General features: G+C 42.4%; 1 protein-coding gene and 3 long non-coding RNA genes across 16 annotated transcripts; 3 read left to right on the plus strand and 1 right to left on the minus strand.

Moving 5' to 3' along the window:
• Window positions 1-24,785: 24,785 nt before the first annotated feature.
• LOC140642583 (uncharacterized) lies at window positions 24,786-70,231 on the minus strand. 3 transcript variants are annotated; one of them, XR_012039024.1, is made up of 5 exons: window positions 64,379-64,565; window positions 64,189-64,287; window positions 38,846-39,025; window positions 38,112-38,279; window positions 24,786-25,300 (listed from the first exon to the last, which is right to left on the minus strand). It is a non-coding gene; the product is annotated as an uncharacterized lncRNA (long non-coding RNA). The 3 variants fall into 3 exon arrangements; XR_012039025.1 differs by lacking the exons at window positions 64,189-64,287; window positions 64,379-64,565 and adding an exon at window positions 70,164-70,231 and having other exon boundaries at window positions 24,787-25,300; XR_012039023.1 differs by having other exon boundaries at window positions 24,788-25,300; window positions 64,189-64,562.
• LOC140642584 (uncharacterized) lies at window positions 38,398-64,505 on the plus strand. Of its 3 annotated transcripts, XR_012039027.1 has the most exons (4): window positions 38,398-38,771; window positions 41,058-41,194; window positions 42,242-42,366; window positions 64,357-64,505. It is a non-coding gene; the product is annotated as an uncharacterized lncRNA (long non-coding RNA). The 3 variants fall into 3 exon arrangements; XR_012039028.1 differs by lacking the exon at window positions 64,357-64,505 and having other exon boundaries at window positions 42,225-43,838; XR_012039026.1 differs by lacking the exon at window positions 64,357-64,505 and having other exon boundaries at window positions 42,242-43,834.
• Window positions 70,232-70,405: 174 nt separating the features above from the next.
• On the plus strand, window positions 70,406-92,824 carry RABL2B (RAB, member of RAS oncogene family like 2B). Of its 9 annotated transcripts, none has more exons than XM_072843357.1 (10): window positions 70,406-70,535; window positions 70,664-70,776; window positions 72,083-72,245; window positions 77,343-77,372; window positions 78,518-78,597; window positions 79,300-79,379; window positions 82,479-82,590; window positions 82,932-83,029; window positions 83,369-83,452; window positions 92,527-92,824. In XM_072843357.1, exons 3-10 carry the CDS (start codon window positions 72,139-72,141, stop codon window positions 92,536-92,538), a joined length of 603 nt encoding a protein of 200 aa, XP_072699458.1. In that variant the 5' UTR covers window positions 70,406-70,535; window positions 70,664-70,776; window positions 72,083-72,138; the 3' UTR covers window positions 92,539-92,824. The 9 variants fall into 9 exon arrangements, 6 of the variants coding, with proteins under 6 accessions (XP_072699458.1, XP_072699454.1, XP_072699456.1 ...); XM_072843353.1 differs by lacking the exon at window positions 92,527-92,824 and adding an exon at window positions 83,646-84,628 and having other exon boundaries at window positions 70,409-70,535; XR_012039021.1 differs by lacking the exon at window positions 92,527-92,824 and adding an exon at window positions 83,646-84,628 and having other exon boundaries at window positions 70,411-70,542; window positions 82,935-83,029; window positions 83,281-83,452.
• On the plus strand, window positions 79,386-81,454 carry LOC140642586 (uncharacterized). The gene is made up of 2 exons (XR_012039029.1): window positions 79,386-79,616; window positions 81,063-81,454. It is a non-coding gene; the product is annotated as an uncharacterized lncRNA (long non-coding RNA).
• Window positions 92,825-123,239: the final 30,415 nt, after the last annotated feature.

Raw genomic sequence — 123,239 nt, forward strand, 5'->3', positions numbered from 1 at the left:
GCAATCTAGAAGAAATGGACGCATTCCTGGAAAGCCACAAACTACCAAAACTGGAACAGGAAGAAATAGAAAACCTGAACAGGCCAATAACCAGGGAGGAAATTGAAGCAGTCATCAAAAACCTCCCACCTCCCAAGACACAAGAGTCCAGGGCCAGATGGCTTCCCAGGGGAATTCTATCAAACACTTAAAGAAGAAATCATACCTATTCTACTAAAGCTGTTTGGAAAGATAGAAAGAGATGGAGTACTTCCAAATTCGTTCTATGAGGCCAGCATCACCTTAATTCCAAAACCAGACAAAGGCCCCACCAAAAAGGAGAATTACAGACCAATATCCCTGATGAACATGGATGCAAAATTCTCAACAAGATACTACCCAATAGGATCCAATAGTACATTAAGAAAAGTATTCATCATGACCAAGTAGGATTTATCCCCGGGACACAGGGCTGGTTCAACAATCATAAAACAATCAATGTGATTCATCATATCACCAAGAGAAAAACCAAGAACCATATGATCCTCTCATTGGATGCAGAGAAAGCATTTGACAAAATACAGCATCCATTCCTGATCAAAACTCTTCAGAGCATAGGGATAGAGGGAACATGCCTCAACCTCTTAAAATCCATCTATGAAAAGCCCACAGCAAATATCATTCTCAATGGGGAAGCACTGGGAGCCTTTCCCATAAGATCAGGAACAAGACAGGGATGTCCACTCTCACCACTGCTATTCAACATAGTACTGAAAGTCCTAGCCTCAGCAATCAGACAACAAAAAGACATTAAAGGCATTCAAATTGGCAAAGAAGAAGTCAAACTCTCCCTCTTCGCCCATGACATGATACTCTACATAGAAAACCCAAAAGTCTCCACCCCAAGATTGCTAGAACTCATACAGCAATTCGGTAGCATGGCAGGATACAAAATCAATGCCCAGAAATCAATGGCATTTCTATACACTAACAGTGAGACTGAAGAAAGAAAAATTAAGGAGTCAATCCCATTTACAATTGCACCAAAAGCATAAGATACCTAGGAATAAACCTAACCAAAGAGGTAAGGGATCTATACCCTCAAAACTATACAACACTTCTGAAAGAAATGGAGGAAGACACAAAGAGATGGAAAAATATTCCATGCTCATGGATTGGCAGAATTAATATTGTGAAAATGTCAGTGTTACCCAGGGCAATTTATACGTTTAATGCAATCCCTATCATAATTCCATGGACTTTCTTCAGAGAGTCAGAACAAATTATTTTAAGATTTGTGTGGAATCAGAAAAGACCCCGAATAGCCAGGGGAATTTTAAAAAAGAAAACCATATCTGGGGGCATCACAATGCCAGATTTCACTTGTACTACAAAGCTGTGGTCATCAAGACAGTGTGGTACTGGCACAAAAACAGACACATAGATCAATGGAACAGACTAGAGAACCCAGAAGTGGACCCTCAACTTTATGGTCAACTAATATTCGATAAAGGAGGAAAGACTATCCATTGGAAAAAAGACAGTCTCTTCAATAAATGGTGCTGGGAAAATTGGACATCCACATGCAGATGAATGAAACTAGACCACTCTCTTTCACCATACACAAAGATAAACTCAAAATGGATGAAAGATCTAAATGTGAGACAAGAGTCCATCAAAATACTAGAGGTGAACACAGGGAACACCTTTTTTGAACTCAGCCACAGTAACTTCTTGCAAGATACATCCAGGAAGGCAAAAGAAACAAAATAAAAAATGAACTATTGGGACTTCATCAAGATAAGAAGCTTTTGCACATCAAAGGATACAGTCAACAAAACTAAAAGACAACCTACAGAATGGGAGAAGATATTTGCAAATGACGTATCAGATCAAGGGCTAGTTTCCAAGATCTATAAAGAACTTCTTAAATTCAACAGCAAAGAAACAAACAATCCAATCATGAAATGGGCAAAAGACATGAACAGAAATCTCACAGAGGAAGACATAGACATGGCCAACATGCACATGAGAAAATCCTCTGCATCACTTGCCATCAGGGAAATACAAATCAAAACCACAATGAGATACCACCTCACACCAGTCAGAATGGGGAAAATTAACAAGGCAGGAAACCACAAATGTTGGAGAGGATGCGGAGAAAAGGGAACCCTCTTACACTTGGTGGGAATGTGAACTGGTCCAGCCACTCTGGAAAACTGTGTGGAGGTTCCTCAAAGAGTTAAAAAAAGACCTGCCCTACGACCCAGCTATTCCACTGTGGGGATTTACCCCAAAGATACAGATGCAATGAAATGCCGGGACACCTGCACCTCGATGTTTCTAGCAGCAATGTCCACAATAGCCAAACTGTGGAAGGAGCCTCGGTGTCCATCGAAAGATGAATGGATAAAGAAGATGTGGTTTATGTATACAATGGAATATTACTCAGCCATTAGAAACGACAAATACCCACCATTTGCTTCAACGTGGATGGAACTGGAGGGTATTATGCTGAGTGAAGTAAATCATTCGGAGAAGGACAAACAGTGTATGTTCTCATTCATTTGGGGAATATAAATATCAGTGAAAGGGAATATAAGGGAAGGGAGAAGAAAAAGACTCCTAACTCGGGGAAACGAACTAGGGGTGGCGGAAGGGGAGAAGGGCAGGGGGCTGGGGGTGAATGGGTGATGAACACTGATGGGGGCACTTGACGGGATGAGCACTGGGTGTTATTCTGTATGTTGACAAATTGAGCACCAATAAAAAATAAATTTATTATTAAAAAAAAGAAACCACAACCTTCAAAAAATAGAAACATCATCATTGGAGATAATAGATGAAGACAAAAGAAGAAAGCAACTGGTAGTAAAAAAAAACCACCATAGACAACTGAGTCTCATGACTCATTAATAGGAAAATGATGATTATAGTAACTAAGAATGTTTTCCTCCTGAGTTGTGTCTTACAGCAATTTTGCGTTTATGATATCTATTAAGAAAATTCAAATTCCTTTTCTTCTTTTATTTTTTCCTCACCAAGGAGATGTGATTAATTTTACCATTTAGTCTCGAGGTTACATTAAATTCCTGAGGGATTATGACTAAAGTAGAGGAGATCCCAACACTACACTGAGATGGATACGGTAATCTATGAGAATGTTTAGCTTTCTGCTTGGACAAAAAGGGTAGAATGTCTTAATTAGCATGCAGGATAAATGAATCTTTAGATTGAAGTAACAGTCATTGATTTGAAGTTTAAATAAAAGGGACTCCTGGGTGGCTCAGTGGTTAAGCGTCTGCCTTTGACTCCGGGCGTAATACCAGAGTCCCAGGATCAAGTCCTACATGCACCTGCATGTAGCCTGCTTCTCCCTCTGCCTGTGTCTCTGACTCTCTTTCTCCATCTGTCTCTCATGAAGAAATAAAATCTTAAATAAACAAACAAATAAATAAATTGATAAATAAATAAATAAATAAATAAATATTTTAAAAAGGAAGTTTAAATAAAGGTGGAGTGTTATGCATGGATGCCGAGTAACCAAATGGAAAAATTATTCTGAATGTTTCTCTTATGACGCTCAGCCCCATATTAGCTCTCCTACAGTCCTCTCTCTAAAGGATGGACTCCCTTGCAAACTTACTCCTATCAGGTTCTATCAGTGGCAGGCTCTAAGATGATATTGGACAACAGGAAAAAGGGAGAAACTTTACATTCCTCTGCTTCAGGCTCAGGCAGCAGCGGTATTGACAACATGTACTCCAGAAATACATTGGGAAGCTCAGGAGCATCAGTAAGTTTAAAGGGTCCAAGGCTCCTAAAGTGTCACCAAGTGCATGAGCTCTTATTTTCCTACCTGGTAATAGGATAGAGGTTTCAACATCAGTGATGGTGACACTGACCTGGTAGCATTGATGGGTTCTGGGTAATCTCTTCCTCTTGCTCACCCAGCCTTCAAGGTAGTAGTTGTTTCTACATACAGTCAGCAGAATTATTTTCTCCTTTCTCCTCTTCATTTCTGAGATGGAAATTTTTATTTTTAACTTTCTATTGAGCAATTGGCTCATTGAGTATCTCAAAGTCATCTTAAGCCCAAAATATAAAAACTGAGTTAGTACCTACCTTCCCAAACCTGTTATTTTTCCTGCATTTCCTACTTGAATTAATAAGATCTTGATCAGATTAATGGTCCAATCCAGAAGCCAAAATATACATCCTTTTACATATATAGGTGCACTTAAAGGTGTCGTCATTCTTCTGATGCTCTGTTCACTTTTACTCATTTCCTGTTTTACATCTCTTGAGATTGCAGAATTGCTACAGATGTATGTTCAAGTTCACTGGTTCTTGCTTCTGACTGTTCCCATCAACGAGTGAGCTCCTCTAATGACTTCCACATTTGAGTTACTATACTTTGCAACTCTGGAATCTCCATTTTTAGAAACTATTTCTATTTTTTTTGATACCTTCATCTTGATAAGATAGTGTCATATCTTCTTCTATTTCTTTTGGCATGCTTTCATTTAATTCTCAGAATATATTTATAATAGCTACTTTGAAGGTTTTTTTTTCCTGCCAAGCGCAACATTGGAGTCCCCACAAAAGCAGTTTCTACTAACCTTTAATTTCATATGTGAGATATAACTTTGTATTTCTTCATGTCTCATCAGTTTTGGTTCAAAATAGACATTTTTTTAAAGTTTTATTTTTTAAAGATTTATTTATGATAGACAGAGAGAGAGAAAGAGAGAGAGAGACAGGCAGAGGGAGAAGCAGGCTCCATGCCGGGAGCCCGACACAGAACTCAATCCCAGGACTCCAGAATCATGCTCTGAGCCAAAGGCAGGAGCCAAACCACTGACCCACCCAGGGATCCCCTCAAAATGGACATTTTTAGAAGATTTCATTTATTTATTTTTGAGAGAGAAATAGAGAGAAATAAAGAAAGTGCACGAGAATAGGGGAGTAGCAGAGGGAGATGGAGCTCCCCACTGAGCAGGGAGCCCTACACAGGGCTCAATCTCAGGACCCTGGGATTATGATCTGAGCTGAAGGAAGACAATTAACTGACTAAACCACCAAGGCACTCCAAAACCGGACATTTTAAATAATATAGCACTTCTGGTTACTGATCCCTCTTCTTATATTGATGTTAGTGGAATTTTTTTTGATTGATTGATTGATTAGTTCTTTGGCTGAATGAACTCAAGTGTATTGCCCCTCCTGTGTGTAGCCTATCATGTCCCTGCTCAGATTTTTTTCTTGTTTACAATCAACTTGGTTACTGTTGGGATATCGTAAGCCACTTACTGATCAGTGGTTTTGCTTAACTCTCCTAGGCCAAGTAGAATTTTATCCAAAGTAGACATATGTGTGGCTTAGAGGCTGATAACACAGTTCAGAGTTTACAATTTTGCCCCATATTTATTCAGGGACTAATAGCTGGATGCTCTCTCTCCAGTGTTTCCTGAGAGGTGCACAGACTTCAGCATTCACAGTGTCTTCCAGACTAAGAATATTTTATATGACTTTTTTTTAAGTTGGCTTCTTAGAAATTGCCCGTGGTTTGGTGTTGCTTATTTTTTAGACAATATTGGGCTAGAAGTTGTCCTTAATACTTTTGTGTCATTGAGGCTTCCACCCTTTGTTGATAAAACTATGTGTGGCTTGAAGAATCTTTTCATTTCTGCTCCATGACTGTCTGATTTCTCCTAAGTGGGTGCAGCCACTGCATGCACACAGCCTGACTTATGGGGATAAGGCTGTCTGTGATCCCAGTAGTATTTCTCTTGAGCCCATCACTGTTTCTATCTTTTAAACTTCTGTTTGCTATGCAGTGTGGTTTGTTGATACCCGCATAACACTGCTATGAATGTTTTCTTAACTGCCCTTCACCAAGAGCTCCACTGTTTCTGAAATATATTGTTACATGGAACTCTCAAAGCTCTGTTCCAAATAAAGACATCCTCCATCAGATAAAGCTATGGAGTTCTTCATCCTTACAGTGTGCCTGTTCTTCTATGTGGAGCCTGTGTACCTCTACACAGGAGCTGAGGGCAGGGGAAGCAGCCCATTTCTCCCTAAGTGACACCCCCCTGTCTGAGTGGGCACTAAAGAAAGTAAGGGTCCTGGTCATATCAACTCACTCCTTCTGGCATGAACTTCCAGTCTAAGTAAGCTGGATGATGGGGGTGCTGAGAGAAGCCATTGCATTCTCAGCCTGCCATGTCTAGCATAGAGTTGCCATTGTCATTATTATTTATTGCTGTGCTAAGTACATTTAACATTAGAACCACCCTCTCAATAAATTTTTAAACACTGGCAGCCTGGGTGGCTCAGCGGTTTAGCACTGTCTTCAGCCCAGGGCATGATCCTGGAGACCTGGGATCAAGTCCCACATTAGGCTCCCTGCATGGGACCCTGCATGGGACCTCTGCCTGTGTCTTTGCCTCTCTCTCTCTCTCTCTCTCTCTCTCTGTGTGTGTGTGTGTGTGTGTGTGTGTCATGAATAAATAAATTTAAAAATCTAAAAATAGGGGATCCCTGGGTAGCTCAGCGGTTTGGTGCCTGCCTTTGGCCCAGGGCACGATCCTGGAGTCCCTGGATCGAGTCCCACATCAGGCTCCCAGCATGGAGCCTGCTTCTCCCTCCTCCTGTGTCTCTGCCTCTCTCTCTCTCTCTCTCTTTCTTTCTCTCTCTCTCTCTCTCTCTATCATGGATAAATAAATAAATCTTTTAAAAATCTAAAAATAAATTTAAACACAAAATATAGTATTATTACCTATAGGGACATTTTGTACAGCAGAAAATCCAGAGATAATTATTCTTGCATAGATGAAATTATATACCCATTGAACAGCAACTCCCCATTTACTCCTCTGCCCTGCCTTTGGCCACCACCATTCTATTTTCTGTTTCCATTAGTTTGGCTGATTTAAATACCTTATATAAGTGAAATCTCTGTCTTATAAGTAGTTGTGAAATAGGTAAAGATAGGCTCATTATTTGCTATGTACACCTAGAATAGAACATCTTCAACACATACCATTCCAGGGTAAAACCTAAGAGTACATGCTAGACTGGATCATGAAGAGGAGGAATCCCTATTTTCTTCACCACACTTGCCTAGAGCAGAGAACCCTGATTAGAGCAGAAAAGGGCTCCTACAATATGGAGCTGGGAAAGGAGACATGGGATGGGGTGGGGGGGCTTAATGCCAGACTCACTGTTTTTAAGATTTAGATTTTCTTAAATGATTGTTTCTATATTTTCTGTATGACTTGGAAAATTTCTGGAGACTCTACATTATTATTTTCTGTAAGTTTCCCTAGTGAAGTGTTTGTTTTGTTGGAGAGAGAATTCACCAGGCTCCTCACTCTGCCAGTCCAGAAATTCTTACCTCATTTAATTCTAATGTAGAGAATCTACATACAGTATTATGGAACTCACCGCTTACTCTGTTCAATGTGTCATTATTCGTGCAAACTCTGTTACCAAATTTTTACATTTCTACCTGAAAATTTAATCAGAACTTCTTCTCCATTACCCTCCATGACCTTAGGTTAGACTTTCAACATTTTTCCCCTAGATTATTAAAATAGCACAGTAATTATTTTACAATGCTACTTTGAATACTTGATTATTTTCAGTCTCTATTTTACCATTTTGAAATCTCCTAGTTAACTAAAGAATATGTTCAAACTACTTTGATATTTAAGACCCTTCAAAGTTCTTATTCTAACCTTTCTATCCTCATCAAAGACTCCCCTTCTTCACCACCCAAGTTATCACATACTTCAAATGTATTAATTATTTTCTGTTCACTCACTATGTCAGAATACTCTATGCTTCCATACCTCCCTGCATATAATTATATCTGCCTAGAATTTTCTTCTTGTTTCTCTGTACAGCTAATCAATGCCTATCATTAAAGACACAGTTGTTTCTTTGAGGAAAGGTAGCCTCTTTTAGGAGATAGTTGCAAACTCTATAAAACAAGATTTGCCTTATGTCATACCTGTATCATCATGCTTAGAAATGGGTTATTTGGGGTCAGTATTGAAAAACTAGACTCTTAGATCCTTCAAGACAGGTTCCTGACATACAAGTCACAAGAAAGTTTGAGACTTGCTGAGTTCAATACCTATTTCAAAGCCTCACTTTAGCCACTTGCAATCTAGTTGTAAAGAGATTCCTTATATCTTAGAGCAATTTCTGCACTATAAGAACTTATGCTGCTAGAAAACAAATTTAAATTTAGAACACCAAAATTTTGTCTCCAGAATTTTCTTTAGAGGAAATCAAAGGACGGTATATTCAACACTAGTGAGTTGAAATACTTTAGAGAATAGGAGGCAAACTCACTCAATAAATTAGCCAAACTTAAGAAATTAAATAAAGAGTGAATGCTAAATACAAATCCTACCACCAAGGAATATACAGTAATGTAATAGAAGTTGGGAATATTAAGCATGTGAGGACAGGAGAGGAATGCTTGAGACATCACAGAATTTTACCTTGGCCAATAATAGAGGGTGCATATTCATTCAAGGGAAGAACTATCACTGTGGAGAGTACAGGACCTGGAGGAGTATTAACTGGGTCAATATCTATTGTTGAACTAAAAGAGAAAACTGAATTAAACAGTCATTACAATTTATTTTAACCCATTGCCCCAGAGGAGGATGAATACATTTTAAGCTGAATGTAACCAATTCATGAGGTTGAGGAGGGAAATGTGAATGAGTAGATATTTATGTGTCTTTATTTGAAAAGATAAGTAAGCTTCATTAATATTTAATAATCAGACTATTCTTAGCACTCTAAATTAATCTGTATAATACCTGCTCATATTACATATGATACTTAAATTTGTCTGAAAAAGTATGAGTTAACCAAAAGACAGAGGTATTTAGAAGACTTCTCTTTGAAGTTATTTGCTTTGAACATATTTCTATGTATCATAGCTTATGTGTGCCAAAATTGGGAGAACTGTATGCTGAAGGACTATGTTAGCTTATTTTAACCTGATTTGTTCTCCAGAAATTTATAAGGAGCTTAAATAGATTTGTGTTAATAAGCATTGCACTGAATATAATATAGTTATTAAAACTCATATGTGATTATAAAATGATAGAGCTGACAATTTTACCATAACATGAACTCCTTGTCAGCTAAATCACAAAGTAAAAGTACAAGTTACCAGACTGACAATAAGCTGGCTGAAAATATTCGAAATTATTAAGAAACGTTATTTTACAATATGGATTTATTTCCACTATTATTAACATTGAACTTAACAATTTATACTGTACCTTGATATATTAGCTGGTCATTATGAAAAGCAAACCATTCAAAGGGTAAATATAAAAATATAAAATAAAACTATAAATCTTTTACAGTATTAAAATCCACCAGTTAATAAATGTAGGGTTTAAATTTTTCACTAAATGTAATAAAATGTTCTCAGATGTTTCTTAATAGCAAAAGCACAAGAACCACATTCTATTGCAAGAATAATTCTGTTCTCAGCCACTATAAAAATGGCTTACATAAGCGATGTGGCAATATATAAAATGCACCTCTTATAGCAAACAATATCAAAAAGTACACAGAAAATTATTTCTTTTTTTAAAAGATTTTATTTATTTATGAGACACAGAGAGAGAGGCACAGAGACACAGGCAGAGGGAGAAGCAGGCTCCATGCAGGGACCCGGATGTGGGACTCAATCCCGGGTCTCAGGATCAGGCCCTGGGGTGAAGGTGGCGCTGAACCACTGAGCCACCTGGGCCACCCAGAAAATTATTTCTAATGATTTGCAAATTTAAGGTAGAATCAGATTTGTCTTATGGGAAGGAATTTTGCATTATACAAAAGTATGGATGATTTTAACATCTATATATAATAATTTTTCACCCATTGTATTGACTGCAGTAATAAATGTGATGTCTATGACTAAAACCACATTAAGCCCTGGGTTAAGTAGTGAATTTGACTGGAATTAAATAAGAACTTCATATAAGTGACAGCAATATAAGCCAATGTGAAATTCATTCATGACATTCTTTATTGGCAAGTTATTCAAACTTTGAAGTCAATGGTGAAAAGTACACCAAGATCCTCAATTATGATTAAGTTTTAAAAGCAATATCTCATAGAACAACAGTTGATGATAACTGATAGTAAAAGGGGCAATGTTTATGAAACCATTTTGTGCCTTATAGATATTTGAAAATTACATAAATAAAAGCAGTTATTAAATATTACTGAGCATAAAACAGTTGTACTATCAATGTATAATTTGAAATTTTAAATAAAAAAAGAAATTTTAAATCATTTATCATAATTTATTTTAACTTTGTCTTTTAACATTTCTACTCCTGAATATATTAATATTGTACATAATACATGCTGTCAGTAGTAAATTTATAACATATAGATATCTGTGTTTATGTTGAGGATGTTATGTTCGGAGAAGTCTGGAGATAATGTATCTACAAAATTACTCAAAGCTGTTCAAAGTAAGGTGAAAGGATAGTTTGGAGTAATGAGAGGGAAAGGACGTGTCCATTAATTCAAATATCTCTACAATTCCTATAGCACAACCAACCAACCAACACTCTCATGTCTATTGTAATCAAGCCAATGCTCAGAGAGAACCACAGCATGTCCAGGGTCAGAAATAAAGTGTAAACACCTCTCCTAGTCATGCTCGGGCAGCAGCCTCTGTGCTCTAACAACTCCCACTGCGATTTGGATTCCCAGAGCTCCAACTCATCTGCCGCCAAAGTGACTCACATTTTTATATAAAAAAGCAGAAGATGGTATATATATTCATATACAGAGAATCACAGAATGAAAAGCAGATTTTCAATTTTGATTAACCCTTGAACATATCTCACTTCATACTGTGCCTTTAGAACAGGTAAGTGGAAACATCATCAAAAGCTCATTCATTAGAGGTTTAACAAACTAAAGACACTATTTTAATTAATTTTGTGTTGGCTGGAAGGAAAAGGCTATTACTTTTGAAACATCAAGTCCTCTCTCATTGGGAGATCACATTACTATTTCACAACGACCCAGAACCAAGAATTTTTATACAAATTTAAAGGATATATGCTCTCAAAATGATATTGAAGAGTAAAACTCGGCAGTAGATGATCAGTGATTAAAATTGATGAATAAAATTAAGAAAAGCAAATTATGGGCATTCAGTTAACTCATACTAGCATTGAAAACAATGTAATCACTAGAAACTCAATTCTTTCTTTTCATCATTTCAGGTGCTGACAGCACATGTTATTAAGCACATCATAATGAGAGCTCAAGGAGGAGCAGGAAAGGGAAAATTAATGACCAGAACTAGATAGATAAAAAATCTCTAATATATAAAATTATTACACCATAAATATAAATGAGATCTTAAATAAATAAAAAAGAGAAGTCCTGGGGCAACTGGGTGGCACAATTAGTCAAGTATTCATCTCCTGATTTGGCTCAGGTCATTATCTCCAGGTTGTAAGATTGAGCCCTGCACTGAGCCCCACATCGGGCTCCATGCTAGAGGCACGGTCTGCTTGGGACTCTCCTTCTGCCCCTCCTGCTGCCCTCCCTCCCTCTCTCTATCTCTCTTAAGAAAGAAATCAATCTTTTGTAAACAAATGGAGAAGTTCCTACAAGATGCTCATATGAAAAGGAATGAATGCAAATGTGAATAATTCAGAAGACCCAATGATGAGTATTTAAAATAGTACAGAGGAGGAGGAGGGGCAAGATTGCAGAAGAGTAGGGTCCTCAGAGAAGGTAGCACGATGGAAAAATAAATAAATAAAAAGCATCCAAGGGGGAGGGGCCACATGAGGAGCGGGCTAAGGCCACACGGCGAGAGCCCCCAGGACAGGAAAGCCCCGTCCAGGAGAAGCAGGAGCTTGACCAATCTTCCCCGACGGAAGGGCGCTCGCAGGGAGTTGGAGCAGGATCCCAAAAGGGGCGGGGATGCTCTCAGGCTCCCAGAGGCACTAACAGACACCTGCGCCCCGGGGAGAGCGCCACACCCCACGGGCGAGCTCCCTAAAGGGCTGCAGCGCCGCAGCGGGGCCCGGGAGCAGCTTGGAGGGGCTCGGGCGGAGGCTCTGTGGAGGAGGCTGCGGCCCTGGCAGCGCGATTCCAGCGGTGCAGGCCCTGGAGACAAGGGCGCTGGGGGCACAGACCAGGATCCCGCGCTCCTCCCGGGACAGGCGGAGGCCAGGAGGGCCCAGGACAGCCAGGATGCTCCTGCGGCTGGGCAGTCCCGAGCTGTGCAGATTGGCGGCCCCCGCCCCCGGACATCCAGGCCCCTGCAGACTGAGAGCTCTGTAAATACTGCAGGAGCTGACTCTAGGGCAAGAGCTGGCCACTGCCACTGTGGTTGTTCCTCCTGGAGCCTCACAAGATTAACAATCCCCACTGAGCCGTGCACCACGCAGGGGGCTGAGCAGCTCCCGCAAGTGCTCACACCTGAGACAGCACAGCAGGCCCCTCCCCCAGAAGACCAGCTAGACGGACAGGGGACAAATAAGTTATTGACCAAGCACCGCTGCAAGGGAATTACAGTATATAGAATCAAGGATACTAACCCTTGTTTTCTGTTTCTGTGTGTTTCCCTCCCCCTTTTTTCTCTTCTTCTTTTCTTCTTATTTTCTTTTTCTGTTCTTTTTTCCCTTCTCTCTTTTTCTCCTTCTCCTACTGCAACTTGTTTTTGGCCACACTGCACTGAGCAAAATGACTAGAAAGAAAAACTCAGCTCAAAAGAAAGAATCAGAAATAGTCCTCTCTCCCACAGAGTTACAAAATTTGCATTACAATTCAATGTCAGAAAGAAAATTCAAAACCACAAGTATAAAACTACTGGTGGCTCTAGAAAAAACCAGAAAGGATTCAAGAGACTTCATGACTGTAGAATGTAGATCTAATCAGGCAGAAAGTAAAAATTAACTAAATGAGATGCAATCCAAACTACAGGTTTTAACGACGAGGGTTAACGAGGTAGAAGAGCGAGTAGGTGACATGGAAGACAAGTTAATGGCAAGGAGGAAAACTGAGGAAAAAACACAAAAACAATGAAAAGATTATGAGGTTATGTTAATGGAAATAAATGACAGCCTCAGAAAGAAAAACGTACGTTTAATTTCGGTTCCCAAGGGCGCCAAAAAGGATAGAGGTCCAGAATATATATTTGAACAAATCATAGCTGACAACTTCCCTAATTTGGAGAAGGAAACAGGCTTTCAGATCCAGGAAATAGAAAGATTCCCCCCTAAAATCAATAAAAACCATTCACCGCCTAGAATTTCATAGCGAAACTTGTGAATTCCAAAGATAAAGAGAAGATCCTTAAAGCAACAAGAGACAAGAAATCTCTAACTTGGGATCCCTGGGTGGCGCAGCGGTTTGGCGCCTGCCTTTGGCCCAGGGCGCGATCCTGGAGACCCAGGATCGAATCCCACGTCGGGCTCCTGGTGCATGGAGCCTGCTTCTCCCTCTGCCTATGTCTCTGCCTCTCTTTCTCTCTCTCTCTGTGACTATCATAAATAATAAATTTAAAAAAAATTTAAAAAAAAAGAAATCTCTAACTTTTATGGGGAGAAATATTAGATTAACAGCAGACCTCTCCAAAGAGACCTGGCAGGCCAGAAAGGGCTGGCAGGATATATTCAGCGTCCTAAAGGAGAAGAACCTGCAGCCAAGAATACTTTATCCAGCAAGACTCTCATTCACAATAGAAAAGATAAAGGGCTTCCAAGATAGGCAGAAACTGAAAGAATACATGACCACGAAGCCAGCTCTGCAAGAAATAGTAAAGGGTATTCTGTAATAGAGGAATTCCAAGGGAACAATCCACAAAAATAAGGACTGAATAGGTGTCATGATGACACTGAGCTCATAAATTTCAATAGTAACTCTGAACGTGAATGGGCTTAATTACCCCATCAAAAGGCACAGAGTGTCAGACTGGATATAAAACCAAGACCCATCTATTTGCTGTCTACAAGAGACTCATTTTAGACATAAGGACAACGACAGCCTGAAAAAAATAAAAAGTTGGAGAACCATTTACCATGCAAATGGTCCTCAAAAGAAAGCAGGGGTAGCTATCCTAATTTTTTATTTTTTATTTTTTTAATAATAAATTTATTTTTCATCAGTGTTCAATTTACCAACTTACAGAATACCACCCAGTACTCATCCCATCAAGTGCCCCCCTCAATACACTTCACCCATTCACCCCCACCACCCACCCTCCTCCGCTTCCATCACCCCTAGTTCGTTTCCAAGAGTTAGGAATCTTTGTTCTGTCACCCTTTCTGATATTTCCCACACATTTCTTCTCCCTTCTCTTATATTCCCTTTCACTATTATTTATATTCCCCAAATGAATGATAACATATAATGTTTGTCCTTCTCCGATTGACTTATTTCACTCAGCATAATACCCTCCAGTTACATCCACGTTGAAGCAATGGTGGGTATTTGTCATTGTTAATGGATGAGTAATATTCCATTGTATACATAAACTACATCTTCTTTATCCATTCATCTTTCAATGGACACCGAGGCACCTTCCACAGTTTGGCTATTGTGGACATTGCTGCTACAAACATTGGGGTACAGGTGTCCCGGCGATTCACTACATCTGAATCTTTAGGGTTAAATCCCCAACAGTGCAATTTCTGGGTCGTAGGGCAGGTCTTTTTTTAACTCTTTGAGGAACCTCCACACAGTTTTCCAGACTGGCTGGACCAGTTCACATCCCACCAACAGTGTAAGAGGGTTCCCTTTTCTCCGCATCCTCTCCAACATTTGTGGTTTCCTGCGTTGTTAATTTTCCCCATTCTCACTGGTGTGAGGTGGTATCTCATTGTGGTTTTGATTTGTATTTCCCTGATGGCAAGTGATGCACAGCATTTTCTCATGTGCCTGTTGGCCATGTCGATGTCTTCCTCTGTGAGATTTCTCTTCATGTCTTTTTCCCATTTCATGATTGGATTGTTTGTTTCTTTGGTGTTGAGTTTAATAAGTTCTTTATAGATCTTGGAAACTAGCCCTTTATCTGATACGTCATTTGCAAATATCTTCTCCTATTCTGTAGGTTGTCTTTTAGTTTTGTTGACTGTATCCTTTGCTGTGCAAAAGCTTCTTATCTTGATGAAGTCCCAATAGCTCATTTTTGCTTTGTTTCTTTTGCCTTTGTGGATGTATCTTGCAAGAAGTTACTGTGGCCAAGTTCAAAAAGGGTGTTGCCTGTGTTCTTCTCTAGGATTTTGATGGAATCTTGTCTCACATTTAGATCTTTCATTCATTTTGAGTTTATCTTTGAGTCTGGTGAAAGGGAGTGGTCTATTTTCATTCTTCTGCATGTGGATGTCCCATTTTCCCAGCACTATTTATTGAAGAGACTGTCTTTTTTTTAATTTATTTTTTATTGGTGTTCAATTTATGAACATACAGAATAACCCCCAGTGCCCGTCACCCATTCACTCCCACCCCCCGCCCTCCTCCCCTTCTACCACCCCTAGTTCGTTTCCCAGAGTTAGCAGTCTTTACGTTCTGAAGAGACTGTCTTTCTTCCAATGGATAGTCTTTCCTCCTTTATCAAATATTAGTTGACCATAAAGTTGAGGGTCCACTTCTGGGTTCTCATTTCTGTTCCATTGATCTATGTGTCTGTTTTTGAGCCAGTACCACACTGTCTTGATGACCACAGCTTTGTAGTACAACCTGAAATCTGGCATTGTGATGCACCCAGCTATGGTTTTCTTTTTTAAAATTCCCCCGGCTATTCGGGGTCTTTTCTGATTCCACACAAATCTTAAAATAATTTGTTCTAACTCTCTGAAGAAAGTCCATGGTATTTTGATAGGGATTGCATTAAACGTGAAAATTGCCCTGGGTAACATTGACATTTTCACAATATTAATTCTGCCAATCCATGAGCATGGAATATTTTTCCATCTCTTTGTGTCTTCCTCAATTTCTTTCAGAAGTGTTCTGTAGATTTAAAGGTATATATCTTTACCACTTTGGTTAGGTTTATTCCTAGGTATCTTATGCTTTTGGGTGCAATTGTATATGGGATTGACTCCTTAACTTCTCTTTCTTTAGTCTCAGTCCCTCAGGACTGCTTTTGCTGTATCCCAAAGATTTTAAACGGTTTGTCTTCATTCTCATTAGTTTCCATGAAACTTTTTAATTCTTCCCTAATTTCCTGGTTGACCCTTTCATCTCTTAGCAGGATGGTCCTTAACCTCCACGTGTTTGAGGTCCTTCCAAACTTCTTGTTGTGATTTAGTTCTAATTTCAAGGCATTATGGTCTGAGAATATGCAGGGGACAATCCCAATCTTTTGGTATCGGTTCAGACCCAATTTGTGACCCAGTATGTGGTCTATTCTGGAGAAAGTTCCATGTGCACTTGAGAAGAATGTGTATTCAGTTGAGTTTGGATGTAAAGTTCTGTAGATATCTGTGAAATCCATCTGGTCCAGTGTATCATTTAAAGCTCGCATTTCTTTGGAGATGTTATGCTTAGAAGACCTATTGAGTGTAGAAAGAGCTAGATTGAAGTCTCCAAGTATAAGTGTATTATTATCTAAGTATTTCTTCACTTTGGTTATTAATTGATTTAAATATTTGGGAGCTCCCACATTCGGGTCATACATATTGAGGATTGTTAAGTCCTCTTGTTGGATAGATCCTTTAAGTATGATATAATGTCCCTCTTCATCTCACTACAGTCTTCAGGGTAAATTTTAGTTTATATAATATAAGGATGGCTACCCTTGCTTTCTTTTGAGGACCATTTGAATGGTAAATGGTTCTCCAACCTTTTATTTTCAGGCTGTAGGTGTCCTTCTGTCTAAAATTAGTCTCTTCTAGACAGCAAATAGATGGGTCCTACTTTTTTATCCAGTCAGACACCCTGAGCCTTTTGATGGGGTCATTAAGCCCAATCACGTTCAAAGTTACTATTGAAAGATATGAGTTTAGTGTCATCATGATATCTATTCAGTCCTTGTTTTTGTGGATTATTCCACTGGACTTCTTCTTAAAGGGGAATTTTAAGAGTCCCCCTTGAAATATCAGAGAGGGAGACAAAACATAAAGACTCCTAACTTTGGGAAACGAACGAGGGGTGACAGAAGGGGAGGAGGGTGGGAGGTGGGCGTGAATGGGTGATGGGCACTGAGGGGGGCACTTGATGGGATGGGCACTGGGTGTTATTCTGTATGTTGGAAAGTTGAACACCAAGAAAAAATAAATTTATTATTTAAAAAAATAAATAAATAAATAAAAAGAAAAAAGAAAAAAAAAGTCCCCTTTAAAATTTCTTGCAGAGCTGGTTTGAGATCACATATTCTTTCAGTTCCTGCCTGTCTTGGAAGCTCTTTATCTCTCCTTCCATTCTGAATGTGAGCCTTGCTAGATAAAGTATTCTTGGTTGCATGTTTTTCTCATTTAGGACCCTGAATATATCCTGCCAGCCCTTTCTGGCCTGCCAGGTCTCTGTGGAGAGGTCTGCTGTTACCCTAATACTCCTCCCCATAAAAGTCAGGGATTTCTTGTCTCTTGCTGCTTTAAGGATCTTCTCTTTATCTTTGGAATTTGCAAGCTTAACTATTAAATGTTGAGGTGTTGAACGGTTTTTATTCATTTTCGGGGGGGGGTCTCTCTGTTTCCTGATTCTGAATGCCTGTCTCCCTTCCCAGATTAGGAAAGTTTTCAGCTATGATTTGTTCAAATACATATTCTGGATCTCTGACCATTTCGGCGCCCTCGGGAACCACAATTAAAAGTAAGTTTTTCTTCCTCAGGCTGTCGTTTATTTCCCTTAATCTATCTTCATGGTCTTTTAATTGTTTGTCTCTTTTTCCCTCAGTTTCCCTCTTTGCCATCAACTTGTCTTCTATGTCAGTCACTCATTTTCCACCTCATTAACCCTCATCGGTAGGACTTCTAGTTTGGATTGCATCTCGTTCAATTGATTTTTAATTTCTGCCTGATTAGATCTAAATTCTGCAGTCATGAAGTCTCTTGAGTCTTTTATGCTTTTTTCTAGAGCCACCAGTAGCTTTATACTACTGCTTTGGAATTGGCTTTCTGACAGAGAATTGTAATCCACATTTTGTAACTCTGTGGTTAGAGGACTGTTTCTGATTCTTTCTGTTGAGGTGAGGTTTTTCTTCTAGTCATTTTGCTCAGTGCAGAGTAGTCAAAAACAAGTTGTATTTGGAAAGGATAAAAAAAAGAGAAAGAAGTAAAGAAAAAGAAAAAAGAAGAAGAAAGGAAGAAAAAAGAAAAAAGAGAAGAAAAACAGAATGAAAAAGAACAAAAGGGAAAAAGGGGGTGGGGGAAGCAAACAGAAATCAAAAAGCAAAAAAAAATACAGCATCCATTTCTGATCAAAACTCTTCAGAGTGTAGGGATAGAGGGAACATTCCTCAACATCTTAAAAGACATCTACGAAAAGCCCACAGCAAATATCATTCTCAATGGGGAAGCACTGGGAGCCTTTCCCCTAAGATCAGAAACAAGACAGGGATGTCCACTCTCACCACTGCCATTCAACATAGTACTGGAAGTCCTAGGCTCAGCAATCAGACAACAAAAAGACATTAAAGGCATTCAAATTGGCAAAGAGGAAGTCAAACTCTCCCTCTTCGCCAATGACATGATACTCTACGTAGAAAACCCAAAAGTCTCCACCCCAAGATTGCTAGAACTCATACAGCAATTTGGTAGCGTGGCAGGATACAAAATCAATGCCCAGAAATCAGTGGCATTTCTATACACTAACAATGAGACTGAAGAAAGAGAAATTAAGGAGTCAATCCCATTTACAATTGCACCCAAAAGCATAAGATACTCATAGGAATAAACCTAACCAAAGAGGTAAAGGATCTATACCCTCAAAACTATAGAACACTTCTGAAAGAAATTGAGGAAGACACAAAGAGATGGAAAAATATTCCATGCTCATGGATTGGCAGAATTAATATTGTGAAAATGTCAATGTTACCCAGGGCAATATACACGTTTAATGCAATCCCTATCAAAATACCATGGACTTTCTTCAGAGAGTTAGAACAAATTATTTTAAGATTTGTGTGGAATCAGAAAAGACCCCGAATAGCCAGGGGAATTTTAAAAAAGAAAACCATATCTGGGGGCATCACAATGCCAGATTTCAGGTTCTACTACAAAGCTGTGGTCATCAAGACAGTGTGGTACTGGCACAAAAACAGACACATAGATCAATGGAACAGAATAGAGAACCCAGAAGTGGACCCTGAACTTTATGGTCAACTAATATTCGATAAAGGAGGAAAGACTATCCATTGGAAGAAAGACAGTCTCTTCAATAAATGGTGCTGGGAAAATTGGACATCCACATGCAGAAGAATGAAACTAGACCACTCTCTTTCACCATACACAAAGATAAACTCAAAATGGATGAAAGATCTAAATGTGAGACAAGATTCCATCAAAATCCTAGAGAAGAACACAGGCAACACCCTTTTTGAACTCGGCCACAGTAACTTCTTGCAAGATACATCCACGAAGGCAAAAGAAACAAAAGCAAAAATGAACTATTGGCAGTTCATCAAGATAAGAAGCTTTTGCACAGCAAAGGATACAGTCAACAAAACTAAAAGACAACCTACAGAATGGGAGAAGATATTTGCAAATGACCTATCAGATAAAGGGCTAGTTTCCAAGATCTATAAAGAACTTCTTAAACTCAACACCAAAGAAACAAACAATCCAATCATGAAATGGGCAAAAGACATGAACAGAAATCTCACAGAGGAAGACATAGACATGGCCAACATGCACATGAGAAAATGCTGTGCATCACTTGCCATCAGGGAAATACAAATCAAAACCACAATGAGATACACCTCACACCAGTGAGAATGGGGAAAATTAACAAGGCAGGAAACCACAAATGTTGGAGAGGATGCGGAGAAAAGGGAACCCTCTTACACTGTTGGTGGGATGTGAACTGGTCCAGCCACTCTGGAAAACTGTGTGGAGGTTCCTCAAAGAGTTAAAAATAGACCTGCCCCAGGACCCAGCAAGCGCATTGTTGGGGATTTACCCCAAAGATACAGATGCAATGAAACGCAGGGACACCTGCACCCCGATGTTTCTAGCAGCAATGTCCACAATAGCCAAACTGTGGAAGGAGCCTCGGTGTCCATCGAAAGATGAGTGGATAAAGAAGATGTGGTTTATGTATACAATGGAATATTACTCAGCTATTAGAAGTGACAAATACCCATCATTTGCTTCAACGTGGATGTAACTGGAGGGTATTATGTTGAGTGAAGTAAGTCAGTCGGAGAAGGACAAACATTATATGTTATCATTCATTTGGGGAATATAAATAATAGTGAAAGGGAATATAAGGGAAGGGAGAAGAAATGTGTGGGAAATATCAGAAAAGGAGACAGAACGTAAAGACTGCTAACTCTGGGAAACAAACTAGGGGTGGTAGAAGGGGAGGAGGGCGGGGGAGGTGGGAGTGAATGGGTGACGGGCACTGGAGGTTATTCTGTATGTTGGTAAATTGAACACCAATAAAAAATAAATTTAAAAAAAAGAAAAAAGAAAAAAACACGGGGGAGTGTCTTCTGATTCTGTATACTTTAAGTCCCTTGACTTCCCCTGAATCTTGTCCATCTAGCTAGACTTCTGGGGGAGGGGCCTGTTGTGCTGATTTTCAGGTGTTAGCACTTGGGGGAGATGCTCTGCCCCCTGCCTGGTGCAGGGCTCAGTGGGGGTTGTTTACCCCATGAGGCCCCAGGAGGAACAACCCTAGTGGTGGCGGCCAGCTCTGGAGCCCTGGATTCAGCTCCTGCAGTAACAACGGCGCTCTTAGTATGCAGGGCCTGGATGCTCAGGGGCGAGGCCGCTGATCTGCTCAGCCTGGGCAGGAGCGTCCTTGCTGCCCTGGGCCCTCCTGGCCTCTGCTTGTTCCGGGGGGGAGCCTGATCCTGGGCTGTGTCCCTGGTGCCCTGTGTTGTTGGATTCGCGCTCTGGGGCCTGTGTTGTTGGATTCGCGCTCCGGGGCCGCGCAGCTCCCTCTGGGGAGCCTCCGCCCGAGCCCCTTCGAGCTGCTCCGGGTCCCGCCGTGAGCGCTGCAGCCCTTTAGGGAGCTCGGCGCACTCTCCCCGGTGTGCAGGTGTCTGTTAGTGTCCCAGGGAGCCTGAGGAGGCATCCCCGCCCTCCTGGGGTCCTGCTCTAACTCTCTGCGAGTGCCTTTCCGCCCGAGAAGATTGGTGAAGCTCCTGCTTCTCCTGGACGGTGCTTTGCTGTCCTGGGGGCACTCACCCTGGCCTCAGCCCGGCTCCTCGCGGGCCCCCCGTTGGATGTCTTTTGTTTCTTTAATTCTTTTTTCCCCGTCTTCCTACCTTGATAGAAGCGTGAACTCTTCTCACTGTAGCATTCCAGCTGTTCTCTCTTTAAATCTCAGGTCGAACAAAAACAGACACATAGATCAATGGAACAGAATAGAGAACCCAGAAGTAGACCCAGAACTTTATGGTCAACTAATATTCTATAAAAGAGGAAAGACTATCCACTGGAAAAAAGACAGCCTCTTCAATAAATGGTGCTGGGAAAATTGGACATCCACATGCAGAAGAATGAAACTAGACCACTCCCTTTCACCATACACAAAGATAAACTCAAAATGGATGAAAGATCTAAATGTGAGACAAGATTCCATCAAAATCCTAGAGAAGAACACAGGCAACACCCTTTTTGAACTCGGCCACAGTAACTTCTTGCAAGATACATCCACGAAGGCAAAAGAAACAAAAGCAAAAATGAACTATTGGCAGTTCATCAAGATAAGAAGCTTTTGCACAGCAAAGGATACAGTCAACAAAACTCAAAGACAACCTACAGAATGGGAGAAGATATTTGCAAATGACCTATCAGATAAAGGGCTAGTTTCCAAGATCTATAAAGAACTTCTTAAACTCAACAGCAAAGAAACAAACAATCCAATCATGAAATGGGCAAAAGATATGAACAGAAATCTCACAGAGGAAGACATAGACATGGCCAACAGGCACATGAGAAAATGCTGTGCATCACTTGCCATCAGGGAAATACAAATCAAAACCACAATGAGATACCACCTCACACCAGTGAGAATGCAAACATTAACAAGGCAGGAAACCACAAATGTTGGAGAGGATGCGGAGAAAAGGGAACCCTCTTGCACGGTTGGTGGGAATGTGAAGTGGTACAGCCACTCTGGAAAGCTGTGTGGAGGTTCTTCAAAGAGTTAAATATATCCTGCCCTACACCCAGCAATTGCACTGCTGGGGATTTACCCCAAATATTCAGATGCAATGAAACGCTGGGACACCTGCACCCCGATGTTTCTAGCAGCAATGTCCACAATAGCCAAACTGTGGAAGGAACCTCAGTGTCCATCGAAAGATGAATGGATAAAGAAGATGTAGTTTATGTATACAATGGAATATTACTTAGCCATTAGAAACGACAAATACCCACCATTGCTTCAACGTGGATGGAACTGGAGTGTATTATGCTGAGTGAAGTAAGTCAATCGGAGAAGGACAAACAGCATATGTTCTCATTCATTTGGGGAATATAAATAATAGTGAAAGGGAATATAAGGGAAGGGAGAAGAAATGTGTGGGAAATATCAGAAAGAGAGACAGAACATAGAGACTCCTAACTCTGGGAAATGAACTAGGGGTGGTGGAAGGGGAGTTGGGCCGGGGTGGGGGTGAATGGGTGACGGGCACTGAGGGGGGCACTTGAGGGGATGAGCACTGGGTGTTATTCTGTATGTTGGCAAAGTGAACACCAATAAAAAGTAAATTTATTATAAAAAATAAATAATCAATCCATCAATCAATCTCAGGCCAAATTCGTAGATTTTCAGGATGATTTGAAGCTTATCTAGGTGATTTGGTGGGGACAGGTGACCTGAGGACCCTACTCTTCCGCCATCTTGCCCCTCCTCTCCAGGCTACCTTTTTATGTCATATCCTCACTGTATTTAATGTGGTTTTCAACTTTCTGTGTATTTTCACCAATATTTGTTTGTTTGTTTGTTTGTTTGTTTTGGCTTTAGTCATCTTAGTAGGTGTGAAGTGATACATTTTTTTTGTCATTAGCATTTCCCCTAATGTTATTGACCATTGTTTCCTGTGCTTTTTTGGACACTTGTTTGTCTTCTTTAGGAAAATATATATTCAAATCCTTTGAGCACTTTTTGATTGGGTTATCTCTCTTTTTACTGTTGAATATTAGAAGGTATTAATAATATATTTTGGATGTAAGTTGCTTGCCAGTTATGTACGTAATCTGCAATTATTTTCTTCTAATCTGTAGGCTTTTTACTTTCTTGAATATATATCCTTTGATGTTTTGACTCTTTTGTTTTTTATATATACTTTTAAGTATATTTTTATTTAAATTCAGGTTAGTTAATATATAGTGTGTTATTAGTTTAGGGCTAGAGGTTAGTGATTCACCAGTTGTATATACCACCCACTGCTCATCACATCAAGTGTTCTCTTTAATGTTCATCACCCAATTACCCCGCCCATCTACCTCCTCTTCAGCAAACCTCAGTTTGTTTCCTAGAGTTAAGAGTCTCTTATGGTCTGGATCTCTTTCTCTCTTTTCATCTTATTTTATTTTTTCTTCTTTTCCCCTGTGTTCATCTGTTTTGTTTCTTAAATTCCACATATGAAGGAAATCATATAGTATTTGTCTTTCTCTGACTTATTTTGCTTAACATAATACAATCTAGTTCCATCCACATTGTTGCAGATGGCAAGATTTCATTCCTTTTTATGCCTGAGTAATGATATTCCATTGTATACGTGTAAAACACATCTTCTTTATCCACTCATCAGTCACTGGACATCTTGGCTCTTTCAACATTTTCGCAATTGTGGACATTGCTACTATAAACATTGGGGTGCATGTTGTCCTTTGAATCACTATTGTTGTATCCTTGGATAAATTCCTCACAGTGCAACTGCTTTTGGTGTCAAATATAAGAAACCATTGTCCAATCCATGGTCACAAAATTTACTCCTTTGAGTATTTATATTATCATTTTTATAGCAGATTAGTTTTTAATTTATTTCAACATTTTAATAGGAATTTGTTAAGACTGAAATCATATGCTCCAAATAACTACTTTGAAGCAAAAATTCCCCGGACACATTCTGGCATATTCAGGTGTGTTTCATAGTTTATAAAGCCATATGAATCACTGCATAGTCAGCTGTTTATAGTTTTTCAATCTTGGTATTCTTGAAGAGATTATCTTATATCACACACTTTCAAATAAAACCTATTTGATTATTTATTTCACTTTGTAAAATCACGATAATTTGAAACAAAATATTGAAACAAAATGATTTGTAACATTTAGTGGCAAATATTAATTCTCAGAGACATTTGAAACAATGGTTCAGCATAGGATAAAAAGATGACATAAGTTGTCAAAAAAAAAAAAGAAACAGAAAAATAGGTCAATTGGGGAACATGGCATAAAAGGAAGGGTAGAGTTAATAGAATTATTATAATAATCATAGTGAAATATACTAATAATGTTCTTTAAATATGAAGAAAACAAGAGATGGGTTTTATTTATTTTTTATTGGTGTTCAATTTGCCAACATACAGAACAACACCCAGTGTTCATCCCATCAAGAGATGGGTTTTTAAAAAAAAAAGTGGACAGGTTATTGTATCTAAACTGTTGGCATTGTTTTCAAACCTTTTGGTTCATATTGTTCCTCTTGCTATATGATGAATAATTTTCACACTCTCATATGTAACGTTTGAAAAACATATTTTAATGATTTGATTCAACATGTCATCCTTTTTTTAGCATTAGCATTTTTAAACAATGGTTATATATTGGTGTAATTAAAATGTTATAATAGAATTTCTAATGGTGGCCATCTTGCAGAATATCACATGCTTTATTACTGTTTGAGGAAGGAATTAAAGTAGCTGTTCTCTTCACCTGGATGATATTACTTAAGATAAAAGGATGATGACTTCATGGATTTAGACTTGTTTCTAACATCAAGAGGTACACATTAAATATGGATAAATTTTAAGCTTTATTTAAATTTCAGTTGGCATACAGTGCAGTATTAGTTTCAGGTGTGCAGCATAGTGATTCAGCACATCTGGTGCTCATCCAAAGTGGACTCCTTAATCCCCACCAAGTTTTCTATGCCAGTCGTATCTCAGTAAATCTGTTTTTGGAAAATGAAAACAAAGGAAGATAGGTTGGGTGTCCATAGCACACTGAAAAGACTATCTCTAATAGTTTTAGTCTGTGACACTGCCAGAATGATGCTTATGGCTTATTCCATGTTGCATCATGGAATCTTTATTTGTTTCTTGAATTATAATTGATACACTGTTACATTAGTCCCAGGTGTACAGCATAGTGATCTGACAAATCTATACATTATGCTATGCTCACCACAGCTGCCTCATGTCACCATATAATGTTGTTAAAATACTGCTGACATTATTCCCCATGCCGTACCTTTATTCCCATGAATTACTCATTCAATAATAGGAATCCTATATCTCCCACCTCCCTTCAACCATTTAGCCCTTCACCCATATTCCTTACCCCCTGGCTACCATCAGATTATCTGTCTATTTATGGGTTTGTTTCTGCCTGCTTTTTTTTTTCTACTTTTCTTGAAATTTTGCCTTTTATATTCGACATATACATGGAACTATATGGTATTTGACTTTTTCTGACATATGTCACTTAGCACAATATCCTCTAGCCCATCTAGTTGCCACAAATGGCAAGATATCCTTTCTTTTTTAATTTTTTATTGGTGTTCAATTTACTAACATACAGAATAACCCCCAGTGCCCGTCACCCATTCACTCCCACCCCCCGCCCTCCTCCCCTTCTACCACCCCTAGTTCGTTTCCCAGAGTTAGCAGTCTTTACGTTCTGTCTCCCTTTCTGATATTTCCCACACATTTCTTCTCCCTTCCCTTATATTCCCTTTCACTATTATTTATATTCCCCATATGAATGAGAACATATAATGTTTGTTCTTCTCCGACTGACTTACTTCACTCAGCATAATACCCTCCAGTTCCATCTACGTTGAAGCAAATGGTGGGTATTTGTCATTTCTAATAGCTGAGTAATATTCCATTGTATACATAGACCACATCTTCTTTATCCATTCATCTTTCGATGGACACCGAGGCTCCTTCCACAGTTTGGCTATCGTGGCCATTGCTGCTATAAACATCAGGGTGCAGGTGTCTCGGCGTTTCACTGCATCTGTATCTTTGGGGTAAATCCCCAACAGTGCAATTGCTGGGTCATAGGGCAGGTCTATTTTTAACTCTTTGAGGAACCTCCACACAGTTTTCCAGAGTGGCTGCACCAATTCACATTCCCACCAACAGTGTAAGAGGGTTCCATTTTCTCCGCATCCCCTCCAACATTTGTTATTTCCTGCCTTGTTAATTTGCCCCATTCTCACCGGTGTGAGGTGGTATCTCATTGTGGTTTTGATTTGTATTTCCCTGATGGCAAGTGATGCACAGCATTTTCTCATATGCATGTTGGCCATGTCTATGTCTTCCTCTGTGAGGTTTCTCTTCATGTCTTTTGCCCATTTCATGATTGGATTGTTTGTTTCTTTGGTGTTGAGTTTAATAAGTTCTTTATAGATCTTGGAAACTAGCCCTTTATCTGATATGTCATTTGCAAATATCTTCTCCCATTCTGTAGGTTGTCTTTGAGTTTTGTTGACTGTATCCTTTGCTGTGCAAAAGCTTCTTATCTTGATGAAGTCCCAATAGTTCATTTTTGCTTTTGTTTCTTTTGCCTTCGTGGATGTATCTTGCAAGAAGTTACTGTGGCCGAGTTCAAAAAGGGTGTTGCCTGTGTTCTTCTCTAGGATTTTGATGGAATCTTGTCTCACATTTAGATCTTTCATCCATTTTGAGTTTATCTTTGTGTATGGTGAAAGGGAGTGGTCTAGTTTCATTCTTCTGCATGTGGATGTCCAATTTTCCCAGCACCATTTATTGAAGAGACTGTCTTTCTTCCAATGGATAGTCTTTCCTCCTTTATCGAATATTAGTTGCCCATAAAGTTCAGGGTCCACTTCTGGGTTCTCTATTCTGTTCCACTGATCTATGTGTCTGTTTTTGTGCCAGTACCACACTGTCTTGATGACCACAGCTTTGTAGTAGAACCTGAAATCTGGCATTGTGATGCCCCCAGATATGGTTTTCTTTTTTAAAATTCCCCTGGCTATTCAGGGTCTTTTCTGATTCCACACAAATCTTACAATAATTTGTTCTAACTCTCTGAAGAAAGTCCATGGTATTTTGATAGGGATTGCATTAAACGTGTATATTGCCCTGGGTAACATTGACATTTTCACAATATTAATTCTGCCAATCCATGAGCATGGAATATTTTTCCATCTCTTTGTGTCTTCCTCAATTTCTTTCAGAAGTGTTCTATAGTTTTGAGGGTATAGATCCTTTACATCTTTGGTTAGGTTTATTCCTATATATCTTATGCTTTTGGGTGCAATTGTAAATGGGATTGACTCCTTAATTTCTCTTTCTTCAGTCTCATTGTTAGTGTATAGAAATGCCACTGATTTCTGGGCATTGATTTTGTATCCTGCCACGCTACCGAATTGCTGTATGAGTTCTAGCAATCTTGGGGTGGAGACTTTTGGGTTTTCTACGTAGAGTATCATGTCATCGGCGAAGAGGGAGAGTTTGACTTCTTCTTTGCCAATTTGAATGCCTTTAATGCCTTTTTGTTGTCTGATTGCTGAGGCTAGGACTTCCAGTACTATGTTGAATGGCAGTGGTGAGAGTGGACATCCCTGTCTTGTTTCTGATCTTAGGGGAAAGGCTCCCAGTGCTTCCCCATTGAGAATGATATTTGCTGTGGGCTTTTCATAGATGGCTTTTAGGATGTCGAGGAATGTTGCCTCTATCCTTACACTCTCAAGAGTTTTGATCAGGAATGGATGCTGTATTTTGTCAAATGCTTTCTCTGCATCCAATGAGAGGATCATATGGTTCTTGGTTTTTCTCTTGCTGATATGATGAATCACATTGATTGTTTTACGGGTGTTGAACCAGCCTTGTGTCCCAGGGATAAATCCTACTTGGTCATGGTGAATAATTTTCTTAATGTACTGTTGGATCCGATTGGCTAGTATCTTGTTGATAATTTTTGCATCCATGTTCATCAGGGATATTGGTCTGTAATTCTCCTTTTTGGTGGGGTCTTTGTCTGGTTTTGGAATTAAGGTGATGCTGGCCTCATAGAACGAATTTGGAAGTACTCCATCTCTTTCTATCTTTCCAAACAGCTTTAGTAGAATAGGTATGGTTTCTTCTTTAAATGTTTGATAGAATTCCCCTGGGAAGCCATCTGGCCCTGGATTCTTGTGTCTTGGCAGGTTTTTGATGACTGCTTCAATTTCCTCCCTGGTTATTGGCCTGTTAAGGTTTTCTATTTCTTCCTGTTCCAGTTTTGGTAGTTTGTGGCTTTCCAGGAATGCGTCCATTTCTTCTAGATTGCCTAATTTATTGGCGTATAGCTGTTCATAATATGTTTTTAAAATCGTTTGTATTTCCTTGGTGTTGGTAGTGATCTCTCCTTTCTCATTCATGATTTTATTAATTTGAGTCTTCTCTCTCTTCTTTTTAATAACGCTGGCTAATGGTTTATCTATCTTATTAATTCTTTCAAAGAACCAACTCCTGGTTCTGTTGATCTGTTCCACAGTTCTTCTGGTCTCGATTTCGTTGAGTTCTGCTCGAATCTTTATTAGCTCCCTTCTTCTCTTGGGTGTAGGATCTATTTGCTGTTTTTTCTCTAGCTCCTTTATGTGTAAGGTTAGCTTTTGTATTTGAGTTCTTTCCAGTTTTTGAATGGATGCTTGTATTGCGATGTATTTCCCCCTTAGGACTGCTTTTGCTGCTTCCCAAAGATTTTGAACGGTTGTATCTTCATTCTCATTAGTTTCCATGAATCTTTTTAATTCTTCCTTAATTTCCTGGTTGACCCTTTTATCTTTTAGCAGGATGGTCCTTAACCTCCATGTGTTTGAGGTCCTTCCAAACTTCTTGTTGTGATTTAGTTCTAATTTCAAGGCATTATGGTCTGAGAATATGCAGGGGACAATCCCAATCTTTTGGTATCGGTTCAGACCCGATTTGTGACCCAGTATGTGGTCTATTCTGGAGAAAGTTCCATGTGCACTTGAGAAGAATGTGTATTCAGTTGAGTTTGGATGTAAAGTTCTGTAGATATCTGTGAAATCCATCTGGTCCAGTGTATCATTTAAAGCTCTCTTTTCTTTGGAGATGTTATGCTTAGAAGACCTATCGAGTGTAGAAAGAGCTAGATTGAAGTCACCAAGTATAAGTGTATTATTATCTAAGTATTTCTTCACTTTGGGTATTAATTGATTTAAATATTTGGCATCTCCCACATTCGGGGCATATATATTGAGGATTGTTAAGTCCTCTTGTTGAATAGATCCTTTAAGTATGATATAGTGTCCCTCTTCATCTCTCACTACAGTCTTTGGGGTAAATTTTAGTTTATCTGATATAAGGATGGCTACCCTTGCTTTCTTTTGAGGACCATTCGAATGGTAAATGGTTCTCCAACCTTTTATTTTCAGGCTGTAGGTGTCCTTCTGTCTAAAATGAGTCTCTTGTAGACAGCAAATAGATGGGTCTTGTTTTTTTATCCAGTCTGAAACCCTGCGCCTTTTGATGGGGTCATTAAGCCCGTTCACGTTCAGAGTTACTATTGAGAGATATGAGTTTAATGTCATCATGATATCTATTCAGTCCCTGTTTTTGTGGAATGTTCCACTGAACTTCTTCTTAAAGGGGAATTTTAAGAGTCCCCCTTAAAATTTCTTGCAGAGCTGGTTTGAGATCACATATTCTTTTAGTTGCTGCCTGTCTTGGAAGCTCTTTATCTCTCCTTCCATTTTGAATGAGAGCCTTGCTGGATAAAGTATTCTTGGTTGCATGTTCTTCTGATTTAGGACCCTGAATATATCCTGCCAGCCCTTTCTGGCCTGCCAGGTCTCTGTGGATAGGTCTGCTGTTACCCTAATACTCCTCCCCATAAAAGTCAGGGATTTCTTGTCTCTTGCTGCTTTAAGGATCTTCTCCTTATCTTTGGAATTTGCAAGCTTCACTATTAAATGTCGAGGTGTTGAACGGTTTTTATTGATTTTAGGGGGGGATCTCTCTATTTCCTGGATCTGAATGCCTGTTTCCCTTCCCAGATTAGGAAAGTTTTCAGCTAGAATTTGTTCAAATACATATTCTGGCCCTCTGTCCCTTTCGGCACCCTCGGGAACACCAATTAAACATAGGTGTTTCTTCCTAGGCTGTCGTTTTTTTCCCTTAATCTATCTTCATGGTCTTTTAATTGTTTGTCTCTTTTTTCCTCAGCTTCCCTCTTTGCTATCAACTTGTCTTCTATGTCACTCACTCGTTCTTCCACCTCGTTAACCCTCGTCGTTAGGATTTCTAGTTTGGATTGCATCTCATTCAATTGATTTTTAATTTCTGCCTGATTAGCTCTAAATTCTGCAGTCATGAAGTCTCTTGAGTCCTTTATGCTTTTTTCTAGAGCCACCAGTAGCTGTATAATAGTGCTTCTGAATTGGCTTTCTGACATTGAATTGTAATCCAGATTTTGTAACTCTGTGGGAGAGAGGACTGTTTCTGATTCTTTCTTTTGAGGTGAGGTTTCCTTCTAGTCATTTTGCTCAGTGCAGAGTGGCCAAAAGCAAGTTGTATTGGGAAAAGAAGAAAAAGAGAGGAGAGAAAGAAGGAAAGAAAAGAGAAAAAGAAAAAAAAGGAAGAAAAAAAACGAAAAAGAAAAAAAAGGGAAGAAGAAGAGAAAGAAAAAGAAAGGAGAAAAAAAGGGGTGTGGGGGAAGGAAACAAATCAAAAAGCAAAACAAAACAAAACAGAAAAAAAAAAAAGAACCAAGGGGGAGTATCTTCTGATTCTGTGTACTTTAAGTCCCTTGGCTTCCTCTGGAAGTTGTCAATCAGTCTAGCTGGTCTTCTGGGGGAGGGGCATGCTGTGCTGATTTTCAGGTTTAGCAGTTGGGGGAGCTGCTGTGCCCCTGCCTGGTGCAGGGCTCAGTGGGGGTTGTTTACCCCGTGAGGCCGCAGGAGGAACAGTCCCAGTGGCGGGGCCGCTCTGGAGCCCTGGATTCAGCCCCCGCAGTCACCACGGAGCTCTCCGTCTGCAGGGCCTGGAGGCTCCCGGGCGGGGCCGCTGATCTGCTCAGCTGGGGCAGGAGCGTCCTTGCTGTCCTGGGCCCTCCCGGCCTCTGCCTGTCCCGGGGGAGGCGGGATCCTGGGCTGTGTCCCGGCGCCCTGTGCTCCGGGGCCTGCGCTGGTGGATTCGCGCTCCCGGGCCGCGCAGCCCCCTCCGCGGAGCCGCCGCCCGAGCACCCCGAGCTGCTCCTGGAACCACACAGCCCCCTCCGCACGGAGCCTCTTCCTCTGCCCGAGCCCCTCTGAGCTGCTCCGGGTCCCGAGCACCCCGAGCTGCTCCTGGAACCACACAACCCCCTCTGCAGAGCCGCTGCCCGAGCCCCTCCAGCTGCTCCGGGTCCCGCCGGTCCCGCCGTGCGCGCTGCAGCCCTTAGGGAGCTCGGCGCACTCTCCTGGGCACGCAGTTGCTCTGTTACTGTCCCAGGGAACCCGAGGGCATCCTCGCCCTCCTGGGGTCCTGCTCCAACTCCCTGCGTGCCCCTTTCCGCCCGGGAAGGTTGGTGCAGCTCCTGCTTCTCCGGGCCGGGGCTCTCCTGTCCTGGGGACACTCGCCCCGGCCTCAGCCCAGCTCCTCGCGGGGCCCCTCCCTTTTGGAGGCCTTTGTTCCTTTATTTCTTTTTCCCCCGTCTTCTTACCTTGATAGAAGAGCGAACTCTTCTCACTGTTGCATTCCAGGTGTTCTCTCTTTAATTCTCAGGCCGAATTCATAGATTTTCAGGATGATTGGAAGGTTTTCTAGGTAATTTGGTGGAGACAGGTGATTTGGAGACCCTACTCTTCTGCCATCTTGCCCCTCCCTCCTGGAAGATATCCTTTTTTATGGCCGTATGATGTTCCATTATATCCTATGTATATCATCCTTAGATGCATGTACATGTATGTGTATATATAACCCCTTTTTTAGACATTTATCCATGAACATTCAGGTTGTTTCTGTATCTTGATTATTGTAAATAATGCTGCAATAAACACGGGGGTGCATATCTTTTTCAATTAGTGTTTTCAGATTTTTTTTTAATGGGTGTGTGGGAAAGAGTGAATATCCAGTAGTAGAATTAGTGGATTCTATGTTATTTGTTTTGTTAATTTCTGAGGAACCTCCATACAATTTTTCTTATTGGCTACACCAATTTACATTCCAAATAGTGGTGCTCAAAGATTCCATTCTTTCTACAACTTTACCAACACTTGTTATTGTCTTCTGGGGGGAGGGGAGTTATTCATTTATTTGACCAGAGAGATAGAGAGAACACATGGTCATGACCTTGGCCAAAGGCAGACACATAATTTACTCTGACACCCAGGTGCCCCTGTTATTATCTCTTTGAGTCTAGCCTTTCCAACAGTGATGTAATCTGAGGTGATATCTCATTGTGGCTTTTATTTGCATTTCCTTGAAGAAGCGTTATGTGGGAATCTTTTCATATGTCCATTAGTCATCTGTACATTCTCTTTAGAAAAATATACATCCTGGCCCTCCATTTTTAATCAATTTATTTGGAAGTTTTGTGGGTGGTCATTTGTATAAATTTTTACAGAGTTTGGGTATTAACTCATTATGAGATAACCTCACTTACAAATGTCTTTGCCCATTTGGTAGGTTGCCTTTTCACTTTGTGGATTGTTTCTTTTGTGGAGTAAAAGATTTTTATTTAGTTGTATATCTGGTTAGGGTTACGGTTAGGGTTAGGGTTCGGGATTGGGTTAGGGTTTGGGTTAGGGATTGGGTATGGGTTAGGGTCAGGGTTCAGGTTCAGGTTAGGGTTCGGATTAGGGATTGGGTACGGGTTACGGTTAGGGTTCGGGTTCGGGTTAGGGTTCGGGCTAGGGTTAGGGTTCGGGTTCGGGTTCAGGGTAGGGTTAGGGTTCGGGTTAGAGTTAGGGTTAGGGTTCGGGTTAGGGTTAGGGTTAGGGTCAGGGTCAGGGTTAGGGTCAGGGTTAGGGGTAGGGTCAGGGTCAGGGTTAGGGTTAGGGTCATGGTCAGGGTTAGGGTCAGCATCAGGTTTAGGGTTAGGGTTAGGATTAGGGTTAGAGTTAGGCTTCAGGGTTAGGGTTAGTGCAAGAGGTTAGGGTTAGGTTTAGGGTCAGGCCTCAGGGTTAGGGTTAGGGTTAGGCCTCAGTGTTGGGGCTAGGGTTAGGCCTCAGGGTTAAGGTAAGGGGTTAGGCTGAGGGGTTAGGGTTAGGGGTTAGGCCTTGGGGTTAGGTTTTAGGGTTAGGGTTAGGTTTAGGGTTAGGCTTAGGCTTCAGGGTTAGGCCTCAGGGTAAGGCCTCAGGGTTAGACCTCAGGTTTAGGGTTAGGTTTAGGCCTCAGAGTTAGGGTTTAGGTTAGGCCTTAGGTTTAAGCCTAGGGGTTAGGCCTCAGAGTTAGGGTTTAGGGTTAGGGTTAGGGTTAGGCCTCAAGGTTAGGGGTTACATTTAGGCCTCAGGGTAAGGCCTCCATGTTAGGCCTCATGGTTAGGCCTCAGTATTTGGTTTAGGCCTCAGGGTTAGGGTTAGGGTTAGGCCTCAGGGATAGGGTTTAGGTTTAAGCCTCAGTGTTACGCCTAGGTGTTAGGCTTCAGGGGTAGGGGTTAGGGTTGGGGTTAGGCCTCAGGGTTTGGGGTAGGGTCGGTGTTAGGCCTCAGGGTTAGGGTTAGGGTTAGGGTTAGGGTCAGGGTCGGATTTAGGTTTAGGTTCAGGGTTAGGATTAGGGTTAAGGTCAGGGTCAGGGTTAGGGTTAGTGTCATGGTCAGGGTTAGGGTCAGGATTAGTGGTAGGGTCAGGTCAGGGTTAAGGTTAGGGTTAGGTTTAGTGTTAGAGTTAGGCTTCAGGGTCAGGCCTCAGGGTTGGGGTTACAGTTAGGGCCTCAGTGTTAGGGGTTAGGGTTAGGCCTCAATGTTAGGCCTCAGGGTTAGGGGTTAGGGTTAGGATTAGGGTTAGGCCTCAGGTTTATGGGTTAGTGTTAGGCCTCAGGGTAATGCTTGAGGGTTAGGCCTCAGTGTTAGGGTTGTGGTTAGGGTTAGGGTTAGGGTCAGTGTTAGGGTTTGGGTTAGCGTTAGGCCTCAGGGTTAGGGTTAGGGGTTAGGCCGAGGGGTTAGGGTTATTGGTTAGGCCTTGAAGTCAGGGTTAGTGTTAAGGTAAGGGGTTAGGGTTCGGGTAAGTGTTCGGCCTCAGGGTTAGTGGTCAGGGTTAGTGTTACGGTCAGGGTTAGGCCTCAGGTTAGGGTAAGGGTTAGGCCTCAGGATCATGCTTCAGGTTTAGGCCTCAGGGTTAGGCTCCAGGGTGAGTTTTAGGCCTCAGTGTTAGGGTTAGTGTTAGGCCTCACAGTTAGCGTTTAGATTTAGGCCTCTCAGGGTTAGGCTTAGTGGTTAGGCCTCAGGGTTAGGGGTTAGGGTTAGTGTTAGGGTTAGGCCTCAGGGTTAGGGGTTAGGGTTAGGCCTCAGAGTTAGGCCTACGGTTAGGCCTCAGTGTTAGGTTTAGGCATCAGGGTTAGGCCTCAGGGTTAGGGTTAGGCATCAGGGTTAGGCCTCTGTGTTAGGGTTAGGGTTTAGGCCTCAGTGTTAGGGTTAGGATTAAGACTCAGGGTTAGGGTTGGGGGTTAGGGCTCAGGCTTAGGGTTAAGGTTAGGCTTCAGGATTAGGGTTAGGGTTAGGCTTCAGGGTTAGGGTTAGGGTTAGGGGTTAGGGTGAGGGTTAGAGTTAGGCTTCAGGGTTAGGGTTAGGGTATGGGGTTAGGGTTAGGGTTAGGCCTCAGGGTTAGGGTTAGAGGTTTGGCTGAGGGGTAACAGTTAGGGGTTAGGCCTTGTGTTAGGGTTAGGGTGAGGGTTTAGGGTTAGGGTTGGGGTTAGGCCTGGGGTCGGTGTTAGGGTTAAAGTTTAGGTTTATGCATCAGGGTTAGGCCTCAGAGTTAGGCCTCAGGGTTAGGGTTAGGGTTAAGCCTCAGGGATAGGGGCTACGGTTAGGGTTAGGGTTAGGGCTCAGTGTTAGGGGTTAGGCCTCAGGGTTAGAGTTACGTTTAGGCCTCAGGGTTTGGCCTCAGGGTTAGTGGTTAGGCCTCAGCGTTAGGCCTTACGGTTAGGTTTAGGCCTCAGGGTTAGGGTTAGGTTTAGGCTTCAGGGTTAGGGTTTAGGTTTAGGCCTCAGGGTTAGGCCTAGGGGTTAGGACTCAGTGTTAGGGGTTAGGGATAGGGTTAGTGTTAAGCCTCAGGGATATGGGTTAGGGTTAGGCCTCAGGGTTAGGCCTCAGGGTTAGGGTTAGGGTTAGGTTTAGGGTCAGGGTCAGGGTTAGGATCAGGGTCAGGGTTAGGGTTAGGGTTAGAGTTAGGTTTCAGGGTTAGGGTTAGGGTAAAGAGGTAGGGATAGGTTTAGGGTTAGGCCTCAGGGTAGGGTTAGGGTTAGGCCTTAGGGTTAGGGGTTAGTGTTAGGCCTCATGGTTAGGTTTTATGTTTAGGCCTCCGGGTTGGGCCTAGGGGTTAGGCCTCAGGATTAGAGGTTAGTGTTAGTGTTAGGGTTAGACCTCAGGGTTAGGGGCTAGGGTTAGGCCTCAGGGTTAGGGGTTTGGGTTAGGCCGAAGTTTTAGGGTTATTGGGTAGGCCGAGGGATTAGGATTAGGGGTTAGGCCTTGGGGTCAGGGTTAGGATTAAGATAAGGGGTTAGGGTTAGTTTTAGGGTTAGGGTTAGGTTTAGGCCTCAGGGTTAGGGGTTAGGGTTAGGCCTCATGGTTAGTGTTAAGGGTTAGGCTGAGGGGTTAGTGTTATGGGTTAGGCCTAGGGGTTAGGGTTAGGATTATGGTTTAGGGTTAGGTTTAGTGTTAGGCCTGGAGTCAGTGTTAGGGTTAGGCCTAAGAGATAGGGTTTAGGTTTAAGCCTCTGGGTGAGGCCTCAGGTTTAGACCTCAGGGTTAGGGTTAGGGTTAGGTCTCAGGGTTAGAGCACTGGTTAGGCCTCAGGGTTAGCCCTCAGGTTTAGGCCTCAGAGTTAGGTTTAGGACTCAGGGTTAGGGTAAGCATTAGGCATCAGGGTTAGGGTTTAGGTTTATGCCTCAGGGATTGGCCTAGGTGTTAGGCCTCAGGGTTAGGGGTTAGGGTTAGGGTTAAGCCTCAGTGTAAGGGGTTAGGCCTCAGGGTTAGAATTAGTGTTAAGCTTCAGGGTTTGGCCTCAGGGTTAGTGGTTAGGCCTCAGGGATAGGATTAGTGTTAGGCCTCAGTGTTAGGGTTTAGGGTCAGAGTTAGGCCTCAGGTATAGGTTTTGAGTTAGGGTTAGGATCAGGGTTAGGCCTCAGTGTTAGGCTGCAGGGATAGGGTCAGGGTTAGGCCACAGGTTTAGGGGTCAGGATTAGGGTCAGGGTCAGGGTTAGGCCTCATCCTAGATTTCCTGTGTGGATATCTACAAAATAGACAGAGCCAGCTACTTGGGTCAGGAGGCATCAGAGGGCTTCCACCCAAACTGGGCTTCCAGGTTATGGCAGATCAAGCAACTTAAACAGTCTGTGGGGACACACAAGGTGCTCCTTGCAGCACGACAGACGTGGCAAGAGAATGGCATCATGTCAAGTGCCAAGGGCCTTGAATGGCTGAATCACTGTGGCAGACGGCCCCATTGATGGAGTACTACGAGGTCCTCTAAGGACACAGCTCATGACGCTCATGACCCGTTGGGCCTACAATGATCTGATGTGTTCTGGCACATGACACCTTGGAGATAAACATAGAGAATAGTTTCATCCCACCCTTCCTTTTGTCTTAAAACACCCTCTTTAGTGTGATCTTTTGTGAGGCCTGCAGACTTTGTGCAACGACAGTGGAGCTGTGTTCTACACAGGATACCTGGGGCCGTGGGTGAAATAAGAAAAATGGTAGTGAAACGCAAAGACACAAATTGCTCTGAGTGAAAAAAACAAAACACCCCCCACTCCTCAAAAGCATGCAATCTATTCTGCACCATTCCAACCTAGGGGGGAACAGTGTCTTATCACCTCAGACGTAGCCGGAGGTTAGGGGTGGAAGTTCAGGTCTCTGCGTTTGGGCCTTTGCGGCACTCGTGTGGAAACACTACGGGAGGGCCCCAGGTTTCTCTCCATGTTTGTGTGGGGGCCATCTCTCTGTAGAGAACCCTCTTCCCATTTGCACCTCAGAAGAGCACTGCTCCTTGTTTGCCTGGTGCACCAATCATTGTATAGGGAGTTAGAAGAGTTGAAGCCACAGAACATCTCCTCCAAATTCTCCTGGGTGCAGCTCTGCAAATACAGTGCCCCAAATGTACAGGGCCAAGAGACATTAGGGTACTCCCTCCACAACACAAGAAGGAGACATCCCCTTTAGAAATCGTGTTCTCGGCTTCACATCACAGGGGCAGCTGAAGGGACATCTGGCAAGGAGAAGCCAGATGAAAGAGACTCTTGCGCTCGTGACTTACATACTTGAAGTTGAGCTTGGCCCTCACACTCACCTTCTCATCTTGCCTTCTATGACCTGGCGTCTGAACACCAAAGATGTGTCAGGCTTCCAAACTATGGCAGCTGGTTTCTGCCCAGGAAGGGCATGTTCCTCTCCTCTGTCCCCTCTACACACACACACACACAAACACACACACACACACACACAGTCTCACACTAACACACCCTCTTACACATACACAAACGGACACACACTCAATGAGGGTTAAAGAGGTGCGAGCCCGCTCAGCTGAGATTACAGCATGGCCTGCTCTCCATTGGTCTCCCCCAAGGTGCCTTGTGGTACCTGTTGAAGTCTCCCGCACATAACCAGAACCTTCGGAAAGAGGGCCATACTGACGTCCATAGAGGCATGAACATCTCTCTTTCTGGACTCTCCTAAGCCCAGAGCCACTGAAAGTAGGGCAACAGCAACAGAAGATCTTGTTCTCCTGACCGGCTCCAGTTACGTGAGCTGGAAAGAGGGACATTGTTCAATGCAGCTTCCTAGTTACCAGAGTTCTAAATCCTTTACACACTTGTCCCCAAGGAAGTGACATCACTTTTTCAAGATTCCAGCCCTTGGGCCCCTCCCTTCAGTCAGACCTATCCAGAGCCCCTTCTTGGCAGATGACTGCTTGCCCCACGTTATCTCGTAACTTTACATCAGGAGCCAAAAATACCATAGGCAGAACTCTCTGAAAATGCAAGGAAGGTCCTACTTTCCTGAGACGAATCTGAATTCAGACCTTTCTTTCTGTGCTTACTTTCCCAAATCTGTGACCTATCTAACCCACCGTGTCTCTCACATAGTCCCCAGGTTCCCACCCTGCACGGTGATAGAAGAGGCAGAATCTCCTTCCTAGGGACATCATCAGGGGTCTATGGATGATATTTGTAACGCACGTGAGCTGCTGCCCTGTGTATCTGAGGTGCAATTTTAAGGATGGTGCATTGATATGAATGGGTGAGATGTGGCATGGGGTACCACTTGAGAGTGGCCTGGGTACCAGCAACGTAATATCACAATGGTCACTTTACCTCTGGTCTCATTTCAATGGGGGAAGCAGGATGGGATGGGAATGCTACAAGATGCAGCCATGGTCATCTTCTGTAGTCAAACCGTCCAATTGTGTCCTGTTCTATTTTGAATGAGTCCGAGGTGCTTCCTTCTGGGCTCTGGGGTTCGCAGCCTTCACAATGGCTCCCAGCGATAATGACCTGTGGCATAAATATCCCTGTGTCACCGCGAGGTGTTTCGTGATGGGTTTTGACCAACACGATACATCCAACACAATGGCATGTCACACCTAAGTTCCAAATGGAACTATGCTTAATGTTAGTGTTAGGCTTCAGGTTGGGGTTAGGGTTAGATTTGTGGTGTAGCGTTAGGGTTAAGGTTAGTGTTAGGGTTAGGGTTAGGATTAGGGTTTAGTGTGAGTGTAAGGGTTACTGTTAAGTTTACGGATTTGGATTATGGTTTAGGGGGAGGGTTAGGGTTCAATTTAGGGTTCAGGTTCGGGAAAGTTAGGGTCGGATGAGGGAAACCCTTGTGAGCAGCCGTTACTAATTAATTATGGCCTGTTTTGGCCAAATCAAGTCCAGTATTTCTAGATCTTTTAATTTTTAAGCTAGAATATGTATTTTATGTGAAATCTCCAGATCCTGTAGATGTTTGCTCATTTTAATATGCTAAAAACTGAACAAATTACACCTATGAGTTAAACTTGGTTCTTCTGCAACAAGTTTGCAATCTTTGTTATAGTGTTTCACCAGGTGGTCCCTGGATCAGTAGCATCAGCATCACGTGCAACCTTAATAGAAATGCAAGTTCCCAGGCCTCACTTCATCTCTCCTGAATCAGAATCTCTAGGGCTGAGGCCCAGGAATCATGTTTTAATAAATCCCCTGGGTGGTACTGATGTGTGCTGAAGTTTGAGAACCATTCTTTTGGAGCCTGGAAGTTGATAGCACAGTTTTTATCTGGGGAGAGTTGTAAAGACAAAAGTTCATTGAATACCCTCCTGTAGATTTATCAAGTGCGTGTATCAAAAAGACCAGATGTATATTGTTTCAGATACAGATGACTGTTTATGTATATATAGATTTTTGCCAGCATCAGAATATACAATGATTAAATCACATTTTGTTCTTTCTTTCCTTCTTCTTCTCCTTCCTTGCCCCTCTGCTCCTCCATCACAAATGAATAGTAACTCTGCCACATTTTGACTTTACTAGAACACATCTTAGATTTTATTTACTGATGATTAAAAGATATGTTTGTTGCTAAATTGAGTTCTATTTGTTAGAACTTCCATCTCTAGTTATCTTTTGAGAGTGAAGTTTAACTTATATGGTTTTATGTAAACCTGGCCTCCTAATAGCTGACCAGGTTGTTCACATTTTAAAGGCCAAGTATACCAATATTTTCCTCCATTCTCAAGTGTTGAGATGATTGCTATCCTGATGATTGTTCTGAAAATGCTCCTTTTTGTGTTATCCATAAGCACAATTTATTCATTTAAAAGTCCTGAATATCTGGCTAATCAAATTAATCATGCATTACATATAGCTAATTTCCTTACATTGTAAAATACACAGAAAACTTTTTATAAAAAGTAAAGCTTTTTATGATAGGAAAATTTCATGTATGTCTTGTATAATGAAGTGCTAAAAGTGTCCTTTCGAGTATTTATAATGCTGAGATTGAGAAGTTTGGTATAATATGATTTAAAGTAATGGATAATGGTATTTCTCTGACTTATTTCACTTAACACAATAATCTCTAGCTCCATCTATGTGATTTTGCTCATTCGTGGAATTTAAGAAACAAAACAGAGGTGCCTCCCTGGCTCAGAGGAGCATGTGACTCTTGATCTCACGGTCGTGAGTTCGAGCTCCACATTGGATATAGAGATTATTTAAATAGGTCAACTTAAAAATCAAAGGGGAAAAAAAAAGAGACAAACCAAGAAACAGATTCTTTAGTTCTAGAGAACTGATTGACACCAGAGGGGAGGGGGTTCGGGCATGGGTTAAGTAGATGATGGGGATGAAGCAGTGCACTAGTGATGAGCACTGGGTAATATATGGAAGTGTTGAATCACTGTGTTGCACACCTGAAACTAATACTACAATGTAAACTAACTGGAATTTAAATAGAAACTTAAAAGTAATGGATAATGAATTAATAAAAAATGGACCAAATTATATTTATACATAATATTAATGAAAACATGCTTATATCCACCAGGTAAACCAGACTTGAATACAACATTGCCAATCAGACAAACCACATCAATTTTCAAACAACCAGTAACCAAAGTCACAACTCACCCTAGTAATAAAGTGAAATCAGACCCACAACGAATGAATGAGCAGCCACGTCAGGTAAGGATCTAATTGGTTCTCCAATCCTATTTGTCAGAAAATTCTATTTTTCCCAGACATAGTTCAAGTAAACTGGTTAAAATGGAAGATATTTGGAAAGAAAATTGTTTTATGTTCCAGGCTGTTACATGAATTCTGGAGAATAACTGTAATATAATATTTAGGTAAAATGTTTTTTAAAAGTTACTGGATTGAATCTAAATATTATGGACTACATTTTTATGCCTTTGTGTGGTAATGTACATCAGATTTGCTTTTGCTAATATTAGTTTTTTTTAAGATTATCTTTCCAGAGGATAATATTTCCTAAGGGGATGAAGCATGCAGTTTGTTTTGCTTAGTTTAGAAAAATATTTTCTATTACATAAAAACTACTTTTGTTCTGATTTCTTATTGTATGAAAGCTGTCCCTCCCCTTTTGAAAAACAGAATTAAATAAACTTTGTCAATATGGTATATTGCCCTGTGACTTCTTTTTGCATAAATTGAGTTTATATTTCTCTTTCTTATTGCTTCAAGCTGTATTACACCAGAATCTGTTCTTAGAAAAAAAGTATTATCTGAGAGGCCTCCCTGCAGCTTAATAATGTCACATAGCAAAAAAATAATAATAATAATAATGTCACATAGCCAGAGGAGGGAGACTTGACAAAATGTTTACCTTTCCAATTAACCTTGCTTATTCACTCCCTAGTTGTGATCCAAAAGTTTAGGCACTTTGGAAATTTTTAGTAGCAATTGGGGTGAGGGAGTGGAGGGAGAAACATCTGTGCCTATTTTTTCTCTCCTTTCTCTGCCTCCTCCCGCTTACAGATTAGAAATGCTGATTTACCTACTACGACGGTCAGTTATCTTTTGCTCTCATATTCTGCATTTAGATGCCTCACTCCACCTTTTCATTTGAATTTTGTTTTCCACTAGTCCCTCAAGTGTGTCATCTCCAGTCTTCATAAAAGATTGGGCCAAAACTTTCAGACAGTTGCTCTAGAAAAAGCTACATAAAGAAATTCAGTTCCCACATCCTCTGTAGTGTTTTTTGCTCTTCAGGTGAGCCAGGAAAACAGAAGATATTTGGAACCACATTGGATCAGCATCTTGTTAGAGATGTCTCAAGATATGAAGTTCTAAACTTGCTTTACTGTTGGTCCCCCAAGAGATTCAACAGGGGCCATGTAAGTGGATCACATCCAGTATAAAATATGCGTACCTGTATGTGCCTTTAGGCTCTTGTCACCACTTAGGTTTTCTCTGAGCCAGTCAGCTTTCTGTACCAGGCTTTCCCCTTCTGTTTTACTACTGTAACCAGTGATAGTCACCAAACCACTGGTGGTTTTTGAATATTCATTACAACAGGGAAGGAATTCCGCCATTCTGATCTCTGTCCACCTGACTGTAGCCATTCTCTGATTGTATTCTCTCTTAGATACTGTCTAAAGTCTTGAACATCTCGTCCTTTGGCTTTTTGGTGATTTTTAAATCATTTCCTTGTACAGGTTTTTATCAGTTGAAAATTTTCAAAGCATGTAATTGGGTAAGACAGTTTGCCTCAAAAACGCCCAAAAGATAAAGAAAGTGGAATAACTACTAATAACAGTTCCAAACTGGAAACTGGAGTTCTTATTGAGAATAAGTAGTAGATGGATTTTATCCTCAACTTTTCTTTGCCAAATCATTCTCAATATACTCTATCTATAAACACACGTATTTTACAGGCCAATTGAGTGGCAAATTATGGTGATTTAATGGGTAACTTAATTGTTTTCTGTACCTAAGTTCTGTCACAGATTTTAACAACTGTACTAACTGTATTTGCTGGGTATTTACCTGGCTCTAGAGAACGCTGGTAATAGAGAGTTTCAAAGCTGAAGTAATCAGTCAGTTGTTCCTTATTCACTGATACATTGAGTCGTTTTATATTTTCCTTCTTTTATTAAAGTTTGTGGCATTGTGCTCAGATGAAAACAGTATGTCAGAAAAGCTAAATCCCTTCCCTCCCCACCTGCACCCAATCTTATGTCATTTTAACCCAGATCTTTTGAGGATTTTATCTTCCATTTAGCTTGCATAGACAGGAAGTGTTAAAAATATTTAGGAGGTCAGCTCTCCAAATGTTTGAACTGTTTTCCCCTTATCCTCATGTCACCTGACAGTTTTGGCTGTTTTTCATTACAACAAGGCATTAGTTGTCATTCCCCTGTCTTTACCTTCAACATAAGAATTGAGGTAATATTTGGCTACTGTCCCACTAACAGGATTTCAAAATAAAGGACGGGGCATTGGGAAACTGTAGGAAAATAGCAGAGACAACTTTTATATTAATGTTTTAAAAAAAAACAATATGTCATTCTGATTATTCCAGTATAGATTCAGGTTTTTAAGTAAAGGAAAGATGTTGATTCAAAGTATATTTTGACAGATATGTGCTAATCAACTGTTGTTGTTGAGGAGATAGTTGACCAAAAAAAATGACAAATATAATTCTTGCAACTGTGCTTTTACAAAGTCTCGTTGAACTAGATTGGCAGTATAAATTGCCAGATATTCCATTGGGAGAAGTTATTTTGATCATTCAGAAAAAAAAAACTAGACAAAGAAGTTGTCATTTTTGAGACTCCTGTAGATACAAATATTTTTATTCCTTCATGCCACAGTCTTTTAAGAAGGTACTCCAGCTAGTGGTATTATAATTATTTTTAGAGGGTTGAATTTTGAGACCTAGAACTAGGATTAGATTTTTGGATTTTAACTAGGTTCAACCTTGAATAGGATAGGTTGAAGTGATTAACTTAGATGTGAAGCTATCATAGAAATTAAGAATTCTGTCTTATATAACAAACATCTTATGCTTGCATCATAATATGGCAGTTTGATTTGAATTCTATAAATTAGATGACATATAAATTTCTAATGTATTGATTACTTGAAAAAATGCCTTAGCTTTAAAATTGCAAATTAGGGGAGAGGGAGAGGGGCAAGATGGCAGAAGAGTAGGGTCCCCAAATCAACTGTCCCCACCAAGTTACCTAGATAACCTTCAAATCATCCTGAAAATCTACGAATTCGGCCTGAGATTTCAAGAGAGAATAGCTGGAATGCTGCAGTGAGAAGAGTTCACGCTTCTATCAAGGTAGGAAGACGGGGGAAAAAGAAATAAAGAAACAAAAGGCATCCAAGGGGGAGGGGCCCCGCGAGGAGCCGGGCTGAGGCCAGGGCGAGTGTCCCCAGGACAGGAAAGCCCCGACCTGGAGAAGCAGGAGCTTCACCAATCTTTCCCGGTGGAAAGGCGCTCGCAGGGAGTTAGAGCAGGACCCCAGGAGGGCAGGGATGCCCTCCGGCTCCCTGGGACACTAACAGAGCAACTGCGCACGGGGAGAGTGCGCCGAGGTCCCTAAAGGACTGACGCACGCGCACACATTGACCCGGGAGCAGCTCAGAGGGACTCGGGCGGTGGCTCTGCAGAGAGGGCCTGCACGGATGGGAGCACGAATCCAACAGCGCAGGCCCTGGAGCACAGGGCGCCGGGGACACAGCCCAGGATCCGGCCTACCCCTGGGACAGGCAGAGGCCATGAGGGCCCAGGACAGCAAGGACGCTCCTGCCTCGAGCTGAGCAGATCAGCGACCCGCCCCCGGAGCATCCAGGCCACTGCAGACAGAGAGCTCTGTAGTTACTGAGGGAGCTGAAGCCAGGGCTCCAGAGCTGGCCGCCGCCACTGTAGTTGTTCCACCTTGGGGCCTCATGGGGTAAACAACCCCCACTGAACCCTGCACCAGTCAGTGGGCTGAGCAGCTCCCCCAAGTGCTAACACCTGAAAATCACCACAACCGAACCCTCCCCCAGAAGACCAGCTAGACAGACAAGTTCCAGGGGAAGTCAAGGGACTTAAAGTATACAGAATCAAAAGATACTTCACTGTGTTTTGTTTTTTTGGTTTTTTGTTTTTTGTTTTTGTTTTGTTTTGTTTTTGTTTTTTGCTTTTTAATTTGTTTTCTTCCCCCACCTTTTTTTCCCTTTTTTCTTTTTCTTTCTCTTTTTCTTCTTTTTTTTTCTTCCTTTTTTCTTTTTTCTTTTTCTTTTTTCTTTCCTTCTTCCTCTCCATTCTTTTTCTCCTTTTCCCAATACAACTTGTTTTTCGCCACTCTGCACTGAGCAAAATGACTAGAAGGAAAACCTCACCTCAAAAGAATCAGAAACAGTCCTCTCTCCCACACAGTTACAAAATCTGGATTACAATTCAATGTCAGAAAGCCAATTCCAAAGCACTATTATAAAGCTACTAGTGGGGGATCCCTGGGTGGCACAGCGGTTTGGCGCCTGCCTTTGGCCCAGGGCGCGATCCTGGAGACCCGGGATCGAATCCCACATCGGGCTCCCGGTGCATGGAGCCTGCTTCTCCCTCTGCCTATGTCTCTGCCCCTCTCTCTCTCTCTCTCTGTGTGACTATCATAAATAAATAAAAATTTAAAAAAAAAAAAAAAAAAAAAAAAAAAAAAAAAATAAAGCTACTAGTGGCTCTAGAAAAAAGCATAAATGAGAATTTAGATCTTATCAGGCAGAAATTAAAAACCAATTGAATGAGATGCAATCCAAACTAGAAGTCCTAACGATGAGGGTTAACGAGGTGGAAGAATGAGTGAGTGACATAGAACACAAGTTGATGGCAAAGAGGGAAACTGAGGAAAAAAGAGACAAACAATTAAAAGACCATGAGGATAGATTAAGGGAAATAAACGACAGCATGAGCAAGAAAAACCTACATTTAATTGGGGTTCCAGAGGGCGCCAAAAGGGACAGAGGCCCAGAATATGTATTTGAACAAATCATACCTGAAAACTTTCCTAATCTGGGAAGGGAAACAGGCATTCAGATACAGAAAACAGAGACATCCCCCCTAAAATCAATAAACACCATTCAACACCTCGACATTTAATAGTGAAGCTTGCAAATTCCAAAGATAAGGAGAAGATCCTTAAAGCAGCAAGAGACAAGAAATCCCTGACTTTTATGGGGAGGAGTATTAGGGTAACAGCAGACCTCTCCACAGAGACCTGGCAGGCCAGAACGGGCTGGCAGGATATATTCAGGGTCCTAAGTGAGAAGAACATGCAATCAAGAATACTTTATCCAGCAAGGCTCTCATTCAAAATGGAAGGAGACATAAAGAGCTTCCAAGACAGGCAGGAACTGAAAAAAATATGTGACCTCCAAACCAGTTCTGCAAGAAATTTTAAGGGGGACTCTTAAAATTCCCCTTTAAGAAGAAGATCAGTGGAACAATCCACAAAAACAAGGACTGAATAGGTATCATGATGACACTAAGCTCATATCTGTCAATAGTAACTCTGTACGTGAACGGGCTTAATGACCCCATCAAAAGGCGCAGAGAGTGGAGCTGACACGCACTCCCTCACAATACCAAAATGCCTGCAGATTGAGTTTTGAACATCCTCACTAGAGATGTTTGTAAGAAGCTCTGGGATGCAATTGGAAAAATGCAGGCTTGGAAGCTGTGTCCTCAGGTGCAGTAGCATGTTATTCATGGAAACTCCTGACTTAGAATGCTGCTACATTCTCAGTGCAGTAAGAAACAGCTAGCTGAGTGAAGTAAGTCAATCGGAGAAGGATAAACATTATATGTTCTCATTCATTTGGGGAATATAAATAATAGTGAAAGGGAATATAAGGGAAGGGAGAAGAAATGTGTGGGAAATATCAGAAAGGGAGACAGAACATAAAGACTCCTAACTCTGGGAAATGAACTAGGGGTGGTAGAAGGGGAGAAGGGCGGGGGGTGGGAGTGAGTGGGTGACGGGCACTGGGGGTTATTCGTATGTTGGTAAATTGAACAACAAAAAAAATTAAAAAAAAAAAGAACGCAGCTAGTTGAAAGCTGCCTCCTAGGCATGCTTCCCTGTGAGAGCTGAGCTGAGAGCAGGACCCTCACGCATCCTGATTGCCTGTAGGCATAGCTCCTAACATCCTTATGTTACGTGCTGGAAGAGGCTGTGTGAAAAGCATGTGGAAGCGTCAGGCCTGTACTCACATGTATCTGAGTTCAATAAAGTGATTTCCAACAGCCTTCTTCAATTAGATTGAGCTAGGTTCTAACTCCCATAAATGAGCAACTAGCAGACATCTGCCTCCAAGGCATACACACTTCTGAGAGTTGAGCTTATGGCCTGTACCTCCCACATCCTGACTGCATGTACCCTTCACTTCTAAAAGTTCTATGTTCCATGCGTGACGGAAGTGGTGTGAGAGGTAAGTGGAAGGTGCAGGCCCACAAGACTAGTGTCTCCAAGCTGACTCCAGTAATTTCCGACGAGTTCCTCTCAGAGATGTGTGCTACATATAAACTTCCATACATGAGAAGCTAGTTGAACGCATTGTCCAAGGGGAAATTGCTTCGGAGTTTTGAGCTCACACGCAGTCCTCACAGTTCCAAACTGCCTGCAGATTGAGTTTCGAACATCCTCACTAAGGATGTTTGTCAGAAGCTCTGAGATGCAAGTGAAAACATGCAGGCCTGGAAGCTGTGTCTCCTGGTGCAGTAGAGTGTTATTCATGAATCCTCCTGACTTAAAATGCTGCTATGTTCTAACTCCAACAAGAAGGCGGCTAGTTGAAAGCTGGCTTCTAGGCATGCTTCCCTGTGAGAGCTGAGCTGACGGCAGGACACTCCCGCATCCTGAGTGCCTGTAGGTGTAGCTCCCAACATCCTTATGTTACGTGCTGGAAGAGGTTGTGTGAAAAGCATGTGGAAGCGTCAGGCCTGTACTCACGTGTATCTAAGTTCAATAAAGGGATTTCCAACAGCCTTCTTCAGTTAGATGGTGCTAGGTTCTAACTCCCATAAATGAGCGGGTAGCAGACATCTGCCTCCAAGGCATACACATTTCTGAGAGTTGAGGTTATGGCCTGTATCTGCCACATCCTGACTGCATGTACCCTTCGCTTCTAAAAGTCCTATGTTCGATGCATGACAGAAGTGGTGTGAGAGGTAAGTGGAAGGTGCAGGCCCACAAGACTAGTGTCTCCAAGCTGAATCCAGCAAATTCCGAGGAATTCCTCTCATAGATGTGTGCTACATATAAACTTCCATACATGAGAAGCTACTTGAATGCAATGTCCAGGTGGAACTTGCTTCAGAGAGTGGAGCTAGTTGAAAGCTGACTTCGAGGCATACTTCCTTGCGAGAGCTGAGCTCAGGGCAGGAGACTCTCGCATCCTGACTGCCTGTAGACATAGCTCCTAACATCCTTATGTTATGTTAGGTGCTGGAAGAGGTTGTGTGAAAAGCATGTGGAAGTAAGTGTCAGGCCTGTACTCACGTGGATCTGAGTTCAATACAGCGATTTCCTGTCCACAATAGCCAATCTGCGGAAGGAGCCTCGGTGTCCATCAAAAGATAAATGGATAAAGAGATGTGATTTATGTATACAATGGAACATTACCCAGCCATTAGAAATGACAAATACCCACCATTTGCTTCAACGTGGATGGAACTGGAGGGTATTATGCTGAGTGAAATGAGTCAATCGAAGGACAAACATTATATAGTCTCATTCATTTGGGAATATAAATGATAGTGAAAGGGAATAGAAGAGAAGGGAGAAGAAACGGATAGGATATATCAGAAAGGGAGTCAGAACATAAAGACTCCTAACTCTAGGAGACGAACTAGGGGTGTTGGAAGGGGAAGAGGGCGGGGGTTGGGGGTGACGGGCACTGAGGGGGGCACTTGACAGGAAGAGCACTGGGTGTCATTCTGTATGTCGGCAAATTGAACACCGATAAATAATAAATTTATGATTAAAAGAATTTTTTCTCGACCACAAGAGTTTTATGTGGTGAGCTTTAAGATACCTCTTCAACTCTGCATATTGCTTTCTAAATATTTTTAAATGGGAAATATGTGCTCTAATTTACCTTAATTCTATTGATGATTGTTTCTAATTTACAATTATTATAAAGAACACTGCCATGAAAAAAAAATACAGCGATTTCCAACGGCCTTTTTCAATTTGATGGTGGTAGGTTCTAACGCCCATAAATAATAATAAATTTATTTTTTGGTCTTCAATTTGCCACATAAAGAATAACACCCAGTGTTCATCCCATCAAGTGTCCCCCTGAGTGTCCATCACCCATTCACCCCCAAACCCCCCTTCCTCCCCTTCCACCACCCCTTGTTCGTTTCCCAGAGTTTGCAGTCTTTACGTTCTGTCTCCCTTTCTGATATTTCCTACCCATTTCTTCTCCCTTCCCTTCTATTCCCTTTCACTATTATTTATATTCCCAAATGAATGAGAACATATAATATTTTCCTTCTCTGATTGACTGATTTCATTCAACATAATACGCTCCAGTTCCATCCACGTTGAAGCAAATGGTGGGTATTTGTCATTTGTAATGGCTGAGTAATATTCCATTGTATACATAAGCCACATCTTCTTTATCCATTCATCATTCGATGGACACCAAGGTTTTTTCCACAGTTTGGCTATTGTGGACATTGCTGCTAGAAACATCGGGGACAGGAGTCTCGGCATTTCATTGCATCTATATCTTTGGGATAAATCCCCATCAGTACAATTGCTGGGTCGAAGGGCAGGTCTATTTGTAACTCTTTGAGGAACCTCCACACAGTTTTCCAGAGTGGCTGCACCAGGTCACATTCCTACCAACAGTGCAGGAGGTTTCCCTTTTCTCCGCATCCCCTCCAACATTTGTGGTTTCCTGCCTTGCTAATTTGCCCCATTCTCACTGTGAGGTGGTAGCTCATTGTGGTTTTGATTTGTATTTCCCTGATAGCTAGCCTCATGTGCATGTTGGCCATGTCTATGTCTTCCTCTGTGAGATTTCTCTTCATGTCTTTTGCCCATTTCATGATTGGATTGTTTGTTTCTTTGCTGTTGAATTTAAGAAGTTCTTTATAGATCTTGGAAACTAGCCCTTTATCTGATACATCATTTGCAAAAATCTCCCATTCTGTAGGCTGTCTTTTAGTTTTGCTGACTCTATCCTTTGGTGTGCAAAAGCTTCTTATCTTGATGAAGTCCCAATAGTTCATTTTTGCTTTTGTTTCTTTTGCCTTCGTGGATGTATCTTGCAAGAAGTTACTGTGGCCAAGTCCAAAAAGGGTGTTGCCTGTGTTCTCCTCTAGGATTTTGACGGAATCTTGACTCACATTTAGATCTTTCATCCATTTTGAGTTTATCTTTGTGTATGGTGCAGGAGAGTAGTCTAGTTTCATTCTTCTGCATGTGGATGTCCAATTTTCCCAGCACCATTTATTGAAGAGGCAGTCTTTCTTACAGTGGATAGTCTTTCCTCCTTTACGGAATATTAGTTGACCATAAAGTTGAGGGTCCACTTCTGGATTCTCTATTCTGTTCCATTGACCTATGTGTCTCTTTTTGTGCCAGTACCCCACTTTCTTGATGACCACAGCTTTGTAGTACAACCTGCAATCTGGCATTGTGATGCCCCCAGCTATGGTTTTCTTTTTTAAAATTCCCCTGGCTATTCGGGATCTTTTCTGATTCCACACAAATCTTAAAATAATTTGTTCTAACTCTCTGAAGAATGTCCATGGTATTTTGAGAAGGATTGCATTAAACATGTAAATTGTCCTGGGTAACATTGACATTTTCACAATATTAATTCTGGCAATCCAGAAGCATGGAATATTTTTCCATCTCTTTGTGTCTTTCTCAATTTCTTTCAGAAGTGTTCTATAGTTTTTAGGGTATAGATCCTTTACATCTTTGGTTAGGCTTATTCCTAGGTACCTTATACTTTTGGGTGCAATTGTAAATGGGATTGACCCCTTAATTTCTCTTTCTTCAGTCTCATTGTTAGTGTATAGAAATGCCACTGATTTCTTGGCATTGATTTTGTATCCTGCCACTCTGCCAAATTGCTGTATGAGTTCTAGCAATCATGGGGTGGAGGCTTTTGGGTTTTCTATGTAGAGTATCATGTCATCGACGAAGAGGGAGAGTTTGACTTCTTCTTTGCCAATTTGAATGCCTTTAATGTCTTTTTGTTGTCTGATTGCTGAGGCTAGGACTTCCAATACTATGTTTAATAGCAGTGGTGAGAGTGGACATCCCTATCTTGTTCCTGATCTTAGGGGAAAGGCTCCCAGTGCTTCCCAACTGAGAATGATATTTGCTGTGGGCTTTTCATAGATGGCTTTTTAGATGTTTAGGAATGTTGCCTCTATCCCTACACTCTGAAGAGTTTTGATCAAGAATGGATGGTGTATTTTGTCAAATGATTTCTCTGCATCTAATGAGAGGATCATATGGTTCTTGTTTTTCTCTTGCTGATATGATGAATCACATTGATTGTTTTACGGGTGTTGAACCAGCCTTGTGTCCCGGGGATAAATCCTACTTTGTCATGATGAATAATTTTCTTAATGTACTATTGGATCCTATTGGCTAGTATCTTGTTGAGAATTTTTGTATCCATGTTCATCAGGGATATGGGTCTGTAATTCTCCTTTTTGGTGGGGTCTTTGTCTGGTTTTGGAATTAAGGTGATTCTGCCCTCATAGAACGAATTTGGAAGTACTCCATCTCTTTCTATCTTTCCAAACAGCTTTAGTAGAATAGGTATGGTTTCTTCTTTAAATGTTTGATAGAATTCCCCTGAGAAGCCATCTGGCCCTGGACTTTTGTGTCTTGGGAGGTTTTTGATGACTGCTTCAATTTCCTCCCTGTTTATTGGCCTGTTCAAGTTTTCTATCTCTTCCTGTTCCAGTTTTGGTATTTTGTGGCTTTCCAGAAATACGTCCATTTCTTCTAGATTGCCTAATTTATTGGCGTATAGCTGCTCATATGTTTTTAAAATCGTTTGTATTTCCTTGGTGTTGGTAGTGATCTCTCCTTCTTCATTCATGATTTTATTGAGTTTTCTCTCTTCTTTTTAACAAGGCTGCCTAATGGTTTAACTAGCTTATTAATTCTTTCAAAGAACGAGAAAGGTATTATAGGGGGGAGGGGCAAGATGGCGGAAGAGTAGGGTCTCCAAATCACCTGTCTCCAACAAATTACCTAGAAAACCTTCAAATTATCCTGAAAATCTATGAATTCGGCCTGAGAATTAAGAGAGAACACCTGGAAGGCTACAGTGAGAAGAGTTTGCGCTTCTATCAAGGTAGGAAGACGAGGAAAAAGAAATAACGAAACAAAGGCCTCCAAGGGGGAGGGGCCCCGCGAGGAGCCCGGCTGAGGCCGGGGCGAGTGTCCCTAGGACAGGAGAGCCCCGTCCCGGAGAAGCAGGAGCTGCACCAACCTTCCCGGGCGGAAAGGGGCTCGCAGGGAGTTGGAGCAGGACCCAGAAGGGCGAGGATGCCCTCGGGCTCCCCGGAACAGTAACAGAGCAACTGCGCGCCCAGGAGAGTGCGCCGAGCTCCCTAAGGGCTGCAGCGTGCACGGCGGGACCCGGAGCAGCTAGGAGGGGCTCCGGCAGAGGAAGAGGCTCCGTGCGGAGGGGGCTGCGCGGTTGCAGGAGCAGCTCGGAGGCGGGGGGGGGGGCTCGGGCGGCGGCTCCGCGGAGGGGCTACGCGGCCCGGGAGCGCGAAGCCAACAGCGCAGGCTCCGGAGCACAGGGCGCCGGGACACAGCCCAGGATCCGGCCTCCCCCCGGGACAGGCAGAGGCCGGGAGGGCCCAGGACAGCAAGGACGCTCCTGCCCCAGCTGAGCAGATCAGCGGCCCCGCCCCGGAGCCTCCAGGCCCTGCAGACGGAGAGCTCCAGAGTTCCTGCGGGGGCTGAATCCAGGTTTCCAGAGCTGGCCCCGCCACTAGGGCTGTTGCTCCTGGGGCCTCACGGGGTAAACAACCCCCACTGAGCCCTGCACCAGGCAGGGGCAGAGCAGCTCCCCCAACTGCTAACACCTGAAAATCAGCACAGCAGGCCCCTCCCCCAGAAGACCAGCTAGACTGACTGACAACTTCCAGGGGAAGCCAAGGGACTTAAAGTACACAGAATCAGAAGATACTCCCCCATGGTTCTTTTTTTTCTTTTTCTTTTTTTTTTCTTTTCTTTTTTTTTTTTGTTTTGCTTTTTGATTTGTTTCCTTCCCCCACACCCCTTTTTTCTCCTTTCTTTCTTTTTCTTTCTCTTTTTTTTTCGTTTTTTTTCTTCCTTTTTTTTCGCTTTCTCTTTTCTTTCCTTCTATCTCTCCTCTTTTTTTCTCCTTTTCCCAATACAACTTGCTTTTGGCCACTCTGCACTGAGCAAAATGACTAGAAGGAAAACCTCACCTCAAAAGAAAGAATCAGAAACAGTCCTCTCTCCCACAGAGTTACAAAATCTGGATTACAATTCAATGTCAGAAAGCCAATTCAGAAGCACTATTATACAGCTACTGGTGGCTCTAGAAAAAAAGCATAAAGGACTCAAGAGACTTCATGACTGCAGAATTTAGATCCAATCAGGCAGAAATTAAAAATCAAAAGAATGAGATGCAATTCAAACTAGAAATCCGAATGACGAGGGTTAACGAGGTGGAAGAACGAGTGAGTGACATAGAAGACAAGTTGATAGCAAAGAGGGAAACTGAGGAAAAAAGAGACAAACAATTAAAAGACCATGAAGATAGTTTAAGGGAAATAAACGACAGCCTGAGGAAGAAACACCTATGTTTAATTGGTGTTCCCGAGGGTGCCGAAAGGGACAGAGGCCCAGAATATGTATTTGAACAAATTCTAGCTGAAAACTTTCCTAATCTGGGAAGGGAAACAGGCATTCAGATCCAGGAAATAGAGAGATCCCCCCCTAAAATCAATAAAAACAGTTCAACACCTCAACATTTAATAGTGAAGCTTGCAAATTCCAAAGATAAAGAGAAGATCCTTAAAACAGCAAGAGACAAGAAATCCCTGACTTTTATGGGGAGGAGTATTAGGGTAACAGCAGACCTCTCCACAGAGACCTGGCAGGCCAGAAAGGGCTGGCAGGATATATTCAGGGTCCTAAATGAGAAGAACATGCAACCAAGAATACTTTATCCAGCAAGGCTCCCATTCAAAATGGAAGGAGAGATAAAGAGCTTCCAAGACAGGCAGAAACTAAAAGAATATGTGACCTCCAAACCAGCTCTGCAGGAAATTTTAAGGGGGACTCTTAAAATTCCCCTTTAAGAAGAAGTTCAGTGGAACAGTCCACAAAAACAAGGACTGAATAGTTATCATGATGACACTAAATTCATATCTCTCAATAGTAACTCTGAATGTGAACGGGCTTAATGACCCCATCAAAAGGCGCAGGGTTTCAGACTGGATAAAAAAGCAGGACCCATCTATTTGCTGTCTACAAGAGACTCATTTTAGACAGAAGGACACCTACAGCCTGAAAATAAAAGGTTGGAGAACCATTTACCATTCGAATGGTCCTCAAAAGAAAGCAGGGGTAGCCATCCTTATATCAGATAAACTAAAATTTACCCCAAAGACTGTAGTGAGAGATGAAGAGGGACACTATATCATACTTAAAGGATCTATTCAACAAGAGGACTTAACAATCCTCAATATATATGCCCCGAATGTGGGAGATGCCAAATATATAAATCAATTATTTTTTTTTTAATTTTTATTTATTTATGATAGTCACAGAGAGAGAGAGAGAGAGGCAGAGACATAGGCAGAGGGAGAAGCAGGCTCCATGCACCGGGAGCCCGACGTGGGATTCGATTCCGGGTCTCCAGGATCGCGCCCTGGGCCATAGGCAGGCGCCAAACCGCTGCGCCACCCAGGGATCCCTATAAATCAATTATTAACCAAAGTGAAGAAATACTTAGATAATAATACACTTATACTTGGTGACTTCAATCTAGCTCTTTCTATACTCGATAGGTCTTCTAAGCACAACATCTCCAAAGAAACGAGAGCTTTAAATGATACACTGGACCAAATGGATTTCACAGATATCTACAGAACTTTACATACAAACTCAACTGAATACACATTCTTCTCAAGTGCACGTGGAACTTTCTCCAGAATAGACCACATATTGGGTCATAAATCGGGTCTGAACCGATACCAAAAGATTGGGATCGTCCCCTGCATATTCTCAGACCATAATGCCTTGAAATTAGAACTAAATCACAACAAGAAGTTTGGAAGGACCTCAAACACGTGGAGGTTAAGGACCATCCTGCTAAAAGATGAAAGGATCAACAAAGAAATTAAGGAAGAATTAAAAAGATTCATGGAAACTAATGAGAATGAAGATACAACCATCCAAAATCTTTGGGATGCAGCAAAAGCAGTCCTAAGAGGGAAATACATCGCAATACAAGCATCCATTCAACTACTGGAAAGAACTCAAATACAAAAGCTAACCTTACACATAAAGGAGCTGGAGAAAAAAACAGCAAATAGATCCTACACCCAAGAGAAGAAGGGAGTTAATAAAGATTCGAGCAGAACTCAACGAAATCGAGACCAGAAGAACTGTGGAACAGATCAACAGAACCAGGAGTTGGTTCTTTGAAAGAATTAATAAGATACATAAACCATTAGCCAGCCTTATGAAAAAGAAGAGAGAGAAGACTAAAATTAATAAAATCATGAATGAGAAAGGAGAGATCACTACCAACACCAAGGAAATACAAACGATTTTAAAAACATATTATGAACAGCTATACGCCAATAAATTAGGCAATCCAGGAGAAATGGACGCATTCCTGGAAAGCCACAAACTACCAAAACTGGAACAGGAAGAAATAGAAAACCTTAACAGGCCAATAACCAGGGAGGAAATTGAAGCAGTCATCAAAAACCTGCCAAGACACAAGAATCCAGGGCAGGATGGCTTCCCAGGGGAATTCTATCAAACATTTAAAGAAGAAACCATACCTATTCTACTAAAGCTGTTTGGAAAGATAGAAAGAGATGGAGTACTTACAAATTCATTCTATGAGGCCAGCATCACCTTAATTCCAAAACCAGACAAAGACCCCACCATAAAGGAGAATTACAGACCAATATCCCTGATGAACATGGATGCAAAAATTCTCAACAAGATACTGGCCAATAGGATCCAACAGTACATTAAGAAAATTATTCACCAAGACCAAGTAGGATTTATCCCTGGGACACAAGGCTGGTTCAACACCCGTAAAACAATCAATGTGATTCATCATATCAGCAAGAGAAAAACCAAGAACCATATGATCCTCTCATTAGATGCAAAGAAAGCATTTGACAAAATACAGCATCCATTTCTGATCAAAACTCTTCAGAGTGTAGGGATAGAGGCAACATTCCTCGACATCTTAAAAGCCATCTATGAAAAGCCCACAGCAAATATCATTCTCAATGGGGAAGCACTGGGAGCCTTTCCCCTAAGATCAGAAACAAGACAGGGATGTCCACTCTCACCACTACTGTTCAACATAGTACTGGAAGTCCTAGCCTCAGCAATCAGACAACAAAAAGACATTAAAGGCATTCAAATTGGCAAAGAAGTCAAACTCTCCCTCTTCGCCGATGACATGATACTCTACATAGAAAACCCAAAAGCCTCCACCCCAAGATTGCTAGAACTCATACAGCAATTCGGTAGCGTGGCAGGATACAAAATCAATGCCCAGAAATCAGTGGCATTTCTATACACTAACAATGAGACTGAAGAAAGAAAAATTAAGGAGTCAATCCCATTTACAATTGCACCCAAAAGCATAAGATACCTAGGAATAAACCTAACCAAAGATGTAAAGGATCTATACCCTCAAAACTATAGAACACTTCTGAAAGAAATTGAGGAAGACACAAAGAGATGGAAAAATATTCCATGCTCATGGATTGGCAGAATTAATATTGTGAAAATGTCAATGTTACCCAGGGCAATATACACGTTTAATGCAATCCCTATCAAAATACCATGGACTTTCTTCAGAGAGTTAGAACAAATTATTTTGAGATTTGTGTGGAATCAGAAAAGACCCCGAATAGCCAGGGGAATTTTAAAAAAGAAAACCATATCTGGGGGCATCACAATGCCAGATTTCAGGTTGTACTACAAAGCTGTGGTCATCAAGACAGTGTGGTACTGGCACAAAAACAGACACATAGATCAGTGGAACAGAATAGAGAATCCAGAAGTGGACCCTGAACTTTATGGTCAACTAATATTCGATAAAGGAGGACAGGCTATTCATTGGAAGAAAGACAGTCTCTTCAATAAATGGTGCTGGGAAAATTGGACATCCACATGCAGAAGAATGAAACTAGACCACTCTCTTTCACCATACACAAAGATAAACTCAAAATGGATGAAAGATCTAAATGTGAGACAAGATTCCATCAAAATCCTAGAGAAGAACACAGGCAACACCCTTTTTGAACTCGGCCATAGTAACTTCTCGCAAGATACATCCACGAAGGCAAAAGAAACAAAAGCAAAAATGAACTATTGGGAGTTCATCAAGATAAGAAGCTTTTGCACAACAAAGGATACAGTTCAGGAACAAGACAGGGATGTCCACTCTCACCACTGCTGTTCAACATAGTAATGGAAGTCCTAGCCTCAGCAATCAGACAACAAAAAGACATTAAAGGCATTCAAATTGGCAAAGAAGAAGTCAAACTCTCCCTCTTCGCCGATGACATGATACTCTACATAGAAAACCCAAAAGTCTCCACCCCAAGATTGCTAGAACTCATACAGCAATTCGGTAGCGTGGCAGGATACAAAATCAATGCCCAGAAATCAGTGGCATTTCTATACACTAACAATGAGACTGAAGAAAGAGAAATTAAGGAGTCAATCCCATTTACAATTGCACCCAAAAGCATAAGATACCTAGGAATAAACCTAACCAAAGATGTAAAGGATCTATACCCTCAAAACTATAGAACACTTCTGAAAGAAATTGAGGAAGACACAAAGAGATGGAAAAATATTCCATGCTCATGGATTGGCAGAATTAATATTGTGAAAATGTCAATGTTACCCAGGGCAATATACACGTTTAATGCAATCCCTATCAAAATACCATGGACTTTCTTCAGAGAGTTAGAACAAATTATTTTAAGATTTGTGTGGAATCAGAAAAGACCCCGAATAGCCAGGGGAATTTTAAAAAAGAAAACCATATCTGGGGGCATCACAATGCCAGATTTCAGGTTGTACTACAAAGCTGTGGTCATCAAGACAGTGTGGTACTGGCACAAAAACAGACACATAGATCAGTGGAACAGAATAGAGAATCCAGAAGTGGACCCTGAACTTTATGGGCAACTAATATTCGATAAAGGAGGAAAGACTATCCATTGGAAGAAAGACAGTCTCTTCAATAAATGGTGCTGGGAAAATTGGACATCCACATGCAGAAGAATGAAACTAGACCACTCTCTTTCACCATACACAAAGATAAACTCAAAATGGATGAAAGATCTAAATGTGAGACAAGATTCCATCAAAATCCTAGAGAAGAACACAGGCAACACCCTTTTTGAACTCGGCCATAGTAAGTTCTTGTAAGATACATCCAGGAAGGCAAAAGAAACAAAAGCAAAAATGAACTATTGGGACTTCATCAAGATAAGAAGCTTTTGCACAGCAAAGGATACAGTCAACAAAACTCAAAGACAACCTACAGAATGGGAGAAGATATTTGCAAATGACATATCAGATAAAGGGCTAGTTTCCAAGATCTATAAAGAACTTATTAAACTCAACACCAAAGAAACAAACAATCCAATCATGAAATGGGCAAAAGACATGAACAGAAATCTCACAGAGGAAGACATAGACATGGCCATCATGCACATGAGAAAATGCTCTGCATCACTTGCCATCAGGGAAATACAAATCAAAACTACAATGAGATACCACCTCACACCAGTGAGAATGGGGAAAATTAACAAGGCAGGAAACAACAAATGTTGGAGAGGATGCGGAGAAAAGGGAACCCTCTTACACTGTTGGTGGGAATGTGAACTGGTGCAGCCACTCTGGAAAACTGTGTGGAGGTTCCTCAAAGAGTTAAAAATATACCTGCCCTACGACCCAGCAATTGCACTGTTGGGGATTTACCCCAAAGATACAAATGCAATGAAACGCCGGGACACCTGCACCCCGATGTTTCTAGCAGCAATGGCCACGATAGCCAAACTGTGGAAGGAGCCTCGGTGTCCAACGAAAGATGAATGGATAAAGAAGATGTGGTTTATGTATACAATGGAATATTACTCAGCTATTAGAAATGACAAATACCCACCATTTGCTTCAACGTGGATGGAACTGGAGGGTATTATGCTGAGTGAAGTAAGTCAGTCGGAGAAGGACAAACATTATATGTTCTCATTCATTTGGGGAATATAAATAATAGTGAAAGGGAATATAAGGGAAGGGAGAAGAAATGTGTGGGAAATATCAGAAATGGAGACAGAACGTAAAGACTGCTAACTCTGGGAAACGAACTAGGGGTGGTAGAAGGGGAGGAGGGCGGGTAGTGGGAGTGAATGGGTGACGGGCACTGGGTGTTATTCTGTATGTTAGTAAATTGAACACCAATAAAAAATAAATTAAAAAAAAAAAGGATACAGTCAACAAAACTAAAAGACAACCTACAGAATGGGAGAAGATATTTGCAAATGACATATCAGATAAAGGGCTAGTTTCCAAGATCTATAAAGAACTTATTAAACTCAACACCAAAGAAACAAACAATCCAATCATGAAATGGGCAAAAGACATGAACAGAAATCTCACAGAGGAAGACATAGACATGGCCGACATGCATATGAGAAAATGCTGTGCATCACTTGCCATCAGGGAAATACAAATCAAAACCACAATGAGATACCACCTCACAGCAGCGAGAATGGGGCAAATTAACAAGGCAGGAAACAACAAATGTTGGAGAGGATGCGGAGAAAAGGGAACCCTCTTACACTGTTGGTGGGAATGTGAACTGGTGCAGCCACTCTGGAAAACTGTGTGGAGGTTCCTCAAACAGTTAAAAATAGACCTGCCCTACGACCCAGCAATTGCACTGCTGGGGATTTACTCCAAAGATACAAATGCAATGAAACGCCAGGACACCTGCACCCCGATGTTTATAGCAGCAATGGCCACGGTAGCCAACTGTGGAAGGAGCCTCGGTGTCCAACGAAAGATGAATGGATAAAGAAGATGTGGTTTATGTATACAATGGAATATTACTCAGCTATTAGAAATGACAAATACCCACCATTTGCTTCAACGTGGATGGAACTGGAGGGTTTATGCTGAGTGAAGTAAGCCAGTCGGAGAAGGACAAACATTATATGTTCTCATTCATTTGGGGAATATAAATAATAGTGAAAGGGAATATAAGGGAAGGGGGAAGAAATGTGTGGGAAATATCAGAAAGGGAGACAGAACGTAAAGACTGCTAACTCTGGGAAACGAACTAGGGGTGGTGGAAGGGGAGGAGGGCGGGGGGTGGGAGTGAATGGGTGACGGGCACTGGGGGTTATTCTGTATGCTAGTAAGTTGAACACCAATAAAAAATAAATTAATTCTTCAAAAAAATAAAAATAAAAAAAAAATAAAAAGTAAGGAGAGAAGTGTCCAAAAAAAAAAAAAAAAAAAGAAATGACAAATACCCACCATTTGCTTCAACGTGGATGGAACTGGAGGGTATTATGCTGAGTGAAGTAAGTCAGTCGGAGAAGGACAAACATTATATGTTCTCATTCATTTGGGGAATATAAATAATAGTGAAAGGGAATATAAGGGAAGGGAGAAGAAATGTGTGGGAAATATCAGAAAGGGAGACAGAACGTAAAGACTGCTAACTCTGGGAAACTAACTAGGGGTGGTAGAAGGGGAGAAGGGTGAGGGGTGGGAGTGAATGGGTGACGGGCACTGGGGGTTATTTTGTATGTTAGTAAATTGAACACCAATAAAAAATAAATTTAAAAAAATTCTTTCAAAGAACCAACTCCTGGTTTTGTTTATCTGTTCCACACTTCTTTTGGTGTCGATTTCATTGAGTTCTGCTCGATTCTTTATTAACTCTCTTCTTCTGCTGGGTGTAGGATCCATCTGCTGTTTTTTCTCTAGCTCCTTTATGTGTAAGGTTAGCTTTTACATTTCAGTTCCTTCCAGTTTTTGAATGGATGCTTGTATTGCGATGTATTTCCCCCTCAGGACTCCTTCTGCTGTGTCCCAAAGATTTTGAACGGTTGTATCTTCATTCTCATTAGTTTCCATGAATCTTTTTAATTCTTCCTTAATTTCCTGGTTGACCCTTTCATCTTTTAGCAGGATGGTCCTTAACCTCCACGTGTTTGAGGTCCTTCCAAACTTCTTGTTGTGATTTAGTTCTAATTTCAAGGCATTATGGTCTGAGAATATGGAGGGGACGATCCCAATCTTTTGGTATTGGTTCAGACTCGATTTGTGACCCAGTATGTGGTCTATTCTGGAGAAAGTTCCATGTGCACTTGAGAAGAATGTGTATTCAGTTGAGCTTGGATGTAAAGTTCTGTAGATATCTATGAAATCCATTTCGTCCAGTGTATCATTTAAAGCTCTCGTTTCTTTGGAGATGTTGTGTTTAGAAGACCGAGTGTAGAAAGCGCTAGATTGAAGTCTCCAAGTATAAGTGTATTATTATCTAAGTATGTCTTAACTTTGTTATTAATTGATTGATATATTTGGCAGCTCCCATATTCAGGGCATATAGTGAAGATTGTTAAGTCCTCTTTTTGGATAGATCCTTTAAGTATGATATAGTATCCCTCTTCATCTCTCACTACAGTCTTTGGGGTAAATTTTAGTTTATCTGATACGAGGATGGCTACTCTTGCTTTATTTTGAGGACCATTTGAATGGTAAATGGTTCTCCAACCTTTTTCTTTCAGGCTGTAGGTGTCCTTCTGTCTAAAATGAGTCTCTTGTAGACAACAAATAGATGGGTCCTGCTTTCTTATCCAGTCTGAAACCCTGCACCTTTTGATGGGGTCATTAAGCCCGATCACGTTGAGAGTTACTATTGAAAGATAGGAGTTTAGTGTCATCATTATATCTATTCAGTCCTTGTTTTTGTGGATTTTTCCACTGAACTTCTTCTTAAAGGGTTATTTTAAGAGTCCCCCTTAAAATTTCTTGCAGAGCTGGTTTGGAGGTCACATATTCTTTCAGTTCCTGCCTGCCTTGGAAGCTCTTTATCTCTCCTTCCATTTTGAATGAGAGCCTTGCTGGATAAAGTATTATTGGTTGCATGTTTTTCTCATTTAGGACCCTGAATATATCCTGCCAGCCCTTTCTGGCCTGCCAGGTCTCTGTGGAGAGGCCTGCTGTTACCCTAATACTCCTCCCCATAAAAGTCAGGGATTTCTTGTCTCTTGCTGTTTTAAGGATCTTCTCTTTATCTTTGGAATTTGCAAGCTTAACTATTAAATGTCGAGGTGTTGAATGGTTTTTATTGATTTTAGGGGGGATCTCTCTATCTCCTGGATCTGAATGCCTGTTTCCCTTCCCAGATTAGGAAAGTTTTCAGGTATGATTTGTTCAAATTCATATTCTCGACCTCTGTCCCTTTCAGCGCCCTTGGGAACCCCAATTAAATGTGGTTTTTTCTTCCTCAGGCTGTCATTTATTTCCCTTAATCTATCCTCATGGTCTTTTAATTGTCTCTTTTTTCCTCAGGTTCCTTCTTCGCCATCAACCTGTCTTCTATGTCAGTCACTCGTTTTCCACCTCGTTAACCCTTGTCGTTAGGACTTCTAGTTTGGGTTGCATCTCATTCAATTGATTTTTAATTTCTGCCTGATTAGATCTAAATTCTGCAGTCATGAAGTCTCTTGAGTCTTTTATGCTTTTTTTCTAGAGCCACAAGTAGTTTTATAACAGTGCTTTGGAATTGGCTTTCTGACATTGAATTATAATCCAGATTTTGTAACTGTGTGGGAGAGAGGACTGTTTCTGATTCTTCCTTTTGAGGTGAGGTTTTCCTTCTAGTCATTTTGCTCAGTGCAGAGTGGCCAAAAACAAGTTGTATTGAGTAAAGAAGAAAAACAGAGGAGATAAAGAAGGAAGGAAAAGAAAAAAAGGAAAAGGAAAAAAGGAAGAAAAAAGAAAAAAAGAGAAGAAAAAGAAAGAAAAGGAAAGAAAGGGAAAAAGGGTGGGGGAAGCAAACAGAAATCAAAAAGCAAAAAATAAAAATAAGAACATGGGGGAGTATCTTCTGATTCTGTATACTTAAAGTCCCTTGACTTCCCCTGGAACTTGTCCGTCTAGCTGGTCTTCTGGGGGAGGGGCCTGTTGTGCTGATTTTCAGGTGTTAGCGCTTGGGGGAGCTGCTCAGCCCCCTGTCTGGTGCAGGGCTCAGTGGGGGTTGTTGTTTACCCCGTGAGGCCCCAGGAGGAACAACCACAGAGCCGGCAGCCAGCTCTGGACCCCTGGATTCAGCTCCCATAGTAACTACGAAGCTCTCCATCTGCAGGGGTCTGGATGCTCTGGGGCGGGGCCGCTGATCTGCCCAGCTCAGGGCAGGAGCGTCCTTGCTGTCCTGGGCCGTCCTGGCCTCTGCCTGTCCCGGGGGTAGATCAGATCCTGGGCTGTGTCCCCCCACGCCCTGCGCTCCGGGGGCTTGCGCTGTTGGATTTGCGCTCCCAGCCGTGCAGCTTCCTCTGCAGAGCGGCCACCCGAGCCCCTCCGAGCTGCTCCTGGGTCCAGCTGTATGCGTGCTGCAGCCCATTAGGGAGCTCAGCGGCAGGGTGTGGCGCACTATCCCCGGGGCACAGGTGTCTGTTAGTGTCCCAGGAAGCCTGAGGGCATCCCCACCCTCCTGGGGTCCTGCTCTAACTCCCTGCAAGCACCTTTCCACCAGGGAAGATTGGTGAAGCAACTGCTTCTCTGGGACAGAGCTTTCCTGTCCTGGGGGCACTCGCACCTGCCTTAGCCCAGCTCCTCGCGGGGCCCCTCCATATTAGATGCCTTTTGTTTCCTTATTTCTTTTTTCCCCCGTCTTCCTACCTTGACAGAAGCGTGAACTCTTCTCACTGTAGCATTCCAGCTGTTCTCTCTTTAATCTCAAGCCGCATTCATAGATTTTCAGGATGATTTGAAGGTTATCTAGGTAATTTGGTGGGGACAGGTGATTTGGGGACCCTTCTCTTCCCCAATCTTGCCCCTCTTCTGCAGATGGAGTTTTGAACATATTCACTATAGATGTTTGTCAGAAGCTCGTGCAACGCAAGTGGAAAAATGCAGGCTTGGAAGGTGTGTCTCCAGGTGCAGTAGAGCAGTATTCATGGAACCTCCTCACTTAGAATGCTGCTACATACTCACACCAATAAGTATGCACCAGTTGAAAGATAGCTTAATCCCTAACACTAACTCTAACCTTAATCCTAAACCCTAACCCTAATCCTAACCCCTCACCCTAACCCCTCACCCTAACCCTAATCCTAACTCCTATCCCTAACCGTACCCCTAACCCTAACCTTGACTCTCACCCTAACACTAACCCTAACCCTAAATCCTAACCCTAACTCTAACCCTAACCCCTAACCATAACACCTAACCCTAACCCTAACCCCTAAACCTAACCCTAACCCCTAATGGTAACCTAACCCCTAACCCTAACCCTATCCCTAACCACTAACCCTAGCTGTAACCGCTAACCCTAACCCTAACCCTAACCCCTAGCCCTAACACTAACCCTAACACCTAACCCTAACCCTAACCAAAACCGTAACCCTAACCCTAACCCACCCTAACCCTAACACTAACACTAACCCAACACTAACCCTAACCCTAAACCCTGACCCTAAACCTATCCCTATCCCTCACCCTTAACTCTTACCCTCACCCTAACCTTAACCCCTAACCATAACCCTAACACCTAACCCTAACCAAAACACTAACCCCTAACACTAACCCTAACACCTAACCCTAACCAGCTAAGCCTAACCCTAACCCTAACCCTATCCCTAACCCTAACCAAAACACTAACCCCTAACACTAACACTAACCCTATCCCCTAACACTAACCCTAACACTAAACCTCAAACACTAACACTAACCCTAAATGTAATCCCTAACCCTAACCCTAACCCCTAACACTAAACCTAAATCTAACCGCTAACCCTAACACTAATGCCGAAACCCAACCATAACCTCTAACTCTAACCCTAACCCTAACCCCTAACCTTAAACCTAACCCTAACCCTAACCCCTAAACATATCCTAAACTCTAATGTAACCATAACACCTAACCCTAACCATAACCCTAACCCTAAAAACCTAACCCTAACCCTAACCCTCTAACACTAACACTAACCCTCTAACACTAACCCTAACCCTCACACTAAACCCTAACCCTAAACCACAAACTCTAACCCTAAACCCTAACCCTAATACTATCCCAAACACCTAACCCTAACCCTAACCCCTAACCATAACCATAACACCTAACCCTAACACCTAACCCTAACCCCTAACACTAAGCCTAACAAATAACCGTAAAAACAAACCCTAACCCTAACCCCTAAACCCTAACCATTACACTAACCCTACACCTAACCCTAACACTAACCCCATAACCCTAACCCTATCCCTCTAACCCTAACCCGCTAACACTAACAACCCTAACCCTAACCCTAACAACCCTAACCCTAACTCTAAACCTAAAAACCCTAGGCCTAACCTTAACAACCCTAACCCTAATGCTAACAATAACAACCCTAACCCTAACCTAAACACCCTAACCCTAACAACCCTAACCCTAACGCCTAACCCTAAAACTAACCCTAACGCTAACCCTAAACCCTAACCCTAACGCTCACCCCTAACCCTTACGCTAACACTAAACCCCACACCTAACCCTAACCCCTAAACCTAACCACCTAACACTAACCCTACCCCTAACTCCTAACACTAACCCTAACAACCCTAACCCTAACCCTAAACACCCTAACCCTAACAACCCTAACAACCCAAACACTAACCCTTACCCTAACCCAAACCCTAACCCCTAACCCTAACCCTAACCCCGAACCCTAACACTAAACCTCAACACTAACCCTAACCCTAAACCTAATCCCTAACCCTAACCCAACCCTAAACCCTAACACTAACCCTAAATCTAACCCCTAACCCTAACCCTAACAGCCAAACTCTAACCCTAAACCCTAACCCTAACACTAACCCAAACAACTAATCCTAACCTTAACCACTAATCCTAAACCTAACACCTAACCCTATCAACTAACCCTAACACCTAACACTAACCCTACCACCTAACCCTAACACCTAACCCTACCACTAACTCCTAACCCTAACCCTAACCCAACACTAACCCTAAACCCTAAACATAAACCTAACCCTAACCCTTAACTCTCACCCTAACCCTCACCCACATCCTAACCCCTAACCCTAAACCTAACACCTAACCCTAACCGAAACCCTAACCCTAACAACTAACCCTAAACCCTAACCCTAAACCTAACACCTAACCCTAACACCCTACCCTAAACCTAACCCAAACCCTAACCCCTAACACTAACCCTAAATCTAACCCCTAACCCTAACACTAACCCTAAACTAACGCTGAACCATATCCATAACCCCTAAACCTAACCCTAACCCCTAACCTTAACCCTAACCCCTAAATGCAACCCTAAACCCTAGCCCTAACCGTAACACCTAACCCTAACCCTAACCATAACCATTTAAACCTAACACTAACCTTCTCACACTAGTCCTAACCCTAACCCTAAACACTAACCCTAACCTGCAAACTCTAACCCTAAAACCTAACCATAACATTAACCCAAACACCATTAACCCTAACCCCTAACCCTAACACTAACACCTAACCTAACAACTAACCCTAACCCCTAACACTGACACTAACACCTAACCCTAACACCTACCCCTAACCTAAACCCTAAACCCTAACCCCTAACCTTAACCCTAACACCCAACACTAATCCTAACAACTAACCTAACCCTTAACCCTAAACCTAACACCTAACCCTAACCCCTAACACTAACCCTAAATCTAACCCCTAACACTAACACTAACACTAAACTAACGCCGAACCATATCCGTAACCCCTAACCCTAACCCTAACCCCTAACCTTAACCCTAACCCTAACACTAACCCCTAAATGTACCCCTAAACCCTAACCCTAACCCCTAACCCTAACCGTAACACCTAACCCTAACCATAACCCTAACACTAACCCTAGCAAACCTAACTCTAACCCTAACCATAACAGTTTAACCCTAACAGTAACCATCTAACACTAGTCCTAACACTAACCCTAAACACTAACCCTAACCCGCAAACTCTAACCCTAAACCCTAACCCTAACATTAACCCAAACACCTAACCCTAACCCCTAACCCTAACCCTAACACCTAACCCTAACCCTAACAACTAACCCTAACCCTAACCCTAACACCTAACCCTAACACCTACCCTTAACCTTAACCCTAACCCCTAACCTTAACCCTAACACCTAACACTAACCCTAACTAACCCTAACCCCAAAACCAAACCCTAACTCCTAACCCTAACTCAAACCCTAACCCCTCACCCTAAGACCTAACACTAACCCTAACCCCTAAACCGAACCCTAACACCTAACGCTAACCCTAACCCCTAACCCTCTGCCTAACCACTAACCCTAGCCTTAATCCCTACCCCTACCCCTAAACCAAACCCCTATCCCGAACCCAAACCCTAACACCTAAACCTAACCTAAAACTAACCCTAATGCCTAACCCTAACCGTAATTCCAACCCTAACCCCTTAACCATAACCCTTACGCTAAGCCCTAAACCTAACCCTAACCCTAACCCTGACCCTAAGGCTAACCCTAACACCACCCTAACCTACGCCGAGCCCTACCGCTAACCCTAACCCTAACGCTCACCCCTACCCTAATGATAACACTAACCCCTAAACCTAACCCTAACCTCCAAACCTAACCACGTAACCCTAACATCACCCGTAACTCCTAACCCTAACCCTAAACCAACCCTAATCCTAACCCTAGCACTAACCCTAACCCTAAACCTGACTCCTAATCCTAACCTTAACCCAATCCTAACCCTAACCCTAAACGAACCCTAACCCTAACCCCTATCATTAACCCTAACCCTAACACCAAAACCTAACCATAAAACTAACCCTAACCCCTAAATCTAACCATAACACTAACCCTAACTCCTAACCCTAATAACTAACTCTAAACTTAACACTAACCCCTAAAACCAAACCCTTATGCTACCCCTAAACCTACCCCTAACCCTAACCCCCTAACCCTAACAACCCTAACCCTAACAACCCTAAGCCTAACCCTAAACACCCTAACCCTAACAAACCTAACCTTAACCCAAACTCTAACCCTCTAACACTAAACACCTTGACCCTAATCCTAACCATAACCCCTAACCCCTAACCCTATCCCTAACCCCTAACCCTAACCCTAACCCTAACCCAGGACCCTAACCCCGAACCCTAACCCAAACCAGGTATGCCTAACCCTAACCCCTAAACCATAACACCTAACCCTAACTCCTAATCCTAACCCCTAACCCTAACCCTAACCCCTAAACATAACCCCTAACCCTAACCCTAACACCTAACCCTAACTATAACACTAACACTAACCCCTAACCCTAACGCTAATCCCTAACCCTAACCCTAACCCCTAATCCCATCCCTAATCATAACACTAACACTAACCCTGATGCAAATCAAAAAACCAAACCCTAACCCTAACCCTCTAACCCTAACCCTAACCCCTAACCCTAACCCTATCACTAACGCTAACCCAAACCCTAAACCCTAACCCTAACACCTAACCCTAAGCCAAACCCGAACCCTAAACCGTAACCCTAACCCTAATGCTAACCCCTTACCCTAAAACCTAACCCTTATCCCTAACCCTGACCCTAACCCTAACCGTAACAACCCAAACCTAACCCTATCCCTAACCCTAACAACCCTAAGCCCAACCCTAAAAAATCTAACCCTAACCCTAACAACCTAACCCTTACCCTAACAACTTAACCCTAACCCTAACCACAATACCCCTCACCCTAACAACCCTAACAACCCTACCCATAACCCTAACCCCTAACCCTAACCCTTAACCCCTTACCCTAACCCTAAAACCTAACCCTAACCCTAACCCTCTAACCCTAACCCCTAACTCTAACCCTATCACTAACACTAACCTCTAACCCTAACCCCTAACCCTAATCCCTAACCCTAATCCCTAACCCTAACCCCTAACCTTAACCCTAACCCCTAACCCTAACTCCTAACCTTAACTCTCGAACCTAACCGTAACGCTACCCAACTAACCCCTAACCCTCACTGTATAGCCCTAACCCTAGCCTTAACCCCAACCCTAACTCTAATCTAACCCCTAACCCTAAACCCTAACTCTAAACCCTAATCATAACCCCTAACCTCTATCCCAACCCTTGCCTTAACCCTAATCCCTAAAATCCAACACTGAACACTAACCCATGTTTTAATCGTAACCCCTTAACCCTATACCCTAACCCTAAACACTAGCCTAACGCCTCGTTACCCTCTATCCCTAAACCGAACCGCTAACCTTTAGTATTACGTCTAATTTTTTTCCTTAACAATAACCCCTAACCGCTAACCCTAATCCTACCTCTAAGCCTAACCTCTAACCCGTAACCCTCACTCTAACTCTAATCCCTATCCCCATTCCTTTCCTCCAATCTTAAACGTACCCCTAATATCTAATCCCTTCTCTAACCCCTAATTCCTAAACCCTAACCCTAATTTTATTCCGTAACCCAACCCCCAACCGCAGCTCCTAACCCTAGTTTATCATCCTAACTCTAACCCTATCCTTAACCTTTATTCCTAACCCCTACCCTAACACCTAACGTCTAATCCCACCTGGGCCTCACCTTGCCCGACCCCCCCCACCCCCCACCATGTCCGAACCTGCCCTCCGGGACACCGCGCACCTCTCCTTCTCTCCCGCACCCCGTGCCCGCCGCGTCCACCGCCCCTCCCCTTTGCTCCGGACTCCCCCGCCCTCGCGACCTCCCGCCCTCCGCGGACTCCCGCCCTCCGCTGACGCCCCGCAGACCCACCCGCCCTCTGGCGGACACCGCCGACCCAACCCGGGTGGAGAGCGCGGTCACCTGCCGGGTTGCCCCCGGCACCGCGCTAGCCACCCGCGCCCCGAGGGGTCCTTCAGGCTTTGCTCGGGCAGCTCTCCTCCGGGTCCTTGCGCCGTTGCGTAGCAGCTGCGAGGACGCTGACCGAGCCGGAAGCGGCGGCCTGGCCGAGTGAGCCGCGGCTGCCTGCGGGGTCCGAGGTGGACGGGGACGGGGGGGAGGGGGGGGACCTGGACGGGGATGGGCGGGGACCGGGGGCCGGGCGGGGGAATGGCCACCCGGGCCAACCTGCGGCGTCCCGGTCTTCCCTTGTTTCCCCAGGCGGCCGACCCAGCGTTGGGATCCGCCGGCCCTGGGCCCGGGGCGGGAGAAGGACGGGCCGTGGAGTCCACGCTGCCGTGCGAGGGCGACGGCGGCCCAGCCTGACCGGCAAGGTTGGTTCCCTGATGTGCGGAGTGCCCCGGGAATGCTGGTTGGACGGCAGAGCTTGCGCAGCGGATGGCGCGGACGGCGGCCACCGTGGCAGGTCCCCGAGCTTGCAGTGATGGCTCTGGGCCCGGCCTTGGGACAGATTAGCCCGCTCCGGGGAGGAGGCGGAAGGGGCAGCCCCTCACGGTGCTCCGCAAGCACCTGCCCCTCCCCGGGGCTCCTCCTGAGGCCGAGGGTAGCGGAGGCACAGCAGTGCTGCAGCCAGCGAGCAGTGGCTTGTGCTGGCAGTTTCCACTGGGCCGGGCGGGCAACGGCCCATCACCGCTCTTTCCGCAGTAGCCTCTGTGCGCCTCGTGTCTCCTTTCCTCCGAAGCCAGCACAAGGTCTGCTCATGGCGAAAGCTCAGCAGCAGCCTGAAGGCGGCATTTCTCTGTGCCTGATTAGCTCAGAGTCTGGGCTATTGCACATTCTTACTATAGTTTGAAAAGTTATACTTGGCAGTGAAGAGAGATCAGACCTAGAGATCTCAGCAGGTGTGGGCACCAGATGGCTGCTGGTGTCTTGTACAGACGAAGAATGTAAAGACTAATGTTTAGGGTGGGCAGGAATTAAGTATTTTTTCATGTTATTTGTCTGTTGTAGCACAATTGATTAGTTCAAATCTGGTTGGAATTGCCTAACTGAGCCCGCTGCCAAGGGAAGCAGTGTCAGTAAAGGTACAGATTTGGCATCATCGCTATTTAGGAGATACTGGAAACTAGTAGAGATTAACCCTAGAGAATACCCACATGGAGAGAGAAAGAGGCAGCCAGTGATGGCAGCAGGGAGGAAAGTCAAGGGGAGGTGGAGGTGTGAGGTAGGTGATCAGGAATGCATATAAGATGTCTTTGGCTGTGGAGTCTGTTCAGTGAGGAAAGCTCAGGCCTACAGAGTGCTGTCACATTGATTGTGTGACATGGGGACTACTTCTTGTCCTGTTCTACGGGTGAGAAAGCTTGCCCATGTACAGCTTGTACATGCCCATGTACTGTCTTTCCACGTGGGAATGGGAGGTGTGGCCCTGAACATAGCTGCTTTAAGGAGATGACACAGGGTAAACCACCCGAAGAGAATTTGAATGGGGACAAGATTACAGCCCCACAGTCCAGCAAGTGGCTACCAGGCTGGTGGTGAATAGAGAAGGATGTAAGTGTGTCCTCAGGCCTTTCTTTCATCAGCTCCTTCTTTCTCCTATCCAGGAAGAGGAAAAAATAGATTTGGTTGAGGAGATTTCTCAACTCTTTAACAACAGCCTCTTCTTGATTTTCCCAGACGGGGACAATACCCAACACGCACACAACTACCCCAGGCTCAGCAGGCAGGAGCCAATGGCCAGCGACAGAGCCAAACCCTGTGAGCTCGACCAAGAGAAATACGATGCTGATGACAACGTGAAGATCATCTGCCTAGGGGACAGCGCTGTGGGCAAGTCCAAGTATGTTGGGAGCTGAGGGAAGAAAGACTAGGCCCAGAGCAGGTTGGGGTGGCACAGAGGAGCATGGCTTCTATAGGGGGTGATAAGGGAGCCTTCTTGGCTGGAGCTCAGGTATATGGGGTGGGGGGACAAAGGGGATCACAGCAGCAGCCGTGTGTGTTGGGGGAGGGGGCAGCCAGTCACAAGGACTGAGTACATAGAGCTTTTCCCTGAGTCCTGGAAGCAGATATTGGCCCAGTTACCCTGGAGACTACTGAAGCAGTCCAGGGTGAGGTGGTGAGAACTGGGGGGTCTTGCATGTTCCATGTGGGCCGAGAGTCTGTGAGTGGGAATGGAGACTGGTGACTGATTGATTAGAGGTGGTGCAGATACCCTCTCAGAGGAGCTCTCCAAGATGAAGCAGAGTGGAAGGAAATGAGGACTGACTGGTCAGCTGGGGCATAGTCTGACTCTTAACCGACTCCAGTGCCCATGTGCCCAGTCAGGGACTCCCCAGCTGAGGAGCTGAAGGCGGGCTCTGAGTGCTGGCGGATCCCACATGTCCCCTCTGACTTCTCAGCAGGAGGGTAGACCAGACATCCGCTCAAGTCCTGTGTCCTAGCTGCTCCAGATCCACCTTGTCTTCCAGCTTCTTTGTTCATTAATTACCCTTGGATTCCAGGGGCTTTGCTGGATTCTAAGCCATCCTCGGGAATTCACATTCTCTCCACCCCACTCCATACGCAAATGCTGCAGGTCTAGTTCAGCATGTTAAAATTGCTTTGACCATCCTCTGCAACATGTCTGTACAATGAAATGAGGGTGAGTGTTGTCGTTTGAGGAGATTGCACAGTAAATAACACTGCCTGTTTCCCAGCAAACAGGGAGCAGGAACAGCAGGCAGGTGGAGAGCAAGCTGGCAACTTCCTTAGCAGAGGGGAGCTTTGGAGAGCCTGGCTTGTGGTGAGGCTCACGGTGGCCTGCCTGCTCAGCAGCACTGCCCAACCCCAAGTTCTGGTGCTGGTTTCTTACCAGCCTCGCTTAGGACAACAACGAAAAATGGCCTTTCCTGACCTGCTCCTTAAGAGAGGTTAGCTCCAGATATGGTTTGCACCCTGACTCAGCCACTTAAGCTCCTGGCCTCCCGTCGTGTGGGTGAGGTGGTAGGGTAACAAGGGTTACTTCACAGTGTTTTCTAAGTGACCCCAAGGTGTGTCTTCATTGGGTCCTAGTTTTATCTTCCTGTCAGCCACTAGTTTGACCTGATAAAGAAAATTAATAAATACAAATCTTTGTTCAAAAACAGAATGGTTAACTTTAGATGCATTGCCTTTTTTGGGTGATGGCTTTTAGGATGTCATTTTCCCCTTGATCACTGTCCTCTGTTGTGCAAAAGAGGGCAAAGATGCACACCGTGCTAGGGCCATGTATGGCATAAGCACAAACTGGAGTTGAGTAGGAGAGATTAATAAGTGGGGGATACACAGCCTGCCTGGTCCCATGCCTCCTTATCCCCAAGGGCCAGGAGAAGATGCGCTGGATGCCTGGTGAAAGGGGCTCCCAGAGGGGGCTCTGGCACCTGTGACACTTCACATGCTTCTGAGACAAGAGGGTAGAGAGACCATCACTCTTTCACTGCCCACTCTGTTGAGATGAGTCTCTTGGACTCTGCTTTCCTCCTCCACTTCATAAGCACATGACCTCCCAAGGCAGGGTCTAAGCATAGCTCTGTTTCAGGGCCTCTGAATCTCTGGCAGCAGTACTTTCATTGGGTGATGTTCCTACTTCCATCTGTTATTTCTTTTTTTGTTTTAAGATTTTATTTATTATTTATTCATGAGAGACAGAGAGAGAGGCAGAGACATAGGCAGAGAGAGAAGCAGGCTCCATGCAGGGAGTCCCATGTGGGACTTGATCCCGGGACTCCAGGATCATGCCCTGGGCCGAAGGCAGATGCTCAACCGCTGAGCCACCCAGGCATCCCCCATCTGTTATTTCTTTATAATATGGATGCTGTTTCTTGTTCATTGTAAATAGAATCTATCACCCTTGTACGAGGGAAGCTACAGTTTAAACCAGAGAAGTATAAAATCATGGCTAGAATGTATTCAATTTATAGAGGGATAAGGAGTGGCCCTTAACAGTTGTAGTCTAAAGAGAATGTTTAGGGCAGCCCTGTTTGTGACAGTGACAGTTGAGCAAAAATTTGAAGAAGGCAAGGGAAGAAGCCATGCATGAGGAGGAGCATTTCAGCTAGAGGAACTGGCTAGTGGCTAGAACAGAGAGGGAGCAGCAGGAAGGTAATGTGAGAGGAGAGAGCAAAAGGGAGGGCGGGCTGGGTATCTGAGGAGGCTTAGAACTGAAAAAATGGGAAAACAGGAGATGGTTCGAGCAGAGGAGTGACCAAGTCTGAATAATTTTTTAACTGGATTACTGACCAAGTTCAGAATAGGTGTTTCTCTCAATCATCAATAGATCAAGCAGGGAAAGAAAACAGTAAGCAAACATTATGACAGCACATTTATCAAGGTTGACTATTCAGAGAGAGATAGATTATATTTAAGACTTTCTATAATGATGACTAATTTTGTAGAGCACCTTTCCACTTATTGGCACTTGTTGGTGCTTATTGGCCATTGGAACTCCTCTTTTGTGAGATGGGTGTTTAAATCAGTTGCCTATTTTTACTGAATTATCTTTTTATGATTGACTTGTAGGAATATCTTCAGACGTTCTGAACCTTCTTCCAGTGTGTGGCTTTTCACTCCTTTACTGGTGTATTTTGATGAACGGAAACATTTAATTTTAATAAATTAAATTGTTAAAAAATTAAAAATGTTGAGCTTTTATTGAGATGTAATTGATATTTGAGATTGTTAAGGTGTATGCCATGATTTAACATACCTACATACGTGCAAAATGATTGCCACAGTAAGATTTGTTAACACATCCATCACTTCACGTAGTTATCTTTTTTGTGTGTGGGTATGTGACAAACACTGAAGATTTAATCTCCTAGCAGCTTTCAAGGACATGATGCAGTGTTGTTAACTGTAGTCAGTGTGCTGTGCATTAGGTCCTCAGAACTTATCCATCTTATAAGTTTGTAGCCTTTGACCAACACCTCCCATGTCTCTGTGCCATGGAATATTATTCAGCCTTTTAAAAAGAAGGAAATCCTGCCATTTGTGACAAGATGGATCTTGAGGGTATTATTTGAAGTGAAATGAGTCAGAAAAAGAGAAATACTGTATGATCTTACATATACATGGAATCTTTAAAAAAAAAAAAGAAGAAGAAGAAGGAGAAGAAGAAGAAGAAAAAGGAGGAGGAGGAGGAGGAAAGATGTAAGCTCATAGATACAACAGGTGGGTGGCTGCCAGAGGTGCCGGCAGGGTTGGGAGTGAAGGGGGTCAAAAGGAACAAACTTCCAGTTTAAATAAGTAAGTTGTAGGAATGTAATGTGTGACCTGGTGACTATAGTTAATAGCAATATTAACTGTCCTGCATATCTGAAAGTTGCTAAGAGAGTAATCTGGAAGTTCTCATCACAAGAAAAAAAAATTCTATAGCTATGTTTGGTGATGGCTGTTAACTAGGCTTATTTTGGTGATCATTTTTGGTGAATGATGTAAGATAGAGATCCAGTTTCATTCTTTTGTACATGGATTTCTATTTTTCTTAACACCATTTATTGAAGAGATCATCCTTTCTCCATTGTGTATTCTCGGTTTATTTCTGGTCAAATATTTGACCATATATGCTTGGGTTTATTTGTGGGCTCTCTGTTCTGTTCCATTGGTCTAAGTATCTGATCTTATGGGATTATCATGAAGATTTGATCTTATATTCTAAAAGTTTTATAGTTTCAGCTCTTAAGTTTAGGTCTGATTCATTTTGAGGTAACTTTTGTATATGGTGTGAGGGAAGGGATCCACCTTCATTCTTTGGCGTGGGAATGTCCACTTTTCATAACATCATTTAAGAGACTCTTCCTTTCCCATTGAATGGTCTTTGGCACCCTTGTCAGAAATCATTTGACCATTTGTGAGGGTTTCGTTCTGAGCTCTATTCAATTGGTCTGTATGTCCATATTTATGCCAGTACCACACTGTTGAGTATTGTAGCTTTGTATGAAGTCTTGACCTCAGGGAAATGTGATTTCCTCAATTTTGTTACTCTCTCACAAGATTGTTCTGGCTACTTAGGATCCCTTGAAATTCCATATGAATTGAGATGCCTGGGTGGCTTAGCGGTTGGGCCCTTGCCTTCCACCCAGGGCGTGATCCTGGAGTCCCTGGATTGAATCTCGCGTTGGGCTCCCTGCATGGAGCCTGCTTCTCTGTCTGCCTGTGTCTCTGCCTCTCATAAATAAATAAACTCTTTTTAAAAAATCCCATATGAATTTTGAGATGTGTTATTTCTGCAAAAATGTCTTTGGGACTTGTATAAGGATTAGGTTGAGTCTGTGGACAGCTGTCTGGCTTGTGGAGGCTTTTCCCCCTGGATGATCATGGTGCTGCCTAAGGCTGGGTTTCCTCTCTGGCCTCCAGGAGCCCAATCCATAAAGGGGCTAGGGACTTTGCTTTGGGCAAGGTTATCTATCTAACAACAGTGAGCCTTCTAATCCATAAGGACTGATGTTTTTCCATTTATTTAGGTCTTGTTTGATTTCTTTCCACAGGGTTTTATAGTTCTAGTGTACAAGTATTATGTCTCATTGGTTAAATTTCCTTTCCATATTGCTCATTGCCAGTGTATAGAAATACAACTTATTTTTGAGTGTGGATTTTATATCTTCCAACTTTGCTGAATTCATTAGCTCTATTACTTTCTTTGTGGACTCTTTAGAGTTTTCTATAAAATTATCTATGAAGAAAAATAATTTTACTTCCATCTTTCGGATGCCTTTTATTTAATTTTCTTGCATATGTGCTGGTGTTAGGAGTCAGGAAGAGGGTTGGAGGGCAGTTCCCAAAGGGAAATTCTGGCTGTGGAGTGACATAGGGGGTGGGTGCAGTTGGCCCTAGGTCGTTAGCCTGGACAGGTTGATGCTGTGGGGCAAGGAGGAGGGAGGTTGGAAGATGTACCTGACCACCTTACGCACTGTTCTTACAGACTTATGGAGAGGTTTCTCATGGATGGATTGTATCCTTCACGGGTTGTTCCTCGTTCCTGTGCCCTTTCTCCATCGTGCCAGCTCAGCCTCACTGTTTACCCCTTTGCTCCAGTGGTCCAGGGAGGAGGGATAGGTGAGTGAATGCACAGGTTTCATGCATACTTGCTCCTTACCAGCTGGCAGCACACATAACTGATGCTGTGTATTCGGAGCTTACTCATATTTGCATTTGCTTTATATCAGGAAGACAGTAGGTCGGCTACCAGCACTTGATCACATGCCTGGATTCAAACTCCACCTCCTCCTTCTTGGTAGCTCTGGCCTTGGGCAAGTAATTTAACCTCTCTGACCTCAAAACTTGGGCTAATATCTTAAAATTCTCTGGTATGAATGAACTTTGTAAATCAGGAGCTGCTCCCTCTTCCCGTGGATTGTCCACATTGTCTAGGTTTGGAGTGAGACACTCCCTGGCAACCAGGATGGATTTAAAAGGCTTCCCAGGTGAATCTACTGGGAACCATGGCAGAAGAGAGCCCTGGAGGGGCCCCACTCCCTGCCCTGGGCCCTGGACCCTGGCCCCCAGCCCCCCAAGGTGGAATCTGAGTGTATCTTGCTTCACCTCATACCAAGTGTTCTTTTGCCCTCCCCTGCCTGTATCCTCCCAGCTTGCTGATGAAACCACCCTGTGCTCTGCAGCTTCAGGAAGTCTCGTTCCCCAGGCTCTTTGTCAGGGTTTCACACAGGCAGTTCATAAACAGCCTGTCAGCTGTCTGGCTTGTGGAGGCTTTTCCCCCCAGATGATCATGGTGCTGCCTAAGGCTGGGTTTCCTCTCTGGCCTCCAGGAGCCCAATCCATAAAGGGGCTGGGGCACCCATGGTTGCATTTTCCAACAACATGCTGTTTATGACGGCTTCTCTGTAAAGTTCCATTCCATGTTGTCCCTGTTACTTAGAGGGCCAGGACACACCCCCAGATTTTCCTGCCCCTTGCCTTTCCACAGAGTTTGTGCCAGTGATACTTAAAGCTGATCCTCTGCCTGCAACATTCATTCAATTTATAAAGAACTCCAGAAAGAAAAGAAGAGGGCCAGTTTCATCACACCAGTGCCCTCCCCCACCAAGTACCTTCCATGCCTTCCTTTTTGTTCATCTCTATTCCTTAACGTGAATGCAGTCGGCCACAGCAGCTGTCCACATACGCCCTGACCCTGTACAAGCACACGGCCACGGTGGACGGCAAGACCATCCTTGTAGGTGAGCAGCACATGGCTGGACCATGGACTTTCAAGGGGGAGGGGTGGGGAGGGTAGAGAAGTCTGTGGGAGAGAGTCAGACAGGGAAGAAATGAAACCCCCAGCGGAGAGGAGGGTTGATAGGGAGGACCCTGAGAGCCCAGAGGCCAGGGAGGGGCGAGGAGGCACACAGGCCTCAGTTCCAGCTCTCTGACCTGGTATTCTAATATAGCCAGTGTAAAGAAATAACAACTGTAGTCTGAGTATTATCTTCCACAAAAGGTTTTGACTTTGTATGACACTACCACCTCCTGCTTGGCTAGGCCACGCATTCTGCCTGGCTGTGCCTATCTATCATCTGTGGTCCACACACGTGGGAAGTCAGCCTAGTTTCAACCTTGGAGGGCCTTGCATCTTGTGGGCAGGGGCGGGGAAACCTACCTTCTCCCTTTTGGGACTTCCTGTCTGCACTCTCCCTCCTCCTGGCCTGGCCATATGTTTCCCTCTTACCCACCCCCAGGCACACAGGCATACACAGACCCCCCATGGCACACCCAGGTGCATTGTGTCCTAAAGACACATATATGTGAGCTGTATGGTCTTGTTCCTCCGTGTCTTCCCCCACATGTTGTGTTTCTGCACAGAGGTCAGCACAGAGAAAATCAGGGTGTCTGGGTCTCTCTGCCCTCCAGCCCCATCAGACAGAGTTGTGTTTATGTTGCAGACTTTTGGGACACAGCAGGCCAAGAGCGGTTCCAGAGCATGCACGCCTCCTACTACTACAAGGCCCATGCCTGCATCATGGTATGAAACCAGCTGGGCAGTGATCAAAGGCTCTGGGCAAGCTTGACGGGTCACCCAGCAGTGCTGAGCCCTCACCGAGGCTGGGTACTGGGAGAGAGGGCATCAGGGCAGCCTGGGGTGGTTTCTCAGTGAGAACATGCCCAAGTGAGCTTCTCTTCAAGTGGAGCTGGATGAGGAACCCCCATCCAGGGGGTGAAGCACATCCAGGGCCTCAGCATCAGGCATGGCATCTAAGAGGTAAATATAGTCCTTCCCTGATGGAGCCACCTACCCAGATAGGCTCCCAAGGCCCCCTCGACTGTCACCTGATGCTGCTTCCAAACCAGCCCTTCTCCTCTGTGCTGTCTAGAACACAGTCTTTAGGGGTTCCCCATAGCTACAGGGTCAGAAGTGTCATAACAATACCCAAGGGAGAAGCAGAGAAGCACAGGAGAGCTGTGCAAGCCTATGTCCTGAGGGCCTCCTGCCCAGAGCCCTGGCTCCATTCATAGACTCCACTAATCCTTAACATAAAATCTCTTGAAATTTTCCAAATTGTAATATTGGTACCTATAAGAGGACAGAACGAGAAGCTGACTGGGTAGGGCACATGGCGGCAGTGCAGGGCAGTGCCTCATCTGGAGGCTCACTTAGGCAACTGTCTCTGACCCTGGAGAACCAGGGAGAGCCGGCCATGTCTGTCTCAGTTCTGCACTGGCATTTGGAGTAATGAGCTTACCTCCATTCTCCCTCCAAGGCAGGAGGGAGTAACTTCTCCATTGGCTCCATTAGGACACTCTTCTGAGGGTCCAAATGACGCCTGGGGGTGTCTGTCCTGCCAGCATTCCTACATGCCTGTATGTGCAGCTGTCTGCTGCATGGGGCCTGGCAGGTAGAAAGTGCTTACCTTGTGGTGACCTTAGGGGATCTGATAGTCCCAGAGGGAGTTGGGACTGTCGTCCCACTGTCCACTTTGAAACCCTAATGGGGATGCTCCTCATTAATGCTCCCCAGCCAGCACTTCCTCAGCTCTCAAAACAAACAGAAGTAGCTCAGGAAATCAGACCTGCATGAAAGACCAGGTGACTGATGATGATCATAGGAGGCAGCCTGATGTGAAGCAGATTCCAGAAGATTCATTACAAGTGTGCTTTATAGGGAACTCAAGACAACATGGTCATTTGTTGAAATGGGGCCTGGGTGTACCGTGGAAGAGCCTCCTAGGTGGACCTCCTGCTGCCTCAGCCGTGACAGCTGCTAACCCAAACCCAGGGCAAGCCCCTGGTGCTGGGTAAGGTCCATTTGCTCCCATGAAGGACTGGGTGGTTCAGAAGGAAGAGCAGCTACTCTAACAGGTTACAGGGCTGTCCACCATGATCCACTGTTGTGCTGGGCAGTTTGGGCCTGTGATGTGAGCCCATCCCAGAGGATGGCTTAGAAGCAGGAGGCTAGCTTTTAAGGAGCTCCCACCAGGGGTTTGAAGGACCCCATCCTTGCAGCAATAATTCCAGGCATCTCAGGACTTCTGGCCTCCCCTGCCCTGAGTCTGTAGTGCTCATGCTTATGGCTAATATTTCAAAGCAGATAAAAACTATAAATCATAAAATGTTAATCAACTTACAAGCTACAAGATAATAAAAGATAGTCTTTCCAACTCCGGCCACTGTAGTAAGAGGAGCTGCTACCATGTCCACCCTCCTGCAGTGGATGGTCATGCAGAACTGCTCTAGCTTCCTGATCAAGAGGATGAAGCAGACGTCCAGCACTGAGCCTTAGTATCCTGAGGGCTCGCAGCTGCTTCCCTTCAAGGGTCCAGTTCGCCTCAAGACTGCGGCGTGGAGCTGGCACCCGAAGACAAGGTGTAATGGTGCTTGGGAGGTGGAGATCCAGCTGGTGACAACTCGCCACCTCCTGCATGCAAACCACTTTCTGCAGCACCGGGCAGATGTGCAAGAACAAGCATCGCCCAGATGTGTGCACCTTGGCCACTCGCAGGGCCAGCGCCATCCTGCGTAGCTAGGATCCCCTGCTGGGGAAGAGGAAGCCACCCGCCCAACTCCAAAGCAATAAAGATGTCAACCACCTCAAAATAAGAATAATAGATTAAAATTACTTTTAAAAACGTTTAAAATACAAAATGAACAACAGATTAAACAAAAGTTTAAAATTAAAAGCACATTGATGGTGGGTGCCTGGGTGGCTCAGTCAGTTGATTGCAGCTCAGGTCATGCTCTCAGGTGGTCAGATGGATCCCCACATCGGGCTGTTCTCAGTGTGGAGTCTGCAGGAGTTTCTCCCTCTCCCCGTCTCCCTGCTTGCAGTGTCTCTCAGATGAATAAGTAAAATCTTTAAAAAATAAAAAAAAAAGGTACACCAATAGTAACTACATAGAAACTTTAGAAGCACTTGAAATTCTAACAGCAATTTTTTAAAGATTGATTGATTGATTGATTTTAGAGCATGTGCATGCGAGATAGGGGAAGGGCAGAGGGAGACTCTCAGGCAGACTCTACACTGTGCATGGGGCCCGGTGCAAGGCTTGTCCTCACAACCTGCAGATCGTGACCTGAGCCAAAACCAAGAGTTGGTTGCTCAACCAACTGACTAAGCCACCTCGGGGACCCACAAAGGAATTTTAAGACACAGTTTAAGCAATAATAGGCTAAGAAAAAAATTACAATTTGTAACAGACTATATTGATTAGTACTATGATACATCTCGATTAAAATAGGTACACAGGGGCACGTGGGTAGCTCAGTCTATGAAGTGTCTGCCTTCAGCTCAGGTCATGATCCCAGGGCTCCGGGATTGAGTCTCACATCAGATTCCCTGCTCTGTGAGGAGTCTGCTCCTCCCTCTGTCCCCTCCCCCCAATCATGCTCTCTCTCTTGCTCGCTCTCAAATAAATTCCTTAGAAAAAAAAGAAATAGGTACACAGGATTAGGTGGCAAGATAATAAAACAAGTAAACATTAAAAACCACTTTTGGGTCTGGAGGTTCTGGGGGCTTCCCTGAGAAGGGCAGCCCCAAAGCCACCCAGCTGCTTGTGTGTGTGTCAGGTGTGGGTGGTATGCAGACCCTGACACACCTAAGCTGTTTTCCTTCCTCTGTTCGTTGCAGGTGTTTGATGTGCAGAGGAAGGTAACCTACAAGAACCTGAGCACCTGGTATACGGAGCTTCGGGAGTTCAGGCCAGAGATCCCATGCATCCTGGTGGCCAATAAAATTGATGGTGGGGTCATCCCTGCATCTGGGTGTCCACAGTCCATGGGGGACCCACCACCACATGTTTATTCCTCTATTCCTGGGACAGTAAACCTTCAATGATCTGTCCTTCCCCCAAAATTACAGCCCTTATTTGCTTGCCATCAGTCTCTTTCCAGTAAAGATGCCAACTAAGCCAATCTTCCCTCTTCCCAAGACACAGTTCCCTGTTCCATGAACTCTTCCTAGGACATGTCCCCTGATTGTCCCAGTCTGTCCAACTTTCTGGAATTGTCTCTAGTGACCCACTCTGCAAAACCCTCTCCCTTTCCCTTGATGACAGGCCAGTGTCCTCCCTTCTCTCTACAGCAGACATAAAGATGACCCAAAAGAGCTTCAGTTTTGCCAGGAAGTTCTCCCTCCCCCTGTACTTTGTCTCAGCTGCTGATGGTACCAATGTTGTGAAGGTAATGGTGGACTGCAGAGCTTAGGGAAGGCCAAGTGGTCAAGGGATCAGGGAAGCTACTAAGAGGAGGGCTGGCTGCAGGGACAGTGGGGAGGACAGGCGTTGCTGCAGGGGCGTGAGTGGGCAAGCCAGAGCCAGGGGTGATAGGAAAGGATCATTGTTCTGACAGTGGAGGTGATGGGCCTGGGCTTGGTGAGAGAAAGTACATTGATTGGGAGAAGGTGAATTGAGAGGTGACCTTGCTGACTTTAGGGGTGGAGTGTTGTGTGGACACAGGACCAGAACAGGGCACAGGGACCCACAGCCGTGTCTTCTCCCCGCCACCTCACCCTATCCCCAGCTCTTCAATGACGCGATTCGATTAGCTGTGTCTTACAAACACAACTCCCAGGACTTCATGGACGAGGTTTTGCAGGAGCTTGAGGTAGGTCAGGCCAAAATGTTGGGTGGGCTAAAGAAGACAGCCTCTCTGCAGAGGGATGTGGAATGTAAGCCAGTAGAGCGGCTCCTGCTGGGCCTGGCAGGCGGCACATGCTCGTAGTGTCTGCGCCCCTGGAAGTGCCAGAGCCACACTGGGCAGATTCAGAGCCAGGCCTCACCCACAGCCTTGTCCACAGAACTTTGATTTGGAGCAGAAGGAGGAGGATGCACCAGACCAAGAGCAGCGTGGCAGCACGGAGAGCCCCTCCCCTTCCTGAGTCAGAGAAGCAAGCCTCTTTGCATGGACTTTGGGGAGGGGGGTATCCTTCAGAATACCCTCCACTCGGCCGCCCTCTAGCTATGAACAGAAGCATTGTTGCAGGCCATCCCCCTCACCGTCTCCCTCCCCCACTGCCCTGGCCCGTGATTCCTGTCCTTTCCACAGCTGTCCCTCCTCTGCGCCCAGGGATGGGGGGAGTGGGGGGAGTCTGCAGCAGCAAGCACCCTCGACAGGTGTGAGAGATCCTGAGAGCAGCAAACCCTGAAGCAAAATTAGGGATCAATAGCCTAAGCCTCCCCAGGCTGCACAGAGGCAGGGAAGAACTTTGTGTGTCTCAAATAAAAGGAAATGGAGGTGTGTTTTCTCTCCCAGAACTGACCTCAGGGCTTATTCATTGCCTTTCCACCAAGGGAATGATTTCTAATCCCTGATGGCCCCTATTCCCACCCCTACAGATTTGTGGGGCATCCATTCTTTTTCCTCTTTAGTCTCCCAACCAACTTTTTTTAGAAATGGTTTTGATCCCCCAGCCTTTTCAGGAGCTCTTCTGGGCACCCGTGTCTCACTGGTCCACTGAGGCCTAGATCATAGGACAGGTTTGCTGGTACAGCCCAGGGAAACAGGTGACAAGTCCTGCCACCCTTGCCAGTACCACGGAGCACACCCATCTAGATTGTAAGAAGAGCTTCCCTTTAAAGCTCCGACATCAGCAGATGATACTTTCCTGCCTTTTTTTTTTTTTAGGACTGTGGTGGGTACTGCTTCATGGGGCAGGGGGAAGGGCTGCCCTACTGCCTTTCCCACTTCCCTCCAACACGTGTTCACTAGTGTGTATGATCATCTTGTGCATCATCGTTTCTGGTGTTTTCATTTTTATAGTAAAGTTTGAATTAACATAAACATTGCATGTTTGTGCATGCTTATGGGTCTGGATCTCACTGAGCAAAAAGCCACAAAAGAACTTGTGACCATCAGTTAGATGAATGAGGGAGGCAAGGGCAACTGGGTCAGCTTTGCTGTAATAGAAACCATTGCAATGGAATTTTGCTTTTTTTTTTTAAGATTTTATTTATTAGAAAGATAGCATAAGCAGGGGGAAAGGCAAAGGGAGAAACAGACTCTCCACTGAGCAGGGAGTCTGACATGGGGCTCAATCTCAGGACCCCAAGATCATGACCTGAGCTGAAGGCAGACGCTTAACACACTGAGCCCTGGAATTTAGTGTTTTAAAAAGAATGAGTATTTGGAAAGAACAAGAAACAAAAACAAATCTTATTTGCCTTTAAATTACTAATACTTAATAATTTCAATGAAAAAGATATAACTTGACCTGAGATTTTGAGGAATGTGTTACCCTGAGCTTTTAAAAACTATTGGGGGCGGGGGGGGGGGGGGGGGGGTGCGGGGAGCGGGGGGAGCATCTGGGTGGCTCAGTTGGGGAAGTGTCTGCCTACCTTCAGTTCAGGTCATGATCCCACAGTCCTGAGATGGGATCCCTGCTCAGCAGGCAGCCTGCTTCTCCCTCTCCCTCTGCCCCTTCCCCCTGCTTGTGCTCTCTCACCTCTCTGTCAAATAAACAAAATCTTAAAAAAAAAAAAAAAAAAAAAATCCAAAAAAAAAACAAAAAACCCTTTGGTGTTGTAGATGACTAATAAGTATTTTTTAACACAATGGCTTTATTGAGTTATTCAAATACCATAAAATTCATAAAATTATGTTACCATCTTGCATCAAGTTCCCTAGAGTGGAGAGGGGAGCAGGAGAGGATAGGAGGCCAGCTTCTGTGTCCCCTGCCCCAGGGAAGCTGTAGAGGACAAACTGCCCCGCAGAGTTGGTCCCACTTGAGGGGGGGGGGGTGCTTTTTGCGGCAGTTAGCAAGTGTGGGAGGCGGAGGGCGAGGAGGGGATGGCGCCCGGCCTCCAAGGCAAAGTGGCTGCTGAGGTGGCAAGGCAATGCTCCAGGGGAAGGGCAGGTTTACCCATCAACTCCCAAAGCAGCCAGGAGCGCTCAGGCAGGGTGCCAGCGCCATCCACGGCCACCCACCCTCGCATGCTTAGAACCACCTGCTCCTTAAAGTTCATTCCATCCTGACTAAGACAGGGAACACCACCCCTGGATCTTTTTTTAAATATTTTATCGAGGTGAAACTTACATAACATAAAACTCACCCTCTTAAAGTAAACGACGCAGCCCCGTTTAGTACGATCACAATGCTGTGCAACTATCACTGCCGTCTAGTTCTAGAATATTTCCATCACTCAAAAGTAAAACCCCTTGCTCATCAAACAGTGTTCCCCTGTACCCTCTCCCTTCAGCTCCTGGAAAATTCTAATCTGCATTCTGTCTATGGATTTACGTATCCTGGATATTTCACATAAATGGAATCATATACTGTGACCTTTTATGTCTGGCTTCTCTTAGCATAATGTTTTCAAGATTTATTCCAGTAAGAAATACTTCATTTCCTTTTAGGACTGAATAATGTTCCATTGTATGTATATCCCACAGTTTGTTTATCCATTCATTCATTGATAGATGTTTGGGGGGTTTCCACCTTTTAGCTACATGACTAGTGCTGCTGTAAACATGCTTATACGTGGACTTACAGGAGCACCAGAGTTCTGTTCTCTTGGATGCCTTCGTCCGCTCAGGCTGCTATCACAAATTACTACTGACTGGGTGGCTTACAACACATTTATTTCTCATGGTTCTGGAGCCCCGGAATTCTAAGATCAGGGTGCCAGCAAGATTGGTTTCATTCTGAAGCCTCTTTTCTTGCCTTGTCGGCAGCTGCCATCTCACTGTGTGCACACGTGACCTCTTCTTGTTCAGAGAGGGATCTCTTTCTCTTACCCTTCTTAAAAGACCACACATCCTTTGTCCTCCAAATTGGGCCCCACCCCTATGTCCTCATTTAATATTAATTACCTCCCTAAATACCGACTCCAAATACATATTGAGGGTTAGGGCTTCCATATATGAATTCTGGGGGATCATAATTCAGACCATGGTACAGTATATATCTAGGAGTGGAATTACAGGATCATATGGTAATTACATATTTAAACTTATGAGGAACTTCTGATCTTTTCCAAAGTGGAACCATTTACAGTCCTACAAGCAATGCACAAAGGTTCCGATTTTGCCACACCCTTGCTAGCCCCTGTTACTTTCTATTTTTAAAGACAAATTTAATCCATTCTCGTAGTTGTGAAGTGGTACCTCATTATGGTTTCGATTTGCATTTCCCTAATGACATGGTGTTGAGCCCCTCTTCATATATTTCTTAATCATTTGTAAATTTTCTTTGGAGAAATATCTATCCAAGTACTCTGACTATTCTTGTTTGGTTTTCTTTTTTGTTGTTGAGCTCTAAGAGTTCTTTATATGTGTCCTGGATCTAAAGCCTCATCTAATTTATGATTTGCAACTACTTTCTCCCATCCTATAGATTATCCTTACACTTTGTGGATAATGTCTTTGGTGCACAAAAGCCTTTAATTTCTAAGAAATCTAGTTTATCTTTTGTTGTTGTTACTCATGTTCTTGGTGTCATATATAAGAATCCCTTGCCAAATCCAAGGTCATGAAGACTTAACCTTTATGTTCTCTTTTAAGAGTTTTATTGTTCCAGCTCTTATATTTAGATCATTGATCCATTTTGAATTAATTTTTGTATATGGGGACACCAGGGTGGCTCAGCAGTTGAGCACCTGCCTTTGGCTCAGAGCGTGATGCCACAGTCCCACATCCAGCTGCCTGCATGGAGCCTGCTTCTCCCTCTGCCTGTGTCTCTGCCTCTCTCTGTCTCTCATGAATAAATACATAATATCTAAAAATATTTTTTTTGTATATGGCATGACATAGGGATCCAGCTTCACACCTGTGCATGTGAATGTCCAGTTGTCCTGGCACCATTTGTTGCAAAGAATGTCCTTCTCTCCTTTAATGGTTTTGCCACCTTTGTCAAAAGTCAGTTGGTCATAATTGTATGAGTTTATTTCCAGACTCTCAGTTCTATTCAGTTGGTCTAGATGTGTATCCTTATGCCAGGACCACACTGTTATAATTACTGTAGCTTACTAGTACAGTTTTGAACTCAAGAAGTGAGAATCCTTCAACTTCGTTCTTTTTAAAGATTGTTTCGGGACCTCTGGGTGGCTCGGTAGTTGAGCCTCTGCCTTTGGCTGAGGGTGTGATCCCGAAGTTCCGGGATGAGTCCCACAAAGGTCTCCCTGCGGAGAGCCTGCTTCTCCCTCTGCCTATGTCTCTGCCTTCTCTCTGTGTCTCTCATGAATAAATAAAATCTTTTAAATAAATAAATAAAGATTGTTATGACATCTTTACAGTATTAAGTTTTCCAATCCATGAACATGAGAAGTCTCTCCATTTATTTGAGTCTTCAATTTGTTTCAGCAGTGTTTGTAGTTTTCATGTAAAAATCTTTCACTTCTTGGTTAAATTAATTTCCAGGTATTCTGCAGATGTTATTTCCTTTTTTGATTGTTTATTGCTGGTTACAGAAACACAGCTCACTAATGTGTGTTGATGCTGTGCCCTGAAACTTTGTTGAATTATTAACTCTAGTAGTTTTCTGTGGATACTTATGCATTTTCTATAAATAGAATCATACGTGCATATTGGAAATGTTTTTACTTATTCCTTTCTTATTTGGTTGCTTTTTATTTCCTTTAATTGCCTAATTGCTCTAACTAGAACTTCCAGTACTATGTTGAATTAAAGTGGTGAAACCAGGCATCTTTCCCTTGTTCCTGATCTTAGGGGAAAAGTTCAGTTTTTTACTGTGGAGTATGACATTGGTTGTGTGTGGGTTTTCCCCTATGGCCTTTATCACATTGTAGAAGTTCCCGTCTGTTCCTAATTTTCTGGGTTTCTTATGAAAGGCTGTTGGAATCTGGCAAATGCATTTCCTGCACCAACTGAGATGACCATGTGGTTTGTCCACTTCATTCTATCAATGTGGTATGTTACACTGATTGAATTTTGTATATTGTACCACTCTTCTATTCCTGTGATAAACCCCGCGTGTTCATAGCATATAATCCTTTTAATACAAGGTTGAATATGCTACTATTTCATTAAAGGTTTTTGGATCTATATTCATGAGGGATTGTAGGGATATTTGATGATACTTTACTTGTAAAGTAGCATTGATATCAAAATAATGCTTCCCTCTTATAATGAGTTATGAAATGGTTACTCTTCTCTTTTTTAGAATAGTTTCAGAAAGATGAGTGTTAATTCTTCTTTAAATGCTTGGTAGAATTCACCAGTGAAGACATCTAGTTGCAAATTTTTCTTTCATGATATGTTAGTTTTCCAAACAGATGCAACCTTTGCTTTTTGTAAATCTCTTCAAATTTTCCATTTCTTCTTTCTATTTCTTATTAAACCAGTTTGGTAATTTGTGTTTTCTAAGAATTTTTTCATTTCTTCTAGGTTATGTAATTTGGGAGGCACATGTTGGTTTATTTTCTTACATTTCTTTTCAGTTCTGTATAATAGTAATGTTACTACTAATTTTTTATTTTTACTATTTTCACCATTCTTTTTTTATAATAAATTCATTTTTATTGGTGTTCAATTTGGCAACATACAGAATAACACCCAGTGCTCATCCCGTCAAGTGCCCCCCTCAGTGCCCATCACCTATTCACCCCCACCCCCAGCCCTCCTCCCCTTCCACCACCCCTAGTTCGTTTCCCAGAGTTAGGAGTCTTTATGTTCTGTCTCCCTTTCTGATATTTCCCACACATTTCTTCTCCCTTCCCTTATATTCCCTTTCACTATTATTTATATTCCCCAAATGAATGAGAACATACACTGTTTGTCCTTCTCCGATTGACTTACTTCACTCAGCATAATACCCTCCAGTTCCATCCACGTTGAAGTAAATGGTGGGTATTTGTCATTTCAATGGCTGAGTAATATTCCATTGTATACATAAACCACATCTTTTTTATCCATTCATCTTTCGACTGACACCGAGGCTCCTTCCACAGTTTGGCTATTGTGGACATGCTGCTAGAAACATCGGGGTGCAGGTGTCCCGGCGTTTCATTGCATCTGAATCTTTGGGATAAATCCCCAACAGTGCAATTGCTGGATCATAGGGCAGATCTATTTTTAACTCTTTGAGGAACCTTCACACAGTTTTCCAGAGTGGCTGCACCATTTCACATTCCCACCAACAGTGCAAGAAGGCTCCCTTTTCTCCACATCCTCTCCAACATTTGTGGTTTCCTGCCTTGTTAATTTTCCCCATTCTCACTGGTGTGAGGTGGTATCTCATTGTGGTTTTGATTTGTATTTCCCTGATGACAAGTGATGCAGAGCATTTTCTCATGTGCATGTTGGCCATGTCTTCCTCTGTGAGATTTCTGTTCATGTCTTTTGCCCATTTCATGATTGGATTGTTTGTTTCTTTGGTGTTGAGTTTAATAAGTTTTTTATAGATCTTGGAAACTATCCCTTTACCTGATACATCATTTGCAAATATCTTCTCCCATTCTGTAGGTTGTCTTTTAGTTTTGTTGACTGTATCCTTCGCTGTGCAAAAGCTTCTTATCTTGATGAAGTCCCAATAGTTCATTTTTGCTTTTGTTTCTTTTGCCTTCGTGGATGTATCTTGCAAGAAGTTACTGTGGCCGAGTTCAAAAAGGGTGTTGCCTGTGTTCTCCTCTAGGATTTTGATGGAATCTTGTCTCACATTTAGATCTTTCATCCATTTTGAGTTTATCTTTGTGTATGGTGCAGGAGAGTGGTCTAGTTTCATTCATCTGCATGTGGATGTCCAATTTTCCTAGCACCATTTATTGAAGAGGCTGTCTTTCTTCCAGTGGATAGTCTTTCCTCCTTTATCGAATATTAGTTGACCATAAAGTTCAGGGTCCACTTCTGGGTTCTCTGTTCTGTTCCATTGATCTATGGGTCTGTTTTTGTGCCAGTACCCCACTGTCTTGATGACCACAGCTTTGTAGTACAACCTGAAATCTGGCATTGTGATGCCCCCAGCTATGGTTTTCTTTTTTAAAATTCCCCTGGCTATTCGGGGTCTTTTCTGATTCCGCACAAATCTTAAAATAATTTGTTCTAACTCTCTGAAGAAAGTCTATGGTATTTTGATAGGGATTGCATTAAATGTGTAAATTGCCCTGGGTAACATTGACATTTTCACAATATTAATTTTGCCAATCCATGAGCATGGAATATTTTTCCATCTCTTTGTGTCTTCCTCAATTTCTTTCAGAAGTGTTCTATAGTTTTTAGGGTATAGATCCTTTTCCTCTTTGGTTAGGCTTATTCCTAGGTATCTTATGCTTTTGGGTGCAATTGTAAATGGGATTGACTCCTTAATTTCTCTTTCTTCAGTCTCATTGTTAGTGTATAGAAATGCCACTGACTTCTGGGCATTGATTTTGTATCCTGCCACGCTACCAAATTGCTGTATGAGTTCTAGCAATCTTGGGGATATTTCACCTTTCTTTTCTCTTTATCATTATAACTAAAAGTTTGTCGTTTTTGTTGATCTATTCAAAGAACCAACTTTTGGTTTAATTACTATTGTTTTTCTTTTTTCTGTTTCATTTATCTATAATATTTATTTCCTGTCTTCTACTAGCTTTTGTTCAGTTTGCTCTTCTTTTTCCACTTGCTTGCAGTGTAAACTTAGGTTACTAATTTGAGATCTTTCTTCTTTTTAAACATACACATTTATTGCTATAAATTTCCCTCTGAGCACCGCTTTTGTTGCACACCATAAATCTTTTTATATTGTTTTCACTTTCACTTGTCTCTATTTTCTGTACTCCCTTGTGATTACTTCTATGATCCATTAAGCTTGTTTAAGAGCATTTCTTTATTTTCCACATATTTGTGAATTTTCCAGTTTTACTTTGTTTTTGATTCTACTTCACCCTTTGTGATCAGAAAAGATATTTTATATGATTTCAGTCTTTTAAAATTTATTGAAAGTTGTTTGTGCCCTAAAACATGGTCTGTCCTAAGAAATGTTTCATATGGATTTGAGAAGAATCTGTATTCTGCTGCTGTTGGGTAGAGTGTGCTATGCCTGCCTGTTGCAGGTAGGTCATTGATTAACAGTGTTGTTAAAGTTCTGTATGACCTTGTGGACCTTCTGTCTAGACGTTCTCCATCCACTACTGATAGTGGAGTGCTGATGCCTCCAAATAGTACTGTGGCACCATTTGTGTTTCCCTTCAATATGTTAATGTTTGCCTAAAAGATTTAGAGGTCTGTTGTTTGGTGCACATGTGCATATATGCTTTTTAGAGTATCTGTTTGTATTTTATCCTTTATGATTATAATTATCTTCTTGATGAATTGACTCTTTTTTCAATATCTAATGCCCTTCTTTGCCTCTTCCAACAGTTTGGACCTATGGTCCATTCTGTCCAGTGTGGGTATGGCCACACCATGTTTCTACTGGTTACCATCTGTATGGACGGTCTTCTCCACCCTCTCACTTTAAACCTATTTGGGTCTTTGGGCTAAAGTGAAGCTTCTGGAGGCAGCTTAGGGCTGGATCTTGGCTTTTTAAACATCCTGCCAAGCTCTGCCTCTAACTGGAGAGATCCAATCATTTACATTAGAAATAGTTTCTAAGGTAAATGAGAAGGAAGAACTCACTTCAGTCATTTCCTAAGTGTTTTCTATTTGTCTCAAACTTCTTTTCACTGAATCAAGATTGATTTCCAACCTTGAAAACATTTGGACTAATCAAAATGGTGCTGCTATAATTTCTTATCATTCTTTAGTACGTCATATAGAGATGCTTAGATGTGGACACTGGACCCGACGACCCTTTGTAAGAGTTCCGGAGCCCTCAGCTACCCTAACAAAGCAGAAATTGACAACACAAGCAGCACCGACGTGCAGGTGTCTGATGAGGACTTCAGCAGCAGGTTGTGCACACAAACCAAATGCAAATTTGTGTTTATACTTTCTGTGTTTACTTTCTGTCTTTGCTCCATAAAGCCGCTGATATAATTGAGCCATCTTTCAAGTATGAGATTTCTAAATATTGTAATAAAAAACAAATGGAAAAGCCACAAACTACTTTGTCACAAATTCCTACACCAAAAATGGAAACACAAGCCAGGTGCTTTTATCCAAGTCCCCACACCTCAATATCAGTTTTAGATATTTTCCTATACACTTTGTAGATATCTTTTTGCAATCAGCTCATTAATTTATGCAAATTAGGGAAACTGATTTCTAATGCCATCACCTTTAAAGGTATCTTCTATATTTCTGCCCCCCCCCCCAAGACACCCACCAGATCTGTAGCCCAGGTGAACAATGATGCAACCAACTGTTTAGGAGCCCAAAGCAGTCTGTAATCTTACCTTCCTAAATATGCAATGATCTCAAATTTCTGCCTGGGTAAACAAAAAGACTCAAGTGATCAGGGATCCCTGGGTGGCACAGCGGTTTGGCGCCTGCCTTTGGCCCAGGGCGCGATCCTGGAGACCCGGGATCGAATCCCACATCGGGCTCCTGGTGCATGGAGCCTGCTTCTCCCTCTGCCTATGTCTCTGCCTCTCTCTCTCTCTCTCTCTCTCTCTCTCTCTCTCTCTCTCTGTGTGTGTGTGTGTGTGTGACTATCATTAATAAATTTAAAAATTTAAAAAAAGACTCAAGTGATCAAAAATCACATAGATGAGGAAAAACGTATCAGTATGAAGATTATTTAACTATGACTTTATTATGTCTTTCTTTCAAGCTACAAGCTCTCTTTAAGTTATCATAAAATTACAGTGCAAACACATCTATAACAGCTTAGACTTGCTTGGGAACACGACATTACATTAAAATAAATAACCGAAATATGTCATAATTTAATTGGCTCTTAAATAGTTTTCCCAGGGGGGAAACAAGCATTCTGTGTTCTTTGAGAAACTGGATATATGAGTGAACTGCTATGTATTCATTTAAGGCTTGAAGGAATCTGAAGACAACAATTTTTTTCTAATAATGCAATACTGACATGTATGATTGTCATTGTTAATACAGTGAAAGGATGAAATGCTATAAACAGATTCAATCTCTCATAAGTATAGTTGCAAAATATTCTAAATGGAAAAAAGACTGACACTGATAGTCATTTAAAGGAAAGAAGAACCTAAAAAAGAAGAACAAAAGAAATGCTGAAGGACAAGAATATGTACTCTGGCCAAGGAGTGAGAAATGTTTTTTTTTAAGATTTATTTATTTATTTATTCATGATAGACAGAGAGAGAGAGAAAGAGAGAAGCAGAGACACAGGAGGAGGGAGAAGCAGGCTCCATGCCCGGAGCCCGATGCGGGACTTGATCCTGGATCTCCAGGATCGCGCCCTGGGCCAAAGGCAGGCGCCAAACTGCTGAGCCACCCACGGATCCCAAGGAGTGAGAAATGTTAACACAAAAATGAGACACAAAGAACAAAAACAGTCTTTTTACTTTTTCTTAAATAACGGACAAAACGTAGAAGAAGGAGGGAACCTAGATTATTTAGAATTGAGGTAGATGTATACCAACATGAAACGTGGTCCAGTAATTTGATCTCATGAAGGAAATGAATCAAATTACATGTTACATGTCTTTATGTCAATAATAAAACATTAATTCAAGATACACACAATGTATAGAGTCTGGATTTTTCCCCTTAGGTTTATAATAAACTTGAAACCTCTATTCAGTGAGTTTGATTTTCTAAGCCTTCTCTGTTTAGCAGCACATACTATTCGAATGCATCCATTCTGGATTTTGCCATGAGAACTACAGTTCTCAGCTCAAAATCTTGCCTTTTTACCTAGATTTATGTATGTTTTATTTCCATCATGTGACAGTTTTAAGACCTTTTTACTGATATATTTCAGAAAGCTTTGAAAGTGTTTTTAATTAACATATAACATTTAAAATATCGTTTTTTCAGGATGACTCCTTTTAGTACTAATACATGATGGGTTTAACTTAATTAAAGCATAATATGGTAACTACATTATACCATTTAAACCAAACCACAGTTTTAGGAATTAACCAAAATGATGTTGCATAGTTATGAGCAGTGAATGAATATATCAGATAGATGACTTCTCACCAGTGGCCAGTCATTACTTTGCTTTTAGGAATCTATAAGACACTGTCTTCTTTGAGTTTCAAAGGTTCTAGTAAATCTACTTGTGTCTTAGCTTACTCAAGATCACCTTGAATTGCTGAAATAAGTCAGTCTAAGAATCAAAGTTCTTTTCCGATCTTAAGCAAAGGGGGACGCGTTGAAAACATCCCCAGGGAAGTCTTCTTTGATTTTTAGGGGCTTTTTCCTATTCTTACAGTCTGGGCACCATGCTCTGCACACCACCAACTATGGGCCTTTCCACTTCCAACACTGGCCCAATGGATGCATAAACTGCAGGATTACTACCTGTTTAGGAAAGTTAACTGTGCAGATGCCTAGCAACTTGGAGCAACTTGCCTGACCCTCATCCAGAACAGCCTGGCTCCACTAGTAGAATCTGGCAGGGGGCAGCACCTATGACAAACCTGTCTTATATTTTTCTGTCCCTCTTTTTCTCCATTCCTGCATTCTTTTTTGTATTTGATTTTTTGTAGTATTTTTTTTCAGTTTTTAAATTAAAATATAAGTAACAGAGTTTACCATTTAAACCATTTATAAGTGTACAATTAATTCAGTGGCATTAAGAACATTCACAGTGTTTTATAACTACCACCACTATCAATTCAAGAACTTTCTTATAACCGCAAACAGAAACTCCAACTATTTAAGCAATAGCTCCCCATTCTGCCCTCCCCTGAGCCTTTTCTCTCTCTATGAATTTCTTTTTCTAGACACCTCATATAAGTGGAATCATACAATATTTGTCCTTTTTTTAAAGATTTTATTTATTCATGAGAGACAGAGAGAGAGAGAGAGAGGAGAGGCAAAGACGCAGGCAGAGGGAGAAACAGGCTCCACGCAGGGAACCCGACACGGGACTCAATCCCGGGACTCCAGGATCACACCCTGGACTGAAGGCGTCACTAAACCACTGAGCCACCCAGGCTGCCCAGTATTTGTCCTTTTGTATCCGGTCTATTTCACTTAAAATGTTTTCAAAGATAATTCGTATGGTACCATATCAGAATTCCATTCACGGCTGAATAGTATTCCATTGTATGTATATGCAACATATTCCTTATTGATTCATCTGTTGATGGACACCTGGGTTGATTCCACTTTTTGGCTACTGTGAATAGTCCCGCTATGAACACTAGTGTCCAACTATCTGTTTGGGTCCCTGTTTTCAGGTCTTCTGGGCATATAAGAGTGACATTTCTAGGTAATATAATTTTTAGAAAGATTTTATTTATTCATGAGAGACACCACAGAGAGAGGGAGAGACATAGGCAGAGGGTGAAGCAGACTCCCCATGAGGAGCCTGATGAGGGACTCGATCCCAGGACCCCGGGATCACGACCTGAGCTGAAGGCAGATGCTCAACCACTGAGCCATCCAGGTGCCCCTAATATGATAATTCTGTTTTATTTTTTTAAGGAACTGACAAACTGTTTCCAGAGGGAATGCACTATTTTACATTCCTACCAACTAAAGGATGTGGGATTTCTTTTTAGGGGAATAAGAATGTTTTAAAATTGACTGTGGTGATGGTTGCAGAACTCTATGAATATACTGAAAGCCATTGAATTATATAGGTAAACTGTATGGTATGTGAATTATTTTATCAGTATCACTGTTAAAATGTATATGAAGGAAAACCTGATAGATCTACAAGATGTAGACAAATTTACAATTATATTCAGAGATTTCAATAACCCTTTTCAATGATTTATAGAACAAATGTACAGAAAATTAGTAAGGATACACAAAATGTGAACACTATCAACTATCCTGAACTAATTGACATTTATAGAATATTCCACCAAAAACAGAAGAACATACATCTTTTTCAGGTACACCCAGAACACTTATGAAGATAGACTACATCTTTGGCCATAAAACAAGTCTCAGAAAGTTTAAAATGAATCAAGCTATTCAAAATATGTACTCTGACCATCATATGGAATTAAATATAAATCAATAACAGAAATATTCCTATTTGGTAATTAAATGACATGCTTCTAAATGATCATGCATCAAATATGAAATCAAAGGGGAAATTAGAAAGTATTTTGAACTAATTAAAATATCAAACATATCAAACAACATATCAAAATATGGGATGTCACTAAAGCAATACTTAGGGAGAAATTTATACTGTTAAATACCCATATTAGAAGACAAGGAAGATTTCCAATCAGTGACCTCCACTTCTACTTTAAGAAACTAGAAAAAGAATGAACTAAACACAAAGTAGAAAATAAATAACATAGATCAGAGAAAAAAAAACAATGAAGCAGAAAACAGGAAGACAAAGAGAAAGTAATGAAAGCAAAAGCTGGTTCTTTAAAATCAGTACAGCTGACTTAAGTCAGACTAACCAAGAGGGAAAAAGGAGAGAGGATTAAAATTACCAATATCAGGAATTAGAAAGATGACATCAGTACAAATCCAGCAGAAAGGTAGTCATTAGAAGGATAATAAGGGAATAACTGTGAATAATCTTTTGCCTATAAATTTGAGTAGCTAGATGAAAGGGATGAATTCTTTGAAAGATAAAACCTACCAAAGCTCATTCAAGAAGACAAATGGCCTGAATTGCCTACTAAATACCTATTAAAGAAATTGAATTCCCAATTCCATGCCTTTCCACAAAGTGAACTCCAGGTCCAGATAGCTTCACTGGCAAATTCTACCATGCAAGGAAGAAATAATATGAATTTTACACAAACTCTTCCAAAAAGCTGAAGAATGGAACACACTTCCCACCTTATTTTATGTAGCCAGCATTGCTCTAATAGTGAGATTAACACAAAGATATTGCATGAAAAGGAAACTATAGACCAGTATTCTTCATGAACATAAATGCACAGGGTGTTTTTCCTTGATTATAGCAAATAAAATCCAACAGTATATAAAAAGGATAATACACTATAACCATAGTGGAGTTTATTCCCAGAGTGCAATGTCCATTAAACATTCAAAAAATTATTCAGTATAAGCAAGAAGTGAAGGATACAATGAACCCAGTGGTACTGGACTTGAGTTGGAAACAACAGTATGAACTGTTTAATATATGTGCAAATGGATAGATCCAGAAACAATCGCAGGTATGCATATATAGTTGGGTTAAGGTACATGCCTACATTACATAGTTGTCTTACCTAGCTTAGAGGTCCTAAAAGCAATGACATCTCAGTAGCAAGAAGCATACCTTGTGTCTAAATCTTGGTTTCCAAATAACATTCTCCAATTAAAAGAACTAGGTCATCTTAGAGAAATGACTGATACCATGATTGAATCCAGGAAAATACAAGATAAGCCTGGAGCATCTTGTAGCACCAGAAATTAAGGATATATTCAAAAAATAAAATGATGGAATCACATGAAATGGACACAGTAGCCATGTGAAAGGACTCCCAATGGCCAAAGCTAGAACAGTGTGACCAGCAAAATAAATAATACAGTATTGGATTATAATCCAAAGTATAAAACACATATAGGTGAGTCTATACAGTGAAAATAAATAGGGGGAAAGACACAAATATTCTCTGTAGAAGAATTCTTTTAAGATTTATGTATTTATTTTAGAGACAGTGAGAGAACACGAGTGGGAGGAGAGAGGGAAAAGGAGAGAATCTCAAGCAAACTCTGCACCAAGCACAGAGCCTGATGCAGAGAGCTCTGTCCCATGACCTTAAGATCACAACCTGAGCCCAAACCAAGAGTCGGATGCCCAAACAACTGCACCACCCAGGCATGGGTGGCACCACCCATGAATTATTTAGAATTCATCCCAGAAGAATTCTAAATAATATATGTAGATACTACACATTGCAGGAGCCAACACTGTATCAACACCACCCCTGATGGTGGGCTAAACAGAGCAACTCAATTTCAAAGAATAAAGTGTGCAAGCGGAACAGTGAAGAAACCTGGAAAACACTACCCTGCCCAATGGACCAAGGTTAAAGTCACCACTGATGTCATCATGGACTCCTCCCATAAAAGTGATGAGAAGGGTACTTCATCTCTATGGGATTCATTCAAAAACTCGTGATCCCAATAATCACGAGAAAACCATAAGACAATTCAAATTGAGGGGTATTCTAGAAAATATCTAACCAGTATTCCTCAATAGTGTTAAGGCCATATAAAAGCAAAGCAACACTGAGTAACTGCCACAGATCACAGGAGACTAATGAGACCCGATCCATAGACGCAATATGTATGTGCCCTAATTTGGACCTTGGAACAGGAAAATGACAGTAATGGAAAAACTGGAAAACTCTGAATAAAGTCTGGAGTTTGGCTAATAGTCTTGTACAAGTGTTGATTTCTTAATTTTGACATACATACTATGGTAATGTAAGATGCTAACAGCAGAACCTGAAACTGGGTGAAGGGCGTACTGCTTCGCAAATTTTCTGTAAATCTAAAATAATTCTGAAATGAAAGGTTATTTAAAAAAAAAAAAAAGAAGTAGGGGGCTGGGGAGGAGAGGCCAAGATGGCAGAGGAGTAAGAGATCTTAGTTTGGTCTAGTCCTAGGAATTCAGCTAGATAGATATCAAATCATTCTGAACACCTGCGAACTCACCTGGAGATTTAAGAAAAGAATTGCTACAACTCTACAAATAGAAAAGCAACGGGTTTCTGCAAGGTGGGGGGTGCAGAGAAGAGAATCCCAGACGATTACGGGAAGAGGAACTGGGAGGGGCGGGGGGCGGGAGCCTCCGACCGCGGCACCAGAAGGCCCAGAGCAGTGGAGCACAAAATCTGAACTTTTCCAAGTCTGCTCCAAGGAGGGACATCCCTGCCTGAATGGTGCTCAGTCGGCCAAGGGGGTGAAACCCTGGGCGGGAGACAGCGTGGTGTCGGGACCGCCACGGCCACAGGAGGCCGGGGCGCGAGGGCGGCCGAGTCTGGGCAGCGGACCGGGAAGCTGGCTAAGATCGGCGCGCCTGGGCGGGCTCCGGGCTCGGGGCAGCCAGGAAGCACGAAGCACGAAGCACGAAGCACGAAGCACGAAGCACGAAGCACGAAGCACGGGTGGCACCGCAGGCGACTCTCTCCGAGCAGGGGCCCAGGGGGCAGCAGGACAACGGCGAGACCCGTCACCTCCCTCCGAGGAGTGGCCTGGGTTCACACCACAACAGTCTGAAGGGTTTGGAGACTCAAAACGGGGCCGCGTGCCCGACACCGAGATAATCGGGCCCAGGCTGGGTGAGCAGAGGGCGGACAGGGACCGGGGAGACCGGGGAGACCGATGTTCCCCGACGGCGCGGTCAGGAGTGGGGCCTTGGGCTGCCGGCTCTGGGGCTGGAGGTTGGAGGCCACCCCCTTTCACTCTCATCCTCTAGAGCTGCGTGGAAAGCCTTCAGGAAACAGAAGCCCCGTAGAGCAACCCCGAGCTGACTTAGCCTGGCCCCCTGGCAAGGGTGGTGCCATCCTGCCCGCCCCCCCGACACTTCAGAATACACGCCACAACCCGTCCCCCAGAACACCAGCAAGAACACCCAGCCAAGCCCAAGGTTACGGGTCACCGAGAGCTTCAAACCTCCAGAGCTAGGGGAATAGTGTACACAATTCACGGGTTTTACCCCACTGTTCTTTAATCTTACAATTTTAATGTTTTTGTCTTTCCTTTTGTATCCAATTTCTTATTTTATCAACTCTTTTAAAAATATTTTTTTATTTTCATTTTTACAGTTACATACACTGTATTTAATTTTATTTTTGTGTATATATGTTGTTCCTTCTTTACAATTTTCGGATGCAGTTTCTTATAACAAGTAGACCAAAATACACCCAGAATCTAGTGTATATGGTATTTTGTTACTCCTCTTCTCTTCTTGGGAGGGGGGGTGTTAAAATCTTTTTAAATTTTCATCTTTACAGTTACATACATTGTATTTAGATTTATTTTTATGTATTTATGGTTTTTTTCTTTACAAGTTTGGGATGTAGTTTCTCATAACAAACCAACCAAAATACAATCAGGATATAGTGATTTATAGTCACTATAGTGACTTATAGTCACTATATAGTGATTTATAGTCACTAATAGTCACCTGCCTGCTTATATTCCTTCTTTCTTTTGTATTTTTTTTAAAATATTTTATTTATTTATTCATGAGAGACACAGAAGGAGAGAGAGGCAGAGACACAGGCAGAGGGAGAAGCAGGCTCCGTGCAGGGAGCCGAGCCTGATGTGGGACTCGATCCCTGGTCTCCAGGATCACCCCCCGGGCTGAAGGCGGTGCTAAACTGCTGAGCTACCAGGGCTCCCCCTCTTTTGTCTTTTAATTTTCAATCTTAGAGTTGCATTCTATCCTTTCATTGTGTTTAAATTTTTGGTACATATGTAAGTTTTTCTTTCGTTACAATTGTGGAAACTAGTTTTCTAACAAATGGACCAAAATACACATAGGATCCAGTGTATTGCTCTATTCTGTTCACTTGTCTGATTATATTCTCTTTTCCTTTTTTATTTTTCCAGCTTCAGGCCTTTTTAAATTTGTTTTGTGTATATTTCTCTGGGGCTTTTATTGTCATTTTAGTATTCCATTTTATTGTTCATCTATTTATTCTTCTCTAGACAGAATGACAAGATGGGAAAAACTCACCTTAAAAAGAGAACAAAAGGCAGTACTCTCTGCCAGGGATTCAATCCATATGGATATAAGTAAGACGTCAGAACTAGAGTTCAGAATAATGATTATAAAGATACTAGCTAGGCTTGAAAAAAAGCACAGAAGACATTAGAGAATCCCTTTCTGTAGAAAGAAAAGAACTAATATCTAATCAAGTTGAAATTTAAAAAAGACTATTAATGAGATGCAATAAAAAATGGAGGTTCCAACTGCTAGGATAAATGAGGCAGAAGAGAGAATCAGTGATATGGAAGAAAAAATAATGGAGAATAAGGAAGCTTGAGAAAAGACAGATAACTACTGGATCACAAGGGGAGATTTCAAGAGATGTGATATCATAAAGCAAAACAATATTAGAATAATTAGGATCCCAGAAGAAGAGGAAAGGGGGTGGGGAGAAAGTATTCTAGAGCAAATTATAGCTGAGGACTTCCCTAATCTGGGGATGGAAATAGGCATCCAAGTCCAGGAGGCACAGAAAACCCGCCTCAAAATCTATAAAAATAGGTCAAGTCCCCGACTACAATAGTGCCACTTGCAAATCTCGGAGACAAAGAGAAAATCCTGAAAGCAGCTCAAGACAAGAGGTCCAGAATCTACAAGGGTAGAAACATTAGATTGGCAGCAGACCTCTCCACAGAGACCTGGCAGGCCAGAGAGGACTGGCATGATATATTCACAGTGCTAAATGAGAAAAATATGCAGCCAAGAATACTTTATCCAGCTAGGACATCAGTCCAAACAAGAGAGATAAGAAGGTTCCAGGACAAACAGAAACTAAAAGAAGTTGTGATCACCAAACCAGCACTACAAGAAATATTAAAAGGGATCCTTTGAGTGAAGAGAGCCCAAAAGTAACATAGACCAGAAAGGAACAGAGACGATCTACAGACACAGTGACTTAATAGGTAATAAAATGGCACTAAATTTGTATCTTTCAATAACTACTCTGAATGTAAATGGGCTAAACGTTCCAATCAAAAGACACAGCGTATCAGAGTGGATAAAAAAACAAGACCCGTCGATATGCTGTCTGCAAGAGATTCATTTTAGACTCCAAGACACCTCCAGATTGAAAATCAGGGGGTGAAAAACCATTTCTCATGTTAATGGGCATCAAAAGAGAGCTGGGGTGGCAACCCTATATTAGACAAATTATATTTCAAACTAAAGACTGTAGGAAGTGATGAGGAAGGATATTACATCATGATTAAACAGTCTATCCAACAAGAAGATCTAATAATTGTAAATAGTCATGCTTCTAACATGAGAGCAGCCAATTTTATCAGCCAATTAATAACAAAATTAAAGAAACACATTGATAATAATACAATAACACTAGGGGACTTTAATACCCCACTCACTGCAATGGACAGATCATCTAAGCAGAAGATCAGTGAGGAAACAAAGGCTTTGAATGACATACTGGACCAGATGGACCTCACAGTTATATTCAGAACATTCCATCCTAAAGCAGCAGAATAGGCATTCTTCTCAAGTGCACATGGAATATTCTCCAGAATAGATCACACACCGGGTCACAAATCAGGTCTCAATCAATACCAAAAGACTGTGATCATTCCCTGCCCCTTTTTGGACGACAATGCTTTGAAACTGGAACTCAATCACAAGAGGAAATTTGGAAAGAACTCAAATACACGGAGGCTAAAGAGCATCCTACTAAAGAATGAATGGGTCAACCAGGAAATTAAAGAACAATTTTAAAAATTCATAGAAACAAATGAAAATGAAAACACAACTTTTCAAAACCTTTGGGATGCAGTAAAGATGATCCTAAGAGGGAAGTAGATAGCAACAGAAGCCTTTCTCAAGAAACATCTCAAATATACAACCTAACCTTACACCTAAAGGAGCTGGAGAAAGAACAGTAAATAAAGCCTAAACCCAGCAGGAAAAGAGAAATAATAAAGATTAGAACAGAAATCAGTGAAATAGAAACCAAAAGAACAATAGAACAGATCAACAAAACTAAGAGCCGGTTATTTGAAAGAATTAATAAGCTCGATAAACCCCTGGCCAGACATCAAAAAAGATAAAGGGCCCAAATAAATAAAATCATGAATGAAAGAGGAGAAATCACAACCAGCACCAAAGAAATACAAACAATTTTAAGAACATATTATGAGCAACTATATGCCAACAAACCAGGCAATCTGGAACAAATGGATGTGTTCCTAGAGATGTATAAACTACCAAGACTGAAACAGGAAGGCATAGAAAACCTGAACAGACCCATAACCAGCAAGGAAACTGAAGCTGTAATCAAAAATCTCCCAACGAAGAGTCTAAGGCCAGATGGCTTCCCAGGGGAATTCTACTGAACATTTAAAGAAGAATTAATACCTATTCTTCTGAAGCTGTTTCAAGAAATAGAAATGGAAGGAAAACTTCCAAACTCTTTCTATGAGGCCAGTATTACCTTGATCCTCAAACCAGACAAAAGAATTATAGACCAATATCCCTGATAAACAGGGATGCTAAAATTCTCATCCAAACACTAGCCAATAGGATCCAACAGTACACTAAAGGGATTATTCACCACCATCAAGTGGGAGTTATTGCTGGGCTGCAAGAGTGGTTCAATATCCACAAATCAATCCCTGTGATACACTACACTAATAAAAGAAAGGACAAGAACCATATGGTATGATCCTCTCAATAAATGCAGAAAAAATATTTGACAAAGTACAGCATCCTTTCTTGATTAAAACTCTTCACAGTGTAGGGATAGAGGAAACATACCTCAACATCATAAAAACCATATATGAAAAGCCCACAGTGAATTTCATTCTCAATGGAGAAAACCTGAGAGCTTTTCTCCTATCGTTCAGAATATGACAGGGATGTCCAGTCTCACTGTTGTTCAACACAGTACTAGAAATCCTAGTCTCAGCAATCAGACAACAAAAAGAAATAAAAGGCATCTGAATCAACAAAGAAGAACTCAAACCTCCACTCTTCCCAGATGACATGATATTCTATATGGAAAACCCAAATACCACCACAAAATTGCTAGAATTCATACAGGAACTCAGCAAAGTGGCAGGATATAAAATCAATGCACAGAAATCAACTGCACTTCTATACACTAACAATGAGACAGAAGAAAGAGAAATTAAGGAGTCAGTCCCATTTACAACTGCACCCAAAACCATAAGCTACCTAGGAATAAACCTAACCAAAGAGGCAAAGGATCTATACCCAGAAAACTATAGGACAATAATTTTAAAAAATTGAGGAAGACACAAAGAAATAAAAAACATTCCATGCTGATGGATTTCAATGCAATCCCTATCAAAACACCATCAATTTTTTAACAGAGTTGGAACAAATTTGTATGGAAGCAGAAAAGACCCCAGATAAACAAAGGAATGTTGAAAAAGAAAACCAAAACTGATGGCATCACAATTCTGAGCTTTTTTTGTTTGTTTTGTTTTGTTTTTAATTCTGAGATTTAAGCTCTATTACAAAGCTGTAATCATCAAGACAGCACGGTATTGGCACAAAAACAGACACACAGATCCATGAAACAGAATAGAGAACCCAGAAATGGACCCTCAACTCCATGGTCAACTAATCTTTGACAAAGCAGGGAAGAATATCCAATGGAAAAAAGACAATCTCTTCAACAGTGTGGAGAAAATTGGACAGCCACATGCAGAAAAATGAAACTGAAATGAAATGAAATGGACCATTTCCTCACACCATACACAAAAATAGACTCAACATGGATGAAAGACCTAAATGTGAGACAGGAATCCATCTAAAGCCTGGAGAGGAACACAGGCAGAAACCTCTGTGACCACAGCCACTGCAACTTCTTGCTTAACACGTCCCCAAAAGCAAGGGAAATAAAGGCAAAAATGAACTACTGGGACTTCAAGATAAAAAGCTTTTGCACAACAAAGAGTCAACAAGACCAAAAGGTAACCTACAAAATGGTAGAAGATATTTGTTTGTTTGGTTTTTTGTTTTGTTTTGTTTTGGTAGAAGATATTTGCAAATGACATATCAGATAGAGTTAGTATCCAAAATCTATAGAGAACCTTTCAAACAAAAGAAATAAAGAAACAAAAGGCATCCAAGGGGGAGGGGCCCCGCGAGGAGCCGGGCTGAGGCTGGGGCGAGTGTCCCCAGGACAGGAGAGCCCTGTCCGGGAGAAGCAGGAGCTGCATCAACCTTCCCGGGGGGGGCGAAAGGCGCCCGCAGGGCGTTAGAGCAGGACCCCAGGAGGGCGGGGAGGCCCTCAGGCTCCCTGGGACACTAACAGACACCTGCGCGCCCAGGAGAGTGCGCCGAGCTCCCTAAGGGCTGCAGCGCGCACGGCGGGAGCCGGAGCAGCTCGGAGGGGCTCGGCCGGCGGCTCCGCGGAGGGGGCTGCGCGGCCGGGAGCGCGAATCCAACACCGCAGGACCCGGAGCACAGTGCGGCGGGACACAGCCCAGGATCTGGCCTCCCACGGGACAGGCAGAGGCCAGGAGGGCCCAGGACAGCAAGGACGCTCCTGCCTTGAGCTGAGCAGATAGATCAACGGCTCCGCCCCCGGAGCATCCAGGCCCCTGCAGACCAAGAGCTCTGTAGTTCCTGCGGGAGCTGAATCCAGGGCTCCAGAGCTGGCCACCGCCACTGGGATTGTTCCTCCTGGGGCCTCACGAGGTAAACAACCCTCACTGAGCCCTGCACCAGGCAGGGGGCAGAGCAGCTCCCCCAAGTGCTAACACCTGAAAATCAGCACAACAGGCCCCTCCCCCAGAAGACCAGCTAGACGGACAAGTTCCAGGGGAAGTCAAGGGACTTAAAGTATACAGAATCAGAAGATACTTCCCCGTGGTTTTTTTTTTTTTTTCCTTTTTGAATTCTGTTTGCTTCCCCCACCCTTTTCTTTCCTTTCTTTCTTTTTCTTTCTCTTTTTCTTCTCTTTTTTCTTTTTTTCTTCCTTTTTTCTTTTTCTCTTTTCTTTCCTTCTTACTCTCTCTTTTTCTCCTTTTCCCAATACAACTTGTTTTTGGCCACTCTGCACTGAGCAAAATGACTAGAAGGAAAACCTCACCTCAAAAGAAAGAATCAGAAACAGTCCTCTCTCCCACACAGTTACAAAATCTGGATTACAATTCAATGTCAGAAAGCCAGTTCAGAAGCACTATTATAAAGCTACCGGTGGCTCTAGAAAAAAGCATAAAGGACTCAAGAGACTTCATGACTGCAGAATTTAGATCCAATCAGGCAGAAATTAAAAATCAATTGAATGAGATGCAATCCAAACTAGAAGTTCTAACGACGAGGGTTAACGAGGTGGAAGAACGAGTGAGTGACATAGAAGACAAGTTGATGGCAAAGAGGGAAACTGAGGAAAAAAGAGACAAACAATTAAAAGACCGTGAGGATAGATTAAGGGAAATAAACGACAGCCTGAGCAAGAAAAACCTACATTTAATTGGGGTTCCCAAGGGCGCTGAAAGGGACAGAGGTCGAGAATATGTATTTGAACAAATCATACCTGAAAACTTTCCTAATCTGGGAAGGGAAACAGGCATTCAGATCCAGGATATAGAGAGATCCCCCCCTAAAATCAATAAAAACCGTTCAACACCTCGACATCTAATAGTTAAGCTTGCAAATTACAAAGATAAAGAGAAGATCATTACAGCAGCAAGAGACAAGAAATCCCTGACTTTTATGGGGAGGAATATTAGGGTAACAGCAGACCTCTCCACAGAGACCTGGCAGGCCAGAAAGGGCTGGCAGAATATATTCAGGGTCCTAAGTGAGAAGAACATGCAACCAAGAATACTTTATCCATCAAGGCTCTCATTCAAAATGGAAGGAGAGATAAAGAGCTTTCAAGACAGGCAGGAACTGAAAGAATATGTGACCTCCAAACCAGCTCTGCAAGAAATTTTAAGGGGGACTCTTAAAATAACCCTTTAAGAAGAAGTTCAGTGGAAAAATCCACAAAAACAAGGACTGAATAAATATCATGATGCCACTAAACTCATATCTTTCAATAGTAACTATGAACGTGAATGGGCTTAATGACCCCATCAAAAGGCGCAGGGTTTCAGACTGGATAAAAAAGCAGGACCCATTTATTTGCTGTCTCTAAATGAAGAGACTCATTTTAGACAGAAGGACACTTACACCTGAAAATAAAAGGTTGGAGAACCATTTACCATTCAAATGGTTCTCAAAAGAAAGCAGGGGTAGCCATCCTTATATCAGATAAACTAAAATTTACCCCGAAGACTGTAGTGAGAGATGAAGAGGGACACTATCTCATACTTAAAGGATCTATTCAACAAGAGAACTTAACAATCCTCAATATATATGCCCCGAATGTGGGAGATGCCAAATATTTAAATCAATTAATACCCAAAGTGAAGAAATACTTAGATAATAATACACTTATACTTGGTGACTTCAATCTAGCTCTTTCTATACTCGATAGGTCTTCTAAGCACAACATCTCCAAAGAAACGAGAGCTTTAAATGATACACTGGACCAGATGGATTTCACAGATATCTACGGAACTTTACATCCAAACTCAACTGAATACACATTCTTCCCAAGTGCACATGGAACTTTCTCCAGAATAGACCACATACTGGGTCACAAATCGGGTCTGAACTGATACCAAAAGATTGGGATCGTCCCCTGCATATTCTCAGACCATAATGCCTTGAAATTAGAACTAAATCACAACAAGAAGTTTGGAAGGACCTCAAACACGTGGAGGTTAAGGACCATCCTGCGAAAAGATGAAAGGGTCAACCAGGAAATTAAGGAAGAATTAAAAAGATTCATGGAAACTAATGAGAATGAAGATGCAACCGTTCAAAATCTTTGGGATGCAGCAAAAGAAGTCCTAAGGGGGAAATACATCGCAGTACAAGCATCCATTCAAAAACTGGAAAGAACTCAAAACAAAAGCTAACGTTACACATAAAGGAACTAGAGAAAAAACAGCAGATAGATACTACACCCAGCAGAAGAAGAGAGTTAATTAAGATTCGAGCAGAACTCAACGAAATCGAGACCAGAAGAACTGTGGAACAGATCAACAGAACCAGGAGTTGGTTCTTTGAAAGAATTAATAAGATAGATAAACCATTAGCCAGCCTTATTAAAAAGAAGAGAGAGAAGACTCAAATTAATAAAATCATGAATGAGAAAGGAGAGATCACTACCAACACCAAGGAAATACAAACGATTTTAAAAACATATTATGAACAGCTATACGCCAAAAAATTAGGCAATCTAGAAGAAATGGACGCATTCCTGGAAAGCCACAAACTACCAAAACTGGAACAGGAAGAAACAGAAAACCTGAGCAGGCCAATAACCAGAGAGGAAATTGAAGCAGTCATCAAAAACCTCCCAAGACACAAAAGTCCAGGGCCAGATGACTTCCCAGGGGAATTCTATCAAACGTTTAAAGAAGAAACCATACCTATTCTACTAAAGCTGTTTGGAAAGATAGAAAGAGATGGAGTACTTACAAATTCGTTCTATGAGGCCAGCATCACCTTAATTCCAAAACGAGACAAAGACCCCACCAAAAAGGAGAATTACAGACCAATATCCCTGATGAACATGGATGCAAAAATTCTCAACAAGATACTAGCCAGTAGGATCCAACAGCACATTAAGAAAATTATTCACCACGACCAAGTAGGATTTATCCCCGGGACACAAGACTGGTTCAACACTAGTAAAACAATCAATGTGATTCATCATATCAGCAAGAGAAAACCCAAGAACCATATGATCCTCTCATTAGATGCAGAGAGCATTTGATAAAATACAGCATCCATTCCTGATCAAAACTCTTCAGAGTATACGGATAGAGGGAACTTTCCTCGACATCTTAAAAGCCATCTACTAAAAGCCCACAGCAAATATCATTCTCAATGGGGAAGCACTGGGAGCCTTTCCCCTAAGATCAGGAACAAGACATGGATGTCCACTCTCACCACTGCTATTCAACATAGTATTGGAAGTCCTAGCCTCAGCAATCAGACTACAAAAGGACATTAAAGGCATTCAAATTGGCAAAGAGGAGTCAAACTCTCCCTCTTCATGGATGACATGATACTCTACATAGAAAACCCAAAAGCGGGATCCCTGGGTGGCGCAGCGGTTTAGCGCCTGCCTTTGGCCCAGGGCACAATCCTGGAGGCCCGGGATCGAACCCCACGTGAGGCTCCCGGGATGGAGCCTGCTTCTCTCTCTGCCTGTGTCTCTGCTTCTCTCTCTCTCTCTCTGTCTATCATAAATAAATAAATAAATAAATAAATAAATAAATAAATCTTTTAAAAAAAAAAAGAAAACCCAAAAGCCTCCACCCCAAGATTGCTAGAACTCATACAGCAATTTGGTAATGTGGCAGGATACAAAATCAATGCCCAGAAATCAATGGCATTTCTATACACTAACAATGAGACTGAAGAAAGAGAAATTAAGGAGTCAATCCCATTTACAATTGCACCCAAAAGCATAAGATACCTAGGAATAAACCTAACCAAAGAGGTAAAGGATCTATACCCTAAAAACTATAGAACACTTCTGAAAGAAATTGAGGAAGACACAAAGAGATGGAAAAATATTCCATGCTCATGGATTGGCAGAATTAATATTGTGAAAATGTCAATGTAGCCCAGAGCACCTTACACGTTTAATGCAATCCCTATCAAAATACCATGGACTTTCTTCAGAGAGTTAGAACAAATTATTTTAAGATTTGTGTGGAATCAGAAAAGACCCCGAATAGCCAGGGGAATTTTAAAAAAGAAAACCATATCAGGGGGCATCACAATGCCAGATTTCAGGTTGTACTACAAAGCTGTGGTCATCAAGACAGTGTGGTACTGGCGCAAAAACAGACACATAGATCAATGAAACAGAATAGAGAACCCAGAAGTGGACCCTGAACTTTATGGTCAACTAATATTCCATAAAGGAGGAAAGACTATCCATTGGAAGAAACAGTCTCTTCAATAAATGGTGCTGGGAAAATTGGACATCCACATGCAGAAGAATGAAACTAGACCACTCTCTTTCACCATACACAAAGATAAACTCAAAATGGATGAAAGATCTAAATGTGAGACAAGATTCCATCAAAATCCTAAAGAAGAACACAGGCAACACCCTTTTTGAACTCGGCCACAGTAACTTCTTGCAAGATACATCCACGAAGGCAAAAGAAACAAAAGCAAAAATGAACTATTGGGACTTCATCAAGATAAGAAGCTTTTGCACAGCAAAGGATACAGTCAACAAAACTAAAAGACAACCTACAGAATGGGAGAAGATATTTGCAAATGACGTATCAGATAAAAGGCTAGTTTCCAAGATCTATAAAGAACTTCTTAAACTCAACACCAAAGAAACAAACAATCAAATCATGAAGTGGGCAAAAGACATGAAGAGAAATCTCACAGAGGAAGACATAGACATGGCCATCATGCACATGAGAAAATGCTCTGCATCTCTTGCTATCAGGGAAATGCAAATCAAAACCACAATGAGATACCCCCTCACACCAGTGAGAATGGGGAAAATTAACAAGGCAGGAAACCACAAATGTTGGAGAGGATGTGGAGAAAAGGGAACCCTCTTACACTGTTGGTGGGAATGTGAACTGGTGGGGCCACTCTGGAGAACTGTGTGGAGGTTCCTCAAAGAGTTAAAAATAGACCTACCCTACGATCCAGCAATTGCACTGTTGGGGATTTACCCCTAAGATTCAGATGCAATGAAACACTGGGACACCTGCACCCCGATGTTTCTAGCAGCAATATCCACAATAGCCAAACTGTGGAAGGAGCCTCGGTGTCCATCGAAAGATGAATGGTTTAAGAAGATGTAGTTTATGTATACAATGGAATATTCCTCATCCCTTAGAACCGACAAATACCCACCATTTGCTTCAACGTCGATGGAACTGGAGGGTATTGAAGTAAGTCAATCGGAGAAGGACAAACAGTGTATGTTCTCATACATTTGGGGAATATAAATAATAGTGAAAGGGAATATAGGGAAGGGAGAAGAAATGTGTGGGAAATATCAGAAAGGGAGACAGAACATAAAGACTCCTAACTCTGGGAAACGAACTAGGGTGATGGAAGGGGAGGAGGGCTGGGGGTGGGGGTGAATGGGTGACGGGCACTGAGCAGGGCACTTGACGGGATGAGCACTGGGTGTTATTCTGTATGTTGGTAAATTGAACACCAATAAAAAATAAATTTATTATTTAAAAAAAAGAACCTTTCAAACCCAACACTCAACAAATAATCCAATCAAGAAATGGACAGAAGACATGAATAGACATTTCTCCAAAGAAGATAAACATTTGTCCAACAGGCACATGAAAAAATGGTCCACATCACTCAGCACAAGGGAATTACAGATCAAAACCACAATGAGATACCACTGCACACCTGTCAGAATGGCTAAAATTAACAAGGCAGGAAACAGCAGATGTTGGTGAGGATACAGAGAAAGGGGAGCCCTCTTGTACTGTTGGTAGGAATGAAAGCTGGTGCAGCCACTCTGGAAAACAGTATGGAGGTTGCTCAAAAAGTTGAATAGAGACCTATCCTATGACCCAGCAATTGCTCTACTGGGTATTTACACCACAGATGCAAATGTAGTGATCATAAGGGACACCTGCACCCCAATGTTTATAGCAGCAATGTCCACAATAGCCAAACTATGGAAAGAACCAAGATGTCCATCAACAGATAAATGGATACAGAAGATGTGGTCTATATATACAAAGGAATACTATTCAGCCATCAAAAAATGAAACCTTGACACTTGTAATGAGGTGGATGGAGCTAAAGGATATTATGCTGAGCTCACTAAGTCAGAGAAAGACTGTTATCATATGATCTCACTCATATGTGGAATTTAGGAAACAAAACAGAGCATCATAGGGGAAGAGAGGAAAAAATAAAACAAGACAAAATCAGAGAGGGAGACAAATCAAAAGACTCTTAATCATAGGAAATGAACAGGGCCACTGGAGAGGAGGCAGGTAGGGGAACAGGGCAACCAGGTGATGGACATTAAGGAGGGCACATGATATATTGAGCACTGGGTGTTTATAAGACTTATGCATCACTGACCTCTACCTCTCAAACCAATAATACATTATATGTTAATCAATTTGAATAAGTAAAAATTAATTAATTAATTAATTAATTAATTTAAAAGGAATTCAGTATAGTTCGCCAGATTAACAAAGTAAAACTGGAAAACTATATGACCATCTCAATAGATGCAGAAAAGATTTCTGACAAAATCCAACATTCATTCTTGACATTGAAAAGCTTAAAAAAAAATCTTAACAAAGTAGGTGTAGAAGGGAACAGCCTCAACCTAATGAAGGATATCTGTGAAGGATATCATACTTAACAGTTAACTCCTCTATTGACATCATACTTAATGATAAAAGACTTAATTATATGCCCTTCAGATCAGAAACAAGACAAGGATTCCACTCCCAACTCTTGTAGTCAACATTGTTCTGAAGGTTCTGGTTGGTGCAATAAGGCAGGAGGGAAGGGAGGGAGGGAAGGAGGGAGGAAGAAGGGAGGCAGGCATCCAGATTGGACAAAATATATAAAAAATATATATAAAAGCAGATGACTTGCTTTTCTATGTAGAAACCCAAGGGAATCTACAAAAAGGCTGCTAGAGATGATAAACAGACACATGAAAAGATGCTCAACATCACTAATGACCAGGGAAATGCAAATAAAAACCATAATGAGATAGCACCTCACACCTGTCCAAATGGCTACAATCAGAAAGACAATAAAGGGCAAGTTTTGGCGAGAATGTGGAGAAAAGGAAATACTTGTGCACTGTTGGTGAGAATGTAAATTGGTATATTGCGGAAAGCAGTACAGACTTTCTTCCCAAAAAATTAGAAATAACATATGATCCAATAATTCCACTGCTGGATATTTACCTGAAAAAAAAACAAAAAGATATATGCACCCCTATGTTTATTGCAGCGTTATTTACAATAGCCAAGATATGGAAGCGCCACAAGTATCCACTAACCGATGAATGGATAAGAAAGATGTGGAGTATGAACATGGAATGTTATTCTACATAAACAGTGATGAGATCTTGCCATTTGCGATGACATAGATGGACCTAGAGGGTGTTATGCTAAGTGAAATAAGTCAGAGAAAGACAAATGCCATATGATGTCACTTGCAGGTGGAATCTACAAAATAAAACAAAAGGCAGAAACAGACCCATAAATACAGAGAACAAACTGATGGCTGCCCGAGGGGTGGGGGTGGGAGGGGATGTGCAAAATGAGGGAAGAGGAGTGGGAGATCCAGGCTTCCAGTTATGGGATAAATCATGGGGATGAGAGGTCGAGTGCAGGGAATATAGTCAGTGGTATTGTAATAGCACCGGATGGTGACACTTGTGATGAGCACAGCATAACATGTAGACTCATCGAATCACTATGTCGTACACCTGAACCTAATGTGACATTGTGTGTGTCAACTATACTTCAATAAATAGGGTCTGCTAAAGGGGCGCCTGGGTGGCTCAGTCAGTGCAGTGTCCAACTGTTGATCTCAGCTTAGGTCTTCATCTCAGGGTCATGAGTCCAAGCTCACATGCCAGCATGGAGCCTACTTTTAAAAAAAGGGGGGGGGGGGATAAAAAAAATTTAAAAATAAAAAAATTTAAAAAATTTTTTAAAAATAAAAAAATTTGGGGATCCCTGGGTGGCGCAGCGGTTTGGCGCCTGCCTTTGGCCCAGGGCGTGATCCTGGAGACCCGGGATCGAATCCCACGTCGGGCTCCCGGTGCATGGAGCCTGCTTCTCCCTCTGCCTGTGTCTCTGCCTCTCTCTCTCTCTCTCTCTCTCTGTGACTATCATAAATAAATAAAAATTAAAAAAAAAAAATAAAAAAAAAAAAATAAAAAAATTTTAAAAAGGGGGGCAGCCCCGGTGGCTCAGCAGTTTACCGCCATCTTCAGCCCGGGGTGTGATCCTGGAGACCCGGGATCAAGTCCCACATCGGGCTTCCTGCGTGGAGCCTGCTTCTCCCTCTGCCTGTGTCTCTGCCTCTCTCTCTCTGTCTCTGTCTCTTATGAATAAATAAATAAAATCTTAAAAAAAAGACTACTAGAATTAATAAGTCCGTTCACCAAGGTTTCAGGATGCATAATTAATACACAGAAAATAATTCTATTTCTAAATACTAGCAATGAACAATTGAAAGTTGAAATTAAATATCATTTACACAAAAAAATATATCATTTACAATCCTATCAAAATATGAAATACTTAGTAATTTTGACAAAAGGCTTGCACACTCAGACTAAAACATTGCCAAGAGAAATTAAAGAACTCTTAAATATAAACATTATTGGAAAGATAACCGTTAACCGTGTTAATGGTTCAAAGGACTCAATATTGTTGAGATGTCATGTCTCCTCAAATAAATCCATGGATGCAGGGCTCCTGGCATAGAGCACGTGACTCTTGATCTCGGGGTAGTAAGTAAGCATGTTGATTACTTAAAGATTTTTTTTAAATTTATCTGTATCGAGGTACCCGGGTGTTCAGTGGTTGAGCATCTGCCTTTGGCTCAGGTCTGATCCTGAGGTCCTGGGATCAAGACAGGAAGCCTGCTTCTCCTCCTGCCTATGTCTCTGCCTCTCTCTCTGTGTCTCTCATGAATAAATAAATAAAAATCCTTTTTTAAAAATCTAAATTTTATCTATAGATTTGACATAATCACAATAAAAACTCCAACAGGATTTGTTTTATAAATCAATAAAGTGATTCTAAAATTCACATGGAAATGCTACCAAACAGCTTTGAAAAGAATTTGGAAGATGTAGACTGCCTACTTTCAAGACTTCTTGTAAACCATAGGTAGTAAGATGCTGCGGTAGCACCGTCAGGGTAAACCTGTTCAAGGGAACAAAAGAGAGCTCAAAGGTAGAACCATACATATGTGAACAACCTATTTTCTTCAGAGATATGAAGGCAATTCAGTAGAGGAAGAAAACTCTTTGCAACATACGACCCTGGAGCTACTGGATATTCACATACAGAAAATGAACTTCACTCCATAGTTTACATACCCTTAACAAAAATTAACTGAGAATGGACCATAGACCTAAATGTAAAACCTAAAACTAAAACTTCTAGAAAGTATAAAATCTTTGAGGCCTTGGGTTAAGCAAAAATTTCTTAGATACACCAAAAGAACAATCAATGAAAAAACACATTAACTGTACTTATTCAAAATTTAAAACTTCCATTCTTAAAAACACACTACTTAGAGTTTTTTTTTTTTAAACCTTGGAGACTGGGAGAAAATATTTACTAGAATGTATGATACAGGACCTACGTTCAGCATATAAAAAGAACACTCAAAACTCTAAAGACCACAATAAGAATTTTTTAAAAAGCAAAGATTTGAACAAACCACCAGAGAAGATATGTCAATGGCAGTGGGCACATGAAAACAGTGATGCTCCACGGCACTGGCCATGGGGGCGATGCGCTAACACCACCCGATTTCCAGGAATTGGGGGCGAGTGCACAGCAGCTTCCCCCACGCACTTGGCCCTATTCATCTCTTCCATTCTCTCTTCCTGGATTGTATCCTTTTAACTAAACCACCAAACAATCCCCAAACAAAAGAGCAAATTGTCTATGGTTAAATGCCCAAATCCTGAAGAAGGAGCTTCAGTGCTGGAACTTTCTGTGAGACTGGCAGAGATGGTAATGCCCAGATACCGCCAGCCGCAGATCCCAGGGGCAGTGGCAGGACTTCAGGAAAGTTCTCCATCAGCAGCTCTGATTAGGGGATGGGTGTTTGATCGCAGAAAGAAAAAGAAACCGAGAAATGCTGATGGGAAGAATGTATACATGTCAGCCACCTCAGCCCCTTCCCAAACTGTGGAGCCAACTGCATTTAGAGTCGGGATTTAGGGGCGCCCGGGGGCTCCACTGGTTGAGCTTCTGCCTAGAGCTCAGGTCCTGATCCCAGGGCCCCAATGGAGCATCGTCTGGGGAGCCCGCTTCTCCCCCAGCCTCTGCCTCCCCCCACCCCCTTGCCAGCTGCTCTCTGGCTCGCTTTCGCTCTCTCTCTCACTCTCCCTGCGAAATACATAAAATCTTTAAAGTTTTTTCATTTTCAAGAAACATTAGAATTTAAAGGGGTTGGGTGTAAGATAAAAGGCGTCCTGTTGCAACAGTGATGATGGCGACCTGATACAGGGAGAGCGACCAGGAGAGAGTGAGCCCTAAGAGTTCTTACCCCAAGAAAAACATGTTTCTCCTTTCTTTTATTTTATTTTTATTGTATCCATATGAGAAGATGGATGTTAGCTGAACCTACTGTGGCAATCATTTCATAACGGATGTAAATCAAACCATCCTGCCACATGCCTTAAGCTTAACAGCAAAGTATGTCAGTTATTTTTTAGTAATACTTGATAAACAGGGGAACCTGGTGGCTCAGCCCATTAAGCGTCTGACTTTGGCTCAGGTTCTGTCTCCCATCCTGGGTTCAAGCCCAGCGTCGAGATCTGCCCTCAGAGGGGAGCCTGCTTGTCCCTCTTCCTCTGTCTCTGCCTCCCCCCAACCCTGTCATGCTCTCTCTGTCTCTTTCTCAAATAAATAAAATCTTTAATAAAAAAAAAAAAAAAAACTAGGGGATGCCTGGGTAGCTCAGCTTTGGCTCAGGCCGTGATCCCAGAGTCCCACGATCGCATCCCATATCGGGCTTCCTGCATGGAGCCGGCTTCTCCCTCTATGTCTCTACCCCCTCTCTCTCTGTCTCCCATGAATAAATAAAATCTGTAAAAAAATTTTTTTCCAACTACATAGGTGCTTTCTCTCTACATCAAATGGGTTTGCTGATTTAAGAAAAAAATCTGAGAAAGAAGCTCTGAACAGATTCAAAAGTCTAACTTCCATTTTATTTTTTTTAAGATTTTATTTATTTATTCATGAGAGACAAAGAGAGAGGCAGAGACATAGGCAGAGGGAGAAGCAGGCTCCTCGTAGGGAGCCCGATGCAGGACTTGATCCTGGGACCCAGGAATCACAACCTGCGCTGAAGGCAGATGCTCAACCTCTGAGTCACCCAGGCATTTATTTATTTTTTTAATAAGATTTTATTTATTTATTCATGAGAGACAGAGAGAGAGAGAGAGAGAAAGAGAGAGAGGCAGAGACACAGGCAGAGGGAGAAGCAGGCTCCATGCCGGGAGCCTGACGTGGGACTCAATCCCCGGTCTCCAGGATCACGACCTGGGCCGAAGGCGGCGCTAAACCGCTGAGCCACCAGGGCTGCCCCCACCCAGGCGTTTAAAAGTCTACCTTTTAAATTAGAGAATAAGTAGATTTATTCCTTTAGCAGATGAAGTAATGCTAACTTTACTAAGAAACAAAATCAGATTGCAGGTATTAATGACTCACTAACCCTAAGGACCAATTTATTTTAACATTTTGCTGGCCTCTCTAGAATTTGTGATCACATGAGATGTATTTATCATCTTTAGTGTGGAAAATGTTTTGGAAGGTCACTTCTGGTAGATTCTGTGGTCTTCTGAACAAGACTTAACAGAGAAGTGCTACTTAATCTTCTCAAAGGGCATCCTGTCCTGTTTAGCTCACAGAGTACCCAGGCACTTGTGCCATAGTTAGGAGGTAACAATCACAGGCCTTGGATATGATCACACTAAATAAATTACCTAGAGGAGATAGCACTGGTATTAGAGAATTTATTTCCTTAAAAAAGAACAGCATAAGGTTTGAACTGATTGGAATGCCCATTAAGTCTTGGTTTTGGGGTACTGGGTGGCTCAGTGGTTGAGCGTCTGCCTTCGTTTGCCTCAGGGTGTGACCCCGGGGTCCTGGGATCTAGTCCCACAATGGGGTCCCCGCAGGGAGCCTGCTTCTCCCTCTGCCTGTGTCTCTGCCTCTCTCTGTGTGTCTCTCATGAATAAATAAAATCTTTTTAAAAAATCTTGATTTGTTCCAGCTGCCAGCTAACATTTGGTTGAATTCGTAGACTCCAAATATAATTTTCAAATTAATGTATTTCCACTATTATTAATTTGTTCCTTACTTATAGATGGATCTTGCATGATTTTGCACTATTACTCCCTTAGAGTAATAGCTAAATGCAGAGCACCACTTTTCTGAATAAGTTTGTTTTCAAAGGCTTGGCACTAAAGAAGAAACGTGTAGAATTTTTTGTTTTATTTGATGTTAGAAATGCGGATTGTAATTTTGGAAGTGGCCTATATTCTACAAACGGGTCTGAACAATGTGGTGTATATGAAAAATATGTACATTTGGCATGAGTAGATAGTGTTTGAGTGACTGAAGAACAAAGTGGAGTAAAATGATAGGACAGCCCGTTCATCACTAAAGCCACATCACAATGACCATGCGATATTAGTGATGCCATTCTATATGGAGAGAACAGTTTGGCTGCTTTAAAATAATGCGACACGTAAGTCATTTTAATCAAGGTGAAAAGTTACTGAAGTTTGGATTCTTATCTCAGAAACTTAAAACCCCAAAATTTACAAATTTCATAAATATTCCTGACATATATAGCTTGAAGAATCATTTGACCCTAGCCATACTCCCAAATCTATCTCAGCATGATATTTAGCATGATTTTGGCATGGTGGCGCACATTTGCCTCCCAAGGTCAATTCAGTGATTGCTCAAGCCAGCCAGGAGAAATACCAGTGCTGGCCAGTAGGTCCCACCCCTGGGCTCTGCATTGTTTCTCTTCTTCTTTATGAAACTATCACAGAAATGAATGAATTCTCATTGAGCATGCAGAACAAAACTAAGATTTTCTAGAGCTTTGAGAAGGAAGGATTCGTGGGGCAGGATCAAAGCATACATTGGAAATACACGAATCATATAAAGGTCAATATGGTGGCACAGGATCCTTCCTGTGAAGGGCAAACCTTTCATCACCCTAAAAGTGAGAGATAAACTGAATGTAGGCAAATTGTTGACTTGTGTTCATTGGAGGGGAGAGGGCGGTAGTATCTTTTTTAAAAGTAATCTCTACAACACAACAAGGGGCTTGAACTCAGGACACCGAGATCAAGAGTCTCATACTCTACTGAGCCAGCCACACACCATGAGGATGTTGTTTTAAATATAAAAGTGTTGCTATTTAGGAGTACTAACTTCAGCAGACAGAGATGCTCTGGGAGTTTGGGTACTTTGGAGTATCTTTATATGGGATAGACTTAGCTTAATGGAGAAATTTTCCTAAGTCTGTTGCTATCGGTATGTCTTTCAGATGTTTCCCACTGATGTTTGTGATGCTTGAAAAAATCCAAATTCTGTTTGGATGAATTTTATGCTTTTTTCTCTCTACCTCCTCCTTTCCCTAGGCGCCCTCCCACATTTTGCTGTCAAAAGTTACTGCCCTATTATCTCACTGATAAATCTCAACTATATTCATTTAGAATTCTTTGAATTTATTTATAAACTACATTTGTAGGGAAAAAACTCACATTCCTACACACCTATAAGAATGGCTAAAATTTGGGGCACCTGGGTGGCTCAGTGTGTTGAGCCTCTGCCTTCAGCTCAGGTCATGATCCCAGGGTCCTCAGATGGAGCCCCGCATTGGGCTCTCTGCTCAGTGAGGAGTCTGCTTCTCCCTCTCCCTCTGCCCCTGCTTATGCTCTCTCTTTCTCTAATAAATAAATAAGTAAAATCTTTTAAAAATTAAAAAGACTGAGCACACCAAGTGTTGGCAAGGAGCTAGAAGAACTGGAGCTCTCAGAAAATGCTGATGTAGAGTGTTGAAACCACATTTTGACAGTTTTAAAAAGTGCTCACCATGCACCCACCATATGACCCTGCATGTAGGTACTCAGCCAGGAGATATGAAAGCATATGCTCCTACAAAGACTTGTGTTCAGACGCTCGTAACTGCTTTACTTGTAACGGTCCCAAACTGTAAACAACTGGAAGTCCATCACCTGCTGGAGAGAAACAGCTCGTGGTGCAGACAAGACTGTGGAATGCTCAGCGGTGACAAGGCATAGACCACCAGAACTCGTGGGCACATGGGTAAGTCTCAAAATGATTATGCTGAATGAAAGAAGCTGTATGATTGCATTTATTACAAGATTTTTTTTTAATGCCAATGAATACAGTGAGAGACACAGATCAGAGGTTGCTGGGGCCGGGGAGGGAAGGAGGCTGGAGGGATTATAGAGTGCCACAAGGAGGCCTTCGGAGTGATGCGCGGGTGCACGATAGTGCTTGTGGTGCTGGTTTCCTGGGTGCATTCATTTGTCAGAACTCACAGCTGCCAAATAACCCAGCCATTCCACTACCTGAGTATTCACCCAGGAGAAGTGCGCAGAACCAACTATAGTCACCAAAAGCAGGTCACTGATGATTCTTTACCAAGAATATAGTTCCTGCAGAAAACCCCATTGGACTCATTTCCCTTTCTGGATCACTGTTTTACACATTAAGGATGAGCTACCTCCATTTTTCCACTTCCATTTAAAATGTACTAAAATTATATTCATTAGGATCAGTTTTTTCCTTGCAAATATAAGACTTCATATACTGATCAAATTCACAATTAGAACTTGTGCCTACACACATGCTCAGGAATCAGCTTTTACCATGTGTACAGGTTTAGCCACTGTCAAATCACTTTGTTACTGTTCCTAACAATAAAATTCATTATGAATTCTATTTTTTAAAAGAATATTTATCATTTGCCTAAACCAGCCCACAAGGAAATAGTGAGCAGATCCCTCAGTTTCCTAGATGCCCTTTGGTGCTGGCTCACTGCACAGCCTGTCCACCTCCCCCTGCCCTTCCTGTCTTGTGTGTTCCGGAAGCTGTAAGCCATTTTCAGGGTTAGAATATCCACAGGGACATGAAGGCAGATCAGAGAGACTCACTTCACTTGTCAATGACTTCATTCATAATTTTAAAAGTGAAAATTAGAACATCTACTAGTTTTGCAAAGAGCAGTGAATTTGGCTTATACATGGGGAATAGGCATCCCGAGAGAGGGCTAAAGCAGGTGGCAGAGGGTCCCACCCAGGAGGGAAATGTGACACTATATCTCATAAGTACCCCTGCTGCACATGACTTAGAGAAGGTGGGTCCCTATGTGCCAACGTGAAAATATCTTTAATTTGCTACGTAAAAAAGGAAGTCAGAGTAGTATGAACAGTGAGTAAGAAAGGGATTAGATTATATATAAATACATTCGTGAGCATGGAAAGTTTCCAGAAAATACACAGGAAACCATCATTTGGATTCTGCAGGCTCCACCCCATCCATGGCCTCCCATCAGTGTTCCCTGAACACAAGCCCTGTCTCTCCAACAAGGAGACCCACGTGCCAGAAATAGATGAGAGGCCCAACAAGGAGAGAAGGGAAAAACTAAGGACAAGGATTGGAGCATGTGAAAGGAGAGAGAGTTGCCAGGAGAATCTGTTCCGGATCCTGGGACGCTCTGAAGAGGAGGGATGACCTGCAGGTGGAAAGAAACCACTGGTCCTAAAGCTCCACCCACCCTTACTCTGTGGCCTGAGCACACCTTGTACCACCATTCCCACCTGCGAAGCTCAGGGCTCAAGACTTCCCAGGAAGTGTGAGGGCAGATCCTGAGTTTCTGCTCTTTGGACTATGTGGCCTACAGCTTGGTTTCTATCTCGCTCTGTGACTGACACGGAGTTTTGTTCGGTGTTTAGAGGATAACTAGTGTCTGACACCAGGGTTCAAAGCTTATATACCCAGTAGGGAGATGAAGAAACTGGCTTTAGAAGAGAAAGACCAAAGCCAAAAAAGGAATAATGGACCTGCCAACTCTAATCTTAGCAATGCCAGCTCTTAGTCAAGGCAGATAAAATTTGTTTTGTTTTTTTAATTGAATCCAGTGTTGCTACACTACAGAGCTATGGGCCACCCAGATCAGTTTGCAAGCACTCCTAGGTGGCCTAAGCATTTCAGGGGTCAGAAGTGCACAGATGGTGTACAGCAGGGCACCCCTGCGTAAGTATAAGGTTACCCAGCATCTCATCACCAATTGGATCTAAATTACAGCCCACATCTATAAGCGTTTACAGCATGTCACGCTCTGCTCTGAATCCTGCACATCTGTCCTAATTTCATTGTCACACAACCCTCTGGCCATATTCCCAAGGCCTAATAGCTGATGAGGGGCAAAACAGAGGGTTTGTTTGAACCCTGACAGACTGATGAATCCCAAAAACGGAGACTCATGACTGCTTCACCAACCCCAGCAGGAAAAGGACAGGCTCCTTGGTCTTCCTCACCCAGAGTTCTTCCTCATGCTCCTGCACCTTCCGCCACCTGTCTTTGCAACCAGAACAAAGGACCACCTTGCACTTGAAACCCATGCAAACAGTGGGCAGGTAACTGCCCAGCCAGGAGTGGGGGCAGGGGGTGGGGGTCTTCTTTCTGGAGCCTGCCATCTTTAATCCTCAAGTGGCTAAGATTTAATCCATGCCCTGAGCCCTTCGAGACCTCTTTCCCAGGAAGTTACAAGTGGACATGAGCAATTCTGGTTGGGGGCAGATTCCTGCCTGGGGTCAGCCATGTGGACTGATCATCGGATGGCCATGCTACAAAACTTCACACTGGG

The sequence above is a fragment of the Canis lupus genome, chromosome 11, assembly GCF_048164855.1.
Source record: "Canis lupus baileyi chromosome 11, mCanLup2.hap1, whole genome shotgun sequence".
In the NCBI taxonomy this organism is placed as follows: Eukaryota; Metazoa; Chordata; class Mammalia; order Carnivora; family Canidae; genus Canis; species Canis lupus.

Coding starts and splice junctions, on each gene's coding strand:
- RABL2B (XM_072843353.1), top strand. CDS start 72,139: ATGGCCAGCGACAGAGCCAAACCCTGTGAGCTCGACCAAGAGAAATAC. Junction 83,030..83,368: donor ATGGTACCAATGTTGTGAAG/GTAATGGTGGAC, acceptor CCCTATCCCCAG/CTCTTCAATGACGCGATTCG. Junction 83,453..83,645: donor AGGTTTTGCAGGAGCTTGAG/GTAGGTCAGGCC, acceptor CCTTGTCCACAG/AACTTTGATTTGGAGCAGAA.